General features: G+C 38.7%; 2 protein-coding genes across 2 annotated transcripts; one reads left to right on the forward strand and one right to left on the reverse strand.

Annotated features, from left to right (window-relative positions):
• The first annotated feature begins 23,819 nt into the window (after positions 1-23,819).
• Positions 23,820-100,250, forward strand: LOC140242531 (sestrin-1-like). Its single transcript, XM_072322270.1, has 10 exons — positions 23,820-24,258; positions 47,833-47,898; positions 64,024-64,056; positions 69,869-70,039; positions 88,589-88,771; positions 90,227-90,424; positions 91,071-91,203; positions 94,561-94,801; positions 95,635-95,860; positions 97,784-100,250. Exons 1-10 carry the CDS (start codon positions 23,929-23,931, stop codon positions 97,868-97,870), a joined length of 1,668 nt encoding a protein of 555 aa, XP_072178371.1. The 5' UTR covers positions 23,820-23,928; the 3' UTR covers positions 97,871-100,250.
• Positions 100,251-125,129: 24,879 nt separating this feature from the next.
• LOC140242680 (E3 ubiquitin-protein ligase XIAP-like) lies at positions 125,130-134,104 on the reverse strand. The gene is made up of 6 exons (XM_072322438.1): positions 132,801-134,104; positions 132,021-132,217; positions 128,466-128,778; positions 127,271-127,575; positions 126,267-126,384; positions 125,130-125,329 (listed from the first exon to the last, which is right to left on the reverse strand). Exons 1-6 carry the CDS (start codon positions 134,035-134,037, stop codon positions 125,130-125,132), a joined length of 2,370 nt encoding a protein of 789 aa, XP_072178539.1. The 5' UTR covers positions 134,038-134,104.
• Between the last annotated feature and the right edge of the window lie 10,075 nt (positions 134,105-144,179).

Consider the following 144,179-nt stretch of genomic DNA (forward strand, 5'->3'; position numbering starts at 1 on the left):
CAATTGTCACATGAGCAAATGTCATGTCACCTGTGTAGGAAGCGGGCATAATAGATCCATCACAGATTTGCTCTATTTAAAGATATCAAAAACTCTTTTTACCCTCAGACAGACAGAAGTCGGTGACAATGTGGCACCTACACATTTCATGTTGTCATGCGGATGTAAAAATGCACTGATTGTAATGTCATGCTAGCTGCATTTGTTGTACTTCAGTAAATCTCTGCACTTGAAAAACAAGACAAGACAAAGGGGAAAAAAAATTAGGGATCAGTGTAACTTTTGGTGCATGTTCACGCTGTGTCGGCAGCATAAATAACAGCTGTGGTGGATGTGCGTGACCACCATGGCCAGAAACAATGTGTGTGCGTCAAGCTGCATCAGTGTGTGTGATGGTCCGTGATCATGTGTTTGTGTTTGCACAGTAATGCACTGTGAAGTCTCCACAAACAGCAAGCAGAGAATCTATGTTGACTGTAATACTCGTGGCCTCACGTAAGTTCTTATATCCTAAGTTTCAAAAGTGCACTGTATAAGCTGTTATTTTCACATACAGACATTTATGCGAATGAGGAGATCTCAGACATTTGAGCAAAATGATGTGTTTGCAAATTGACACCAAGGCTATCTTAAGGGCACTATTACCCTCGCGCATTGCAACATTTTTACATGTTAAATTCGCAGTCCAACAGTGATTCGTGAAATTAAACCCTTGCAAAAATAATAGCTTATACAGTATTCAATGGAAAACTGTGGTTTGTATCCAAGATTTCATAATGAATCCACTTCAAAAGCACACTGGTATCCAATTTTCATTTGACAGCACATCAGGGCAAAAAAAAAAAGTGATCTGAGTCTTACCCCTCCTGGTAAGAGGTTGCTGGTCACATGTCTTCAGGTCAAAGGTTGCACTGACTTTATCTTAATAAGCATGTAGTCATGTGTTTGTGTGATATAAAATAGCATAACTGGGCGGGAGAGAAAGGTCTCTGTCACCATGTGCCACAATCAACTTTGCCAACGGTTGTATTAGCCGATGTGTGTCATGCCGTTATTGGTTGTGTGATATTTTGGTGATGTTTTCCATTTATCGGTTAACCCGTTGAAGACTAGTCCCAAGTATACTGGGGGAGGGTGTCAATGGGAAGTGCGTGTAAGAGAGACTCTGCTCGTCCTCAACGGGTTAAGAATTGAGCAGGAACTATCAAACAAGGCTTCAGATGACTGTGTGTGCTGGAATGATGGGCATACACTGTATATGCTCTGATTTGAAGTCATAAAACAATACTGTTTCAGCAAGGAAGGTGCAGAAATATTTACGATATTCTTGAAGGAAAAGGTCACAGCCTGCAAAGCTTCTTCGCAGCTTTTGTGAGGAGGATAATGTCACCAGCGCGTCAGACCTTACGAAAGAATTAACGGAGCAAACATCTGAAATGAATCAAATATCAGCATAGCAATTTCCTTCGCACTCAGTGATATTAAACTGCTGTGTCTTTTAATTTCTTTGTGTTGTTGAAGAAAAAAAGAAAGCCAGTACATGTGATAAGCAAAAAATTTTGCTGTAGGTCAAATGAGATGCTATGAACTGTAGATATTATATCAATGTAATATTTAATGGATTTTAAGTATGAAGGTACTTATATGTGAGTGTTACAGATGTCTGAAGTTGAACCTGTCAATTTCTAATATAGAGAGGTATTCATGCACAGTGATTCTATGATATTTCATTGCCAATGTGAACGTCACCTTGAAAACTTAGTGTGTTAGTATGTTTAGCAGTGCCTGAACCAAAGATTGCAGAGTTCACTTGAAAAGAATTGAAATCACATAATGTTGTCTGGTATGGATCCACAATACATCATGTTTCCTAGTCTAGTCGACCCACAATGCACTGTGTTTCCTTTTGTGGCTGCTGTACCATACAGTGTAGCTTCTCTCTCATTAGTTTGTGTCTGTGTTCAATGCCATATGAATCATTAGTCCATTTATGTTTGGACCATGTTTGGGCTAGAATATGTTCTTCATTATTGGTCTTTTATTACTGCAATCATCAATTTTATTTTCATTATTTTATTATTTCATAATGTTATTATATTATTATCATTATTGTTATTGTCAAGCTGCCTAAACTCTTCTGGTCCAGGTGATGGTACAATGTACATGAAAGCATGTGTGTGATGTACTACTTTTTTCCATTTTTTTTTATGGTGTTTTCTTTGAGATTTTTTATTTTGATCAGTATTTTGCTGTGCTTAACTGCCAAGTCTGTCTCATAGAGTTCAAGGACTATTCACTCTAAACATAAATTCTGTATTCAAGAAGAATTGTGAAATCTTCAAAGACAACTGTGCAACAACTACAGTGGCAAGAGTTCATGATTACAGTGTGCCAGTTAGACTGACATGAAAGGTACTTTGATGGATGCTAAACTTGCATTTTTCTTTTAATACTGCAATACCAATTACAAAAATGTGAACAAAATTAAGACATATGACAATCCCACAGCAGTGATGTTATTACTGCTAGTCATGTGTGAGCTGAGATGACGTTTTCACAGACTTAGCTGTTAACCCGTTCCATACTGACTTCTGAAATGCCCATAGACTTAATATGCAGGCAACCAGGTCCATGTATGGAACGGGTTAACACTGCAGCTAGAGATTCAATCTCTCCCTTTATTCCAAAGAAGAGTGTACAAATAACGACAAAAAAATCCAAGTGAGATTCCTCAGCCGTTCTAGTAACTGGTATTTTTGTTTTGTTTTCCAATAGGTTTGGTATGAATTGCTATTTAACTCTTCACACATTTGTGCTAGACCTCTTTACGATCATTGTAGCAAAACTCAGTGAGGTTCATGTAAGAGACATGCTGGCTATCTGAATGCAGATTGAAATTGATGTGTTGTCCCAACTGCTCAGTATTTGTGACCCTGCACCACAAAACCAACAAAAAGTCGCCAGACATGGATTTTTAGTTAAGGGCAGATTCTGAAAGAGCAGACTCTAAGCTTTAAAATGATATATAACTCAATTCAAATGGACTCCCCTAACCTATCTAAATACTGGAAAGAAAGTACACACTCTGGAAAAGAATGTACTGAGGAAAGAGGCTCTGAAGTACAGGGTCTATTCAAGCGCTTAATCTTTAACCAAGCCGCGCTAGCTGTGAGATGAAAGGAACAAAACACAGGATGTCAGCCACCAGGAGCAACAACAATGAAGGGATTATCAGATTAAGCTGAAATTTAGCATGTTTTATCAACACATTCTTTCCATGATTAATGCCAACTTACAAAGCAGTAGCATTATCCTTTCAAAAGCTATTAGACTTGAAAGTGAAGAATGTACAAAGGATTTCAAGAAATGAAAAGGGGCCTCTAATACATACCTGATCATTCTATACTCTCCCCCCAAAAAGGGGTTGTAGAAAAACTGTTGAAAACAGACTTTCCCATTCGTGTTATGGTCCCAAACTAAAGAATAATGTAGAAGAAAGATAGCTCTTTCAGAAAATATGAAAAAGTCAAGATTGACATAGTAGACCCATTTCACCTGTTTTGAGTCCTCACTGGAAATCGAGGGGTGCGACTTTTTGTTTGTTTTGTGATGCACGGTCACATTTGGTCTCCCCAGAAATGGTACTGTAAAGCAAGAAATATCAGTGAATTGCCACTGGCATTCAATGCATATAGTATACCGGTAGACAAGAACTTCCAAATGCATTTACATTTTCGTGAATCTTGGTTCTTGCAAAATTTGCAAAATTAGAATGCACGCAAACATTTCTTGTTTTGTAGTATGACGCTACTCAGCAGGTAGGTAGGATGTTGGAGGAGTCGTCATGGAGACGGTTTGTGAAGCGGTATTTTCATCATGATGCACCAGGTTCATGAGGAGTAGCTGAATCATGAATTGTTTTGTAGGAAGAGGAAAATGAGAAACTGTGGAGTTGTTGTATCCACTGCACTACATTCCAAAGGAGGAGGTTTCTCTCTTTCTCTCATCGATACAACCCAGACCTGTGCTTTCAAATTCTGCCAAAGTTCTCTGTAAATTATTTTAGGGATGAGGGTGACATTGACTTAGTGCACCAACACACAGAGTTGAGAGTTGTGTACCAGTCTGACAGACTGGCTTGGGAACAATAAAAAGTCGAACAGAGGGTAGTATAATGTAACCATTCAAACTGTTCAGAATTATTTCAACTAAGTAGTTGTGTGTATGTATACATTGCAGTTGCATCTGATGAAGACTCCAAAGTTTCATGTGCAATTCTACTTTGGGCATTGCATTCACATGAGGGATTCATTGTTTGTTTCTTCTCCCCGCCCCTTTTTGTCGTCAATATCCTCCCTAATTCAGCTAAGAATTTGTTTTGGCCCATAAAGATGATAGTCATTTGGTGGATTAACTTTCCTCTGAAACATTGTGATTCTCATGTGCTAAGTTGTCCAGACTCTCTTACATGCAGAGTGTGCAGTGGTTGAAGTGGGAATGACCATGTCTCCAACTTAGCTGTGAGTTGCATCTCTTCCAGGTTCATGGGATTGATGCTTGTTCCCTCACAGCAAAATGCAGGAGTGCCATGTCAACTTCTGGCCCAGAGTCAAAATCTTTATGTCGGGATATTGTTTTTGGTTGTTATATTGATGCATAGAAGAACATGATGCAGGCACAGAAATATTTGTTCATAGTACTGATGTTGATGGTAACATTTAATAGATATGTGCTTATAAACAAAAGTTACCCAAACTTTGCTGTTGTAGGACCCTCTGTAAGTACATGTACCTATGTGGTTGTATTCATATTGCTGTAAAAATATTAGCATACACCGGAATACAGATTGGCACTATCAGTCCTCAGAGAGGTTTTCCTTCATAGCTCTGCTGTGATCTTCATGCATTTCTTGAGACCCACAATATGTTCCCCGTTCTATCATGAAGATTTGCAGTTTGGCTGGTTTAAATGTTGACACCTCTGTTTCAGTGTTTCAGTTAGAAACTGAAATAATTAAAAAAAAAAAAGATGAGTAGATTTCTATTCCTCAAAGAAACATTCATTTCTAATCCAGACTCTAACACTGGAGACTCATTGGCCCAAATTCACGAAGGTGGTACACATGAAACCATGGTTTAAACCATGGACAAAAACCATGGAGCGCCAAGTGTCGCATGGAATATATTTCGTTACAAAATCAGTCATTTCGTCGATGAAATGATTATTTTGTAACGAAATGACAACATTTTGTAACTAAATGAACATTCTGTCCACGAAATGATAATTTTGTTAATGAAACGGTCATTTTGTCGACGAAATGACCAATTTCATAACGAAATATTCCGTGCTACACTTGGTGCTCCATGGTTTTTGTCCCTGATTTAAACCATGGTTTCATTTGTAACACCTTTGTGAATACGGGCCATTCTGACAAGTGACTTACCATCATTTTAATGAATTGCGTCACTAATACTGGTGTTTGCTAATTGGAATGTAGTCTGGAAATTTCTTGGAGATGAATTGTCAATGAATTGCGATTACTTAATCCTCCTTATCCCCATCTGTGCCACCATGGACCAAGGCACGTTGCTACTCCCGAGTTAACCGCACCAGTGACCCCAACACGTGAACAGCGCCCCACACTGGGGTCACTTCCGAGTGGGCTTGCTGATCTAGAGTCAACCCCTTAAACCTTCATATAGACATAGGTGAGGATTATGTGTGTCGTTACTCTCATGTGGTGCATGAATCGTGATTTGAATCTCACTCATAGTTATGATTATTATGTCCCCACACATTTTGCGTCACGATTCAAATCGAGACCCAAGTAATTGGGCCTTTAGAATTTAGAATTTTTCAAAAGCCTTTCAAATGGCCCTTTAAAGTTTAGTGTGCATCCAAATGTCCAAATATTGTCAGTGGTCTTTGTTTAAAAAAAGAAGATGTGAAAATCTGGTATGCATTCAGCTGCGGAAAATGGACATGAATTGCCTATCTTCGTGTTCATCTGTAACAATATAGCAATGGCATTTGGTAACAGGTGGATGTAGAATCACCTCATCAACCACAGGGGGTGTTTCATAGTCGTCTTTCTGGGTAATTGAGGGTGGAGCCAAGTGAATGCTGTGAATTTCTGCTTTTCTTTGGCACCTTTAAGTGCAATTCATTATGGTCCTTTCAAGAGGCGTTCTCCCATCCAACTTTCTCTGCTTGGCATTGCGCCATCACCCGCCAACACTTGGCTAGCTTTCCAGATTTACGTCATATCTGCCAAGAAGAATCCTTCTGAACAACATGGTTCCTTTCAAAATGGGATTGCACAGCAATTGGTCAAGAACATTACTTGAGGCATCATCATTTGATTTTCAAAGTGGCATTAAACCTTCACCAAACTCTTTTGTACATACAACCTTCTATGTATCAGTGGACTTTTTTTGTCTTTTTCTTTTTTCTTCTTCATCACCAAAGTTCTTCTGAGGGCACAGTTTGGCAGCACAGCTAAAGAAGTGGCATATCCATCCTAACCTCAGTGTTACATAGGCTGCAGTCCAACAAAACATAGCATTTATATATTGCTGATATATGATTTGGTCTACTTGACTTTTTTTCCCAATTTTCCCCACTAATTTTGTCATGAGACGTAACAGGTGTAGAGATTGTGTGTGACCTTGCCTTTGATAAAAACAAAAAAAAAAAATTAAGAAGTGTTATCATGCTTTCATGTGTACAATGTAAATACCTGCGCTGTCTGTATCTATTGTAATGTTGACAAAGAAACATAATGAAAATAGATGCTCTACAAGGCATGAAAGTAAAAAAAAAAAAAAAAAAAGGAGTGGAGGTTCTAAAAGTTAACATCTTTCTTTGTGTAAGACTTGTCCATTATATCATTTGTGTTGGAGTATGTAATGACTGCAATGATAATAGAAGTGTATATATGTGTGACTATTATATATATATATGTGTGTGTGTGTGTGTGTGTGTGTGTGTGTGTGTGTGTTTGTGTGTTTGTGTGTGAGAGAGAGAGAGAAAGAGAGGATGGGAGAGAAATCTAGATGTTGAGCGTGTACATGTTCAGTGTTTGCTGATGTATCAAGTGGATTTTATTGCACATGTTGTGAAAAGGAAACTACTAGTATTCCATGTCCAGATGCTTGAGATACAGTTTAAAGGGGCCCCTGAAATCCAAGTGCATGTTGATATGTGTTGATTTTATGATACCATCAACATCACTTTTGTGGTGAAACGAATATCTAGAAACATTCCATATATATATTTCTAGAGGTTTTTTTCTTCTATTTTTCTTCAGATTACTTGGGAACGCCCACAAAAAAAAAAAAAAAAAAAAATCCTTCCACACCAATATTCCTCAGATGACCTCATCTGTCAATCCTTACTTAAGTACTGAAATGTTTAACAAAAGACATTGGAATGCACCCTCCCCTCAAATGAGCATAACTTGCATGTTCCCTTGCCATGTCTTTTGTTAGTCACATTGATATCACAGAAACATGCAAGTTATGCTGAGTCGAGGGGAAGGTGCAAAGTGAGTGGGCACGGTGGAGAAAACAAAAAAATAAGGCAGTACTATCGTGATCTTTTCGCAATGTGCCATGTTTCATCAATCACCTGCATAGGAAACCTACTCCAAACCAAGAACTTTGAAATTTTGGAATATGCCTACTATTATGTTCCTATTATAACGTCAAATGTTACTCTTCTGTTTATGTGTGTGTGTGTGTGTGTGTGTGTGTGTGTGCATTTAGATACATTCAAGATTATTGCTTTAGAATGTAAATGGACGTTTTGTTGTGTAAAAATCGTAGAAATAAAATAAAGATTTTTTTGTCTTCTCAATTGTGCACGCACTGGAGGGGGTGGAGGAGTGTGTGGTATGTATGGATGTGTTCGTTTTACTTCTTTGTTTTTGGCAGTAACAGAGCTAGCCCCCATACTACGCCAATAAAAAAAATCAAAAAAAAAAAATCAAGGCACTAAAATTCTCCTTTTGTCTCAGTGCCAGAATTCCGCAGTCTCGTCTGAAAATTAATCAAACAAAAGCAAGGAAGGAAACAAACGAACAGAAAAATACCCACCCATACACACAAGCAAACATGCAGACACACAACAAGGGATGAGACTTTGAAAGCGAATGAGAGAGCTGACAATTCTGATATAAGAACAATGATCCATTAAAACCAGCTTGCATGACTTAAACTCATCACTGTAGTGCTGATGTCGTTCTCCGCAAGTGAGCTAGAGAATCATATTATGACACAACCACACTGTTGGTAACTTGACGACCCCGTGTTTTTGATGGGTTTTGTTTGATACCAAAAAGTCACTATATTTTCTACGCTGCCTTTCTATTTGATAGTCTCCATACGAATTTCCTTCCGAAAGAAAAATGTGGGGGTGTGTATCGTTCTTTTTTTTTTTCTTCTTCTTTTTTTTTTTTCTTTTTTGTATCTCGGGACATCTACCTAGTGAAATTAACAGTCAATGTCAAAATAACAGCACTTCAAGCCCAAATAATTCGCAACTAGTATTTAAATCTAAAGCCCCCGCATCCCGCCTAAGCAATTATGTCTGCTTAAAAACAAACAAACAAACAAACAAACAAACATAAACAAAAACATAACAAAGCAAACTCCCAACATAACTATAGGAGAATTCGATATTTCCGTAATCAAATCTTTCAAGGAGACCTCCGGATGATTTTCAAATTTTTACATTTGAACATATATAAATTAGTTATAATGGGTACAGAGTTTCAGGATTTATGATGATTGGGATGAAAAATAAGAATGTTTTCGAAGTTTATAACAAATTGCAATGAACAAGGATGATGACATGGCAGCCTCACCATAAGAATGCATGAGAATAATGTGGCTCAAGGAAGCAGCTCAAAAGAAGAAGGCATGCATAGATTACACACAGGTGAGCTTGCAAGCATGCGGTATTGTAATGGAATGACACTCCTACATTTCTGAGATATGTGAGGCTCTATGTCATCATCTTTGTTCAGTGTAATTTGTTTAAGGTTTTTGAAAGTACTGTTTCTCTGCTCAAGAACCACAATAAATTCTACAGATCTATACATGAAGCTGTTGATTTATGTACTACATGATGTGAAATTATGAAAATCGTCCGGAATGCCCCTTTAATTTGTTTGTCGGTTTGATGGTTTTGAGCGGCAGAAAAACAGTTATCCCCAACAAAATGAGCGCATCTATTGTTTGCTTACATTTGGACAGATCCAGAGTCATGCATGGCGGAGCTATGCACATTCCAAGTAACCAGGGAGGCGTGAAGTAACTAGCAATGAAATCTCGTCTTTTATACTCATGCTCAACTCCGTGAAGTTATGCGCTTTGCCGCAGGTGTTAATGAATTGTTTTGACAAAAGACATGACTTCTGTTTAATAATAATACGTCATTGATTCATGACAGACAGCAAACACACACACACACAAAAATGGAAACAACTTCCGTGAACACACCCACAGCGAGTAGCGGTTCTAAAATATATTTTTTTGGTCTCCATATCCAAAGTGTATGGAAGAGTGGCTTGGAGCATGGAGCATCAAAGCCAGAAAAATACTACGCATTCAATTATTATTGTCAATGTTACCGAACATACGCATAAATTTGCAGAAATTGAGAAGATATTCCACTCCTTCTCTAACATCTCAATTGAACTGAATTGAACTGAATTGAATTGAACTGAACTGAATTCAATTCAATTCAATTCAATTCAGTTCAATTCAATTCAATTCAATTCAATTCAGTTCAATTCAATTCAATTCAATTCAACTCAATTCAATTCAATTCAATTCAATTCAGTTCAATTCAATTCAATTCAATTCAATTCAATTCAATTCAAATCAATTCAATTCAATTCAATTCAATTCAATTCCGCCACTCAAAAATGATAATTATGTGAAGCATGTGCCAGACTGGATCTGACGCGCAGATAATATATAGGAAAACATGCATATGACACGTGTCTCATTGCATAATATTACCGGCCGCTTCTGAGGAAGGCATGTCTTTGTTAACTCTCCACAGCCCACGCAGTCACTGTAGCATTTCTACAGCGACAGGGCTGTGTATAGTTATGTCTTTGTATGATGGTCACTACTTTTTGCTATCCCTACTTATAAAAGATAAATGACAATCTAATATAAATGTTAAGACACAGGCATGCACGAATAGAGATTGGGCAAAATGATGAAATGAAAATGAAAATACTCGACTGGGCATGCCCGGGGATTAATCTGATTAATAAAGAAATATACCTAAAGATTCCTCCATATCAATTTTATAATTATGTCGGAAATATGTGGAAAAGTGATAAAACCGGTCTTTCAGGACGGTACATTTTTAAACACTTTCACATGATACAGTTCGTTCTGATTTACACTTTTCCATTATATTTCTGAAAGTGATTGACTTTTGTTTATAAGTGTGCTTTATCATAAGTTAGATTTCACTTCATTTAATAAAAGAACATTAGCAAAATACATGTACAGCCGAAATTATGTTAACGCTCAAAATTAATCCTCAGATTGCTCAGCAAAGCGGCGGCGTCGAACAACGATCATCAAAGGCACAAAATACACCCGTGGAATTCTTTTGTATAGAAAACTGACAACTTACTGTTTGAATAATATTACAGCCAGTTGGAACTTCAACTCTTAAACATCCTTAGTGGCGTAACTATGGTCTCGGTGATTAATTGGAAACGTGAATACACTATACACTCGACGTGTTGTGTCTCTCAGTTCTGTCCCAGGTACTTCCTTTTCCCCAGGGAGAGTGACTAACACTAAAACAAATTTAGACCATCAGTAAAACAGCGCAGTTTTGTTCTTCGGTGTTATGGATTTCTAAACCGCTGGTTTTCATTTTTGTTTCCATGACTGTAACGTATCCCGCGATGTGTCTTTTAGGCGACAGATAACAAGATAAAATTTAATGTAGGATCATCTTGATGCTTACAAAGTGTACAAAATTGTGATGCGGTACCCAAGTAATATATGACATCTTGAGGACAGCTACGAAGCTGTTGATAGTCAAGCATTTTCATATCCCCATATTTTGGTCTCCCCATGTTTATAACCCACTTTACTCAGGTGTTCTTGTGTGTATGTGTGTGTGTGTGGGGGGGGGGGGGGGCAGATTTATCTATTTGCAGCTCTACAATGCTTACATTTAATGCGGCAGAAAGAAATGTCAATGCTTTCAAATCAGTTCTTTTCCATTACTTTGTTTCAAAACATAACGATGAAGAAAAAAAAACACACACATCCGAGTTAATAGAGAGCGACAAGGACCTGTAAGTATACGTAAAACAGAAGAAGAGATAACTTGGTGGTGATGACCCCACGAGAAGTAGTGCTGATTAGATAGTTAAGAGGCCCCAGAAAACAAACACAGAAATACAAATCACTAAATTACATACAGGTTAATTTAGCACAGAAGAATCGACAAACGTCATACAGCATACTTTGCAAGCATATAAGTATAATATTGCCTGACCGTAATGACGTTTACCAGCTGAAATCTTATTTACCTCTATTTTTTCTTCATGAAATCAAATTCAAATAACTGTTGGTAAATTACTTCCATTTAGAATTCCCAAAGGCATCATCTCTACAATAATATTGGATAAAATGTCAATGGATATACCTACGTACACTCCAGGAAGCCGGCAAGCTATCTTCATAAACTAGTCCCACCTCGTTTGTTTGAAAGGCAAACGAAAACATGTTTTGAAAGAATAAAAATGACGGAATTGTTGGTTAATACAATAATGTGCAATAAAACCTGGTATGTAAACAAATTTTGTGCAAGAAAAGATATAGTTTAATGTACGTTGAACTGTGCAAAATCTGATTTATATCTGCACAGATTGAGGAAGGCATCTTCCATGCCTTTATAATAATATGGAAAATGAATCAAGAGTAAACAATATATTAGGCCCTCGGATTGACAATAGGCCTACTTGTTGTTGTTGTTGTTTAAAAGCAGCAGCAGCAACACCACCAACAACAACAACAACAACAACAACAACAACAAGCGTGATTCTCAACCCACAACAGATTAGGCCTACTATCAGTTCGTAATAATTTGGTTGATTAAACAAATCAAAAGTACTCTGAACATAATTGAACAAAACAAAATAGTACAGAAACAGTGGATGAACACTTGAAGCACTGTCCACGCTCAAACAGACTAAATTGCAACTTAGGAAAGAAGACTACTTAGCAATAGCACAGAGGAGACAGAAATATCGATGCAATTTTGAACAAATAATGTTGTGCATGCTGTGGAATGGGGACACGTTGTCCAGTGATGTGAATTCATAAGTCGGAGAGATATAGAGTACATGCACTAATATCTCAACGGACTAAGCGCAGCTTGTTAGAGCTTCGAACGTTAGAGCTTCGAAATATTCTTGTTTATATCTCTATAAGATTTATAATGTTTATTTTATGTTAAGTGCTGTCTGGGGCAAATTATTTGTATAGGGCCCCATTTTCTCTCTCTCTCTTTTCGTTCTTTAAAACAACAACAACAAGCTTCGAACGAACACATGGCATGACACAATGAATTTAGAAGGGCCTGGGTCAGCTTGTTTAGTGTTAGAGCTTCGAACTTGTTAGAGCTTCGAAATATTCTTGTTTATAGCTCTATAAGATTTATAATGTTTGTTTTATGTTAAGTGCTGTCTGGGGCAAATTATTTGTATAGGGCCCCATTTTCTCTCTCTCTCTCCTTTCGTTCTTTAAAACAACAACAACAAGCTTCGAACGAACACATGGCATGACACAATGAATTTAGAAGGGCCTGGGTCAGCTTGTTTAGTGTTAGAGCTTCGAACTTGTTAGAGCTTCGAAATATTCTTGTTTTATATCTCTATAAGATTTATAATGTTTGTTTTATGTTAAGTGCTGTCTGGGGCAAATTATTTGTATAGGGCCCCATTTTCTCGCTCTCTCCTTTCGTTCTTTAAAACAACAACAACAAGCGTCGAACGAACACATGGCATGACACAATGAATTTAGAAGGGCCTGGGTCAGCTTGTTTAGTGTACTAATAGTTGAAACTGAGAGTTGGAAAGTAACTGAAAGGAAGCAACCGATATCAACAATGGAAAATGAAAGAAATAACCATATTTATTGTATGACACCGTGAAAAAAAAAACAACAACAAACAAACTAACATGCAAGATTTTATAGGCCTGTGCAAAGTGAACACATTATAATGTCTTTAAACGTAGATGGCGCTATAAAGGTTTTGTTTTGTTTTGTTTTGCTGTTGTTTTATTCTGATAGATAAAGAGAGCGCTATGCGGGAGGTGAGTCGACAGCTTTTGAGTATCTTCGCCATTGCACCTGAACGTGAAACTTACGAAGGTGACACGGTGGGGGATCGGGGGGGAGGGTGGGAAGGAAATGAACGCTGTAGTACGTGCGTGGAAGCTGAAAAACAGGCCTCAGCGACAAAGGCAGCAGTTTGAAGAATACATATAATATGGCAAGTTCCGCGATACAAGGTAGGCCTACTGAAATACGTCACAGTCGGCCCAATTTAAATTGCTATCTTCCGGATATCAGAGAAGCAGCAAGCCATCGCAACACCCGCTCCTATCAAAGTTATGTAAACCATATTTTTCCCCCAAAAATACTAGTAATTTGAAGTCTCTTGATCATGTGCAGAACATGACGAGAGAGACAGAAGGAGATACAAGGCGAAACCATGACACACAATGAAAAAAACAAACAAACAAACAAACACCCTGTTGGGCCTAATCATGAGGATCAGAATAAAACTTAATCCGTAAAACAATCTTGCTACATAATCTTTGTCATGGAATATTCCATCGCTTGAAACTATCGAGAGGTTATTGATACATGTAGTTCTATTGTGTCTGAAAAATTACCACAGATACCAATTTAATCTGTGCCTTTTCTTGTAAGATCTAAGATTTTGACATCCACTCTCTTGTTCAGGAATTTCACACGACAAGAATTGTACATGAATTTGCGTTCCCTCTCGATCTAGTGCAATGGGTAAACACGCATGAGTGGAATTTTCCATCTTGAACATTCAATAAATCTTCATACCATACCATTGCTCATTGGTTGAAGTTGGGGGTGTGTAACATAAATTATTCATGAGTCGTCCGAGTCGTGTTTATAATCGATCCATTGTTTTACTGGTTTCTAAATTTTCCTTGCCAGCGACCTCAAATTATTAGTCTACAGAAAAGACCCTAATTTGTCATCTTTGTTCATCAATGGAAACAAATTGTACAAAACAAATGTACAATATATTCTCATCAATTTCATAACTCCGACACTATGATGCATTTTCCCACAAAAAATAAAATACAATCCATATATCACAATGTCTCCATCTACTATATAACTTTTTGTCTCCATCTATTTTTTTTTTTTTACTGACACACAATCCTTATTCATTATATTCATTCAAAACAGAACACAGATCACCCTATAGTACCCCGTTAATTATTCCTTCCCACCTTACTCCCCTACCCTTAGGCCTATCCCTCAGATCTTCAAAATTGCAAAGGGTACTCTGAACAAAGGAGATATGCATGGAGCATAGAGGCTGCCTATCACAGCACCAGCTGATACATGACAAAGTAGTTCATAATGACAAAAGCAAAATGCGAAAATCGGACTGCATGATCGTGACCAATAATGTACCGGAAATGTCTTCTCTGCATGTGCAATCACTGTGAAACTGATCATTTGTTCTTTGTTGTTTTTTTTTCAGTCTGACTATAATGGAGAAATACTATAAGTTATTTTTCTGAATATTTAATATCATCGTGTCCCAGAAATGTGAACTATTAAATGAAACCCCTCAGGCGAACTAAAAACAAACAAGCAAACAAGCAAACAAACAGACCAACAATTAAGGCAAAACTTTTACATGCCCACCCCCTCCCCCTTGGGCTCCCCCACCCAGGTGGTCATTAATTGTTACGGGCTGCGCCATCTTGATTTTACTGGTAACTTTTGGTCTGGAAAAATCCTGAAATATTGATGAAATAGGACGTGTTTTAGCATTTTTCCCAAAACATTTTCATTGGGTGTGGTTTTCAGATCTTTTTCATTTTGGTCTGGAAAAATCCCAAAATATCGATGAAATAGGGCGTGTTTTAGTATTTTTCCCAGAAATACATGTATTTTCATTAGGCTTAGCTTTCAAATCATTCCCCAAAAACGTCCTGAAATGACGTACCGAAAAGATTTACAGTTTCAAGTTGTGTACCCCCGAAAAATTTTGAATTACCAACTTTTTATTTTTGATGATACTAAAACAATGTCAAAGCTGTCTGCAAGACCAATCTACGCTGAGGTTCTGATCGATTACCGGTATACATAAATTCGATCGATAGTTGTCATAGTGTGAGGAATCGTGAAACTGCTCAGTCTACCTGTGAAATTCGACCCTGGGATAGAATCTGAGAATACCAAGGAACAATTCTAATTGTAAGTATTTTGACCAGTATTTTTTCAGTCATTATCACTCCCCGTGACAGCCATACCGTTTATTGGTTCAGTTGTTCTGTTCGGACCTGTGATGTAACGTTAGAATTGCATTTGGCGGTAACCCAACGACGCACCGGAGCCGTGTCTTCGGCGCTGTATAATGTAGCGACTATCCGTACACCGTAACTGTACCGCCGTATTCACGTTGCATTGTGCCTACTGCTACTGCATCACTGTCTATTAAACGTTAGCATGGTTAGTGATTAGTGGCTAGAAATGCCATACCACCACGGAGGTGGAACGCTTGATGGGCACCGTCGCTTTAAATTCGTAGTTTCTAGACCCTAGCTGTGCCATGCTATGCCATGCAGCAAACATACAACTGCAGTCAGTGTAGACTAGATTGTGCTGCTGATGACAAAAACTTCCGAAGACAAATCTAGACAGACATCTATTCTGTTACCTGATTCAGTCCGGGCAATCCGTTGATCTTGGGGGGGCTCTGTTTTCATGTATGGTTGGACCCACACTTGGTCTACTCATTGACCGCCTAATTTTTATTTGCTTGATAAGAATAATACTGAAATTCACGTGAAGACTTGACCTAATGTGTAGGATGTGACTGTTTTAGGGCTTATTCGGTTTTAGGCCTACGACGACCGTGATTGAGAAAATCCAGTAGGCACCTAAACGACAACCGTGATTGAGAAAATCCAGTAGGCACCTAACGTTACTATCAAATGCTGTTGTTCCCTTTTCAATTCTAAGTTTCAGTGCAAAAATATCGCCGTCGAACTTGAGTGGCTTCTCTTTCAGCTCCCCACGGTGCCGCTCCTTTTTTAGATAGACCGCTGTTTTTGCATTGACAATGCACACAAACCGAGATGTAGGCTATTGAACACCGTGTTGTACGATGCTTTTAGAAAATGCATTGACATTTAATATAATAAGTCGTTACATTACCATTCGGTTAAATATTCATTTGAAATTTTGTCCTTGATTAAAACCATTTGATTTATAGAACTAGTGAACAGTGGATTTTTGCATTTTCCCACACATCCTCATCAGCGGTCAAAGGCAAAGCCAATACATTTTTATGTGCTCTGTGCGCAATGCAGTGCGAACTAAGTGTTCTGTGCGCCAAAACTAATGTTACACAGTCGGTTTCAATAAGGGTGGTCGATGACTAAGAGCTACCAATCCCATACTCTCCCCCTTTGTGAGCACCCTTGGACAGGGGCCGCGGAACGTTTTTCAGTGTGGGGGGGCTGCGGGACCGGGGGGGTGGGGGGGGGGGTGGTGGTGGCAAGGTCAAGACCCCCCAATTGAAATTCATGAGTGTTGTGATTTTTTTCGATTTTTACCCCGATTTTTTTTTTTTTTTTTTTTACGAACCAAAAGTGTGTGGGGGGGGGGGGGGCTGCAGCCCCCCCCCCCCCCCCCCCCAGGAGTAAGCGATGAATGGATGTCACACAAGTGATGGGACCCAATGAACTCTTTTTAGGAGAGGTGTTTGCTATTATACATGAAGTCCTTACTGACTCCAATTTTTATTTGGTTTAAATGTTACTGGTGGCATGGAAGATAGATTATGTACATTGTATATAATAAATGCTGTTTTCATGACTAGGCTGCAGGTATAGTATTTACAATTGAGTCATAAATGTTTTCTGGGCTAGATAGTGTCAAGATCATTACAAGGGTTATGTGGTATAAAAGATTACCAGTACCAGCAAGGGGAGATAGAGGATAGCGGTAATCATAACTCTGCAGATTGTTTGTCATACACAGACACGTTACTAAAATGCATGTAAATTGCAATAAGTCTATTCCAGTGGTTGCTCTATTAGAAAATCTATAATTTCTGCATTCTATGTCATGATTTTGTAGCTGTAGTAACCAGGAATGCCAGTTTTCAGACTACAGTATATACCAAAAGAAACTTTGCGTTAAATTTACGTGTAACGCAAGCGCCGATCGTTACTGCGTTAATCTTTCTGCGTTACAAAATTAACGATCACCGTGCGTGAATGATCGTTACAGATCGTTACAGATCGTTACTGTGCGTTACAGATCGTTACTGTGCGTTAATTTTTAGATCTTGCGTTAGCGGACTTGTCATGTGGACTGGCAAGAAATCTCGGAAATTGCGAGACTCGGAGATGCCTCGGTTAAGTAACTGTCGTTCGTAATATTTACTACGGACAATTCCTGCCGGCGGAAGGCATTTAAATAGCGATATCAAATGCCGAAAAGATTTTGTAGTTGAGCAGAACTCCCCTGACAATGTCGTGTTGTCATGGTCGTCAAATTTGTACTCATGGGCGCAGTCAATGGAATCGGGCAAGCAAAAATTTCGAAGCCACATTTTTCCCCACAGCCAGCATATTCCATCGAACATTGAACCCATGAAATCACGCATACGCAAGCCTAAAACTAACGCCGACTGTCTAACGTTAGCGATGTCACGATTTCAACAACTGTCAGACACTTACTCAATTCAGGAAGGTGCAAAAGTCCATTTATATTCCAATACACAAAGTCACAACGTGTGTCTCGCCGAATAACTGGTGGTAGTGTGTGGTGACAAAGCCGAGTATTTCGGCAGTAAAAGTAGCTGCAGCAGAAGAACATGTCTACCACTTTCTGCTCGCATTATTACACTGCCAGCAGGTGAGTCAAGTGGTGACTTGATAGGCACGCTTCACATGAAAGTTTACCCAGAAACATGAAAAATCCCACGATGCCAAGGTGCCAGAGTGGGGAATGGGGAGGGGTGGAGAGAGAGAGAGACCAATCAACAGAAGAAACCGCGCGTACTGGCGCATTCTCGGAGGTCATGAACAGTCTGGGGTCTTGGAGATGAACAGAGAAGGAATGTTTAATTAAAGATAGCTCAAGTCGAAGACCCAGGATTACAAACGTTGATTCTTTTTTCCCCTTTCATGAAACATGCCTTCACGTTTAGAAATGGTTGCACTCCTTTAAAAAAAAAAAATCTCCTGCGATTTTTGTTAACTTAATATAGCCGTTTAAAACGTCAAACTTACCATGAAAGTGTTACTACATTGTACTTGTAATACAATAGTTAATACTATACCTATTGCTTTAATCATATCTGTATAACACAAATTTGACTAGCAATGACAATAAAAATACTTGTATTTGTTTTGTGCGGAGATTTTTTTTTTGTTGTCTTTATCCTGACTAGTTCCTATGAAATTTCTAATGTTTTTACGGCAGCATCAACAGCCTAAAATAAATTACTGACAGATTTATAGATTATGAAATTTTTGGCAACCATCCATTTGAACGTCAGGCATGAAAAGCTCCTGATATTCAGCAAAAACAACTCAACAGATCAGAGACAAAGTTCCTTCAAATTTTGAGAAATAGCACGCAGATTTGCTGGGCGTGGTAGGGTCCATGCTTTGAGATCGTCACAATCGTGTTGTCACCAGGGAGGTGGAGTGTCTCTCTTCCACCTCCCTGTTGTCACGGAGTATCGGGAAGTTCTCACAAACTCCAGGATCACCCCTCCCTGCCAACTCCATGTTGCTCCCAGGGAGGCGGGAAGAGTCTCTTCCCACCTCTCTGTTGCTCCCCAACATGCATCGTGAATGCGTGGCGTTTCTTGTCACCGTCAGTACCCGAGGCTGCTTTGTATTTGTCTTGGAATATTGATTCTTCTTGTCAAGACTTGAGTGTAGTAATCGTTTTGCATGGCTATGTAAAAAATTGTGATACAACGTGTACTCAACTCGTCTTTGTGATTTTTTCTTCAGTCCAAAAGGAAGACAAAATAGTATCATGACGTTTGCAATTGTTCGAAAGGTCTGCTTTTGATAACTCAGACTACTCAGTAATCACCCTTGTTTTCCCGCTCCCAGGCCCTCCAATTTTATTGAGCAATCCACACGCGCGCGCAAATTCCTTTGCCATGTGGTTTTGCCAGCCAGCTGTCGGAATGTGCTTTGAAGTTACATTTCAGCCTGGCCTGGCTGGCATGAATGGGTGTCGAGTTTCAATCAATACCTACTGTTGTTTTATTCTTGTATTTGAACATGTCGTTTCACCTGACAACACACGGAGATCGGGAAGGTGTAGGGCTAGGGAAGAGGTTTTTGTTGTTGTGTTGCAACCTAATCCGGGCAATTAACCCCAGAGGGCAATTACCCCCCCCCCCCCCCCCCCCCCGAATACTGGTTAATGGTAAGGTTAGAGTAAAGATTAGGGTTAGGTTTAGGGTGAGGAGTTTGGGTTATGGTTAGGATTAGGGCCAGGGGAAGGGTCCGGGGTAATTGTCCAGGAAGAAAAGAGGGACGCGCTTTTGTTCTTGGTCAAATCGATTTTCCTAGGTGATGCTGTGGAGCTAGAAAGGAACAAAAAAAAACAATTATGATGTCTGGCGTACTTCCGGGACGTCTTATTTTTCTTGCACTCTAAAATTTCCTATTGTTTGGCGTTATCAATTTCATTAATTGTTGTTTAGTTACCCTCTTTCGCATTATAAACTTAAAGTCCATAGAACATTCATTCGCATTAAGATCACACTCGAAAAGCTATACTGGTGTATAGTTTGAACAAAGCAAAATGAAATAACGAATATCCCGCAGATTTTCCAAAATTATGCGTCACGTGGGTCAATTCTGACTGGGCTGAATATTACCGTTATTCATCTCCAAATTCAAAAGCAAACACCCGACATTCATTTTATGATCGAAGGAGCCGAATGTCACTGCTGTCCACTTTCGAAAGTGAAATGAATCATCTGACATATTTCAGCATCGCACGGAGCCGAATGTTATACTGTTTTTCACATTCAAACGTCAAGGCAGATATCCGACATTTACTTTAACATCAAACGCAACTGAATGTTATTGTTATTCATTTCGAAATGTTAAATAGCAAATGTCTGATATTTTTTTTAGCATCTTAATTATGGAGCAGAATGTCGATACTGCTTTTCACTTCCGAACGTTCAAGCAATCATCTGACATTTATTTTGGCATCTTCCGAAGCCGAATGTTATTGAGCACTATTTACTTTCGAACGTAAAAGCGAACATTCGGCATTTCATCGTCGTATTTGTATACGGAGCTGAATATCATTGTTATTCATTTCCGAACGTCAAAGGGATCATTCGACATATATTTTAGTATCTTCCGGAGCTGAATGTTATTGCCATTTACTTTCGAACGTAAAAGCGAACATCCAGCAATTATTTCATCATCGTACTGAGTTGAATACTATTGTTATTCATTTCCGAACGCCAAAGCAAACATTCAACATTTATTTTAGCATCTTCCGGAGCTGATCGTTATTGCTATTTACTTTCGAACATAAAAGCAAACATCCGACAGTTATTTAGCATCGTATGGAGCAAAATATTACTGTTATTCACTTCCGAGCGTAAAAACAATTATCTGACAATTATTTCAGCATCTTCTGGAGCCGAATGTTGTTGCTATTCACTTCCGAAAGTAATAGCAAATATCCAACATTTATCTCATCGTTGTACGAAGTTGATTATTATTGTTATTCATTTCCGAACGCCAAAGGGATAATTCGACATTTACTTTAGCATCTTCCGGAGCTGAATATTATTGTTATTTCCTTTCGAACGTAAAGGTAAATTTCCGGCATTTATTCTATCATCGTACGTAGTTGAATATCATTATCATTTATATTCGACCGTCAAAGCAAACATTCGACATTTATTTCAGCATCTTCCGGAGCCGTATTTTATCCTTATTCATTTCCGAACGTAAAGGTAAATTTCCGGCATTTATTCTATCATCGTACGTAGTTGAATATCATTATCATTTATATTCGACCGTCAAAGCAAACATTCGACATTTATTTCAGCATCTTCCGGAGCCGTATTTCATCCTTATTCATTTCCGAACGCAAAATCAAATATCTGACATTAATTTCAGCACCGTACGGAGCTGAATCTTACCATTATTCATTTCCAAAAGTATAAGCAAACATCCGACGTTTATTTTTGTATAATACGGAGTCGAATATTGCCGTTATTCATTTCCAAAATTAAGGGCAAACATCTGACATTTATTCTAGCAGCTTACGGAGCCGATAGTTACCGCTGTTCATTTTCAAAACTCAAGGCAAACATCCGGCTTTTTTGGCGGCCCGGCGTGCGTTTTTGGTGACGCCGGTCGCAAATTAACAATGCGCGAAATCGTGATTCGATTCGCGAAAAGACTACGCTAAATCGCTACACTCGGCAGGGGCTACGTCGTCCTTTCACCAGGTCTCGTTACAAAACCAAAATCTCGCGTGAGTTCTTGCGTTACCTATCGTTAATTTTAACGAAACATCGTTAATTTGCGATACGGATCGTTACTCATCGTTACTCATCGTTACTCATCGTTACTACAAACGTTAATTTTCCCGATCGTTACTTTGCGTTACTAACGATTCAGGTGAAAGCGCTTGCGTTAATGAAACGTTAATGTTGATTAACGCAAAGTTTATTTTGGTATATACTGTACTAGAGGTTATGGCATATATGTGTGTGAAAGGTCAAGGTCAAGACCCCCCAATTGAAATTCATGAGTGTTGTGATTTTTTTCGATTTTTACCCCGATTTTTTTTTTTTTTTTTTACGAACCAAAAGTGTGTGGGGGGGGGGGGCTGCAGCCCCCCCGCTTCCGCGGCCCCTGTTGGAGTTCTCATAAGGCTCTTGGCCTGGGATGCTCATATTCCAAGATCTTGGCATACTCATGAAATAGGCCCCACCACTACATGTCCGTACTATACTACAGCGGCTCACCTGTTTATACTTGTGAATTCAGCCCCACCATGTGACGTTCATCGGTAGATAGCATGGCGGTGGGGCTTTCTTCCACAGTATCATACTCGTGAATGCGTCCCCACCAATCACCATTTACGCGAGATTGATACAGCTGTGGGGCCGATTTCCACAGCATAACATCTTTCGTCCTCCCTTTCTCCTGTTTTTTTCTTTCATCTTCAACTTTTTATTTTCGGAAGGATTCTCTAATGACAATGTCCCTTGACTAATTTAATGGTCAATTTATCCATAAATACAACCCTACCTAAGCCTAAACCCTAACCCTAACTTAACCTTGCTTGCTAACGCACGGGCGCACGCACACTGCGGTGGGGCCGATTTCATAATTTTGCCAAGGTCTCTTCTTTTCTCATCCATCTTACATGTAACTAGACATTAATTGTTGCAAGTTGGCACAGTTATTTCTTTTTTTGTTAACAAACACACGACTTTGAAAGAGATGAATCTAACGTTATTCCTCTCTGTTCCATCTGGAACCAAATGAGGTGGTTTTTGTGTTTCAGATCCACTCTCCATGTTGAAAAGGAGAAAAATTTTTGTCTGTTCGTTATAAAGTTTATATCAACCAAAGACAATGTGCTGCAACCCACCGAAGCCAAGACTCCATCGGGTTCACTCAGTGCATGGTTGTGGTGCCTATCGGCCTGATCCGACCCCAAATTTTTGGTGCTTTTTTCTGCGCCTCTCGTCTCTCCACACAAGAATCAGCCCCATGAAACTGATGTCTGACACCTTGCAAATAGATCTACTCATAAAGAAAAAAATAAATAAAATCAGAACTTAGGCTGCCTGATTTTTTGCATATGATGTTCTATTCCAAATTAATATTCCACACTGATAGAGTAGGTGGGAACTTGGAATTTGTCAGCAAACTAATCACTTTCTTCATGATTTCATCGTCCACCAGCCTGTAAGTTTGGGCACCTTTCGTGCATGGATCCCGCATTGCCCACATGTATTAAATTCGGATCAGTGGATAAGCATTCTGCACAATAGTGGCTATGTGGCATGTGGAGCATTGTAAGAGCAAGCTTCTTTTTTTTTTATGAGTGCACCTCTTTAAATCATGATGGTAATATATCGTTTTGAACAAACAGATGTGGGGCCTTTCATTTTTCTATTCACGAGTTGGAAATTAATGCGCTTAGGTACAAAAATATATTGGTATGTATTGATGTAAGGACAAAATATATCATTTTTCTACTGTGGCTTCACCTTATTGAGCAATACGGAAAGTATGACTAAAGTATCTAAAGAGGAAGTTCAAACTGTGCATCATAACTTTTCAGAGTGACAACTGTCTCTTTTAGTACCGTATTGTTATTTCCATGACACCATCGGGAAGTTTCATGTCTCTTAACAGCAGATTGCTATTGAATCAATTAAAGTGTGTTTAGATACGAAGTATTGTATGCAGTGCTTTTCCTATCTTTTCTTCCAAGGCCCACCAGAAACCCTGACGTACATCAGATGCATCTCCTTAGATTAAGAATCAAGAGAGGGACAAGTGAGCTCGACTGAAAGCAAGCCCAATCAGTTGTACTCTCCATCCTGCGCATGATGGACGAGAGTAGAAATTCAGTGACGGAGCTGAGATGGCTCTTCAGCCGGTTGGCAACGCGGGATGCCAACGAGCGGGCACGAGTGATGTCGGAAATCGAGGAAGTTGGAATGGAACTGTCGGAGGAGGAGGGCATGCCGAATGGTACGGGAGACGGCGTCCAAATCGGCAGGACGGATGGCTGCGACAGTGGAGCGGTCATTGGAACGACGTCCAGCAAGAATGTGGCCTCCACCCGCTTTCTGGCCAATGTGCTACGGCTCGCTATCCAGTGTCCTTTTAGCGATATCAGAGAGCGCTGCAAGGCAATACTTCGAGGAGTGAAGGTGAGGAGACTCAAGCAAACATCACTTTTCTAAATTTGTAAAGTAATCCTTTGAAATAGGGCATTGCTTTCTCTCAAAGTTCCTGTATTAGTGTATAGTCAGAGTAAAAATGGGTGACTCATTTCATTTCTAGGGATATTCAAATTAAATGGCAGATATTACACAGTTTGTACATCGAACTTGAGGCGTATGTGCAAGAGGTGCAGTTTAAAAGTTTGTTTGTTTGTTGTTGTTTTTTTGTGGCCCCATAAAGGCCCCAAAGTATGGCAATAAAGGTCCTTCATACTGTAGAACAACACCCTACAAGTAAGCCGCAACCCTGTATACCAGTAGATATTTTCACCTTGAATATCACATACATACATTTCTGTTTAGTCTCATAGGCAAAATAAAACTCAGACGTAGGTTTACTACATTGGGAAGTGTTTTGGATCCCGTTTACAGTGAGTGGAAAAGCCAGGCTCATCTCAGGCTCAGCCTGGCCTTCTTTTCACTGTAAACGCTCAAAAGGCTAAATGCAGTACCAAAAAGCCCGGGCCGAGCCCTCCACTGTAAACCCACAGAATTGTGGGGCCAAAATTGAGGCTGGGCTCAGCCTGGGCTCAGCCGGCGCTCGGCCCAGCCCTGCACTGTATTTAAGTGGGGTCAATGATTACAGCACTGCTGTGCACACAAAGAGCTTTGAGGTGATGTGCACTTGTCATGGCGCATATTGTGTAACCCAGGAGGCAGCTGCTAGTACTGAACATTGTTAGATCATTGATTAATGAATGTGAACCATTCAAAAGGTTCCCCTCAGAAGTGGCTGTGGTGCAGCACCAACTGATGGGCAATGAATAAAGAATGTGCAGTATGCTCCATCCGTTTTTGGGACCGCATTTGGCCTTTTGAGCGTTTACAGTGATCTTAGGAATATTAAAAAAAAGAAGAAGTAATATTAAAGCTTCAAAGAGATCGAAACAGGAGTAAGCGATGAATGGATGTCACACAAGTGATGGGACCCAATGAACTCTTTTTAGGAGAGGTGTTTGCTATTATACATGAAGTCCTTACTGACTCCAATTTTTATTTGGTTTAAATGTTACTGGTGGCATGGAAGATAGATTATGTACATTGTATATAATAAATGCTGTTTTCATGACTAGGCTGCAGGTATAGTATTTACAATTGAGTCATAAATGTTTTCTGGGCTAGATAGTGTCAAGATCATTACAAGGGTTATGTGGTATAAAAGATTACCAGTACCAGCAAGGGGAGATAGAGGATAGCGGTAATCATAACTCTGCAGATTGTTTGTCATACACAGACACGTTACTAAAATGCATGTAAATTGCAATAAGTCTATTCCAGTGGTTGCTCTATTAGAAAATCTATAATTTCTGCATTCTATGTCATGATTTTGTAGCTGTAGTAACCAGGAATGCCAGTTTTCAGACTACTAGAGGTTATGGCATATATGTGTGTGAAATATCATGAAAATATGTGAGAAAATTCCACAAAAATTCACTTTTCTAGCATGCTGAAAGAGCACTTGACTAACTGCTTTCAGAAAGCAGGGGTAATACATTGTAGTTGCTACCCTTAACATACATGTATGTCAGTATCTAGTTGATAAAATGTGTAATTTTCATGAAAAATTAATTTTTGTGGAATTCACTTTACAATAGGTACATTTTTTTTTATATTGTTGTCCACACATGACACCATAACCTCTAGTAGTCTCCTCATCCAGCGGTTCTAACACCAAAACTTTAAAAATTCATAAATTTTGCAATGATTGTCCAATTTTCCTCAAACTTTCACTGATATCTATTATGTTCTACTAATGTTGCTGCTTTCACTCAGTCCACATTTCTCTTCGGGTTTGATTTTTACATGTAAGTTGGCAAGCTTACTTAGTACAGCAGAGTGTAGCTGGTAAGGGTATCTCAGTCCAACAAAAAGGCTATTGTGACACAAAGGGGTTTGGGGGGATTAGGTAATCCCTATTTGTTGGCAATTAGTTTGTAGCCACCTGTGCTACTTGATGAAGAAAGCTCCAGTCAATGAATAGGACAAGTTCACCTTCATAATCATAAGGGTTGAGAGAATGCAGCAATATTAGAATCAGTGAAAGTTTGAGGAAAATTGGACAATTGATACAAAAGTTATGAATTTTTAAAAATTTTTGTGTTTGAACCGCTGGATGATAAGACTACAACAGCTTGTGATGTAATATGCGTACAACAGTATAAAGAAAATGTAAAGAAAATTCAACATATTATTATTTCACTTTTTTTTTCGCATAATAAAAAGACACTTGACTTACCTCTTTCTAAAGGCAGGGGGAATGATATTACCCATAACATATGTCGGTAATGAGTCAAGGGAATGTGTACTTTTTTCAAAAGATAAAATTGTGTGAAATTCTCTGTATATTTTCCTTATATTGTTGTACGCATGTGACATCATACACTAGTAGTCTTCTCATCCAACGGTTACAGCACAAAAACTTCAAAAATGTATAACGTTTGAACAGATTGTCCGATTTTCCTCAAACTTTCAATAATGTGTTCTACTAATACTGCTACATTCTCATAATCCTTATGTTTATGAAGGTGAACTTGTCCTTTAAAGGGTTTTTGACAGAGATGGAGTACTGAGTGTGGAAGGATGGGTCTGAATGCAAGCAGACTACTCGTAACTAGTCTCAGACATGTACATAATGTGTATACATTACAAGTACACACTACAGTTGGTGTTGAGGTTGTCTGTGTGTCAGCTGGTGGTCATAGCAATACAATGACCCTGAAAATGAACCCACATTTTGTGATCACATGTAGGTAGAATGTGCCATGAGGAGGTGTGTTAAATGGAGCTCTCTGATTGGTTAGATCTTAGTGGTGTGTCAGTGGAATTTTCCATTTGCAGTATATGTGGTGCAAATTGCTTTGAGGTTGCTAAAACTTGTACAAGTACACTAAAGTTACATCATGAGCTTGTCAAAGTTTTGTTGTTGTTTTTTTTTTCTCTCTCTCTCTCCCTTCTGGTGAATTTGAATAGACTTCATCTGGTTCTTGTTTTATAATCAAACTGTTGTTTATTTCATTGCAATTCATACTTGTCAAACTTCTGCACAAATAAAATGAGAGAGAGAGAGAGAGAGAGTGATCAACACCAGGAGTTTTTCAGATTTTGCTGCAACAAATACCACAGAGAAGTTTCATTGTTGTAATCAAATGTAACATGATATTTTTACTGATTGTGTGTGTGTGTGTGTGTGTGTGTGTGTTTTCTCTTTATGATGCATGTCATTCTCCACCCTTGTCCAGACATATTTCGCAATTATACAATTTTTCTTAAAGGCATTGTTTACCATTTGTAGATGAAATCAAAACCCAGCTTTAGTGCTTCAAAATAGTTCTGTAATGTGAGTTGGGGATAGAAACAACCAGTGTAAAAAAAGTTAATCAGTATAATCAATGCGAAGTATTGTCAAATATACACTACAAAATGTGAACAATAATCTGTATAATCAATGAGTATTGTAAAATATACAGTACAAAATGTGAACAATACAGTGTACATGTACATGTAGTTATGATAACATTGTTTCTACACTAAACTGTCTACAGTTATGGTTATTGAGAAAAATATTAATATCTCCTTATATTTTAAGCTTTATTGCAAAAATTTTATGTATGGTAGGATGTTTTGTGACACAAACTGACCTACATTGAATGTGATAACTCAACAACATTTTTTTTTTAGATCACTGCCCCCAAAGGTAAACAGTGCCTTTAAATGTTGGAAACTCTGGTTTGATATTATTGTAGTGGGTCAATTTAGAAAGAAATGATAATTCTGCTGTTTAAAAAAAAAGATAAAATCCCCAAATGCTGAGGAATACATGTATCACAGCTGAACATATGGGAAAATTTTGCTGTCAAACAATTACTATCATTATTTTTGTATTAAAATTCACCATTTACCACTAAATCTAGTTTACTCTAAGAGCTGTTACTTTCTCTGGGGTTTAATTTTTGCAAATTTTGGTATTTACTGCCTGGCTGTGAATTTAACAACATGCATTTTAATTTAACAAGTGAATTTAACAAGTATCACCACCTGATTGTAATTGTATTAAAAAAAACTTACAAACAGGCCAGTACATACAATGTAAATTGATACGATAGTGTCAGTGTCAAATCATGAAAAAAAAAAAAAAAACATCTTGCAAGAATGTCTCTACACTAGAATTACAGCTTTTGAAGTGCAAGTTCTACATGTAAATAATGATTCTAATCTGAATATGTAGTAGGAAAACAAAATGAGCAGGAATGGTTAAAACCAAGTCCCTTTGATACAGGTTATAACTTCACATGTACTGATTTATCAAACATCATGTTGAAGGTGCAACCATAATATTTTCCCCACATTTTTGCATCAATAGCAGTGTTAGCATTTACAACAGTCCATTAGGACCATGTCTAATGTAGCTCACATTTTGTACAGAGTGGACACAATGATACCATGTGAATGAAGCTTTTCTCCAGGGTTCATGCTCCAGTTTACTGGCATGCAGCATGGTTGTTATGCAAATATTTTGGTACCTGGTACAATACATTGCCAGAGGTTTCTCTCTCTCTCTGCAGTCGTCGTCGTTGTTGTTTTTTTTATTGTGCCTGTTATTTAGAGATTTTTTTTTTTTTTTTTTTGGGGGGGGGGGGGATGGGGGTAATCTGCTTTGTCATGCACAAAACCACAGACACTTGTACAATGTACATGTTGACCTATATCTATACACTGTAGTACAGTATTCATCGCATAATCGGGCATCTGATAATCGGGAACCTCGCTTAAACGACATACAACCGTGTACGCTTCCCAGAAACATTTCCAATGCACGTTATTTTCACTGGATAATCGGGCGGGGACCTCTGATAAACGGGACAATTTTTCTTCAAGCGATCTTTGATTTTGTTGATATTTTACACAAAAAATCTACCAAAATACCACAACAATATTTCAAAGATTCCCTAGTCAGTTGCTGTTTACATCGAACTTACAAAGCAAGCTTCGGACTGGTGTGTTTTGACTTCCATCCATCCAGTACACGTACATTTCAGCTCACTGCCCGCCTTCGCTTTTCTGTACATGTGTATATATGGCGAGCTAGATCGCTACATATTGACAACACATGTACAATGTACAGTGCAGTGATCGCGGCAAGTAAACAATCAAGCCGTGATGACTGAATGATTGAAGGACTTTTCATTGACGTTCCCACATCAGTTCTGGGTAATCATTTCCCATGGTTGTGGATATGTATTTATACAGAACGCCCTACGTGTCCAAGAATTCTACAAATGTTTAAGAAAGTGCTAGCTTTTCATCCACATATCTTGTGTTCGAAGAGAGGTGACAGAAGAAGAACCAGTTGCGATTACTCTACAACACTGCGAGAATGCAGGGAGAGCTAGAGGGTCGCGCCGAGGGGTAGCGTGGTTGTGTATTCATGTACATGTACAGTACGTCAGTATGCATGCGTGTGTGTGTGTGTGTGTGTGTGTGTGTGCACTACATGTACATGTTGTATGCCATTAGTGTATGGTGAGTGCTCATCGCGAAATCGGGCACCTCGCTTAAAGGGGCCGTGTTTGCTACTCCCAACCTGTCCCGATTATGCGATGAATACTGTACTAACATTGCACCAGTGTTCTTGATTTGCTATTCACTGAACATGAGATACAATACTGTACGAGCTGAAATTTTCGCGTACAGATATTTCGCGAATTGCTACTTGGGAGACATTTTCACGTGTTGTTAATTTCGCGGTTGCGAGGGTCCAACTGAACTTACTTGTACGCGTGTTGTTATTTTCGTGTGTTGTTATTTTTGCGGTTCAAAGGCGATTCACGAAATTCGCGAAAATAAAACCACCACGAAAATTTCAGCTCGTACAGTACATTGTACACATAGGAGATTTGGCTTGTTCCCCCCCCCCCCCCATTGTTATTAATGCTGTCGGGGCGATCGTTAACAGCCCGTTAATGATCACCCCGACACTGTACAGGCATGCTAACCTGGAAACATTGAAAGTTCTGCACATTACTTGAATACAAGACCATCCTGAAGCAAATAATTTTCACACAACAATAATGTAGTCTTAAATCAGGGAGGTGGTGAATCCCACAAGGATTGGAACAATCCCTCCAGCATTCCCAGATTCCCACTGATCAGTTACTACCCATCCCCTTTAAAGGGGCATTCCAGAGGATTTTCATAATTTCACATTATTTACTTTCCTTACTTGTGAGATTAGCTTGGTAAGTTCAAGCTTTCCCTGATCAGTTACTGTATACGCTGAATATTTTGTAAGGTTTTTATTTTCGTGAATTTCGCCGGTCAGGTGCTATTCGCGAAATTAAAGACACACGAAAATATTGACTCTGATCCTGATGTGGATGTGACGTACGCATGTACATTTCTTCATTCAGAACAGGACTCCACGATCGCGAAGTTAACCACTCGCGAAATCGTTAGGAATTCCCGATTCGTGAAAATTTAGACTCGCGAAATATATGTTGTATACAATACTAGGGCTGTCTGTATCATCTTCCCCATGTTGTAAACATGTTTTAACCCATATCGGGCCATACATGTACGCCGCAGGGGCCATATACGGAATATCCTGTAGTGAAAGAAATGACATATAAATGGCGTCATTCCAAAGTTCTTTCACCTTCTAACCTTTGACAGCATATCCCAGAATGCTTTGCTACACTGTCTGCGATAATTCAAGAAGGATTTGTCAGTAAAACCCCAACAATATCGTAAAAATCATCAAGAAAAATGTGTGTTTGTACACATGAAAAAACGCGAAAACCATGAAGCATCAGTGGGTACTATCTACAGCTGTACAGAATGCTCGATTTTGGATTATCTGCCGCATTTTTTGAGGACGTTTGGACACTTGCCGGGCGATGATTCGACTGTGATAATAGTCCCACATGTACATCTACATATATGTACAACAATTGTATAATTCAGTTGAAACTGACAAGCTGTAGAAGTCTATCTATCATTACGAGTTTCGCTTCAACAAACTATAGGATGCACACATTATACTATCGATTTCCCGTGCACTCGCAATGGCTTCATCGTCATAAATATAAACATAAATCTGTGATTATTGTATCAATGGTCATGATATTTATATGTCCAGGAAGCTGACACTCTCATCATTTCATTTTCGGTACTGGATGTGTAAAATTACGACATTTGCTGTTTTTAGTCCATGAATGAAAGCAAACAAACAAATTGATTTCGTAATTTTTGGATGACAGTACTTCACTTCTGCTGAGTACTATGACTGCACTGTGAATCAAATGGCAACATGTCATATACAATTTTAAAGGGAATTTTATATTCTTTCAAATGACCTATAACTTTACTATGTTTTGTTCATTGCCGGCTAATGAAGAGCGATTGTTTGGAGAGTTGTCTGCCTGTCGGCGTGTGTGCGCAAACGGTGCTGCGCCACTGCGGTGTTTGTTTACACAAGTGCATTGGAGTTGGCCCGATATGGGTTAGTACCCACCGTCATCAAAACATGTTTCAATACCCACTATCAAAACATGTTTGCAAAGGCCTTTCAGATTGCATTTCTCAAGTTGTTGTTTTTGCTGTTGTTTTTCATCTCCATCACAAGTCAGGTCGAGAGGAAGGCAGTTCCATTGCACTGTTTGACCCGAGGAGCAGAGGTTAAAGGACAAGTTCACCTTCATACAATGTATACTTGTGGATTGAATGAATGAAGCAATATTACTAGAACACATCAGTAAACGCTTGAGGAAATCGGACAATCCGTTCAAAAGTCATGAATTTTTGAAGTTTCTGCACAGTCACTGCTGGATGAGAAGACATATAGTTTAGGAATCATATGTGTAGAATGAAGTCAGAAGGGACCTGACCTTTCGATCCTAGCAGAATATTCGTCAGAGGCAAAATGACAAACAGGCAGGGAAAACAATCACATATATTTGTAAGGACATGTACACACAACAAGAACAGTCAGGGGAGGGCTGGGGACACAGAACAAAGAAAACAAAAGGGGAGAGTTGGAGGTCATGGGCAAGGAGCCCAACAGGTAAAGGGAGCGGGATTATAGGAGGGTGGACAGACAAAGGGCTTAGGAGGGTCAGTGATGATCACATGGACCATGGGGGGGGGGGGGGGGGGGCAACCTTTGAAGGATAAGGATGAATAGGGAGGCAACATCAAACAAGATAAGGAAATACAGAGGAATAAAGAAGAAAGGAAAAGAGTGAAATAGCAACAGCAAGGGAAGGGGGGGGGGGGGGGAGGGGGGCTGAGCAAGTAGCGAGCCCTAACCTGGTGTACAATGTACCAAGAAGAGGCAACAAAATGAAAGTGAGAGTCAACCAACAAATGCAAGTTATCAAACATATCAAAGTGTAAATAAAATAATTATAATAACAAAGATGATATTGATAATAAGTATTGGTATATGATAATGATAACTATGAAAATTATGCATAGAATGATATGAAAATATGAAGAGAATTTTACTAAATTTTATTTTATTGGAAAAAGTACTCAATCTATTGACTTGTCACTGACATATCAAAGGGTCATATTATTCCACCGATGTTCTAAAAGAGCCAAGTCAAGTGCTCTTTTATAACGCGAGAAAAGTGAAAAATATGCTAAATTTTCTTCATACTCCCTTTTAATATATCATTCTACACATGTGACATTACAAGCTGTAGTAATCTTCTCATCCAGTGATGGCGGCACTGAAACTTCAAAAAATCATACATTTTGAATGGATTGTCTGATTTCCCGCAAACTTTCAGTGATGTGTTAGAACTATTGATATTGCTGCATTCTCTCAATTCACATGTACAGGTATATGGAGGTGGTCTTGTCCTTTAACTTATACCATGTGCAGTGTAGTTGCGTACTTTTGCCCTTTTGGGTATGTGTACATTAGGTCCAAGTTTTCAGCCCCTTTCAAAACGAATCTGTCTATATCTTTATCAGCTCTGCAGAAATTTACTTCTAGCTCAAATGAGTTTCAGATCACACTTTTTTCAGCATTTGAAAAGGCGTACATGTCACACCCCATAGTCAGAATAGCTTTGCGTTTAATCTGCCCAAATCTCCCTGAAAGTCTTAAAGGGAAGGTAAACCCAAAGAGCAATGTGGATTGAGTGAAAGCAGCAACATTAGTAGAACACATCAGTGAAAGTTTGAGAAAAATCGGACAATCGATGCAAAAGTTATGAAGTTTTAAAGTTTTGGTGTTGGAACCGCTGGATGAGGAGACTACTAGAGGATATGACGTATGAGTGGACAACAATACAAAGAAAATATAAAGGATATTCAACAAAAATTCACTTTTCTGGAATTATGAAAGAGCAGTGGACCAACCGCTTTCAGAAAGCAGGGGGAATAATTGCTACCCTTAACATATGTCAATATCAAGTTGATGGAATTTGTAATTTTCATGAAAAATGGATTTTTGTAGTATTTTCTTTATATTTTCTTGATATTGTAGTCCACTCATACGTCATAACCTCTAGTAGTCTCCTCATCCAGCGGTTCCAACACCAAAACTTTAAAAATTCATAACTTTTGCATCGATTGTCCGATTTTCTTCAAACTTTCACTGATGTGTTCTACTAATGTTGCTGCTTTCACTCAATCCACATTGTTCTTGGGGTTTATCTTCCCTTTAAATTGAAATAAAAATTCTATACACGATGAGAGAATCACACTGGCTTGGAGTGAAGACTAGGATAATCATAAAATGATACATGTTGAATATTTATGAGGACACACCCCCGTCCTGCCTCCATCAAGCAACCAATCAGGTGTGGAAAAGGGTGCTTGCTCTCTTGCCTCAGGATCCCGAACACACACACACACACACATGAAGACATTATGTATGAAGCACCGGATCAATGTAGCCATACATCCACAAGAAGGATGTTGCATCAGCCTGATCAGCCATAGCCTGTAGAGGTGTGTGTTTGAGTGTGTTAGTGTGTTTGTGTGAATTCATGCATATGCATTGCTTTCATGGAGCAGCTGATTTTCCTACCAGCAGTGTGATGCAATATCCCCGCATTGTTACTGCAGATACTGCAGACCCCATTCACGATCACATTTGGTTGAATTCGTCTCCTTATCGGTGCGTCCTGAACTGAAGTTGACTTACAGGAAGGCCGTTTTGTTGTTATTCGAACGTGGGATTGCGTAAGGCTGGTGTATGGGTAGAGCATTGTTGGTAGTAGTTCATGGAACCACAACAAAACAGCCGAATGCTTGGTCTCACAGATGCTATATGCACCACCTCTAGTAGTGGCAATCGGCATGTGGAAGGATACAGTTTGAATCGCTTGGAATTGGATGGTACTCGCACAGGAGAAGAATCTGCGATGGGAAGGCAGGGCTGTCCCGAAAGTGACGAGAGCGAAATGCGTCCAGCGCTGGGGGAGAGGGAGAACTCGGAGAGCCTGACTTGCAAGCAGTGCATGGTGGGGAAACGCGGCAGAACATTACCCATGCAGGTCAGTTTGGGGCATCACAAACCTGGCACCTTGCCCACTTGCATTTGGTTACTGTATTGTCAGTTCAAGTTTGAGGTTGCTTCTGTCAAAGCATGGTAACCATCATTTTTATGACCCTCTAAATCATGTATAAAGTGAAAAACTGCATGGTATGATGTACAGTGTATCAATAGTACCTGCATGTGTCTGTGTACAATTGTACATCATAGTTTAGGTCACGTCGGGACAGTTACATTGGGGTTGGTGGCTTTGTTCATCTGGTTTGAGTGAGAGACTTCAATGGAAATCAATACATTGTTTGCATGATTAATAGAACACTGCCTACTGGCACGTTTCAGTGTCTCCAAACATCCTGTGTGTAGACGTCAGTAATTACATGGAAGTGAATGGTAAAAGAAGAAACAGCAAGACTGGTGTATACTGTACAATGTACAAAGTAGATGGTGGTCTATGGTGTGAAATAAATCAAAACTGCCATGGTACACTACAATATGTATGTATGAAAAAAAAAAATAGATAGACGTTGTAGATAATCTGTGTAGTTACAGAGCTCCCTGAAAGTATAACTTCAATGTCGGCTGAATTTCTAATTCTTTCCCAAACTGACATTTTATGTCAAAGTGACATACAAACCCTGTCATAGTTTAGATTAGACTTCTGTGGTAATTAACAAGTTCTACATATATTGTATTTGTCTTCACATTTTTGTGGACTTTCGAGTCATGTTAATCTAGTCACTTTATTAATGTTAGCAAACACTCTGTCATCTATAAGTGATTATTCATTTACATAAGTACACTCTGCTCTTCAATGATCTCTCTGATTGCAATCCCATTGACACTTGAACTCTAAACCATTTAAATGTTAATACTTCCCTCAAAAAGAAATATGACAATACATCATCATCATTTTTGTTTTTCAGTAAGTGGTGTCTGATGGTTCCAGTTGGCTCCAAAAACACGTAGGGCCTATATGGCCGGTAAAAAAATTGTTTGGTGTCATACTGTACCATTCATTGGTTGATCAGAAATTGGCTATGACGTGATTCCTTGACTCGTACCATCAATGTAGCCACACCCTGGCCGAATGATGATATCAGCCACAACAGTGGAAAAGTGTGGGAGGGCTGTGAGTTTCATTGTGCGCTTGCAAGGAATCATGAATTGTATTCTATGCATGCATTGTAATTGCCAGACTACGGAGCTCTATTGTATCCACAGGCAGAGGGAACATCCGCATCCATCGTAAAAAAAATAAAAATAAATAAAAATAAAAAGATGGTTATAAAGAAGAAAAAGCATCTACAGTAATAAAGACAAAAGAAATCCTCCCTAAGCACAACAACAAAAAATGAACAAATCATAACCTTATTGTTACAATGTAGAGTAAACATATTTTCATTAAAAAAAAAATGATAAAAAAAACACTTCAAAACCTATTAACTCCATCAGGTTTACTATTTTTCTATTAAAGGAGAACTCTAAGGGCTAATACATGTTTTATTCACCTTCATAGAGTATCACATTGTCTAAATAGTAGCTTTACAAAAGCATCTAACTGCTTCTTGCTACATACTACTACAAATTATATAAACTAATGCCCTTTTCCAAAAACTGTTATCAATAGTTTATTCTGATTTTACATGTGAATAATCAAAATGTGTGTTATTTATCAGTAAGCTAAAGCAATTTGATATATATTTCAATGCCACTCTGTTTACATATTTCTGCTGATACCATTTCAGTGAAATAATTCACACTGACAGAGAAATATATTGTGATATTTGAAAAGTTGCCACTTTGACTTACAATGTAATTCTGACACTGTGACAGTTGCTAGTCCTTGAATCAGCTAGGAAGATAAAGTAGTCTATGCAAGTTATGATATTTTTTTTCTGGTATCCAATTAGATTAGAATAACACTGAACAGAATCTTATACAGAATTTATCAATCTTGTGCAGCAAGCCAAACGGAATATTCCAGCTCATCTGAGCTGAATAGCTCAAGTGAGCTATTGTGATCGTTGTGTGTATACATGCTGTGCCTTGTGCATAAACTTAACATTTTTATCATCTTGAAAACCGAGGCTGAATATTGAACCAAACTTGACATGAATCATCAATGGGGTTGGGGGGGTGGGGGGTGGGGGGGGGGGGGTAGGGGACATATTTGGTACAAATTTATGATGAAGGTGTCCTTCAGGAGGGCTGTGTGTAGGATGGGATCCAAATAATTTTGAGGATATTGCCCAGGGGGTCTGCAGCAATATTGGTATAGATCTACAAGACTTTATTAAGTTTAGTCTGCCTCAGGTGGAGTGCCATGAATTCAAAATGCAATAGGTGGAGTTTTATACCCCCAGGTCTCTCTCTCTCCTTCTCTCTCTCCTTCATCTCAAAATGTGTTTTTATAAGAATGACCAATAGTAGTCAAAAGATGCATTCTTTTTTGGGGAGTTTGTTATGGTGTGTTAGAGTAGCACAGAAATGAAATTTATGAGCTACAATTGTATAGTACAAAGTTTTTATCATTATGTAGTAATTGTTCCTATCATCAAAAGAGTTTATGGCACTGTTTTTTTTAATGGACTGATTTCATGTTGCTCTGATGCGATTAGCTATGATTATTGTTCTTTCTTGTAATGTATGAAAATTAGGTATTAGAATGTGCAGGAAAAAGTAAAAGAGAAAAGAGGAATCCAGCGATAAAAAAAAAAAAAAAATACAAGAGATCTCTGACAGATGAAGTGACTGACTGCACTATGTATGACCTTTATATCAATAATTTTATCTTTGCATGATAGGCAGTATCAGTGAGTTGCTATAGATAAGTACAACATAATTTATTATCTAGGCAGTACCGGTATCTGTGAGTTGCTATAGATAAGTACAACATAATTCATTATCTACGGTCAGAGGCCCTTTTTTTTTTTTTCTGCCAACTTTCATTCTTTGATCCACTCAGTGCTGGACACATAATACACATAGACACCTAGATACAAAAATAAAGGTGTGTGACTGTCAAAATGTTTGTATTGTTTGATCACTGGTTCACCTTGACTAAAAGTTCACACCATTGTCATAGATTTTCTGGCATATGTGATACATAGATCTGTGATTAACATCAATACCTCTACTGATATCCACATGTGGTGTTGTTTAGGTTCGCTGGTGGTGCCGAACGAAAACGGTTTTAGGGTGGGGTGGCATTTGAGTGAGGAAGTGCCCACCCCATTGTGTCAATTTCGTACTTCCACCCTGCTTGGAACATTGTTGGAAGCCAGGGTTCAAAGTTGAGCCCCATTCTGTACCCTTCTCTTGTGTCATTGATGCCAGCATGGACTGTTGTTGGTTCTGCTGAGTTCACATTCAGCCCTGATTGTTTTCTGATGTCCAGTGAATATGAAAACACCAATCTCTGCAGATCAGGTATTGTTATTTCATAAATGTACCAAACGTCTGAATGACATGTTTCAGTGGTTACATTATGTGAATAAATTTGTACCAAGTTGTGTAAATATTGCCAGAATAGTCGAAAGAGGGAAGCATTCATCTTTCAAATGATTTGTTGAAAAGCCATATTAAGGGTCACAGTGCAACAAATGGCATTTTAGCTGTATACTTAAAACCAGAAATGTACCTGTGCACTTTAATTTTGCAAATTTTGCAAAAGCCAAGATTTGCGAATGAAAATGCATGCAAGAGTTTTCGTCTTCACTGTATGCATTGAACACCAGTGGCAATTCAGAAAATTTTCACGCCGCGACAAATTTCATGCCGCAAAAATATCTTGCGTTACAGTATACTGTCATTTTGAAGTTAATCCAAACTTCCATGAATCATATAATTTCTGTGTAGATGCATGCAGTTCTCCCCTCAGATTTTGACCAAATATTATCTAGGACTTTATAATTTATCCAGTGTAGTTTGTCTGTTCTGGATATATACAACAACTCAGCAATGTGAAATTTCCTCGTGTAGATAAATGGAAGATACATTTCCTAAATCTCCCTTGATAGATCTAAAGTAAACAGGTGGAATATGTTTTCTTGGGCGGTACATGGTTGAAACGTAATTATGAATGCATCCTTATGAGGAAGTCACATTCCTTGTTTTCTTTGCTATGACGTACATGTAGATGCCTTTTTTGTGTGTCTCAATCCTCTTCTGTATGTAGGAATATCTGTGAGTTGATCATATTCATATGCTGTTCATTCCTACAAAAGTGGAGTACTCACTTGTCCACAGTTGTTACTTGTACTTAATTGTCCTATCATATAATTTTAAATCAAACACTCTTGTTAGGGCTAGAACCCAGCATGTGGTACATAAAATACTTCTAGTCATAGTACTTTGACTTCAGCATTAGCCTTTGATTTGAAGTATTTTGGAGTTTTTCACAATTTTGACAGTTTGTTCATTGAGAATTTTATGAAAGTTGTAGACTACACACTTTTAATAGGCAATATAAAACACAAGTTTGCCAGCCTACGGGTCATGATACAAGACTACTGTGGTAAGCCACTTATCCTATATACATTGCATGTAGTGAAGACTCCCAGTTCTTGCCTCCTCCCTTGATTTGCCTCCATTTACTTGTTGAAACTTGAATTGAAACACGATGCAGCCTGGGTCACCTGGCAGGTCAATGCTGGGGAACACAATGCATTCCCAACCTTGGAATTGACCTTTTCCATTGTTTTCACTTCCCCAAACATTTATCTAGTTAGTAGTACTTGGGTTTCAATGCAGATTTGCACTACCTGACATTTAGAACCAGAATTACTTTCATGTGTATTGAAACACACTCCCACCCACATACACACAATATGCTGATCCACGCAAATAAATCAAACTGTAAGTCTGTTTAACAGGAGATGGATAGCATACACTTGTATGAGAGGCTCTTTACAAGTTTCATTTAATGCCATACATTGTAACGTGTCTATTTCGTGATATTATGATGTTTTGCAATGGGTCGCTCCTGTTCTTGGTCCATGTAAGATTGCTTTTTCCCCCCACTTTTTTCATTGTAGAAGCCTGTGTGAATTTCTTGAGTGCAGGAGAAATTTGAGTGTACATTATGCTCTCATTTTGCTGTGTTCTTAAATGCGGATGCAAGTGTTCATGAATTTGTAGAGTACATGCAGAAAAATTGTTTTTTGATGTCATGATATTACAATCATAAATGAATGCTAAGATAATAGATATTGATCTCATGTTCCCATATAACAGTTTTTAAAGTTCACATGGTCATCTATAGCAAATGATGCAGACTTTAACTTTTAATTGTCTTCCTGCACAAATAAAAATACCTGAAAAGGGCAAGTCCAAGCTATTTTGCACCAGTAACTTGTGGGACATCACAAGAAGATTTAGCCCTATATTGCACTGTTAAGATTGAAACTTCATATGTTGGGTTGCTTTTGATAGCTAGTAGGTATCTTCATTCAAAACAATAGAAATAATGAGAATCACGCGTTCAGTATTTAATTTATGCAAATTTATTCTCCAGTAACGCGTGGGACCACAAAAATTATCCTTTTTTTCTTCTATTACTTTTATCTCAATTATTGTGAAAATACTTGGTATACTATAAAATCATTACAAACATCTTTTCCTACAACAATTACTGTACCTGAAACAAAACATTTCAGAAAAAATCATGAAACTGTTTTCTCTCAAGGTCAATTATAGAAAGATAGGTATAGTAACGCGTGGGACATTTTTGTCACTATGAATATTGTGATGTGAATTGCACATTTGCTCAGAAAAACTTTAATATGGGGTACTTATTATCTAAACAGATGTATTTCTAATAAATTCTTGCATATTCAAATGATTTAGACCCACCAGAACAATAGATATAATAAAAAATATGAAATACCTGTGTTATCCTTTATTTTTTGACATTTGACTTTGAATGTGACCTTGAAAATAGCATGTAATGATCTTTTGTGAATTATTTATCCAAAGTGGAACTTTTTACCAAATTTCAAGTCAGAATTCAGAAAATTACAAAAAAAACCCTCAATAATGTACACATTTCCCATAGAAGACTAAAATTTAGTACACTTCCATTGACTTGTACACAAATCGTCCCACGCGTTACTAAAATGTCCTACGCGTTACTAAATTTAATTGAAAATTGCAAGTATGAGATTTATCAGACTAACTTTTTATCTCTTGGATATGATTAGGTCCATTGTGAATTTGGTCTTTTGAAAGTTTCAGGTCAATCAAATCATTAAATTTTATGCAAATGAGAAATAATGACCTAAAAAAGTAATGCGTGGGACATGCTAATTTTGGCCCATCCCTCATTTGCATATTTAATCAGTTGAGAAACTGAAAATCACAGTCATGATAACTTGTTAGTCAGACTTAAGGTCACCATACTTATTTTCATAAAAACTTGTAAAAATTAAAAAATACATTTTAAAATGCAGAATTTTTGAATGTCCCACACGTTACTCTAAATTTTAATTTATGCAGATTCGTTAATTTATTGCTGGTTATGCGGAAGGATTTTGACTTTTTCTTTTTAAAATTCATGTATTTTAACTTCTTAGCTTTCAAATGATACCAAGTTTAGGTAGATTGACCCATTTTGAATTTTCAGTCTTGTGTGATCAAATAGCTTGGACTTGCCCAAAAACAAAACAAAACAAAACTCTAGTCCTCTTTGTAATACAGTGATGTACATTTATGGTACATTTATATCATCTTTGTCACAAATCCGTATGTGCATGAAATGTCACATATTTACATATTGAGGTACAATCGGATCTGTCTCTAACATTATTGTACTGATCCCATTGTCATAATATGGAGACTGGTCCTTTTACTCAAAACAACTTATTTTCTGAGCACTCAACTCCTTTTGACACGAGTATGACTGAAAGGAAGATTCCTAATGTACGTTTGAGGTGAATGCCTTCTAGAAACTTTGAACTTTGAGCTTTGATGATAAAGCCAACCACCAGGTGTTTGTAATGGCCATTATTCAAGAGTTAGTACAATGTACCAGGACTTAATTTTATGACGCATTTTGTTTTGTTCGGTATTGGGTCACTGACTCTTTCCAACCCCACACGCAGTTCACATATACAGTGTATGTAAAGCCCCAGGTATCTCTCTGTTTTACTAATTTATTGCTGCAAATAGTGGTCTCAATATCATGTTTACACAGTCTGTTTTTCATTCAATAGCAGGATCCAACTTGGCAGAACACCCACCATCAACTGCAGTGTCTCATTTGCGCACGCGTGTACATGCTGAATGCATGATATACAGGTTGTATATTGTGGTGGGTGCGAGCCTGTCGCCATTTTATGCATTCGCCGTACGTGTGCGCGCATGGGACACTGCTGTAATGGCGGACTTTGCTGCCAGGCTGGATCGGTCTATAAATGAAACTTACCTTTGGTATCAAGGTTTTTTTTTCAATGATTAGAACCCCAAGATTTCTCAAGGTATACACTCTGTCCATGAGCCAGGGGTTCCCACTTGTAGTTTAGCATCACCTACATAAATGCAATAATCAAGTTAACTCGCAAGTTAGCATGATTGTCTCTGTGAACCCTATTCCCCCTCAGCTTCTGGGTCAACCTCCAGAGCGTGATGTACACTACAGTATTGTCGTACCCCGATCGGGTCTATTGCTAGCGCTGCTTGTAATGTATTTTCTTCCATTTCTGTGGTTTTATCATCAAGTAGGACTCTTGCTCGAAAGTTCCTATCTTTAAGATGAGGTATTGTGTGAACGTGCTTCATGGTAGAGGGGGCAAGATCATGATCATCAATGATTTGGATTAGCTGCCGTTGATGATTAGCTTCTGTTTAAACATAACTGTTGATTTCTACCATTATCAGGCTGCCTTCCATTGCTGAGGTTGACAGTGCATCTTGATGTCGTATTATGCACAGTAGGCTGCTGACCCTACAGTTGTAGGACCCACGATCTTGCCTGGATGAGTATAAACCACATTCACTTCATATCCTTGAACAAAACTTTGTGCTCTCTCGACCCTACCACACCTGGCTGCCATTGGGTGATGACGGGAAAAAGAAAGGGGTGGTGGGTTGGTGTCAAGCTCCACAGGAAAATCATATGATTGTGGTCAATTTCTAATACCGCTCAGCTGAGACAAACTCTGGCCTTGTGTAATTGTTATGTTTTCAGGTGAGAAATCAGCATCCAGTATGATTCAGTCTGTTCGTATTGTCAAGTAATCACCATCCAGTATGATTCAGTCTGTTCGTATTGTCAAGTTTATATCTAAAGTTTGAGATAGGTTTATGAAAGCCATTAGTTTGCCATTTGGAGGTGAAACAAAGACCCAGCTTTAGTACTTCAGAATAGTTCTAAAATGTGAGTTCAGGACAGAAACAACCGGTGTAAAAATTGTAATCAGTATAATCAATGTTAAGTATTGTTATATAATGTGAACTACTATAATAAAATTGTTTCTAGAATAAACAATCTACTGTTATGGTTTATTGAGAGAAATAGTGATATCTCCTTATATTTTAAACTTCATTGCAAATTTTTTTATTTGGTACATTCTGTAGGATGTTTTGTGGTACAACTGACCTACACATAAGCATCAAATGTGATAACTCGAACTTTTTAAAAATCACTGCTCCCAATGGTATACGATAACTTTGAGGTCAAGTAGGCAAAAAGGATCCCAGATTGTAAATGCTATTCCACTGTTTTAGTAATTAATGGGATAAGGACAGGTGGTACTGTGTAGCCTTTTATCGTGGACATGTGTTTATGTCAAAAAATGGATCTTGTAGTAGGATTTTTGCTACCTTTGAAAGCGTTATTTTTAGACTGTTCTCACAGCGCCCAAAAAACGTAATTGCAATCCGAAGTTACAATTGCGATTACAAGTAGGTTGAATTATCATCCGTTCACATGCCCGAGGAGGGCTTTGCGGATTCTCCAATTTTGAATTTCAGAGCAAGATGGGGAGGTGTGACCTTTTTCTGAGTTCCCATCAATCACTCCTTAGCAGTAAATAGTGCACACTATGGTTGCAGTGTGAGCATCTGAGAAGCGCAGTTTTTCTGTGGAAGCAGTTGAAAGGTCAAGGTAAGTTCTGCCCCAAAAAAATACACTCTACACTAAACACAATATTCTATGCATTGTTTCCTATTCACTTTCCAAGTCATTAGAATGGTGCATACATGTATATTAACATTTATAACCTGACCTGCAGTGTACCTTCTTTTGCATGGGTACCCATCAATAGCCCCTGAGCATGTGATAGCTGAACTATCGTTTACACTGTACATATCAGTAGCAATGAGGTCTTCGTACTTGCTGTATGAGATGATAAAGCAACCAACTACGTGCACTGACTGAACAACTTGGACATGGTCATAATAAAAAGTTACAAATATACAGAAAAGTGATTAATTTATAAAAAAAAAAAATGTGGAGCGTCCATTTCTTCTTGTTTACTGTGCATAGCAAGATATGCATCTATGTGTATAGTCCTATATCTAGATCTATCCATCTATATACACATATCCTGTCTTTATACTCGGCATTTATGTGTTGATGTGTACATTAATTCTTCCAGCAGAGCAGTTGATCCTTTACGACTGCAATCAAGCACTATGCCTTGTACGCCAAGACCTTGCAAAGTTATTTTGGCTCAGCAAGGATTCATAGTAAATGGCTGAGAGCATCTCGCGGCATTGGAGGTGCTGACGTTCATTCATCCCCGCTGTGAGTGGGTGTTTGGACATGTGACGTAATTGTTTCCTTCGTTGCCTCCATTCTGACAGCGTGATGATCCCACGTGGTGGCCCTTTGTGATGAAAAGCTCCTACGCCATCACGTTGGCAGCAATACAGAAAATTAATGGAATGCCTGAGCTGTCAAGCAGTCAATGGTCGGCCTGGTACCAGACTTACGTAATAAAAGATTTAGGAGAATGGACGTGACGTAGTGAGATAGTATTAAAGGGATGGTATAGTTTTGGTTTTGGTCCTAATAAAAGGTTGGTCCCACCTTTTATTAGGACCACTTTGTTTATGGATATCTGGGTCATTTCAAAAGATATATTCATTAAATAAACTTTGAATTTTTCTTAGAATTGTATGATCTTTCATATCTTATAAGTGATTTGATGAACATTGGTTTTGAAATGGTTGAAATATCCCAAAATAAAATGATCCTAATTAAAGGTGGGTCCCACCTTTTATTCGGACCACAACCAAAATTATACCATCCTTTTAAAGTAGCCTGATGGCCTTAGTCTTTCATTGCAGGGCCTTCTTGTGATCACTATATAGTAAGCGATTAATAGAATTACATTGATGTTTCATGAGTGCAAATTAAGGTTGTTTTAACTTGAAAAAAAACCCACAACAATAACAGATACAGATAACAGATACATTCAACATAAACCCACCTCAGCTATCTTATGTGAAACCAAAGTCGTGAAATCTGATCTTCAAGTTATTTTATATCATCAGGAAGTTATTTCTCTCAATTTTTCTTCTTTTTTTTTTTGTAATAGCAGACCAAAGGATGCCTCACACTATATCTCTGTGTCAATAAAAACAAAAATCAGTGAAAATCTTTGTCGTTTGTGTTTATAATAGTCGTGTCTTTATGTTATTGAGATGCATGGTGAACAATGAGAATGTACACCGTGCAATGATAATGCAGAGTGTAAACCTGTCCATATTGGTCTTGTGACCAAAACGTCAATCCAATTTTATGATATTTACAATTCATTCATTGATTAATACATCTCACTAATTAGACAAAAAGAAAACCTTTCAGTTATATTTGTGTGTGTATTTGTGTGAAGGATAAAGAAAAAAAAGGAGGTTATCTCTTGTTCCCGATCAATGTCCAACATGCAATGTCCAAGCTTAATGATGAAACAAGACAATATCGTTTATGAGGTTTAAGGAGATACAGCGTTAGATGACTTTCTCCACTCCCATTCGAGTGTTTACTATTTAAAAATAATGTTTATAATACCTATTGCCTCATTTATTGCTGAGCTGTTGCTGAGATATCTTTTTTTGTCGCTCGTGACTTCTTGGGAAGGTCAATTTCTCATCAGGGTTTTCAGAGTTTTGTTTAAAAGGTGCAAGACTTGACACATTTCCCTGCCCTTTTTAGTGTCTTGGTGTGGTCCTCTCTGTAATGAGGGAAGCTTGATGCTAAGACTATTAAAGCTGGTGTGATGCTGTACAGACCTGTCTTCATGGTTTCTTTCCCTACATTCCAAACAGTCTTTGCATATCTTGACGGGCAGAAGTGTGTCATGTGCTATGGTGGTGGGAACATAATTATAGCATAGTGAAAGATAGGTAGATGGATAGATGTATTTTGTTTGACAGAAAGATAGAGAGAATTGGATTCAGAGTAAATGTTCTGAATGTTCATCTGTTTTGTTTCAATTCAATTCAGTTTGGTTTATACTAGATGTTACAAAACATTTTTCATTTTTGATCCTTAACAGTTCAAAAACTATACATCAGATAACACTGTCATTGATATGAGTAATAGCTGAATAGTGTACAATTTAGTTGGAGGTGATTTGAATATGAGAGCATGTTATTATTATTATTATTATGTTTTTTTGTAACATCTAGTACCTCGCACATAAACCCATATCCGCTATGTTATTTTAAATACTAAGTAACCTGGCGGATGGTTGGCTTTCACTTAATTCTGCCGGAAACTCTCCTGTCATAATCATAAAGTCTTGCAAATACTCTCAGAAGCAACAATTGATAATTGGATCCCATGTGAAGGACATCGTAACACAAACACGGATAAGAAGGATGACGTAATCCTTTATTCATTAACAATAATAGTTTTAGGTCACCTGTGGGGATTGACTTGAAAAGCAAACTTAGCTGTCATGCATTGTGCGTGCTCTGTGATGACAAGTGATGTACAAGGCTACAATGTAATTGCAGTTTAAGCAAGTGATGCAAAGTGACATAATGCAGACCAATAAAAATCACACACATACACACACTCACACAGACAAACAAACAGAACCTCTTATCAAACCCAAATTCAATTTCTTTTGATAGGAGTGTGAGCTGCCGAAGTTGGGGTATTAATCACCTTCAGTGATAGTTCTAGTTTGCACAGGGCATGTTTCAAGTATATAACAAATATAATACTCGGGTATCGGTACACTTTAATTGTGCTGTTCATGCTTGTGAATTGAATTATAAGGAAGCAGCCAGTGCAGTGTGGGCCACCTCCCTGGTGTACCATTCCAGTCCTGGTACAGTATGGTAGCTGTCTTAAAGCTTGACACTTTATAGAAATTAATATATGATGGGACTGTATGCCGTCATATACAGCGAAAATGTTCGGACAACAACAACAACAACTATTTTAACATAAAAAGTGATTATCATAATGAATAAAAAATGATCATCTAGGGCAGAATTCAATTTCTTGGTCCAATAGGCAGGAGAAATTTATCGTAATTGATACAGACCAAGTTTCAGTCATGTGCTGTCATGGTGTGATTTAAGGTCATACTCTGTGTTCAGCAGGAATGATCAGGTCCATTAATCATCTTTTTACTCCTATTCAAATGTGCCCTTTTCTCCCTTTTTGCTTTCTCTGTCGTGTAGTGTATTCCACTCTCATTGATGTACACAGGAAACTCAAATCACAACATTATGTATCAGCGTACTGTGCTATTCTTGAAGAAAACATTGTCAACGGAGGTACATGTACTTATAACTGAGTCTACATGCCGATTGTGTGTATGTAGTATTACCACTACAAAGTCAGAAATATGAATTTGCAAGAGAACCAAAGGGCCTTCAGGTTTACTCTATAACAGATGTTATCAGATATGAAGGAGTTTTAATATTTTGCTGATGTGTATCAGCAGCATTCAAGGCAATGCATGTGGAGTAGGTTGGTCATTGAAAAAGGAGATATATTTCATATATGTTTGTTTCCATCTATTTTACTGCAGGACCAAGGAGGAAAAATCCCAAGACAATGCGGAACCGGACCGAGTGCATTTATACCAAATCCTGAGGTGAGAAACAATTTGTTCATGTAGTGTTTTAAATGCACTGCAACCAATATATCTTTCTGTTTATTATATTTTAGTTCAGCTTGTCCCAAATGGTACTCCTTATGATACTTACAGCCAATTTAAAAAAAAAAAGAGAGAGAGAGAAGAAAGTCATCCTAAAAAACTAAAATAAATTCAACCGGACTTTTAATGAACTAAATAGTTTAGAATCAGACAAACGTAATGGTACAAGTTTCCTTCAAGGAAACAAAGCCCAAATATAAATGTAGATCAAATGAAAGCAGCAATATAAGTAGAACACATTTAATAGTTTGAGGAAGAAAGTTTAAGGAAAATGGGACAATCAACTTCAAAGTTATGAATTTGTTAAGTTTTTGTGATGTCATCACTGGAAGAGGAGACTGCTTTTCTCTATGATGTCATTATGGACAGTGTAAAAAAAGAGAATTTAAAGGAAATTCAAGATATGTTTACTTTTCTAGCATAATGAAAGAGCCCTTACCCCTTTTAGAAAGCAGGGGGATATTAGCCTTATAATAGCAAGTTGATGGAATGTTTACCTTTTCATGAAAAAAAAAATTGTTGAATTCTCCATATATTTTCTTTATACTGTTGTCATAACTGTAGAAGTCTTCTTATTCATTGAAGATTACACTAAAAATGTAAAAATTCATAATTTTGAATTGATTGTCTGATTTTCCTCCAACAACCTTTGCTTGATAAAAATGCTGCAACAGTTTGGGCTGTCATGGTAATTCAGCAAAAAGAAATGTAGAGAAAATTCCTCATATTAATTTTCTTTGAATAATAAAGAATACTATACAGCTGTACCTCCTGCAGAATTCAGAAGAAATTTACAATACCCTTTAATATTCAATATCATAAACTAGTAGTTGGAATGTGTATTTTACTGTATGTTGTAGTATTGTGTATCATGAAAAATGTAATGTTTTACATGACTGCTGACTCCAGCATGAATTTCCACAGAAACATTGTTCCCCCATGGAGATGTCAGTGACACCCAGAAATCCTAGCATCAATCAGATAGTTTGTCACTCAGGATGTGAGTGTGATAGCAAGCATTTCTTAACCTCAGTTGAGGATTTTGATAATTGGTTTCTGGAAAACTTATCGTTGATGGGTTATCGGGTGACTGACTGCACCGGGGCTCCGAAGAGATTCGAGTTCGCTTAAAAGCTACTGGCAGGGATTCTACCTCCTCAGTTTTTTTTAAGTGGAAGTGAGATTGACATGCTACCTTCAAGGAGAAAAGAAATGTGAGACGGGGACGATGTTATTGACCCGGGTTTCCTTGCTCCGTTTCCGCTGAGTATCCCCGTGGTATAATCATTTGAATGTCATTGACATTGAAAAGTTGCTCTTGCATGCGGGGAGTGTGCCTGGATGATATTAACGCAAATCGTAGAGCCCTGTACCAACAAACACTTCCCTTCTGTGACTGAATGTCATTGGGTAGTCGTTTTCCAGGGCAGGTTCGGCCTGTCTGCCATTGTTTGCGTAATCAATGTCAATTACGAGCATCAGTGATTGTTGCCCAATCTGCTGTCATAGTCATGCCAATGGAGGAATATGTACCACCATGTGTGTAGGTATCAGACCTCACAACCATTCTGAATTTGGAGGAAAGAATCTAAATTTTGACCATTCCCAGTTCTTGTTTCTATAGGAATTGTTCTTTTTCTTGATAATTTGACTACACACTGTGATGGGAACTGCCCTTTCTTTCCTACATTTGAGCCAACTCATTCCTATTTTCTTAGTCTGACAGATTGGGAGTTCTGTGGTATTTAAAGAATACATTTCATTGTGACTGTGACATGTGAAGATGCAAAACTCTAGGATTCACAATCACAAATCAGTCTGGAAGTCAGGGTTTCATGAAATTTGAAGAAAAAAAAAATCACTCAATCTAGACAATTTTGTAGTCACAAGCAATTTCACCAGTGCCCTATTGAAAGTCATTTCTGTGATAGGTACTTTCTTTCAAGGCAATCACCATAACAACTACCAATTGGCTTGTCAGGACTCTTGCTTCTTGCTGTGATATATCTATCCTTAAATTATTTTTATGGTCATGGAATGGTCTCTTCTTGCACCATTCCCTCTGTTCTTCGTGTTATTAGAACTATAAATGTCATGCATCACTGAATATGGTGTAGATGCAAAGGTTATCCCATGTCATCAGTTTGCTTGTCAGACTTGGTGGCTTGCACTTCCTCTATAACATATAGAATCTCAATAAAGGAAGCTGAAATGTTAATTGCTTCCTGTTTGTACATCAGAGGAGATAGATATGGATGTGAAATATGCCATCGTCTCTTTATAAGTGCACCGCACCATGACAAGATGTGTCAACTTTTTTTCTTTTTTCTTTTTTTTTTTTGGGGGGGCAATATTTTGTCCTTTTTTTTTTGTCCCAAAATACTACAGAATTCTTGGAAAATACTGTTTTTCCCCAAATTTCATTCCTACACATGTCTATGGCAGAAAAGGTAAAAATACTTTTGAACACTCATTGTTATTTAAAGGTTGGCATTCCTGCTGTGAGTACACTTGAAGGTATTGTGACATTACTCTAGAGCTTTAACATTTTATGAGTTTGTATTAAGTGTATGGTGGTTAAAAACACATAGAATGATGTTATATCATTCTGTTTTTAATGTACAGGACAAACAATTTTGAAAATGCTGTATAGGACAAGTTCTTTCTGCAGCAATTACAGCAAAATACAGATATTGTAATGGGAGTGGATAATGATTTGCTTTTTTATAGCGGTAGTTTGTACTTATATTTTTAATAAGTATTCAAATGCATTATTTCTTTTTTAATTTTTTGATAGTCTTGACGTACCGATAAAGACACTTGCCCTGTCAAAGAGGTCTTCATCTTCAAACTAGGTGGGAGAATGTAATGGCACAAGTTCATATTGCAGAATGAGAGGGTAAATGTTTGCGTCACTCAAATATGAGGGTGTATTGAGGGATAAAGTGGGGCTGTGGAGTTTCATTAGTGACCAACCCACTGTGAGACATCCAGACATGCAGTCTGAGAGAGGAGGCATGTACTACGTACTGTACGTGCATCCTTGGGCCTTTGTCGCTGATGGCATTGTGTGAGAAGGCGCACGTTCTCAGGAAGATGCTGAATCTCCCCACGTATCGCCGTTTGCAAAGTGCAAGCCGCGGGGTGGCAGCACCCAAATTAGGCCACTGCACGACGTTTTGCCATCGAATGGGGGGGGGGGGGGGAATGCTGACATTAGCACATCCTGTGTCACACTCTAGAGCAGAGTGAAGAAATTATGCAACTATGATTCTTAATCCAGAAGATTGAACATGAATGTATAGATTCACTTGCAGGGACAAAGTTTGGCTGATTCGATTCCATGTTTTGATGATGCTTTACGTAATGAAAAGAATAATACAAGAACACCGCATAAAATGTACATCTTCATACACCAGGGTCACTGAAGAGTGAGGGATAAGCCTTAGGTTAAAATGAATATTAAGTTTTTGTAATGTATTTTTTCCCTTTTCTTAAATCTCTGTTTTGTCTAAATTAAAACTCTGAGAGCAAAATTCTGTTTCTGTAGCTTTACATTCATGATATTTGTTTCATGAAACTTCATGCAGGAAAGTTGTCAGTAGAGGGCAGCCTTCCTGAAGGGCTGCAAGAGTGAGAGAGATTGAGACAGTTTACGTGCTTATTTTGTTGTTCGCGTTAATACGCACTTTTGACATTGTTCTTAGAAATGGACTGATTATCATGAACCGCGATTCACGGCAGGAAATTGTAGGAAATTGGGTAGATTGTGGGACTTCTGGAGCAATTTTGAGTGGATCGCCCCTTCCATGAGAAGTGTGCCAGGGTGTATGGAAGAAAACAAGTTGTGTATCAACCTCATGTGGAAATATAACACATTCATCATAGTATTGTCTGTTTAAATGGAGAAATCTTGGAGCAGCCTTGGCTATTGACTTCAGCAACTGCAAGTTTTCAGTGGGATACGGTCCATTGAATGCTGTTTCCTGGATTAGTAAACGTGGTCAACAGCCAGGTGCAAGAAAACAATGGGTCCTTATCCATGGTGCAGAAAGAAGGTGGGTGATGGAGACTGAAAGTTGTCAAGAAATTCTTGTCTATGTGTATGAAATTCTGCAAAATTCTTTGAATTCCTTGACACTCTTTCCAAATGATATGGGCAGGTAGTTCTGTAACTTTTGAGAATCTTTCAGTATCGTAAATTTGATCAAGTTTGTTGCCATCGATTTAAGATGTTGCTTGGTAAGACAGGGACAGACAGACTTTGCCATTGCCATTGTGCTAAAGGAAATATTCCCGTGCATAAAATTTGAATACATTATGAAACTTGTGTACTAGCATGAGTAGCCACCACGTGTAGATTGTAATTGTAATTTTTCTTCTTTTTGATTTAGAAAGGTTCCAATGCAAAGGGATCATATTTGTGCAAACAAAGGCAAAACAACCAAAGTTGCAGGACTCAAAAGTGAATCTGGTCTTCTAATAAAAACGGGAAAAAGAGGCTGTCATGTGCAAAAGCCATTATAGCCCGAATTTGTGAACAAAAGTGGAAAACATCCATAATCGTCAGGTACCTGCACTGCCAATAGATAATCAAGTACCTGACAAGAGCATCGTGTTTTCCATGTCCGTAGAATGTGAAGGTGTCAGAGTTCATTGAAGAGCACTCACGCATGACGTCTTGGAGGGTAAAGCATGCATCCCCCGGCTGATAGCCCCATGCTTATTGAAAGTCATTGATCGACTGATCACACTCTTGATGATCTTGCTGACCGGGAAGTGCCAGGTGTGTGTCCCGCTGGAAGTTCATTCCGTTAATGTGGTGATGGTGGGCCGAAGGCCAGTCATGGGACCATGCGTTCAGGGACTGATCCCTCCGTGCTCATTACTTTTAGGGCAAGAACGATCTCTGAGATACATGTAGCAAGGCATTGAAGGGCTTTCATGTGTATCAGTGAAGAGAGATTTTGCATGAAACGTTATGAAGGAATAGCATTAATTTTTTTAAAAGCAAAGTAAAGACAAATAATATCTCTAAAGATATTTAGATCTTACCTGAGAAGTCACTTAGGTGTATAAATTGTAAAAGTATGAAGGTACAGTTGTATACTATAAATATATGTTGGATAAGACAGTTTGCTCATCTGGGTGTGTGTGTAAAATGTATTAAAAAAGAAATGTAATTTCCAGATGTATGTTACTTTTGTAATCTCTGGAAATGACTGTCATCAAACTTCTTAGGATGTCTTTTGTCACTTTGTGGAAAATATTTATAGCTTTGATAAACTTAGCTTTATATGCTGTGCTAATATTTTAGATTAATCTTTACAGTTTGCCAATTGATTCCACTCCCAAATTTGAATATCATTTGAATATTTGAGAATGCAAACAAAGGCTATGAAAGTGATCAAACCAAATAGTCAAGTCTTGCTAGAGTGAGGAATTTATATACTGATGTGCATCATCATTTGTGAAAAGCCTTGGGATGCGAGCATGGGAACTCACAAAGAAAATAGATACCAGAAAATACAAATAAAGAATGCATTACATTCAGTACTTGGGTAGACAGGTCATTTCACTGTTGAGATTGATGCGAACTTATTTCTGTATAAATGTCAACCTTGTGTATTCTATTGTTTGTTTACCAGATGACATTGCAAAATATAAGTGAGGAATTGACACCAAAAAGTGGTTAAATGGTTAAACTTTTCAGGGAAGTTTATGCCAGAGACTCTCGGAAACTAGTCGCGTTTATCTTGTCAGTACAACTCTGCACAAGGTAAGCCCACAGTGGTGGAGATCAAAACCGGGGGCAGGTGTTTGTTTTGACGAGGTAGAAAAGCACTAGCTGTTTGTTGGGGTGGGGTGACCGAAGTTGTAGCCTTCCTGTAGGCTTTGGCTGCCCTGCTGAAATCCCCAGGGTTGTCAGCAGTAGTTTTCCACTTGCAGCTTATGCTGGAATCACCTCAGTTTGCCACTTGTCAACATCACAGCTCTGTCTTATGGATCATATCTTCCTTTTTTTCAGCCCCATTCTTATTCCACTAAGCATCACTCTGTAATGCACTACTGAAATTATTTTTTCCCTTTTATAAAGCCTTGCTACAGGAACATTTTCATCAATGTGTTTCATCTGCCCTTAATCTCCCTTGGGGGTAAAATTATAATCTCATCCGGTGTCTTGATATTTCTCTTGTGTGCATGACTTCCCCGGGATTGTTTGCAATAAGTAGATTTGAAGGTGGTTGTTCCTGGTACGGCGTACTCTCATGCAGAATTGCAAGCATTATCACATGATAGAGAATTCATGGGAATATGCTGGAAAGAGGCATTTTTCCCCCCATCAAATTGAATTTATGGTAATGTTATAATTGAAGACTCGAAACTATTGACACCGTCATAGTGACTGTGAATGTTCACACATTACCTGATGTGCTCTCTCATAGAAAATGAACCATAGCAGCCTTTGTCACAAGTTACAATGTATGTGACTGTTTACTGTAAATAAAACAAGGAATGTTCGCATGCATTTTAATTCCGTGAATTTCACAAAAGCTAAGATTTGCAAAAATAAAATGCACACAAAAGTTCTTGTCTACGCTATACACATCAAATGTAAGAGGCAACTCGCGAAAATTTCATGCCGCGAAACAGGTCATCGGCTCCAATTCGCGAAAATTTCATGCCGTGAAAATATTGTATTTTACAGATGTATGCCATATCTGAAATGGTTGTAAATGCACATGTCCTCATCAAGTGTATTACGTAGGTCAACGGCCATTGGTTTCAACGTACTCCAAGAAGACATTGAATGTGCTGTGTATAAAACGAAAAGTGCGGCAACAGTAGATTGGAATACACAAACGTGACTGTGCGAGTTGGGAGCACGAGCATTCAATGGGGGCCTGTGGAGATGTTTTTACCGAGATGCTAATGGCAGACAAGATATATGACAGCTGGTAAAGGCGATATGGAAATAAAGTATACAATGAATAACCCAGATATAGATGTGTCAACTCACTCCGTGATGATTTATGAACTTGAAGTGTTACTGATTTGGTCAATGAGACCATTATCTCTGTGGTATGTGTGCATCAGCGGCCTACTTCAGCTTGGCCATGTGACAGAGCAGACCTTTTATTTGAATTCATTACCGACATATATATGATGCTCTTTGCAAGTCTGTGTGACTAGACCTGACCGTCTGAAAGGCTCAGAAACAGATTCCTTGCCCCGCTTTCTTCTCTTTACCCAATTTGGATAAAAGAGATCAGGGGGGATTCATGACCAAGTTTTAGAAGTCTGGCGGAATTCTCCGACAAATTGCCTTCACCTGATGTCCTCGTCTTAAACCAAGGTGGCCTCGCCTCTCTCTCTCTCTCTGCTGCAGTGTGCTGTGAAGTGGAAAATGTACGCTTTTTGGCGGTATAGATTGATCCAGCTTGCACGAGCACGTCCCAAAGCACTTGACCTTAAAAGCAGGGTGACATCTTCCTCTAGCCCTTCAGGAAAGAGAGTCCTTGTCCTGATGTCAGGGTGCATGAAAACAGTGTGCCGGTTATTGTGTGCAAAACAGGGGAACATGAAGTACTCATGTATTCCTTCCTCAATCATGGTTTATGCCAAGATCTACAATGATATCTCTAATGTGCTCAAGTCTCTCCCCCCCCCCCCTTTTTAGCTCACCTGAGCCAAAGGCTCAAGTGAGCTATTGCGATCGCCCTTCGTCCGGCGTCCGTCGTGCGTCGTGCGTCGTGCGTCGTCCGTCGTGCGTCGTCCGTCGTGCGTCGTCCGTCGTGCATCGTCCGTCGTGCGTAAACTTTTACATTTTTATCTTCTTCTTGAAAACCCCAAGACCGATTTTCATCAAACTTGGCAGGTAGCATCCCTAGGGGGTTAGGAACTCAATTTGTTAAAATGGGCACCATGCCCCACCCAGGGGGCCCCCAGGGGGGCCCAAACCCCCCAAAATTAAGGAATCTGTAAAAATCTTCTTCTCTAGAACCAGAAGTGATAGAGCTAAGTTAATACTATGAGTTAGTACATTGATGACTGTAGTTTCAAGTTTGTTCATGGCAGAATCAGGGGTACCCCCCTTGGGACCCAGGGGAGGGGGGTGGGGAGGGGTCCTAATGGGGCCTAAATTATACATTTTCATCTTCTTCTTGAGAACCCCATGACCAATTTTCACCAAACTTGGCAGGTAGTATCCCTAGGGTGTTAGGATCTCAATTTGTTAAAATGGGCACCATGCCCCACCCAGGGGCCCCAGCGGGGCCAAACCCCCCAAAATGAAGGAATCTTTAAAAATCTTCTCTAGAATCAGAAGTTATAGAGCTAAGATAATACTATGAGTGAGTACATTAATGACTGTAGTTTCAAGTTTGTTCATAGCAAATCCAGGGGTGCCCCTCTTGGGGGCAGGGGGGGGGGGGGTTGGGAAGGTCCAAATGGGGGCCTGAATTGTACATTTTCATCTTCTTCCTGAAAACCTCATGATGGATTTTCGTCAAACTTGGCAGGTAGCATCCCTAGGGGGTCAGGATCTCAATTTATCAAAATGGGCACCATGCCCCACCCAGAGGGCCCCAGGGGGCCCCCAATCCCCCCAAATGAAGGAATCTTTAAAAATTTCGGCCCTTATTGTACATTTTCATCTTCTACTTGAGAAGCCTGGTCAAATTTTAGTAGAGCTGTGAATAATTTAGATTAGTGACTGCGTGAAAGGTGAACTTGCGATACTCAGGTGAGCGCTAGACCCGCGGGTCTCTTGTTTTTTTTAACCACAGCATGTGAAGCAAGATAAATTTTCATGGCCAACATCACAAAACACAGATGGGTAACTAACTGCCAAGTAGAGTTTCTTGAGATTTTTTTGACAAAGATTCATAGACTTGCCTGGAAAAGCTGACCTGAAAATATGAATACCAAATTACCGCTTGATAGCTATAGTCAACCAGAGTTAGAACTTTACTAAATTATCATGATAATGTGCTGTATGATTGAATGGTTGCAGTGACATAAAGTTGCACACCTCTCCTTCAATTAAAAAAAAAAAAGAAAAAAAAAAGAGGGGAAAAAAAGGTGCAGGAGACCTGGGAAGCAAGCATTTTGTAATCAGAATTTCAAATGTTTGTAAAGTTATTCACCTTTTGCCAGTTATATGACTTGGTAACACTTGCTGCTGACATATGATTTTACATCTGTTTTAGTGGATGGTGAGTGGATGCTTCAGAGAATAGAGTCATATTTGATGGTTCATTAGTTATTTCAAGCATGCAATCATCTGCAAATTGACGTCCATAAGTATACTTTGCAGCGTTGTGAGTGGTGATTTTATGCAGAGGAGAATGTGAGATTAATTTTCTTGTCACACAAGGAATATGGTGAACAGAAATCATGACATGTTTCAGGCATTTTTGGCAAATACCAGGATTTGCTTTGAGTAGTATTTTTTTGTGTTCTTCTGAAAACCAAACACACGGTAATACTGATGGGAATGAGAGTGATAATAGCACTAAACTTTGAGATAATGCAGGTAATTCATTGGTGATAACAATAATGTAATAGTTTTCTGTTATAACTATGTTTGAAAGCACAGACTTTATGTTCCAGGAAGAAAGTTTTGAAGCAAGTATTGGCATAGCTTGTCCATACACACTCAGGCCGTAGAGCTACATGCTCCGGCAGTCGTAATGGCCTTTTCACTTTGTGCCCTTTTGCCTCAGAATTACAATACAAGTTATCTAGAGTCAATCTCATCTTTTTCATAATCTTCCAGGCACTGAGAGCATCTTTCATTTTGCGCAAGGCCATAAATTTAAAGGAAACTACTTTCACAATTTGCAATATCTATGGCAACCAACTCGGGTGACCTCGATCGTCATGGATAAATGCATTGATTGAAACAGTTCATAGATATGTATGTACACCAGAGTGATTTTGTGTGGAATTCCTGGTGGATACCTCAATTTCTTGGGTGACTGCAGTTCTGGAGAAAACATTAATGTGAAGGAGACCCTAATAGCGGATACTAAAGGGGAAGACTGCCCGTAGAGATAGTGGATTTTATCAACAAGCCATCCTACGTTTGATAGGAGCGTGTGAAAACTTTTTTGAGGAGATAGGTCTGTAGGAGACTTCTTTCTTGTGCTTCTGCATATTTTGCCTTGAGTCCACAAAAATAGTGTGGAAGAGGAGATATAGGCCTACTCATAGGGCTTACGTAACACTAAAGTTTTGATATCAATCACAAGTTGCTATTAACGAGAGATGCATGGGTTACATTTTAGGAGGATGTTGTTAGTGTGTCAGTGACTGTATATTTTTTGTCATTTTATAATCTTGAATTATCAGTTTCTTTTTACCAACGTAGTTTGTATTTCATGATTAAAAGAAAAAACATAACAGATTGCTGAAGACATTTTAGCCAGAATTAAGTGTCCCAATTGATTAATCTTCTACTATGTTTGTATTGCTCACAGTGCATTTAAAAGTGAATAATTGATATGATTAAAAAAAAAAAAGTTTGTCTATTGCAGAAAGAATGGTAATTCATTTGACTCAAGTAAGGGAAAAGTACACTCAACAAATAATGGACTTTGTGTACACCTGTTGACGAAATGTCAAACTGGGAGCTGAGGAGGGACGACTGTTGCGTAATCACGGTTGTCGTGGTAATTCAATCCGGTAGTGGATGATGCAATTTCTTCCAGCCTCACGGAAGCTAATGATTGCCAATGCTAGTGCCTAATTATAGAATGCAAATGAGCATCTCTACCAGTACTATATTAAAGCTACCGTTCCGACATGTATTCCCACAGTGAGAAACGGTTCTGTTTTTTTTTTCTCTCTATTTCAAGCCATTGATATAAATGTTGCAGTATTTTCTTTCAGAGTGATGTGAATATCAGTGATGTAGATGAGAATTTTTAAATGAAATTGATGTGATGTAGACTTACTGGTATTGTAAAATATAAGTAATAATATACTGTTGCAAAATTATGCCATTTACACAGCTGTACCTGCAGTCTTATACCTGAATACATAGACACCATACGTACCAGAAAGGACACTGAATGGAGCATGTAATTATGAGAATTGTACTTTTAACATGATAGCATGATGTTTGCCAGTCATTTGGACTTAATGTTGAAGGCCACGTTAAAAAAAAAAAAAAAAAAAAAAAAATTGCAGTGATGTTTGGCTGCTACAGCAGGGTTTGAGTGGATATCATGTGCCAATCCTGTGATCTATTTTTATATCATTCAATAGAACAATCAGAAAGAATGCCTCCCCCTCCCCCCTTTCCCGGTCAGTGCGATCAGAGTGGTACCTGGAGTCCAATTGTTAGCGCTCCAATAACTGCAGCGCTTTTCACAAAAAGCATTTGCGGTAGGTTAAGCAATGCAATCTGCATGGGAATGACCCCGCGGTATTATCCATGGAAGACGGGATCCACATGGAAATACGCAGTGTAGCTCAGAGAGTAATTTCATCTCTGATTTCCCCAGCGGCAATGGCTAGAAAAATGGAGGAGGAGATGGTGTATCCCCTAGCAAATGGATGGGGGGGTGGGTGTGTGTTTTTTTTACGCGGGTTCAAGTTAATCAGCTGTTTTTCTCTCTCTGGTGGTGCATGTGTTGCTAGCAGCTCTTTCATTCCTCCGAAAGATGAATAGCTCACTCTTATCATTTCCTGTTAATTTCCTGCGGAACAAAATTCCATTGTGGGCTTGCTCTCTGTGAGCCAGAATATTGGTTGACTGATGTCTAACTAATTTCCATTCTTTGCTTGTGGTTCATGTTAATGTGATCATCAAATCATCTCTCCTCCATGAAATGACTCTGATTTACCGTTGATCATAGAAGTGCGTGTATAAAATGAGATTTGATTTGTGAATGAAAAATGAAGTCCTGGATGTCAGGGGTCAATTGGGAATTAATCACATTATGTCTGATCTTTGTATTTTGTAACCCATAGTTGTGTGGTATACATCGTACATGTAGTTCTGGTTGAGATGGGGATTCAGGTTTTAGCTTTTTGTGAGATAATTAGAAACCATTTATATGAAATATTAAAGAGCATACAATTGTCAGAGGAATTTAAAGTTAATTTGATGAAAATCTGTCTCTGTAATGGCTGGGATATCCCAAAACAAAGTGGTACTAATAAAGGAGGGTCCTACTATATATGAGGACCACTTTCTTTGTATGTGCATAATGAACAGCAAAGTTTATTCATTATTCATTGAAGTAAGGATTATGATTTCAATATGCATTGATTCATTGATCTATTCCATTGTCCCCTTGATAAGAGTAGTCTTTCTCCAAGCTGTATGGTCAATGAACAATTCCCATACTGCTCCGTGATAGTCACCCTTCGCCACGACCCATGTGCTGTCCCCATTGCTTGCATTGGTCTTTCAGCGGTATAGCATTATGCGTCAACTTGTCGTTTCACAAAATCCCAGTTCGTTCAGGCATGAATTTTCTGGGAATTTGGGTCAATTTGCCATCACGTCTCTTTCAGAGTACTGTCGTATCATTTACTGGTTCATTGAGCTGATCATACCTGTAACTTGGCCTCTCTCTGTCTCTCATCTACATATTGTATGTCATTGCTTCCACTATCATGGGTATCACTTTTGGCTGTCTTTAGGTCCATTCACACACAGAAATATTATTAAGCCTAACGGTTTGAATGGCAATGCTAAAATCACTTATTATAAAGCGTTGCCTTTGGCTGACTTTAGGTCCATTCACACACAGAAGAATTATCAAGCCTAAAGGTTTGAATGGCAATGCAAAAGTCACTTTTTTATAAAGCGTTCCCTTCGGGATAGTGTGAACGGACCATATCTTTGCCGGTGTCCCTGTCCAATACTGCTGCAGCTTCGGGTACAAATTGGTATCATATTCATATCCAGATCCGTTTATCCCAGCTCACTTCCAACAATGGCACGGAGATGGGCTCTCTAGCCGGAATACCCCAATGCAGTACGTTTCATGTGTCGCAACGGCAGTAATGCATTATGGTATGTGAAGTGTGACAACTCATGAATAGGGCGCTCTAGGGTATCGTTGAAATGGAGACTGCAGAGGCTATGCATTTGTGAGCTCTACTCTGCTATAGTTTGTGCTTGTTGGTAAAAAGGGAAAGATTATAATAGTGTTCATTGTTTATACTCAGAAAATAAATGCAATTACGCAGAATATGCCTCAATTTTTTTCAAAGAAACATTATACAGGAACAGGTAATGCTGAAATCCCTGCCCAAATCGTGAACATTTCTGTGTGATTGTAATGACACAGGTGGGGTTATGACGTTTCTGTGTTTCTACATAGCAGGAAGCACCAAGGAAAGATTGCTCTCTTATGGCGGACTTGGCCGGTTCAATTTATCACTTTTTATTGCAGTGAATATTTTGCTTAATTTACTGGTACTCTGCCAAACATTGCAAGAATGGTTCCCCTCCTGTGCTGTGTTTGTTTCTGTGATACATCATCTAAGTGTATTTTAATGTTTGCACCAGTCTGTACAACGGAACAAACAAATAGCCCGACAAATACTTTTCCTGGAAATGCTGCCACATAATTTCCCTTCTCAACTGATGGAAATTTTCAAGTGATTTAACAGCAATTCATGGAAGGTATGAAATCACACTGATGAAGCAGTCATGTGCTTTAATACTCAGTGAACTAACTACAAAGGCATACAAATCAATGCTTGGAAAGTCAATTCCTTTGATTTGTGCTCCTGCAGTGATGTTTGCCTTATTTTAAATTAATGTGGGTTTTTTTTTTCAGTATTTTGCCAGCTCCATTTTGCTGTCAAAGTCTTGTAGAATTTCCCATTGTATTCCAGTCACACACACACACACACACACATCATACACACAAAAATGGGTACTTTATGAAGAAAAAGGCAGGTTATTATGACAATGGACCTTATTATTCTTAGCTCGTGTTTATAATGTCTCACTGATACAACTGACAACTTCTTCTTTTTTCTCACTCTGCATTATATAAATATCCAAACTGTTAATTAATGCATCTAGGTACTTTTAGGGGTTAATGACTTGCACTATAACTGGTTTTATTTAGGAGTACTGTTTCTGTAAAATATTGTCTTATGTAATGACGAAGACTCCATAACTTTAGCAAAAACCAGCAGAAAGAATTGGATCATTGCAACCCCATGGCATATCAATACAAAAGTATGCCATGGGACCCAGACACATCATGTATCTAAGATCTATAATGTCTGTTTTATTTTAAGTGCTGTCTGGGGCAAATTATTTGTATAGGGCCCATTTTTCTCTCTCTTCTTTCTTTCTATAAAACAACAACAACATCATGTATAGATCGTAGGGGGATGAAATAAGAAGTTTATTTTTAACTCAATCATTCATAGAACAAATATATGAAATTTTAGTAAAATCTCTTTATCAAACCCAAAAGAAATCTTCAAGGTGATAGAGATCAATATCCTCAAAAGAGTTCAGTTAAAATTTGTCAGGTCCAGCCGAAAGTTTAGTTAAATATGCAGATTTGTGGTTGGCTGTTTACCAATAAAGAAAAAAAAAATATATGAGAGGGCTCGGGAATGAGACTAGATGCTCATGGGCAAGGGCAACCTGTAATGCGCAGGATGTATCCAGCTCGAATGTCAAACTTGTTTGTCTGTCGCCCGATGCCGCTTGACGGCTTTACCGCAGAGGAGTGGTGGAGCAGCGGTAGGTAGGGTCCGAGGGCCTCGCTGCCAGCCCAGCTGAGGAAACTTGTGTTAAATGTCATGGTGTGGCCGATGATCATTTCAAATTACATCTCACCTTCCTCCTTTCCCCGAAGCCAGAGATATACATGCAACTTTCCATGCCTCTCTTCTCTCTCCATTTCTTCCCCCGCCCTATTTTCTTTTCTTTTTTTTTAATTTAACAGTATCCCCCTTTTTATTCATGCGGGTCGAGTATAAAATGTTGAGATATTGCATATCTTGTGAATTTCTGAATAGCATTACCACTTCACTGTTTGGTGTGTGTGTTTGTAGAAATTTGTCGTACATCGTTGCAATTGAATTGGAGTGGTTTGACTTTTGAAAATGAGCAATTTCTGTCATGAGAGGAGAAAGTTGCATTTCCATGGTTACTTGCGCAGAATTGTTCCACAATAAAACAGAAGAAACTGGAGGATGTGTTAGATTGACCATGATGGAAATAGTAAGGGAGACAGCTCCACCCTTGATAGGTCACAACAAATTGTGATATGATACTCCGAATATTTCGCGAGGTTTTTATTTTCACGAACTTTGCGAGTTGGGTGCTATTCGCAAATGTAAAACCACGCGAAAATATTAACTCTGATTCCAACATAAATGTGACGTGCGTGCATACATTTCTCTTTTCAGGACTGTACTTTTCAATCACAAATTTAACCAGTCGCGAAATGGTTGGCAAGTACCGATATGCAAAAAATTAGGCTCGCAGAATACTGTGTACGGCGAATATTTCGCGAGGTTTTTTATTTTCGCGAATTTCGCGAATCAGCTGCTATTTCGCGAAATTTAAAAAACGCGAAAATATTGACTCTGATCCTGATATGAATGTGATGTTCACGTACACATTTCTCCGTTCAGTACACGACTCCAAGATCGCAAATTTAATCGCTCGCGAAATCGTTGGGAAGTCTTGATTTGCGAAAATTTAGACTCGCGAAATATATGGCGTACACAGTATCTGCCTGTATCAGTGTATCAAAACAAACTTTGATAAAATTGTCTTGAAGTGATGAGCGCATTGGGAAGGAGGGATAATGTCGGTTTTTTTGTAACCCTTTTTTTTTTATTGGGTCACACTTTTTCTGCGTAAAGATCATATGCATCAACTTTACTTCAAAACAATAGAAAGAAACAAAGGCAATATCATATGCTCATTTTTGAAGTATGATGTGTTGTCTTTGCAAATTTGATGATGTTTGTCATTGATCTTTGCATGTATGTCGTATATCATAAATTAACAATACCTTTTCTCTTTTATTTTATGCTTCTTTTTTTTTTTTGCAGATACAAGGAGTTGAAAATGGAAAAGATGAACAGGTATGTATACCTCCTGTGTTACATATGATTTCAAATACAGTGCATGACATTTACACCACAATAAGTAATACATTCAGCCATGTTTTAAACATAGCCAATGACTGTCTGAAAGCTAGGTTTAGTGACTAGAAGAAAAAGAAATAGACAAAGAAAGCAATACTGGTACTTTTTAAGTGAACACTTAAGATGAACTGCTGTAATTACATCAATTATTCACCTCATCCAGATTTATCACATGTGCCAATGTAGATCACTATTAAATTTAATACTTTTGTGGTGGCCCATTCAATGCCCACAAGGATGAAATTGTGAAATTTGGTGGCCCAGGGAAAATAAAAAGAAGAATGTATCTGCCCAAAATAAAAGGAATCATAACGCCACCAAAAGAGAACCTTTCTGGAAATTTGGTGGCCCAACATCAATTTTTAGTCGCACTGGGCCACCATCACATGATGTTGTTTTCTGTTTCCTAACACTGCAGATCTTTATCTTTTCATCAAATTTCTCTCCATTTTTCTGTTTTGAATGCTCAAAATGTCTTGTCTCATCCGGTGAAGATTTATCAGTTACATCATCTGGCAGTTGTTTTATATTACCTGAGACTACAATGCTGTTCTTTGTCTGTCTGTCACTTATCAGCCATCATTTTTTTTTTTTTTGGTGCTAAAATTATACCCTATCTGTCGTGGATCCCCTCTATTCTGCATACTCCCTGTTCCCCTCTCCCTCCCTTCCCCACCCCCCCCCCATGAGCTGTTGTTCGTAAATACCCTATCAAAATGGTCAGCAAAAGTGCAAACAAGTGCTAATTCAAATGACCAAGAATAGCTAAAGTTGCTCTTGTGAACCCGCCATCGATCTCCATCTTAAAGGGACAGTAGGATTTTGCTCCCAATACAGACGTTAGTTGCACCTGATAATTCTTTTTCTCGTGTTTGCTGATTGATGATTATTTGTAAATATTGTGATTTTATGTGATTTCGAAATAAAACATATAAATAAAAAAAAAAAAAAAAAAAAAAATTCTATTTCACTAGACTCCTACAATGGATGAAGCTTGCAAAGTGATTGTATTTTCCCCAGCAACCAGAGCATAATTTTGACGAAAGTGATCGAGGACTCATCATGGAACTTCAAAATCTCTGGTTCTTTTTTATGCCTCCGCCACGAAGTGGTGCCGGAGGCATTATGTTTTCGGGTTGTCCGTCCGTCCGTCCGTCCGTCCGTCCTTCCGTCCGTCCGTCCTTCCGTCCGTCCGTAATGAATTTTGTGGACAAGGTAACTATCAAAACCTGTTGAGGTATCCTAATGAAACTTGGCATGTATGTGTATTAGGGGGTGAAGTTGTGCCTATCAACTTTCGGGTGCACATGCTCAAGGTCAAAGGTCAAAAGGTCAAGGTCAAATACATAAAATTTCACTATTTCCACCATATCTATTGAATGCCTGAAGATATTTTCTTGAAACTTAGGGTATACATGTATTACCCAATTAAGATTCTCTGGTGAAAGTTTGGGTCATGAGGTCAAAGGTCAAAGGTCAAAAGGTCAGGGTCAAATACATGAAATTTCACTATTTTCGCCATATCTATTGAATGCCTGAAGATATTTTCTTGAAACTTAGTGTATACATGTATTACCCAATTAAGATTCTCTGGTGAAAGTTTGGGTCATGAGGTCAAAGGTCAAAGGTCAAAAGGTCAAGTAAAAGTATCAAAACTTCTTTTTTTTCTCCGTGCCTTGGAAAATTGTTCAAGGTATCTTCATGGAACATAGTATATACATGTACTGACTGGAAGTGATTATCTAGAGAATGTAGGGTTCATGGGGTCAAAGGTCAGGGGTCAAAGGTCAAGTGCAACACTTCAAAATTTTACTATTTCCCTCATATTTATGCAATGCCAGCAGGGTTATTATTTTTTTACACTTGGTGTATGCATGTGTAACCTAATAGAAATTCTCTGGAAAGTTTTTTTTTCTTCTTTTTTTGCCTCAAAGGTCAAAAGGTCAAAGATCAAGTGAAAGTGCTGAACTAACTTTTTCCTCCATATCTCGAAGTGGCTCAAGTTATCTTGAAACTTAGTACATATTATGCATGTTCTACCTGAAAGTGATTTATCTTATGAATTTTAGGGTCAAGGGCCAGATGAAAATGGTAACAATTTACTATTCAATTCAGAAATTGCACTTTTTCTCCACACCTGTACCTTGAAAATTACTCAATGCCTAAATGTATGAATGGGTCAAAGTCAAGTTAAAGTCCTTCAATCTCTAGATACATGCTCTCCTATTCATCCAATTAAACCTAGGTCAAGGAAGGTGAACATTCAACACATTTGTGACAAACTTGTCATTTCAATATTTTGCCAATTTTGTGAAAATGTAATCACACATTGTCCACATGTACTATCTAGACCTATTGGGAAAATCATGCATTATGGCGGAGGCATACCAGTCGCCAAAGCGACATTTCTAGTTTTTTTTTTCTTTTTTGTTACCCTGTAACATCATGGTCTATTTTGTTACCAAATAAGCTCACTAGACCAGTGCTTTTTCTACCTTTAAGTGCTTTCCTTATGACGTGTTGAAAGGATCTATTTCTGTTACATATTTTACTGTTTTTATTGACAAAAGAGTATATTAGGCAGAGAGCATGTACAAAGTGGAGCTGTATCCAGGTCAGCCTCAGATGTGTCATCACCAATTTGGCCCAAACCACAGTGACACGGGAGAGTCAGGCAGTCACTATTTTGCTCTGTTTCGACCCGCAAAGGAAATTGTCATTGTGATAAAGAAGCGGTGGATCTCGCATCCTGACTCGCGGCGATGTGCTTGTTTTGTTTTGTTTTTGTTTTTCTCCCTCATCGCTGTGAACATTTTATTGCGCGTGTTCACTTCTTCTCCCTGCCTCTGTCTTTTCGTTAAATTGGAAAGTTTGTTTGCCCCCATGGTTTACATAGATAGAAGTGTCTTTACGCACGGTGGTTTTATGAAGTATTGCGGTTTCATTGGCTGCTTTTTACTTTTTCCCCCTGACAAGCAAGGTTGCCTGTGTCTTCATAAATGAACAAGTTTCCTTGTTGAAACCCATTTCACCATTGATGGCGAGCATGCAACGAGAGAGAAGCAGTTCATCGGTGATATGCCATTGTAACATTAATCTGTGCATACCATACGGCATTGATGCCTCGTAATGCCGCAAGTGTGGATTAGAGATCAAATCTGGAGCTGAACAGATGTTGCCTGCAACATTACTTCAACCCTGTTGTCGGCTTGCCGGAGTTTGCGGCCGATTCTCTGTTGCCTCCTGTGGACACTGACTACATGGTCTGCAATCACCGTTCCTTGGAAACACCTCGACTATAGTTTGCTGAAAGTTTGAACTCATCTGAGAAGCCCAAACTTATGGTTTTATAGTGACTGATTGACGATAAGCGTTGTGGTCAAGTCAAGGTTGGAATGATCGGTGTGTTTTCTGAAACTTTTCAGCAGGATTGTCCAGCAGTTGGACTGTCAGCGGAGGATTCGATTGTCCGTGCTATAATGTAGATCAAGCGATGATTGCTGCCAAATCTCTCTCAGCCCTGCAGAATTAAAGCTGCCTCAATTCAACTTTACAGTACTTCTCGGTCGAGTTCAGGCCCTGGCACAATATCAGAAAGAGCTGCTTGCCTGTGATAGCTGTGTGGCACTGACCATGGACATTCTCACAAACCCCTCCGAAAGAAGGAGAAAAAATGCTGAACAATTAGAAGCAATATTCATTTTATGGGCCACACTCATGTGATCTTGTACTGATGAATGTAACACTTTTATAACCTGTGTAATACACGCTGGAGACATCTGGTCTTGGTGGAAGATACACACCCTTTTGCTCTGACTGTCCACCACCTTCCTTCTTTTATTTTGTTTTTTTTTCTCTGAGACTCTGTCTGTTACAGACTGATGTTCATCAGTGATGATGGAAGATTATAATGCTGTGAACTGGGATATTTGCAACGAGTCATTCCGTGTGCAAAACTTGGTAGGAGTGGCTACTAAAGAATAGCAACAAGAAATGAGTAGTGATTGACAAGTCGCCATACATTGACGTAATTAGGTCGATGAAGGGCAACTTGTCAATCAGTTGCAATAAAAACCAACTCGACAAAAGAATTTCATCAATTTGAAATGAGCAGTGTGCAGTGATACAAAATAATCATATATGTTTAATGACACCGTGCAATGCCAGTATAAGGTGCTGGTTGCTTTGCTTTTCATGGCAAAATCAAATCAACTTCTCGTGCGTGTGCTATTATTTCTCTTTGTAAATTTCTGAATGGATTGGGTTTTTGACATGATGTTGGGCAATGAATCTGAATATAAGATCAAGTGAGCATGTTCTTAAAGCTTCCTTGCAATTTATTTGCATCCTTTAGGTGTCTTCTGAATTGTTACATTTATGTTAAAAGCCTCACCTATATGATGGTGATCATACAAGATTCTGAAATGTCACACTTTGGATGCTACACATTTCAATATCCCTTCAATTGCATGAACTTCATACTCTTTCAAATTCCTGTTTCCAGAAAATATTGCTGCAACTTGTCTTTTTTTATTGGCCTGTCTCCATGGATATTAATTGTCATTATAATCTTATATTGAATTTGTGAGTTTTTGGAAGATTCACAACAAGTCTTGTCCCTGCGTCTTCTGTATGTTGCACAACAGGTGGTTTTTAAAAAATTATATATGAGGAAAATTGTGTAACTGCTGCTTCTGGACTATGGACATTGATAATTTGTATGTTTTCATAACTAGGTATATCTACATAATTATCTTACAAGTGTTTATTAACAATTCCGTGAGACAATAGGAAAAAAGATAAAGTTATCTCAAGAGGCTGGTATGTGGTCCCTACTTGATCTGTTTCTAATTTCATTAAGTAAATACCATTCAATCTATCTGAAATCATATTTGCATTTTGATATTGATTTTTTTTCTTTTTTGTTGGGGGGGGGGGGGAGGGGAATAAGCAAATGTGTTTAGTAATCAAAAAGCAGTAGAATAGCAGTAATGGTCAATTCTTTTCTGTTAAAGATGTACATTTCCATGCCAGAATATCATGGCTCTCATGGAATGCCCTTTAGGCCCAAATTCACGCAGGACAAACCATGGACAAAGACCATAGTTTTGTATGAGGTGCCAAGTGTCTCATGGCCTATTTCGTTACGAAATCAGTCATTTCGCTAATGAAATGATCATTTCATTGACATAGTGTTAACATTTCGTCGACGAAATCAACAAAATGACTGATTTCGTAACGAAATAGGCCATGCGACACTTGGCGCCCCATAGAAAACTAAGGTTTTTGTCGGTGGTTTAAACCATGGTTTCAATTGTACCACCTTCATGATTTCGGGCCATCGAGTATAAGCCAGAGACAATTTGTATACATTGAGTAGAAGCAGACAGAATGAACGCTGCCCCTCCTGCAATATTGTACCTGCATTATCTACAAGAGTTTTCTCCCCTTCATCATTCGAGAGGGCAGAGATCGGAGATGTGACTACTGTAAAACCAGACATTTTCACGTCCATGAAAGTTTTGCAAATTTTGCAAGGAGCCAAGGTTCGGGAAAGTGAAATACATGCACAAATTTTTGTCCATACTATGCATTAAATGCCAGTGCTGGTTCGCGAAAGTTTCATGCTGCGGAAAATGCTGTCGGCTCCAATTCGCAAAGTTTCATATCGCAAATGTGTCTGGTTTCACCGTATGTTTGTCGGAGCTGTAATAACAGACAGTTCATGTTTTTGTGTTTGTGTCTGCAGGTGCGAGAGATCTTTACCGACGTCTTTGTACAGAGCCAGCGACTCGACCACCTGACGGCAGTCATGGGGTTGCATCCCCGCTACCTTGCCGCGTTCTGCCGGACGCAAGACTTCATGCTGCGGGGCAACGGGCCCCTCCCCTACGACTACAGACACTACATTGCCATACTTGTGAGTATACCTGGTCCTTTCTGCTTTGAACTGTTTGTAATTCACTCTATCTGTATGTCCCTCTGCGCCTCAGGGTGGGTCACTAGATTTACGGCGCGAAACAAGTGCTACATTTCTTCTTATTGTTATTATTATCTTACCTTCATGACAAAATACCTTGAATTCTGCCCATGCTGCCTCTTCAGTGTGCTTTCCTTGCTGTTGAGCTTGAACATCAGACCCATTTCTAGATATGCCCCTCTCAGCCCTGTCCAGTTTTCATCCACCTATTTTTGGAAACAGCAACAACATGCTGGCATTGGATCATGCATCCTTGTATAGAGACATTTCTAATAACATTAACCTGATGACTATTAAATCATTGGGGTAAAAGAAAACAGCCAGAAGTTTAATGTCAACATACCACTAATAATCACGAAAGATCTATCAGGGTAGATTCAATATCAAGCTCATTCTTTTCCGTCCAATACGTGGACCCCCTTCTCCCCACTGCAGTAGTGTCTTTGTAGCTCAGAAAATGGACAGATATGTATGTCTGTATTCCAGAGTGATGAATATTCGACCTGAACGGAGGAATTGGACAGAGAGATAGGACTTTCAGTGCTGTATAATCCCGAAATCCAAAATCCGAAATGACTATGTGAGTAACGAAATAGAGATCTACATTTTACTACAGTTGAGTAAAGCAGTTTGTGTTTGAAAAGTACTAGCAAACAAACAAACAAACAAACACACAAAACTTTTCAAATAGATTGGAGGGAAACAATATGGATGGATTATTTTGGAGACTGCATTGTTTGTTATCAAAGGTTGGAACAATTGAATCAATCATTATTTGCTCCCCACCGGGGTACATTTGTAAACCGTGACTAGCACGTGCCTGTTAGAACAGAATTGCCTGTCAGCGAATATGTGTACCGAAGCATCAGTTTATGCTCATTGGTAACGTTTGACTCCAGTGGAGACTTTTCAGCTGCATGTAAAGTTCCGCTCAATTTGTCACAGGGATTTTTGAATATATCCAAGATCGGTTACACACGAGAGAAAATTCGTAACTTGAATCATCATTGTAATGATGATTGCAATTCGTCTATTACAATTATCGGATCCTTACACACGCTCGCTCGAAAACTGTGATTAGAATTCGAATTCTCGAGCGAAGGCGTTACGTAATCCTTGGTGACTTGTCAATCAAGACAACGAGGTTCTGTAGCGCATATTATCTACGGAAGTGCTTGAAAGGTCACGTAAGCTCCGCCCCTCAAAAGATGTTTTGGAGGTCAAGCATTACGCACGCAAGTTTCGCACCGTAATATGAGTGAAACTTCACTGGAATTCACCTTTGGACTAGAATTTGAATTCGTGATTGTGATTAGCAATCGTGATTCTAATTTGCTTCCACACATGCTAAAAATTCGTCATTAGAATTATTTTTCACTGGAATCATCATTCAAATGACAAATTTTTGACCGTGTGTAACCGCTCCAGGTTTGGCCAACCTTCGCTTTATTTAGTACCCCCATGCTACCGGGCCTTATAATAGTGTATGGAGCTAAATCTGTGATACAGCATTCTGGAAAACGTCAAAAGGGCAGAGAGTCTTGCAGGTGTTTTGCGCATGAAAAAAAGCAGTAGAGTTTCTTCACCCACACTCCAACCCCACATCCCCCCCCCCCCCCTTGTGCCATCTCAAGCAGGAGTTATTTCGCATTGAAGACGTTGCCCTCAAGAATTTGTGCAGCGTGATCAATAGCCTCTCTTCAGCCTTGCATCTTTTACCGACCAGACCAGAGTTCTGCTGGGCATCGAGCTCGGGCATGAGATAGAGAGAGAGGCGATCGATACTGGAGGAGATTAAGACTGTTTTCACTCCTCCGTAATAACATTTAAAGTTCTCCGTCAGCTATTAGTGAATTACTAACCAAGGCTGGCTGTCACAACATTCAGAGCAACCTTTCAGCCTGTGGTGATAAACTTGGAGACATGTGCATGTATGTCTGTGTGTCCATGTATGTGTGTCTGTCTTTGTGTGTGTGTGGGCGCGCAAGTGCGACTGCTAGGAGGTCTGTTCAACTGTAGCCTTTTGTCAAGGCCCTCTCGCTGTATGGTGAAGAGAGCCCAGCTGAGTGGGGTTGCGCGAGGGCCTTTTGAGATCTGCTTTGCATCCTTTTGTTAGCCCTTTGAATTACCGACTTTTGCTCCCCAATTTTGGGAGCATAAGTCGACCGACCAATCAGCGTGTCTGTCTGCTCGAACCCGATTTGAATAGAGCGAATGCACGCCGCTGCCGCAGACCTCACAGAACTCTACACACAGAGTGTGTAGAGTTCCGTGGCAGACCTCCTGGGTGGTCAGTGATGCATGCGAGCAGGCATGACAACACCAAGGCTGAGGATGCGGGGAGCGCGCCATTCCATTGGTTGACCGGAAGCCATTAAAATGAGTATTCAGAAGGGTTCGCGTGTCATGAATAATAATATATGAAGCAGATCTCAAAAGGCCCTCGCGCTGGCGCACTCAGCTGGGCTCGCTTCGCTCGCCCATTACAGCGAGAGGGCCTTGACAAAAGGCTAGTTCAACTGTAAAGCCAAGAGCTAGATGACTGTATCTCACCAATCGTATTGAACTAAAAACAAGGAGATCTTCTGCTCAAATGATCTCGCAAGAGAAAGATAGGGGAGGGAGCAATGGAAAAAATGAAGCAAAACAATATAGAGGTCTTGACTGCAATATCAATAGGTGGAGTCAACAGTGACTTGATGTGGGGTGAGCCAGGAGGACTAAACATATCTCCCAAATCAAATTTGTGTTCTCACATTCATATCGATGAGAGGGTTTTTGCTGTGCTAATCAGATAAACCCCGGCTCTCACCATTATGTGACTCTTGTAACTACTACCTCTGTGGGATCATTGTGTTTATTAAAGATACCAGATTTGAGCTGATGGGCGATAGTGCGACCCATTTTTCATAGGAGATAATGCGATAGCGCGGCCCATTTGTATTGTCTTTCAGGACTGAGAGGTCATGTTTGCGTAGATAATGTCTTGAGCGATGGATGTCGTAGGTTGAAATGACAGTGCTATCACCTATCAATCATATGTTTACTTCACCGAGATGACTTGAGATTGTCATGAACTCTTGTTCGAGTTACGTACTGACAGGAAAGAACTCTCTATATTTCTTAGTAGATTTTTTGTGTGCTTCTCCTTCAGACGCACTGCCAAAATAAAATTAAAAAATAAAAATGTAAAAGGAATGGGGGTGGGGCAGGATGAAGAGGTAATTCAGTGCCTTGAAAGGAGAATAGCCTGTACAGGACAGAAAGTTGTGTTAAAGGGGATGGCTAGTAACTGATCAGTGGGAATCAGTGGGAATGCTGGGGGATGATTGTTCTAATCCTTGTGGGTTTCATTTAAGAGTACATTATATATCTATTGTTGTGTGAAAATTATTTGCTTCAGAATGATCTCATATTCAAGTAATGCGCAGTTTAATGTTTCCAGGTTAGCATGCCTGTACAGTGACAGGACGATTGCATCCATTAAACTGCACATTACTTGAATATGAGACCATTCTGAAGCAAATAATTTTCACACAACAATAGATATATATAATGTACTCTTAAATGAAACCCACAAGGATTGGAACATTCATCCCCCAGCATTCCCACTGATTCCCACTGATCAGTTACTAGCCATCCCCTTTAAATGATATTTGTGGAATGAAAGGGATTTATCATTGAGAGATTTATTGAAGTTAAATAAGTGTAAAGAAATCTGACAGAGTAAACGTTAGTTAAAATGGAGTTTTGATGATCCCACAAAGAAACCATTTTGTCACATGATAGTGACTGCTTTCTATAGTGTTTGTCAAGTTTGTAGGAATACATTGAAATGTTTTCTTCATTTTATTTTGCGAGTTCAAAAAGTCACATTTTTGGACAAATTCTCTCATAATGATGAAGCAGTTAAAACCGCAGTATTTGCAGAAATCAGCATGAGGAGTAGTAATTACTGTATACACCAAATATTTTAGTGGGATTTTGATTATTGCGAATTTTGCAAGTTGGGGGCCATTCGTGAATTTAAAAACATGCAAAATTACGAACTCCGATCCTGACATGATGTGACTACATTTCTCCACTCGGTACTGTACTCCACAGTATTGAGATTACATGTAACTTCTCGTGAAATTGTTGGGAAGTCCTGATTCACACAAAATTAGACTCGCTATTATGGCGTAGATACATTATTGGTCTTTTGTGACGCAGTAGGTGTTTAGAGTGCCATTTGATGGGCATTGTCACTGCGGGTAGACCTATTTTGATACATGACCTATTTTGATACGTCAACCTTGGATGTAATTGTGTCTAAAATGTCCAGTGGACAATGGCTCGTGAACGTCACCCGTCCACTGTGTAGCGGAATTTGAACATGCTATTTATTTTGTAGCCTCAGCTGTCATTATACTGTTCTCATTTGGAATAATAGTTAGCTAGTGGAGGAAGTGTGCTGTTGTGCACGTAGGCACTCTGCCCATTGAAAAGGGAAATGTTAGAATCAAACAATGTACATATGTAGTGTATTATGCCTTCTCTTTTGATCACTGTAGAAAAGTTTGGTTGTGGTTTCTGCGACCTACCAATGATTCATAAAAGGAGAGATGAACTTCGACGATATTGTAGAAATGGAATATAGCAAAGCAAGTGCAAAAGAATGATTGCTGTTGAGCATTAGGACTAGAATCATCCTTCCATCTTAACATGCTCTCAAACTAATATAATATGGCATTTGATTTTATTCACAGATTATTACTGAATATATGCAGTCTTTATTAAAGAAGAATGACAATCGCTGATTGATGGGCAATTTGCAAGTTTAAGAATGAGTATCATGTGCAAATATGATGTGAATCCATGACAGACAGTACATTTTACTTACAAAGACTACAGTAACATTAAATGACAAACTAAATTATGAAATCTATCAATTATTAAACAGACATACACTGTACAGATGGATGATGTATCATGGAAAGATATTAATTAGTTAATACTGATTAAAAAATAGATACAAATAGATGTAATAAACATAAAACCTTATAAAAACTAATATATAAATGAACAAAGATAGTTATCTGATATTATAATACATTGTATAAGCATAAATGACCCACAATGTAAAGAGATAGAGGTATGTGCAGCAGCTCTTTCAAACACGTAGTGTGTGTAATTTTAAAAGTAACCTCTCTTCTTAGATGAGGGAAGATGAATCTGAGGGTAGAAGCTTGTTTTTTTTTTTGCATGAACTGATGAAAGAGAGCAAATTTGAGCAAATTACAGCAAATACAACTCATGACTCTGGTGACAATGCTTGCATGAGACACCTCAAATGTACAAGTTTTGTGCTTGATATTCCATTGATTCACGTTCTATATACGAAAACATTACCCAATTCATAACATGCTTCATGCACACTATTCAAAGAACAGTATGACCCATAGGCATATTAGCACTGCAGATATTCACCTATATTTATGAAAACAATCTTGTCTGCAAGTGATACTTATTTTTAGATTTGCAAATTGCCCATCAATCTGTCATTGTGGTATATCATCTTGCAGCAAAACAAACTTGGTTTAGCACTCAGACAGTTTGGTGGGTGACACTGACATGTAGAATATTTACGTATATTTTCATAGATAAGATTACCATTGCTTTGTTTCATGATTGATGGATGAATGGGATCAAATTCCAGATCATTTATAGTAATTATGTTAACAAGTTAAGCAGAGGTGAGCTGTTACAGATGGGGAAAAAATCTACATTAGGCCTTACCTGTATGCAGAGGGGAATTGACTGCTTCTTTACATTTCCTGTGTATAAGTTCATTATCTAAGAGGTAGACAATGGTGCCAAGATTTATGTACATTGTATGTCAAAATAAGACCATTTTGTTTTCATCAGAGTTGGGTTTATGAGTGTTTGTCGAAGCTTCCCCCCCCACGTGACAAAGGGCTCATCTGTGATGTTTATACTTCTACATGATGTTTACTGCCATAAGCCATGTTTTGTTCTGTTTTTTTTTTTTTTTTCCTTCACACAACTTTCACTGTAATGTGTCGGACAATGCAGACTTCTGTGGCTTGGTGATCAATAGGCCCTTGCACACACAACGAAAATCGAAATTACAATCGCAATCCAAATTTCAATTTTTATTTTTGACCGTTCATACACAAGGAAAAATCGCACTTCGCAGCAAGGAAAGAACGATCAGTGGCCAAATTGCGCATGCACGAAACTTGCATGACCGAAGACTGACCCCGCGGTCCCAATAATGTTGACGTTCACGCGCTACGAACGATGGGATTAAAAATACCGATTTCCGAATCTCGATCGCGCTCACACACACGACGCTTGGCAAAATGATTGCGATTATTCTGAAAAATCACACTAATAGTGCGAGTTGGATCGCGACTAGGATCGTGAAAATTAGTGAAATTTTTCTGTCCACACAGGAAAAAATTTCGAAATTTTAATCGCGATAAGAAAATTGATTCTTACATCTCACTTTTTCCCTTGTGTGTGAACAGGCCTATTGTATCATGTCCAAAAAATGAAATCAAGACTATTGTGCAGCTTGTCACATGGTTAAGTGATTATGTGGAGTGATTGATGAGGTCTGAGTGACATTAGCGACATGTACTATGGATCCTGATCAAACAAGAGTCGCCTGATCCACACGGAGAAATGACATCTGTAAACCATAAAGGAGAGATATATTTATGGATGTTTTATTGTTTGTTTATCTAGTAAAGTTGGAAAGCAAAGAGCAGCACGTTTGTATTCGTGGCCAAGTTGTGATGAAGGCAATTACAATCTTAATTGTCAAATGGATCCGACTTTGGATGGGGAAACTGTTTGCCGGACGAAAGGTAATAAATGACGACAGAGGCGTGGCAGTCCACATTTTAGCAGCATTTATCAAATGAGACGTAAAGAGGCGGGAGTATGATATGCCAAGAATACAACTCCACAGTGATTAACTTCGTTTGAATTGGCTTCACCTTGGAAGCGACATAATGCAGGCTAGATAGCAGCTCTAATAATACAAGTAAACAATTAGAATTAATTACTGTCAGTTACAACATCACATTGCTGTGTGAGGTGTAGAGGCAGGAAAATGAAATAAGAAAAGAAATGGGGAAAAAAGTAAAATGGAACAAAATGGGGGGGGGGGCTTTTTCTGAATCGGATTACAATTTGAATTGGTTGGAATACCACAAGAAAGAAGAAAGGAAAAATATTAATATGCAGAAGACATATGGATATCCATGCAAAATGTATTGTACTGTATACAACTACAGACTACACTTTGTAGAATGACAGTGGTGGTAGATAATATGCATTGTTGGTTTGTGGTATAGGAGGCCCTTCTTTGCATTGTGGGTACAAAATGTATGAGATGGCTTTTCATATCCCAGAGATGCTCCCGAAAGGTGAATGAGTGCATTCATGGGGAATGCAGGGACGACCGGCTGCCCCAATATTGGGGAATCTCTCCAAATGGATTTTTATTGGTGCGCTTGTGTATAGTGGTTAACACCACATAAATTGTTCTTGATAGCATCTACTTATACAAGGGATGAAGCTCCAATCTGTTTGGGTCGTTGGCTGTGCATTATTTTTTCATAATTAAATGGCATACAATTTTATTTGCATGATGAAGATGAAATGCATAAAGTCCAATCATTTTGTTTTGTTGTATGTCTCATGGATGTTGGTGTAATAATAATGCTCTTGTGTAGTCTTATTGATTGTAATGCTGCATATTTCTGTTATATGTTGATCTTTATGGAAGTGTTAAATAAACCTGAACCTAAAACCTGAAACATTATCTGAAAAAAAAAGAGTAACCTCTGTAAACCTTATACTTTACATGCTGTTAGGGATAGAAGTTTGTCAATAATGCACTGTTTGTATGCTGCTCATCAGTACAGCTTTAATGAAATGATGAATGTGCATTTTAACTGTATGGTGATTGCCACATGCTCACTGTAAAACCTTGTTCATTGCTGACATTCATTCCACATTAGGTTGCATGAATATTGATTTTTGTGAATATATACCACTCATCTTTCTTGACTCACTGTTGCACAATTCAGGGTTTTGTGACTTTAAGAACAGTGTAAGCCCTCACAGGATTTTGTGACTTTAAGAACAGTGTTAGAAGGGGGGGGGGGTGGGGGGGGGGGGGAGGGGGGCTCATCTTTTGGTAGTTAACCCATTAGGCGTGTCTTCATCAGCCCGAAGTTCAAACTAGCGGGACATTTTGCGGTCTTAGAAAATAGCCCGATAGAGCGAATGTGCGTCTTCATCAGCTCGAACAGCCTACTTCGGGAAATTAGTCCGAAAATTGACGCATGCGCACTTTGCACCATTACTCTGCCTAGCTCGCTGTTCGAAAGTGGATTTCCCGCTCAAAATCTCCTACAACACCGTGTGTACGATACTACAACCATGGAGGTGAGCAGTACAGCAAATTCTCTCCAAAGGGATATTAATAACGCTACTCTTCTGTCCAGTGACACATCTTATATGAAATGAACGAATTGCAATGTTTAAACAAATCCAAAATACACACAATCTGCAAGAATCTTTAGCTAAGGTAGAGTGGACCAAAAGAAGAAGTTTACAAAAAAAAAAAAACAGCTAGCATGCACGGAATCACCTCCCTGGTTTGAAAGATGTCAACAACAGTAGGCCTAGTATACACATGTGATCCTTGAATACGCCGTGAGTGTATGCACTATACACAATCACTAGCTTGTACATGCGCTTTCAATAGCCAGCTGGCTAACCAGAAGCGTGGAGGGATCGAGAAAATTTCGGGCTGATGGAGACGCACCCGAAATATCGCGCTATTTCACGAATTAGCGCTCTAGTTCACGAACTAGACCAAGATTTCGGGGGAAATTTTCCCGATCAAATAGCGCGCTATTTGCGTCTTCACTACACAGATAGCGCGCTATCTTGACATCGGATTAGTTTGGTAACCGCAAGATAGCGCGCTATTTTGAAACTTCGGGCTGATGAAGACACGCCTATTGAGGACGAGCTGATTTTGCTTAAACACACATTTGCCACAGACACCTGCCCGAGTATCATTCAGGGACTAGTCGTCAATGGGTTAACCAATACAGCTAATGTATGGTTTGAAGTGATTCTCAGTACTACATGAGATCATGTCATTCAAAAGTGCGTGGATACAACCAGCAAATGATTTCACAGGATTGTTGCATATGTACGCTGTATGGACCAGTGCAATATAAAGTTGCATTCTTTCCATGGATGATGTAGGATCGAGGCACCATTTTCTTGAAGGGTTCGTAGTGGGATCGTGAGATGGATATCAGCTTGAATTGACAGCTGACCACGAAATTGAATGAAGTGCCGCAGTCAGTTCTGACTTGCAAGGAGAGTCCTGCCTAATTCGTCAATTCTGATGTCCATAAACGTGTCAATTATTCACACACAAAACCCCTACACACAAACACACACATGCACACACACTTGTGCATATAGTGTGCCTCATCCAGTGTGGACTCATATTTTTGTGTTTTGTAGATGATGATGCCTATCAGTACAATAGATGGCAGTATGTGTGGAGGTGGCCCCTTCTGCCCACTTTTAGTCAAACAAGGTGTGTTGCTCTATTTGGTTCAGTTCTATTACTCCTCAACAGCCTGTGGTAACAAACATTTGCCTAACGGCTAATCCTCACACCTCAGTCCAGCTTTGGACTTGTCAAACTCCCTCCCCCCCCCCCCCAAGATTGTTCAAAGCTTTCTAGAACAAACATCATGCTAATCAAGATTACATATTGTTGAATATTGATGAGCGGACCTCTGCGATGCTAGTCTTGTCTATGCAAACTTGTTTACAGTTTTTCGAAAAAAATGAAAAAGAACTGGATCTGTCCTTGTCATGGTGGTGTTACACATTTTGCCGTTAATAAAAGAAACTGCATTGTTGGGTCGTCCTTTCAAAATACTATGTCATAGTGTGGGATATCCTGAAGGGATAACATTATTTCTTAGAATTTGCCAGAAACGCCCCCCCCCCTCGCGTTTTTTTTAAGTATTGTTAAGTCTCCCTTATTATTCCTATGTCAATGTCTCTATCTCTCAAAGTAGCCACAATAACAGCAGACTATAGATTGCACAAGCATAAACAGGTGGACAGAGTTCAATTTTTTTTTTTTTTATTGGAATACATGAAACCATTATGAATTGCTATATTCCCGTATACTCATCACTTCTTGGCAAGTGGCATCGTACCCTTTGTGTACTGCATAGAAAGCTTTGAAAGAAGTAAACTTGTGTAATGTGATGGGGTACAGTGAACAATAAAAAATATTTGTTGAGTTTTGCAATGAGACTACAGCATATGCCAAGTGAGGCAAGGCACATCTTCCCCTGATAGTCTTTCCTGCAGCCCATTTGCAACTTCTGGGAAGTAAAACTGCTGAGCGACAGTGAGAAGTAGGCCCTATTACAAGTAGGTCATGAAAGAGCATGATCTGAAATTCATGAAATTTAGTCTATAGGTTCTCTTCGTCATTACATTGAATTTACCTTGCATAGTATCATTTCATTTTTTTAGCAACAATTAGTGATGACTTATATCTATACTTGCATAGGACATTGTATTAATTCATTCAATTTCAGATGTGTACAACACCTGCACAACTCCAGGGTTTGCAAATGGATGCATACAGTACAAACTACTTTACACTTACAAAGACATTGTAATCCATTGTTTTATTCACTTTCATGATAGATATGTCGTTTGTATTGCACTGTATCCGCGACGATAAACTGAAACCTCTCTCCAGGAGAAACATCAGTTTCTAGAAATTTGGAATGGTGTAGCTTGTTCTGCAGGCCCCATCGTGCGTCGATCTGAAAGAGGAGGGTCTGCAAGCATTGAGACTAGTCTGCTGGGCAAAGCTTTTTTTTCGATGCAAGCTGATCTCTGGATTGAGAATATCCAGCTGCCCTGTACATGGTGGAAAATTCCACTGTGGTTTTTTTCCACTGCTTGTCAAGTCGGGGCGAGATGGGGTTAGAGTATAACTTTAAACCGGGGCATTGCTTGTTGATACTCGAGCGGGGTTATTTTCGGCTGGAGTCGTACCCAAAGTCCGAAGTTGGTACGAGCATGGGAATGTATGTGTTAATCAGCATTATTGTGATTGTTATGCGAAACTTACTATTCCAAGGGATTCTGATGGTGGATGAGTATCCTGAAATAGACATGTGGTTTGGTCTAGTCTTCCAGACTTCCGTCGAGGGTGAATGTTGTTTTTTACAGACAGATGACATTGCGCAGAATGCCTTCAAACAAAAGCAGCGTATTCTTACACACACATTTCAAGCAAGCTTCAAAACCTCAATTGATAATAATAATAGATAATAATAATAATGATAATAATAATAGTAGTAGTAGTAGTAATAATGATAATAATAATAATGATGATAATAATAATTATAATAACAATGATGATAATGATAGTTACAATACCTATAATTGTAATGATGATAATAAATAATTCTAAGTGCATTAATGTAGTGAATCATGACTGCCTTGTGCGAGGCATTGTATTCTCAAGGGCACTTGCTACTGATGATGTATGTGACTTCACTTTTAGGCTTGTTTGGTAAGGGATTGTTTTTTTTTTTTTTATGTTATACTCCTTTTCTTTATTTGCAATATGCCTTATTTTAAGTTTCATCATAAGGCATATTTTCTTTTTGTTTATGCTAAAACTGATATGAGTTCTGTGTTACAAGGGACTTTGCTGTTGTACATGTGAGCTAGTTCTAGTGAATTAATTGGGCTAGGATGATGTGTGATGAGGTGTAAATGATTGATAATGACAGTTGAGGACGCGTAGAGAAGAGTAACAGCAAAATTGCACAGACAGTTATCTGATTGGGGTCCTTGATAGTGCAGAAAGATTTATGACATGATGTAGGCCTAGTGCAAATGTGTGTCACCTAGTGAATAAAAAATGTTTACCTTATCTTGTAGTTATGATTAGTCAGAATGAAAGAGTGAATTCACAGCAGGGAATGAAATTAAGCTTGTAACCTCCAAATTTTGATGAGAAAATGTTGGTTTTGTTCAAATTTTATGGTGTTTGTAGAGGATGTTTGCGGTTCAGCATAGAGACGGTACTCCAAGAAACGGCATCTGCCTTTAAAGGATGTGTTTACCTTTGGGAACAGTTATTAAAAAAGAATTCAAGATATGACATTTATTGCATATGTGTAGGTCTGTTAAACCACAAAACATCCTTAATGTTCGCGATAAAGCCTAAAATATAAGGAGATATCTGTATTTTTCTCATAACTGTAGATGGTTTAGTCTTGAAACATTTTTATTATCACTATTGTTCACATTTTGTATATTTAACAATACTTAACATCGATTTTACCAATTCATATTTTTACAGTGGTTGTTTCTCTCCCTAACTCACATTTTAGAACTGTTTTAAAGCACCAATCCTGGGTTTTTGTTTCTTCTGCAAATGGTAAATTATGCCTTTAAACTTAAAGGGCATCATTAGCCATCACATGGTATATGTCACTTGGCAGAACCTTTTGAGTGACTGATCTCTATCTGTGATATCCCTCCTGAAATAAATCTATCCAAGGTGCCTGCCAAGTGATATCTAAACAAAGACCCTAGAGGTTGTAGTCTCAGCACCAGGACTCTCTGAAATAATTTTATTGGTCTTTTTGTTTTCTTATCTCAAATATCTGTTTGATTGTATTTTTTTTTGTATGACTAACTGCAATATTTGTCTCGACAAGGGTAGAAATTAATAAGTAGTTGACTTCTTTTTTCAAGGTAAGATATTATTTGTGAGATCTCTATTTGCACGAATGATGTGTGAAGCGGATATTTTCCGAGGGTAGTAGCTGCACCAGAGGAAGCAACGTTAACACACTTAGGGAGTAGAGGAGGTGTATATCGTAATAAAAAGGTAGTCATGTGTGTTACACTACTGTAAAACATGATATGTTCATGGCACAAAATTTTAACGAATTGGAGACTTGTAGACAAGAAATTTCGCGTGCATTTTAATTTCGCGAATCTTGGCGCTCGCAAATTCGCGAAATTAAAATGCATGCAAACATTCCTCATTTTACAGTATGTTATCAAGAAACAGTGTGAGATTACAGTGCACTCCCATTATAATGAACACGATTATATTAGTTAACGAAATTCTGGCTACAACGAAATAAAAATTCTGGCCGCAAGATTACCCTTTCTCTTTTGTTTTTTATTGTTTGGTTATAACAAAATTTCAATATAACGAAAGAAAACTGCCGGTCCCGAGGACTTCGTTATAATGTGAGTCCACTGTACTTTCTTCAGTCAAGTTTGTGTGTGTGTATGGGGGGGGGGGGGAAGAATGGGAGAAGAAGAAATACGCTTACTGAATGAGTTTCCAGTGAATGTCAATTTCAGTCGCATGCGTCATATCCAGTACCTGTATGCTCCGCATGAGACGGAGCAAATTGGTCCCACTGCATCACTTGTGAAATTAGCAGTAATATATTAGATTTACGAGCCACAAATTGCAGGAGATGGGAAAATACACATGAATGAAAGGTTCTTTCTGTAGCTGAAGTTTGCTTCAAGATCAGAGCAGACCTGCGTCATACATTTGCACGATTCGTCGAAAACGACAGAATGTACATTGAGCTTTGCAGCTACACTACGTGCAAATTCAACTTGACACAGGTACAGAATGGGTTGGTAAGGCACAACAATCTTCAGAATCCTCTGTCCATTGGCTCTTGTGTTATGACATGTGCCTTAAAATAGTTTATAATGGCAGATGTGTCTCTTGAGGACTGGATAGAAAGAAGCCTTATCCTATTCCAGAAGTACCACATTTTTTTTTCTCTCCCCTCCAAATAGTGATTGAATTCCACTCTAAGTTTTCTTTTTTCAGGGTCTGGATATGCAGACTATTGCAGTGGCACAACAATCTGAGGGGATAGAAGACAGATAATCCATGTTGTTTCATTCTGTTGGTATGGCAACCACCTCCACTGGAGCATCAGCTGTTTCTAATGTTGGCTACACCTCTGACCCCAGCTGATGGGTTAGTGTCCTGGTATTTCAAAAGAAAAAAAAAAAGAGTTGCTTCCATACACTGACCTAAAATATGCAATATCTAACTTTTAAATGCGATGCTGAAAATATCGATACGGATGATTAGCTGTCAGTCAAGGCATTTGCAAATATGTTCCATGTTTAGTAAGCATGGCAGTCAGATACCCCATCTTAATTTACAAGGAAATAGCGGGTTCTGAAGCCTCCTCGAGCAGCCTCTAGTAGCCTTTCAGCTCAGTATTTGGAAAATGGACAGAGTATGAAAAAAGAGATCCAATTTGATCAGGCTCTGAAACCACCTATTGGGGGTGGTTTCACTTTCAGAGCCTCGGCTGCAGTATTATAAATGCTACAGGGTTTTGAAGTGCGGCTTTTTTTTTTTTTTTGCCAGCCGGGAAGTTAATCACTGAAGGTCATTGCCACCTAACATAAACAAACCAGCCATTGTGACTGACCACAGCTGATTTTAAACACTTCACAAACAACTTGTACACTTTCATGCTTAATCACACTTGCGATGACGTAAGAAATTAAAAAGAGTTACTGCCCGAGCAGTAACCCTTTGGCGCCTATGCCAAAATTCCGAGTGATTTCTCTCCGTTGTAGCAGTTTTGTCTTGATGCCAGGATATTTTCGATATTGATTTATATAAAATGGAATGGATGTATGTAGTCTTTGTCTTTATTCCAGTTTCACTAATGTACATTTGTATGGCATTACAGCAGTAGTAATGGATGGTTTGCACAGTCGTATACAAGTTCAGTTGACTCGAAGCTTGTCCAGGCATGCCTGACCTATCAATGATCTATATATTTTGAAACTTAACTCCAACAATATCGATATAACAGCATTGTAACACTGTTTTTCAACAATTATGGTAATGTGTACACATACATACACAAATTGTTCCTGAGGAGAGAGTGCACAGGGCAGTAAAAGTCTTGGCCTACAATGCAAAACAATTTGCAATTCAAGTTTCAAGTTAATAGGCAGGCTGGCTTCTGGTACACGGACAGACAAATGTGCAGGCAGACATACATACAGACAGTACATTGTATAAACAGTCCAATTAACACGCACACACACAAACATGCACACACACACATGCACACACAGAGTTTCTCTCTCTCACCCTGAACTACAAAACCAACAGTCACATGTCATCTCAAGGGGATGGTCCTGACCCTGGCGATAGCAACCGCACTGGTGCCCTAGTTCTGGTGATGTGAGCTGTGCTTGCTTGCCTGGGATTAAGAAAAGTTCGCCAGAGTTGTTTTCTCCTCTCTCATTGGACGGTGCTAACCCTGCCCATGACATGCCCTCTTCCTGAGGAATAAAAAAATACTGAGGACACAATACCAACCCCAGTAGTCTTGCGTCAGCACACCTGTGCGTGCTGTGAAGTGTGTGTTGACAGAAAGACTACAATCTAGCAAAAGGGATTGTACAATACTGGTTGAGGTGGGGATTCAGGTTTATAAAATTCCTAAGTGAGATGATGAGAAACCTCTTGTGAAATATGAAAGAGCATGCAATTCTAAGAAGGATTCAATGTTTATTTGATGAAAATTGGTTTTCAAATGGCTGAGATATCCCCAAAATTGATAATAATAAAAGGCGACAGGCCACGCCTTTTAATAGGATCACCTTGTTTCACCTTGTTTTGGATATCTAAGCCATTTCAATACCGATTTTCATCAAATGAACTTTTGACACCCCTTAGAATTGTATGCTATGTGACAACTCATAGAGTGGTTTCTGACTATCTCGCAAAACGTTGAAAGCTAAATCCTCACCTCACCCAGAACTGTACAGTCCCTTTAAACCTCCCAGGTGCTGTTATTTCCTAACTAGCACTCTGCAGCTTTCTATGCAGCCATTGTTCCCCTAGTATCGAATACTTCTGACATAGTCCATATTAAACAACAGTGGCCGTACCTTGAAATTGGTTCTATGACCCAGGGTTCCAATTTTCTGACAACAATTTTATCTCCTTTTGATATCTTTTCATCGAACTAACTGCTGTAGTATATTCACTTCTGTCGTTTATTTCTACTGGTATTAAGGAATTCATTTATTTGTTTTTTTCTCCTCCACTTGGTTTGTCCTTTCAGTTCTGTATCTAAATACATGTTTCTCTGTTCAGATGAATCTTGGACAAGCTTTTATGAACAAAGGAAACATAGTGCGTAGCTCTGTTACTTGTAATTGTTCCACAAACATGCAGTTGACTTCAAAAGATAACTAGCAAGGCCAAGTGAATATAGTCTCTGCTCAAGAAAAAAGATGTTGCATATTTTTATCATACCATAGATAAAGACTGACAGGGAGATATGACAGAACAGTGTCAGCATTTGTGTAATTCACGATACGGACTTTTCTGTTCTCTGTGAGCCTGCTTATGCTGCTCCTTCCCTTGCTGGAGATCTAACTGACAGCAGGGTGCAACTTGCACAGCCTTTGAGGCCCCCCACACTCCGAGGTCCACGAGCAACTTCCTTTACCCCCGCAAAAGCCCCTAGATTCTCCGGCTGACGGACCATGTGGACGGCACGTGGCAACACATGTGCGCCCACAAACGGACCACTGGAGTAAACAACAACAACAAGTCGTCGGTCCTCATCCACAACAAGATTTCACTGGGAGCCAAGTCAAAGCAACACACAGAAAACAGCAAGCTGTTGAAAGCTGTCATCTTCGCAAAGTTCAGTCCCCTATCTGAGGAGACTTTCCAATGAAACAAACTTCTGCCATATACCCCCTTGATGACCTATGAACTATGACCTTCTTAATAGAAACAGCATAGTGTAGTCGTAGTAGGCCATAATTATTATGTTACGATTTTTAATCAAATTTGAAATGAATGGTACTCTGTGAAAACATCAACCTTGGCAGAGAAATTATTGTGACACGCAGCTTCATAGTTCAGCCACTGGCGTATCGAGCCTTGTTGTTTTCTGCTACTCTGGTCGGTTCGTAATGTTCATAGTAGGCAGCTGTAAATGGTAGACCTACGTAGTAACTTGTTCGTGGTCCTACTGTGTTTGGCTTGTCACATGTTACAAGCGTGTTGCCAGCCGTTGTTTTCATTGTATGACTGTTATCCAACAGAGTGATCTGTATTGTGATTTCCTGCAGCACTCACATACGTTCGTAGTCTTGGCCCATCTATCGAATTTAGCTGATTCGATTTGATTTTGGACGTTGTATGTGGGAACGACACAGCGGCATTGCAGAGAGTGACGAGATTGGACCAAGTGGGACGCACGTTAATGGGGGGAGAGAGAGATCCGGATATTGTGTGGGCGGGCAAAAGATGTGGGAGGGGAGGGAGAGTGGAACGGCGGAAAAATGCAGGAGGAAATTGGAGGAAAATGAGAGAGAGGGGGGAGAGAGGACAAGAATCTCCGCAGATCAGGGGAAAGAGAGAGAGAGAGAAGGAGATGTCGTTCAGGAAATTAGGTGGTTACGATAAACAAAGAGAAAATAGATAGTGTACAAGTGTTGGTTAGAGAGATGAGAGATTGAGAAGAGCCGTGCATGAAGTGTGTTGACAGTGTGTTGACGTAAGAGAGCAAGATGAAAGGTTTGGAATTTTTTTTTTTAAGTCAGCTGTTTTATAAAGTCTGAAGGTAAACAGTAAGGCATATTTCCACTGTCATCAAAGAAGAAGTTTCCTGTTAACATTCATCCTCATGTGTACAGTATCTGCCAACCGTTGCCATGGTGATAGATTAAAGCTTGATTCATTTCTCAATTGTAAATGGCATCTCTGGAAGCATGTCAATTTCTGTCATAGCACAGAGGATAGAGTTGGTAACAACAGCAACGACAAAAACAAACACCCCAGTATTGAAATCTGCTAACAGACAGAACCTATACAGTACTTTACTGTAAAATCAGAAACTTTCGCTATTTTAATTGCCATTGGCATTCAATGCATTGTGTAGACAAAGACTTTTGTGTGAATTTTACTTTAGCGAATCTTGGCTCCTTGCAAAATTTGGGAAATTTTCTTGTTTTACAGTATCTCTAATGCCATACATTTTAATAGCATTAACCAGTCCAAAACATTACATGGGATATTCAGGCAAAAGCCCCATACTTTCAACAGACAAGAATTGAGTTTGAGTTGCCCTTTGAAAGCAGGTGAGTGAGTTTATGCAATGTTGAACTTTATACAGTTGCAGTCACTGATTATTTTTTGTTATTGTTTTTGTATCATCTTTATCATCATTATCATTGGCATGTTTATCATTATCATTCTTATGTATTGATGTTTGGCGATTTCACTTTGTCATTGCTCTCCCCTTTCACGTATTCTCCTGTGTTCAAATCTCGGCACCCCTGCAGGCAGCTGCCCGTCACAGATGTTCCTATGTCATCAAGCTACAGGAGAGCGAGTTCCTTGCCCAGGGCGGAGACCCCAAGTGGTTCCAGGGGGTGGAGCACGTACCCCCCAAGCTTCAGGACCTCTACGAACTCATCAAGCTCCTGTCCCACCGGCCCTGGCTGATCACACAAGAAATGATAGAGGTACCCAATTATGGAAGGACCCCAATGCATCATATATTAAAGATGAATGCTCACGATTCACCTCCAACTTTTTTTTCTGTTGCTAGTCACAGTCCATTTCTCTATGTAGTTTTTAATGTGTAAGAGGTACTGTATACACCATGTATATAGCGACTCTATTTTTTTGCAAATCGGGACTTCCCGACTATTTCGCGAGTGGTTGATTTCACATTTGTGGATTATACTACTGAACGGAGGAATGTACAATATATGCATGCACGTCACATTCATGTTGGGATTAGAGTTAATATTTTCGCATGTTTTTAAATTTGCAAATAGCACCCAACTAGCAAAATTCGCGAAAAATAAAAGCCTCACCAAATATTTGGCATATACAGTAGATAAAGGAGTGCATTTTCTATGCATAGATCTACAGTTTAACACACAGCAAATTTAATTGTTGAGGTGACAGTTTGTCTGAACGTCTTTGACTGTCACTGTAGTCTTAATACACTGTAGTTGATTCTTTCAAGTATAGTGAATTGTAATGATTACTGAGACACCCTCATGTCATAGAGGATAGGAAACTGATGTATCATGTTCTGGTGTATCATGTTTTTAGATATACACTTGTGTAAATTGTGCTCTTGAGACAGAAACTTAAACAAGAACCAGAGTATCTTGCAATATAGACAAATATGCTACAGTTTTCTTCTTTAAAGGGACATGGTCTAAGGTACGTTTTGAGTATGGTGATAAAAATCAATCAACCGTAGCCTGACATGCATGGCTTTACCTCCCAACAAATCCATGTGAACTTGTGAACCTGTTTCATGTCATTATAACATTTGCACTGTGAGATTTTTTTCTTGAACGTAAAGGCATGATTGGGGGAGGCACAGTATACCCCTTTGCAGGTGCTTGTGTGGCAGAGGTTTACAGAAGAGCAGTGAAGAGGTTATAAACAGTCTCTCTTAACCCTGCTCTCAAAAGACACAAAGGGTCCAGCAGAAATATTTTGCATGTTTACTTAGCTTTTTTTTTTAATTCTTTGTGTTCTCTTGTCATCATTTATTCTTATGCAAAAATTGTCACACCACATGGAGTCAAAAAACTGGCTAGCTGGTATGTCTACTCAAATGAGAAAAAAAAAAAATAAAGCTATGACAGTTATAACCTTTTTAATTACACTTAAATGTCACTCTCTATTCATGCTTTGGTTGATACATGTCATGAAACTGTGCGGAGGAATTGGAAAAGATAAGTCTGTTTTGTCTTTTGGAAGAAAAGAATCCAAAATAAGCCTCAAACTCAGAAAGAAAATGCCATTGGCACATGTAATTGTGATGCAAGATGTGTTTGTATTGTCATGGTTATTTTGGTACAATGTAATGTCAGTGGAAAAAAAAATTTCCATGTCTGACGTAGACCAATTAAGATGACTGAATGAACGACTTTTGATTAATTGTCTGGTAGAAATTACTGAAGGGTCGGCACAGTTGGACGCTATCCGAGTTGGTCCAGGCGATAGTCCTCATCGCTCATTTCTCATCGCTGCCGAGCTTCATCTACGGCTGCGGCATCAACCCTGAAATCGACATGGACGGAGGTCACACGCTGAGGCCGCCGTCACTGTCCGACGACGCCGGACTCTCAAACAACAATGAGCCAACGGTGAGTGTCCTTTTTGCACATGTTGTCACTTGGCCTGTGTAACAGGCGTCTACGCCAGAACAGTGATTATTGAATTTTACAGACATTTTGAAGAATTACAACATCAACAACTATTTCTACCACTATCGCTAGTAATACGGCTACCCCTACTACCATCACCACCACCAACAGCGACCACCAAGTACTATCTCCACCACACCACCACCACTCCCTTCTTCCACTCCCACCATAAGCTGTACCACCATCACTATAATGGGTGTATCAGACAACTATGATATTACTACATAATACTGCATACTCTCTTGAAGGAGTCTGCACCTTTGAATGTTTTTAGAGCAGATATATGGCGCTATACAAATGCTGTGGATCATCATCATCGTCATCATCATGTACATTGTATTACTACAATATACTGGGTTGCTTTGTTGTTTTTTTTTACTGCTACTTCGATCAGTATCCATGTACAACTCTACCACGGTTGATCCAAAGAGCTTCCTGTTGTGTGTGTATGTGATGCATCCATAATGACATGCTTGAAAGTAAACAAGATGAAATCCCTTGATATGAGACTGAATGGAGGCTTTGTAGCTTCCTTGCAAAACTGCCATCAAAACACCTCTTTCTTCCCCCCCCCCCTCTTGTGTAGGAGGAATCGGCGGGAGGCAACGTGGAAGAACTGATGCAGAAGATGCAGAACATCGAGAAGCAGACAGACATGGAGGAGACCCACGAGGAGAAGGTCAAGAAGTTCGAGAAAGTCCGAGAGCAGAGTGGTCAACGTAAGTCAGGGGATGGACGGTGATGACTTTGTTTGAGAGGGACTGGAGTTTGGGTGGGAGTGTGCATTTTTGTGTGCATTGATGACTCTAGCTTTGATATAGGGATTACAACTTTGTGACAGATTGAATTGTGTGTATGTTTGCAAGTCATATTTTCAAGATTTCCAACATTTCATATTGTCGCTGGGGCGACAAGACCTCGTATCTACAAAATGTCAAATGTTCAGGAGAGCCAAAAAACATGGCGGCCAAAGCACTATAGCGAATGGGATAGCCTTTCCTTTGACATGCCGTGGTGGCTTCATTTTTGGAGCAAGACAGATGGGATTTGGACAGGACATCATTCAACCCATTATTTGACCATTAATCCAAAAAAGTCATTTTCACCAAAATTGCAGATACAAGGTCTTGTCACCCCAGCGACGTTATACATCTTCATCTATTTCTGTTACAGCAAGCAGGGGGAGGGGACATTGCTAATATTTCAGGAAATTAATGTCCTTGCAACATGCTTTCTTAGCCCCCTTAGTTATGTTGTAATGTTTGTCCTCTTTAAGTGGATTTAACAGCCTAGCAATTGGTATTGGTTGTGCTAGTTTTTTTTTTGCACCAAACTTGGCAATTACTTGAATGGCATTCAAAAAAGGGTCAAACAAAATCTTTTTTAATTTTGGATGACAACAAATCAAAACTTCTTTGACTCTGCTGTGATCATCTCATGAGTTTGCTGTCTTATCTGCAATAATTGTGCCTTAAACTGATCAGAAATGTTTGATGGAAAGGTTAGCTGTGGAGATAGAAGAAAAGATTGCCTTTGTGCCAGTCACTGTCCCAATGCCAACTGCCTTGTTCAGCTGAACTTTTGACAGAATGAGGCAGGCACACTATTAAGATGGCTGCCACCTTTAAGTCACGCCTTTCCCCCACTGTGAATGTTACATCGTTTTTTTGCTCAAGTGGTTTACCCACTTCTTGTGCACTTGACCTTCTGACTTCCGCGCGATGCAAGCTGGCCAAACATTGGCATGGTACTCAACAAGCAGGGGAAGAGCGTGGGGAGTGTCGTCAGAAGATAAAGCAATTGGGCACCCTTCTGGCTTATACCTTTTGGAGGGACTGGTGTGCAGCAGTTTATAGGAGAAGACGATTTGATCCGTTATTGAGTACCTTACAACCACTACCACCACCACCTACCTTTCGAGCTTCGATGGGCTAGAGTGTGAGGGAGTTTTGAACGAAAACCAGAAAACATTGTCATTCTCTTCACGAAACCTTCCTCTTGCTGCTTCCCCCGATCGTATTTGTCTTAATTTTTTGTATTTGTTTTCCTTTCTTTTCAGTGTGTTCTTGCTCTTTTGTCACATCCTTCTGCTTTCCCCATTTGTTCTTTACTTTCCCATTTCTGTCTTTTTTCCCATCTTCCCACATGAGATCTCTCTTTATCTTCTACCTCTCTGTATGTCTGTTTCTTTCACTCTTTTTTTCCACTCAATTCTTCTTCGCAGACATGACTGTCAACATGTCAATTGAAGTAAAGGGTTTTTTATGGCCACAGTAACTAGAGTAATGTGCCATGGTTAAGGCTGATGAACGCCAGTACCAAGGGAAACAAGCGGGGATTAGCGTTTGGGGATGACTCACTGCCAACACCTGGGGTTCCTGGCAGCGAGGCTCCACCGGTGGGCCTGTCAAAATAAAACTCTACCCCAGTACATTCCTCCCCACTTGAAAAGAAAAGAAAAAAGTTAGAACACTGTAGCTCTGCTTCACTACCATGGGAACTACATCGAGCCAAACAATGAACCCAAAGTTGGGACAGATTCAGATCAGATCTACATTAGTTTGGAATCGTACAAAGACTTTCAAGATATATTCTAGAACTTGGTCAGATCAGATCTAGTTGGGAAAGATACAAGACTTTAAATATTTATACTAGAACTTATCAAGGGGGTTGCAAGATATTGTTCCCAAATGGCATGGTGAAAGAGTTTGTAACTTCAGAAGGCTGATTGATTGATCCCAGAAGTGTGTCTATTAGATCATTTGCATTGAACTTTGAGATTGATTTTTTAGAGCTTTAAGTGAAATAGGCCCCCAGGTTCTTCAGCCTTTCCCATGCAGTTGTGCGTAATCCCAGACACAACATTAAGGCTGCATATTCCTAGTCATGGAAGCACACTGTCAGGCATCATTCATGCGTTCATGTATCTTTCCTGGCCAGAATCAATTTGATTACTTAGCTCACGTAGTCTCTGCTACATCCAATCAGTCGAGAGTAGCGCTCGCTTGAACCAACAGCTGATGCCGTGATTTTCCTTTTCTAAGAATGGATTAAGGGAGCATAACTTTCCCTGCTATGGATTCTTTTTGTTCTTTAGCTTGATGAGGTGTTGATCGCCACTCATGACGCACTGTTGTGGGGAAAGAAGTGGATAGTATAAACAAAGCTTATCTAATATCCGTGATCATTTTTTTTTTTTTAAAGAAGTCGCAGAATTAGCTGATGGGGGTTCAGTTCTGATTGACTATGTCTTGGTTGATTGTGCCAAACCAGCGAACCTTTCAATCAAGTTGAGCACCGCAGTGAAACAGCCCAGGAGTGTGGCACAACAGGAAATTCAATACATCCAATCTCAGAAGCGCAAATGTGCGGCACACCACACTCACGAAAGCCAAGTTATTTCATAGCGAGTGTGTCATTCGCCTGATAAATGTATTCCCATCATCATCATTGTTTCTTCCCCCAACATCCCTTTCCACGGTGATGCAGGATGCCTCCAACCACTCGATTCTTCCGTTCGTTTATCTAAATTACCTCCACAATTGTCTCATCCTCCTGAACTTTCAGTTTAATCAGCGCATACTTTACTCTCTTCACTTTAAGAATTTGCATTTCTGCTGCTTTGTGATTACTTTAATCTTAAAAAAATTGAAATCACATGCAAAGGATATCTTTCCTGACTTACATTGTCACAACCAGCTACCCTATCCCCCCCCCCCCAAAAAAAAAAAAAAGAATGAGTGTATGTGTCACCTACCAATACATTTGATCTGTTGCTTGTAAAAGCAGATTTGGTTGAATTTTCAAGGAATTCAGGAGCTGATTGGATACCTAGTCAATGAAATGTGTTGTATGGAGGTCGAGAGATTGACTGTATGTGTACTTTCAAAATGAAATCAGGAATCTCTAGAAGATTGTGAACTTTTTTCTTCTTTTTCATTTTCATATGAGCCTAGTAATAATGCTGAATGAAACAAATGAATTTGGAAAACATTGCTCGGGAAAAAGAGTTGACATTTCCATCTCTTTTCTTTTTCTTCTTTTTTCATTTCTCTTTGCTTTTTGTCTGTGCACAGTACAACCCAGGAACCACGATTGTTGCACCGATCGAGAGGACATCGCAGGCTTCCTGCAGGATCCCAGCTTCCTCTACGAGGACTTCGCCAGGAGGGGCGAGAACTCGCAGATCCCCACCTTCCGGGCCCAGGACTACACATGGGAGGACCAGGGCTTCTCGCTGGTCAATCGGTACTACCCCGACATCGCCCCGCTCCTAGACGACAAGCTGGGCATCGCCTACAATATGACCTACAACACGTGAGTTCAGCAATCATACAACTCGCCCAACCACGATGAATGCAAGGGCGTAGTAATTTGATTTTCTGTGATGCTTAGCAGTGGTGATCTTTTTATTGTGAGTAGTTACTTGTTTTGAAAATTATCTGCATTGAAAAAATGTGATGACAGTGTGTAGGAGGGGCCGTACACTTATTTTCAGATGAAAAAGATAAGAGTTTTATCTCACATAGACTTACAAGCTGGGCTTCGCCTACAACACAACCTACAGCATGTGAGTTCGGCGAATGCATCTTTCCATATCATGATGGACACAAGAGCACAGTAATATGATTTTCTTTGCTAGTAAGCAGGCTTGATCTTTTATTGTGAATAGATATTTGGAATTAGATTAGCTTTTTGCATCGATAGAATGTGATCATAGTGTGTAGAAGAGGACTTTTGGGGGTTTGTTTTCCTTTAGATACAAAGATGAGTGTTTTTGTTCTCACAAAAGCCTATATATTTTCAACTGCTGGCCATGCTGAAATTGATATTCAAAACAAAGGAGGGGAAAAAAATTCCATTATCATTGAAGCTGTCCATCATTCATCCTATTAGATTCTAGGGCAGTTACCCCCTGGACAATTACCCCAGACCCTTCCCCTGACCCTAATCCTAATCCTGAACCTAATCTTAACCCTAACTCAAAATCTAACCCTAAACCTAACCCTAACCTTTATCCTTATTCTAACCTTATCACTAACCAGTATTTATCCAGGGGGTAGTTGTCCTCAGGGGTAATAACCCTGATATTTGTGAGGTCATTATGCTAAGACTATCATGCATCCCATTTCTATATATACTTTGACCAGGATGGGTCACAAGACCGAAGTGAAGACGCTGGTGCTGCGCCGGGCCATCTGGAACTACATCCACTCGCTGTACGGAATCCGGCACGACGACTACGACTACGGCGAGATCAACGCCCTGCTCGACCGGCAGCTGAAGACCTACATCAAGACAATCGCCTGCTTCCCGGACCGCACCACCAAGCACGACTACGACAACTTCTGGCGGGACTTCAGGCACTCAGAAAAGGTGGGCATTAAATGAAAGCAAGAGAATATTAAAGAGGAAGGCTAGTAACTGATCAGTGGGAATCAGTGGAAATGCTGGAGGATGATTGTTCCAATCCTTATGGGATTCATTCAAGAGTTCATTGTATATCTATTGTTGTGTGAAAATGATTTGCTTCAGAACGGTCTCATATTCAAGTAATGTGCAGATTAATGCTCCGTCACTGACCAGGGACGCTAACCTGGAAGCATTAAACTGCACATTACTTGAATATGAGACCATTCTGAAGCAAATCATTTTCACACAACAATAGATATACAATGAACTCTTGAATAAATCCCATAAGGATTGGAACAATCATCTCCAAGCATTTCCACCGATTCCCACTGATCAGTTACTAGCCTTCCCCTTTAAAGCAGAGGGGTAATGGTTCAGGTGTGAATTTTCTTCAATTTGTCTCCCTCTACAAATGAAATATGTAGGATGTCAACTGCTGATCTATAACCTAGTAAACATGTCAGAAAGAGGAACCATGGGACTTCAGGTTCATCCTGTCACCTCTGGCAGCCAGGGATAGCCTGATGGTAGTGTCGCTGCCGGGAAAGCAGTAGATAACAGGTTCAAGTCCCATGGTTCCTTTTCCCGACATATGTGTTAACTTATAGATCAGCTGTTGCAATCTTACACATTTCATATGCTGAGGGAGACAAATTGAAGAAAATTCGCACCTCAAGTTAGGCATTGTCAAGGGGATCATGCGGAGTGTGTGATAGAGGATGGGACTATCAAGGAGGGGAAAAGGGTTGAAAGAGGAGGGATAAGAGCTTGGTAGTCATGATGGCAAAAGACGAAAGTTGTCGGGAAAGAAGGGGGATGGTTGAATGTATGTGCAGACAAAGGCGGGATGAGTTTAAAGTAAAATATAGGGAAGGAAGCTTAAAGGGATAGTTCACCCTGAAAATTAGTTTCTAAGAAATAGAAGCAGAAAAAGGAAGTCACCCCAAGAGGAAAGTGAAAGTTTGATCAAATTCCTATCAAAACTAAAAAAGTTAAGTTTTTTTTTTTTCTAAGTTGTGATCAATCAAGCATAAAGTGGCTACTCCATGGTGTAGCGTGTAAGCTCACTTTTCATTTGCCCTGTGCATAAAATTCCATGAAATCTCTCACCTTTTTCATTTTTGCATGCAAGGGTTGTATAGCGAAGCATTTGCAGTGATTGTGTTAAGGGTGTATGTATAATTTGAAAAAATATTTGATAGGAAAATGATAATTTCTCATTCTTTAGAAAAGAACAAATGGGGGTGAGCTCGCTTTTGACATCACAGAATTGCCAATTTGTGTTTGAACAATCACAACTTCAGAAAATCAAAACTTACTCAGAATTTGCTCAGATTTTCACTCTCCTGTTCTTCTAATGTTTCTGCTTACTTTCACACAAACTAATTTTCAGGGTGGATTTCCCCTTTAAAAAGGAGTGTTCAATGCCTGAAGCCCCCTTGGCCGGGTTAGCACTGGCAGAGGCATAGAAATGAGTCAGGGCTGGTCAAAATTTGAACTTCTCAACATACTTGACGAAAAGTCCAGAAAGTCATCTGAGGTGTTTGGTAGCCAGATCTCATATTGCAACTGTCATAGATCTTTTAATTCTGATTGGATATCCGATTTGAAGGATGGAGTGTGATTGCTGTCAGTTTATTGTGATATTTGAAGGATTTTTTTTTCTTTCATTATGATCATACTTGTCACATGGTACTTTGACATTCCAAGTCCTAGGTATAACTTATCCCAAAACTTAAGGCTATTTCAATTTTGCTATAGTCTCTTTTGAAAAGCAGTGACTTTCATGATTATCCCAAGCGTGAACCCCGTGTAAGCAGAACGAATTCATCACCATCTCATATGTATTGTGTAATTCCTTTTTCCTTTGTCTCTGTCTGGCCCCAGGTCCATGTCAACGTAATGGTACTAGAGGCAAGGATACAGGCCAGTCTCCTCTACTGTCTGCGGGCAATCATGCAGCATATGACGTGACCGCTTGGCCACTCACCAGCCAAGGGAAACCCAGTGATGTGTAAAGCTGGAAGAGTCGACAGCGTGAACTAGTTAGTGAAAACTTTTGTGAAGCTCTCGATGTGCCCCGGTTGTACTTTTGACTTTTGACATTTTTTTTGTCTGTTGTTCTTTCCAGTCTTTATTGTTTGGTTTTTTCCACACTGATCATCTGTCTTTTGTCCGTCCCCTTCCTGCGCTAAGTGTGCGGAGCACCCATGCTTTTTGTGACGAGATCGCCGTACCGAAAGGGAAATCGCGAGTGTTTTACGCATGGATGGCATTTCTTCCAAGCACCCTAGTGCAAATTGAAAGACAAAAAGAAGAGATCGTGCGGAACAGCTCACGCCTGATTCTGCTTCTTGATAAAAGTGGTGAATGTGGTGCTCTGCTGATGTTGTATGCAATTTTCTGCGAAAGTGGGAGCCATAGCGTATGTCGTGCCGAAGGGCGCTGATGGAGAGAATGCACAGGGGAACCGCCCATGTGAGACTTTGCTCTGCGAGCCGTGGACTCTGGCATAAAAATGTCATCCAGGGACCAACGCCGTTTGTGAGCTGCTACATGCGGGGGCTTTGAAGGGTTGCGAATCGAGTTTATTGTTTGTGCTAAGTGGTGCCCAGTTTCAGTCTGCTGTCCCGTGACAAACATTACAAGGGAAGGTGAGGAGAGAGACAGAGAAGATTTTGACTGATGCAATCCACATTCCTCGCCCCAGCTTGAAATCTGCCGGAGCTCCCTTCCAATCGGCCGACCCTGTGCGGATCTGAGGAAGACTGTCCTTACTTCCACTCATGGCTGATGCGAGCAACAAGACATGTATAAAGAATAGCGCTCCAAGTTCATCTGAGCGCAGAAAGCAATGATGTGTACATGCTGCGTAGATTCTGATTAAGATCTTGACCAATCAAGATGAAGTACCTTGTACATATGTATTGCAGTTGCATCGTCACAGCTCTGTCATACAACTGAACAATCTTGCAGTATTTTAGATAAGGTGTTCTTGAAGTCATGGCATTTACAGGTCGAGAGACTGAATATATGAGAACTCCATGGTTGTTATGACCGTGCATTTGCAATATAAGTGCTTTCATATTGACATATCCTTAGGAAAAATTTAAAATTTGAAATGCAGAAGGGTCAAAGGGCAGGACATTTACAAAGAGATTCATCTTCTTTAGGGTATATATTTTGGCTCCATGTAAGCACTTGCCTGATTGCCAAGGGCAAGCGAAACTTCTGGCAAGGCAGGGGATACGAGAAACTGTCTAAAAGTCTCAAATGTGCCTGTAAACATCTTTAAAAGTGGATGGACTTTTTACTTCCTATAAACTCTCTGAACATGAAGTGTTATGACAGCAGTGGACCCAGGCATGGTCAGAATTCCTTGTGTTGGGATTCTGGTACACGATGTGAGATGTATATGTTCTTTGCAAAGCTCAGCGTAGGACACATAGAGAATCTGAACATTACTAATCAATCATATGCCTTGAAAAAGATGCTTCAGTTGTTTGTACTATTTGGGAGGAGGAAAATTGTGATATTGAGATAATGCCAGAACAGGCGTGTACCTGTAGAAGTCACGTCAAGCTGTACATTTATCAATGTAAAGCAAGAGATATTTGCCACATGAAATTTTCTTGAATTGGAGCAGACCGGCCTTTCAATGCCTTTCGAGGCATTATAGTGTAGACAAGAACTTTCACTTGCAATTTCATTTCACAAAACCTGGCTGTCGCGAAATTTGCAAAATTAAAATGCACGCGAAAATTCCTGGCTTTTCAGTAATACACACTGGTCTTGACATCTCAAAAAAAGCAATAAGGTTAGCTGGCAGTAGAGATGGCAGGGGAGGTGGATTTATAGTTTAGTGTGCTATTGGCGTTTGGCTCTGCTTCGCTTCAATCATTTTGATGAGCTTCTGGGAAGGAAATGACTAAAATATTCTTTACCATTCATACCAGAAATGAGTTACTGGGGGAAAAAAAATTCTCATTATTTGAGCCAGGATGCATCCATATCCTTCACTCTTCCAATGCAGTTGTTAGTTAATGCCCATAAAAGGATATTGTCGTTGCAGTGTTGATGTAAGCTGGTGTCAACATGCAGCAGGAAAATCTGTTGCATAATCATTGAATTCTTTGCATGGGGGTGTACCGGGGTATTGATTGTAAAGCTGAAGCGATGTACTTGCATTTATTCAGTCAGATGGTGGTATTATTGTCCAGCTTGTGTGTACTGGTCAACTCACAGTCATCGAGAATTAGCCAGACGTGGAGTTACTGGCGCAGTGAAGTTGTTTAAGTCTACTGCTGCAGTATTCTTCCCGAGTGTGTGTTGTGCAGAAGAAAGGTTGTACTTCGTGGAAACACAAAGATTTATGTAGTCTTTATGCTGCTTTCATCCATGAAGTGTAGAAGAGTTTAGTACGCCCCCCTTTGGGCTGCCCATTTTTTTTTTGCAGTTTCCTAAAGACGGGAGGTTTTGTTTGCCAAATTTATATGTACCTATCCATGCATCACACTCCGCACCACATCCTGTACTTTTGTGGCTATGGCGTCTGTGTGTGAAAATAATTTTGTGCTTAGTTGATATTCGTAGCAACACAGTGCGCAAATGTTGGATGATTATGACAATTATATTGCAAACCTGTTTCTTATTATCATTTCAAGCTTGATATAATGCATAATCTGTAATACCGTCGCCTTTCTGTCGAGGTGAGTGTGAAATACATGTATAGGCTTAGTATCATCAATATGTGTGAAGTGATATGTGAAATAGCCTGCATTGGTATAGCATCACACCCATTGTAATACATATTGTGTACTTTTATCCATTATGTGTTTGTTTATCATTATTACTACCCCCCCCCCCCCAATCCACTGTACCTCTGCTGGTACGCTGTACGTATGGGGGCGATTTTTGTCTTTGTTGTATATTGTAAAGAATCGTCGGTGGTCATGGTGACTTTTGCATGTGCCTCCATAAGAACTCTGACCTCTGTGATCAATGTGAAATCTAAAATTCTAAATGGCAGCTGACTTTGAAAGAATTGAGGGAAATATGATATATGCTACTTGGGTGTGTAAGTGATACTTCAGAAGACAACAGTAACGACAACATCAGCTTTTATGAAAGTTGTTGAAATGGGACCAAATTTCCCGCTAGTGGATTTTTGCTTTCTTTACCCTGCTTGGAATGCCCATTTGAAGATATGAATTGCAGCTTACAGTACAACTGACTCAAATCAGTGAGAGATGGCCATATTGAGGCTATACAGAGTTTGCGTTTTGTATGAGAGGAGACACCACCCTCCACAGTTATTTCAACGGTTTTGGTATCCAAAAACTGCCTAAAACCAAGGAATGCAGAAATGAAAGGGGGTGGGGTGGGAGGAGAGGAACACCCCCTCCATAGCAATATTTGTGATTTGTTTGGCTAGCTTTCCATATTAACCACTCCATATGAATATTTGCTGCATGACTAGCCATGTTGAATCGTAATGCGTATATGGCATCTGCAACACTCATGTGAAAATCATATTATCACCAACAACATTCTTCTAGTGGGTGTGTGATCCGTAAATCAATGCATGACACCAGTCTGTTTGAGAGGAGCTACACTGCAGCAGCCAATATATATGGGGATCATATTTACTTGCAATTCCTTTTGCCAAATGAGGTTAATTTGCTATTCTGTGGTTGGGAAAGAAAACAGCCTAGCCCAGTAATGGCAATTGAGATATATTATGTGACCTTTAACCTCTTGTATGAGATCGCACAGCCATTTGTAGGCCATGCATCTCCTTGGGCTGCCGAGTTTATACACCAAGAAACAGAATCCCAATACACACTCGCTTTTCAAATGTCATCACAATGCTTTCCATGGTTATGTGCAGAGGGCCAAAGACTAAACATATTTTAAATGAGTACAGAAGATAGAAAATGAGCAAGTTAAAAGGTTGAAGTCTCATTGGGAGGATAATTAAAAAGCACTATAGTAACTTTGAAAGCCATGTGTTTCCCCTTTTAACCAGACAAATAAAAAAAAAAAGGTAGAAAAGATTTGAATATCAAAAGATTGTGGACAGTCATTCTTAAGACATGCTGTTTTCATCTGCATTTTGGATATTTGAATGTACAAAAGAATACACACAATGTGTATTCTTTCCAGCCCAATTAACAGAAGTCATTCGTGCAGCACTTACATGTACATTTAAATTTCTACTTTTTGCTTGGCCGTTTTCAACTGCTCTGCTAATTAAAAGATTTAATCCATATTTTTCTTTTACTTGTCTGTGGTTCAGAGGGCATTCCAAAACCATTGCTAGTTGTGAATGGACTTTTATTACTTCTTTAACCCCGGTCCAAGCAGGTTATGCCACTGATACTTTCTGACAGCAATGACTTCGTCTGGGCCAAGGGCATGGCAAATGTTCACTCACTGTAGGTCAAAGGTCAAATCATGTGCTGTTTTATATCATTCACAGAGTGCAAACATCATGCACATTGTCATGTGAGGCAAGACTCAGTGTGTACATTGCAGCATGATTTGTATAGAATATGAAAGGGAGGAGGCACTCGTATAAGTGTTTAATTCTGGCAACTGTGGTACATGTACGTTTTTTGAGATGAGATTCAGATGAGACGAGCGTTTACCGTCGGAGTTTGCAGTCCGTCGAGACCTGCTGTAGAAAAAGAGTTATTCGATCGTTGTGTTTTGATTATCAAATGATACTCTCTTGTGCCACCAGGCTGTGGAATTCCAGTGTACATGTCATTATCACCTGTTCAGTATTGGCTTGTTATAGAGATATTTTTTCCTCGTTTGGACAAATCAGACAGTTCAGAATTTGTCATTTCAATGCAACCCGGAAGGGTGTTTACATATGCAGTAAGTACAGAACGCAACAGTAGAGCATGTTTTGGCCAGGTTGTTTGCATAGAGCTCACAAGCTACACATAGTGTGTGGGATATAAATCTTTATGTAAGTTATGCAGTATTCGATAATCTTTGCTTTTGTTACCGTGTTATGCCGTTTTTGTAAGTGCTTTTTTTTTGCAAATTATGAGTGAAGAATTTATCAATATTTGAGGCTGAACTGAACATTTCGATCAGCGTACACATGACCACCAGGGCTCAGTCTTGGACGTGACTCGTATATTCTCTTCAATTCTCTCCTCTTGTTGGATCTTTTGTTTCAATACTTTCGGTAAGATCACATTTGTCTTTCTGAGCAAAGGATTGTACCCTTGTAGTCTTTGTTATGAAAAACTTCTTCCTAGTCATGATGGAAAAACAGAACAAAACCGGGGTGTAACGTATTGTTTAAATGCATCAGTTTGTGTTTCAAGAGATACATTGAATGTAGTAGGTAAGAAATTTAATCCAGGGGATTAGCAAAGGGGTGGGGGGAGGGGGAAGAGGATTCATCTTGTAATGTGCCTGGCAAAGGCCTTCTGATGTGCTTTGTAGATTGAATGACCATCACCTTTAGATATTGAGTTATAGAGGCCTTGTTGCAATGGCCGATCCCAATTTACTTCACATGCAGATAAAAGTATCACTGTCGCCCGTCCCCCTACTGTAGCCCTGGATGATGAATATCAGTATTCAGGCAGTCTGCAGTATGTTCACCTTGGGCATCATATTATTTTGAGAAATTTTGTGGTTATTGCAAAGTCTCAGAGCTGAGTACAGTGTAATATGTTTTCTTTTATATGTTGTTGTAATGGCAGCCATTAACTTTTTTGTTGTTGTTTATATTTTGTTAGCCTTTTCAATATGTGCCAAATATTGTGTGCAGACACTGTAACAAGTAACTGAGTAAATGGCAATTGTTGATTCTGGGCAGATATACAATCATTCTATGTATATGAACTTTCTTCATTTTGTTTTTGTAGTCCTTCTTTACAACATACTTTCGTGAAAGCAGGACGCTGGCCTATGATCAGCTTAAAGTTGTGTTCACACTATGAATTGATGTTGTGACTGCAAACCCACCATTTGAAGGAAGTTGTCTATCATATGAGCTGCCATTTATTGAGCTACTGTATTACAAAGCCTGTTTTTTTTTTTTTTTTTTTTTTTTTTTGTGTTCCAGATCCCCCAGATGTGTTCCACGAGACCAGAGGGTCCCATTTCATAAAAGATGTTACAATAGCAACTCTTTGCTAGAATAGAAATTTCTCACAGCAGCAGCCAATCTGGAAGTAGAATTCTTGTTGTTACCATGGCATTTGCCATTCCTGCAAGAGTTGCTGTCGTAGCAACTTTTCATGAAATGGGGCCTACGTCTTTCTCCCCCAATATTGGCCTGTGCCTGGGTATGCATATACTGTGTTTCCACTCCAAATATGTGTTGTTGTTTTTGTTTTGTTTGGGGTTTTTTTTTCCAGCCCTCAGAAATACTGGAATGCTGTTCACAAGTTTTTACAGCCTTGGAGATGTTCAGCAAACATGTAATGTTTACTTTAAAAAAAAAAATTATACGAAAGGTACTTTAAAATCAGATTTGGAAATCAGATTTAACTTTACCGTCAGCCAAATCAAAGTTCAGCCATCAGTGCTGACGATTGATTTCAAACATACCACGACTCTTGAATGAAATAACTAGTCTAGGAATCTGATGTAGCAGCTAAGTTGCAATTTTTTTGTGCTGCACACTTCTTTTGAGCTTTACACAACACTGCCATAAATGTCTTCAATAAACTCTCAATAAATGTGTGATGAAATTAATGTGTGAACATATGAATGTGTATGTGCATGTGTGTGTGTGTGTGTATGAAATATACACCTCTCTGGTAATTCTGGCGTGCAGCCCTTCTGTGCTCACACAAAGAAGTTTTGAGTGGTGTATGAATATTAATATCAAGTGTTTTGATAGGACAATTTTCTTATGACTTTCTTATAATGCTTTATCTAACCACTTGAAGGTTTGTTTAAACACAAGGCTTTTTGGGTGGATTTTGGGTAGGGGATTTTTTCTGTTATCTGCAAGCATGTTACTTATGAGCACTATAGTGATGTATGGGGAAGAATGTATACTTCAATGTGCACATGTTTGTATACAAGACTTTCCATACATATTGCGAACAGCACAAGATATGCTTGAAGAGGAACACGATACCACATTTGATTCTGTGAACTTGGCTTGAATTCTACTTCTTCTTTTTTTTCCATTGTCCTCCCCTGAATATAAACAGGGACACACCCTTCCTTTTGCGGAGCTAAATCTTTCATGTGTAGATCATTTCGCGCGCACAGATAAGACAAAGCTGAAATAAAGGTACTGTTATAGCTGTTCCTATACAACCTGTTATCCCCGCGACTGAAGATCCATTGAACATAAAGTGAGATCTAAACTTTCTGTGTCCCAACTTGCCCTGTAGCATACTATTAATGAGAAGTAAAGTACATGTAGTTATTGCATATTGTAATCGAATGTACAGTCGTAACTTCATCTATATAATGTATCCATTTGCTCGATACGGTCTTGGAGGTTACTGTGCGGTTTGTCACCCCCTGTTCCTGGAAACGTGTTGGTGTAAATGAAATCCCCGCATTTTGTCAACTGGTTATGAAAACGTGTGGTAGATTCTGAAAGGAATACCAGTAGCAAGATGAACGTCACATGGTTTTTGTGTAGAAAAGATATCCTCATTCTACAGAGGTACAAATGCGCTTCTCCTGTAGGCCTAGTTCTCCCTGCATGTAGACCGAAGTTTGAGACACAGGTGCGGCGAGCACAACTTTTTGGTCAGTATCTGTCTAGCACAAGTAGTGGATGTTTTCAATGTTAGTCTGCTTCAGTCATCTGCAGGTGGGCATGAAACGAGAACAGTATTTTGAAAAGAAAATAAAGCAACGTGGACGAATGGAAAGAAATGAATGAGAAATCCAATAGCCACGTAAGTCCCAAATGTCATCCATTGGTTTGTCAATTTGAGGACTGCTAATATTTGTAATTCCATCTCACAATATATGGATTGTAGAAGGGAAAATGATTTAAAGATGTGAAAGAAAGATACTGCTTAGTGAGATGTGTCATAAGGTGTTCACTTTCAAATCACACTTACCCTGCTGGAGGTTATTATTGGTACGTACTAAACTGGGTACAGGAAAAGGTAGATCGGGTAGGATGAAATTTGTATAAATAGAAGTCGTCTTCATCAGTCATTGTCCAGTATTGCAAAACGAGAACAACAAAATGTATTCGTTTGGTGCTGGTGCATTCATTGCACACAGCATTGCTTAGCAAGGGGGCAAGGTCCCCAAGTGCAGTGGACCATGAAATGCAGTAGTATGCGAGAAAGAGTTTCTAGAATGATTTTTCATGCATTCCCTCGTTCCCCAGCTTGTATATCCGTCCTCGGCCCAGATATCATTACATCCCAAGTGGACCGCAGGCCTTGTAAGCCTTCACACCAAATGATTATTTTCCCGTGTCAAAAAACAAAGGGACATTTTTGTGCTGCTATACCCCTTAGGCGATTAGCTTGTGCATTTCGTGATGAGGGGTGATAATTTGTGAGAAATAATTGTCTAATATTAAATCTTTGTTTGATTTGTTGAATGGAGATGCAGCATATGTTACTATACCACATATCATTCGCATTCGACGATTCCATCCTGAAATGGGAATAGTCATTCGTCTGAAACACTTTGCTCGATTCGTGTTACATTATGACTACACATGGCTTGGTTCAACCTGTAGTGGGCCCAGTTCAAGCTAGAAGTGTCTAATTTTGAAGTGTTTGGATTTATCTTTTGAAAACTGTTAGTGGATCCTCGATTTGATCAAAAGATTTGTCAATTTGATGTGGAAGTGTAAAGAGGTGACATTTTTTGCTTGTTTCTTGTTGAGCTTGATATTGTATTTATCTGATTATATTTTTCAGTCTTGATATTGTCATATGAGAAGATGAATTGTTTTTCCTTGTAAACCCAAAGATATTAAAAACTAAATTTCATGGTGACTATGACATTGTCTAGTTTTCACTGTCGGTATATTTCTTGGACTGGTCTGCTCATGACTTCATTGTGCAGTCTGAATTGGAGTATATTTATGTGTTTGTATATATGTATGTACGTATGTATGTATCTATCGATACTGAATATAATATATTTACATATTATATTAAAATATATATGAAAATATATAGATATACATACTGTATTTACATTTAAATTCTGGCTCTATAATAGCCAGGATGGAAAAAAAAAAATATATATATATATGTATATATATATATATATATATATATATATATATATATATATATAGATAGATATAGATATATATATATATATATATGAAGAGTTTGTTTGCAAAAACTGATAAGTCCATTTTTGAAGATTCTGCAGTACGGTGTCTGTCATAAAGTACAAAATAATACCTTTTAAATGATATATTGGTCACTACATATAAAGGTACATTTTTGAAGTTATGATCAAAAGAAGCAAAAATTTTCTTATTATTCTCTTTATTTTTCTTGACCTTTAATCGCAAATATCTCCATTTAACAAATATGGACTTATCGGTTTTTGCAAACAAACTCTTCATATATATATATATATATGTATATGGGCCATTCTCTGAAAAAGTGTGCAATTACAGTTGTACAAATGACAAAAATTCAACATCAAAGATTTCATTCATGTTTTATCAATTCAGAAAGTTTGATCCCTTAGAAATACAAATCAATCAATGGGTGATTTTTGAAAGCTCATATTTTTTCTAGAAACACTTCCAAACGCAGAATCCTTTTTTACATTTTTTTTTCTTAGAAAATCGTCAATTGTCTGCTTATTTCTTGCTTCAAAATGGCAATGCTTTTGTAGAACTACAAGCTTAAGCATTTCAACAGACATCATGGAAACATTTTGGAGTCAGATGTGATCTAATGTACAATAAATATGATCCTGATTTATAAAGAGAAGGCTAAATAAAAAACAAGAAAATACATATATTTCGACTTAAAATATGTTACCCTAATTTAACTTTGTACAGGTCTGCATTTGAATTACATGTATATCAACAATCTCATTGATTATATATGAAACATCATGAATAAGTATTGCAGCTCTCATAAATAGCAAATGGTGGGCCAGGTAACATCTCTGCCAGATTAAATACATTCTGGATCGGAAGAAGAATGGTGTGTGGTAGCGTATCTGACACATCAAAAGTTCCCTTAGCATACGTTTCTGACCCAACACCAATCATGCCAATAAATTCATTTTAACTTGTAAGAACATCACAATGTGACTATTTTCATAAAAACACTGCACTTCTAAACGTAAAGAATGATTTCGTCATAGGTAGAAAATTAGATAACCCTTCGACAAATCTTTGAGAAATATGTGAAATACGAGAACCAAACAAACACTAAACCACAATACTTTTTTTTTTCTGATATAGTTCCGAAATTTTGTAATTACATGGAAGACAGTAAAAATGAAGTTGGAAAAGATTTCTCTGCACATGATATGCACGAATTCAATTTTCCTTTGTTCCTGTCTGTAATAAATTAGGTCTCACGAATTGAGAAACGATGGTAACGTATCTCACAAAGCATTTATGTTTATTGACACATTTAACTACCGATTTACAGTGTACATCAGACCCAGATAACTCAATCATGTGATTAAAAAAAAAACCTGATGCAAAACGGACATCAAATCCTACAGTCATTTTCAGAGCATTGTGCAACCAAGGAAGTGCTCTTGACTTTAACCATACTGAGCGCAATTTATGTAGATAAGATGCAAAATTATCGTGAACAAAGGTAAAGAGCGTTCATGTAGCCTCGTTTGCTGTGAAGTTGACAACATAAGGTGGGTACCAGACTTCAGCCCTTAAAAGTCCCAAGTTGATTTTTACAGACAAAAATTTATTGTGGTACAAAATTCTCACACATACACACACAAAACCTCAACAAAACAGAAATAAAATGGATTTCTGATGTATATCTGATGGCACTTTTTGTAAATGCCATAATTCTAAGGGATAATATAGTTCTGGTTTAGATGAGGATTCAGTTTTTAACCTTTTGCAGTATAATTGAAATCCACTTATACTTACGAAAAGTTTATTTGATGAAAATCGGTTTAGAAACGGCTAAGATGTCCATAATAAAGTAAAAGGAAGACGTTCAAATAAAAGTAGATCGGCCATCACATTTTGTTAGGACCACTTTCTTTTACTTTATTTTGGATATCTCGGCCACTTCAAAACCGATTTTTCAGTAAATAAACTTTTAATTCCTTTTTGAACCTGCATATTTTCTTATCAAGTTGTATAGAGCACGATGTCAACCGGTTAAATCCGCGCACAAAAGCGCGTCGCGGTTAACTTTGCTGCACGATACATTTTATTGGTAACGTATCTGACGCGTTTGATGGTAACGTATCTGATGTGCCATTACCATTCTCACACTATTATCTACAAAAATATTAATTTTCTTGAGCAATTTCTGTTGTGTGATCAATCATTACCTTAAGTATTCAAAAGTACCGGAGCTTTGCTTTCATATAACAGCATACTTTTTTCTAAATGTAGCAAATTTTAGATAACGTATCTGATATCAGCTCATCGTAATATTAGGTTTTCACGGCTTCGGATCAGTAAAATTTTTTGTAATGAGATTCCATGAATAAATCATGGTTCCATGTATGCGTGAAGTTGACTTTGTTTAACACATTAAATTACAGTGCTATGCGGCATTACTTTGATCTTCTTTTAAGGGTCTCAAAAAGGGTAATGTATCTGACAGCGATATGATATTAATGATCTCCTAGAGAAATATCAAAACATATTGTTATGCAATATTATTTTTCATTCAGACACTTGAGGGGCTATGGAATGAAGCACAAAAGATTTGATTTAAATGATACGTTAATGAGTAAGAACTTGTTATATGAGCACATCCTCTTCTGGCAACATGGGGTTTTTAGGGTTACATCAAACTTTGGATCGTATTTCTAATATCCCGGGGGTCCCAATAGCTTTATTGATATCTATCTTACAGGTCTAACCTCTCAGATGAATTGAACTAAAAATGTCGATTTCTGAGGGACAAAATATCGGTTTAAACTGTGTGAACATGCTGGCGACACGAAAATTGCAGTTTTGAACACTTTTTGGGAGAATGTCCCATATATTGTCGCTGGGGCGACAAGACCTCGTATCTACAAAATGTCAAATGGTCAGGAGAGCAAAAAAACATGGCGGCCAAAGCACTATAGCAAATGGGATAGCCTTTAATTCCTTTGACATGCTGTGGTGGCTTCATTTTTTGGGGTAAGACAGTTAGGGTTTGGACAGGATATCACTTAAAGAATTATTTGACCATTAATCCAAAAAAAGTCATTTTCACCAAAATGTCAGATACAAGGTCTTGTCACCCCAGCGACGATATATATGTGTATATATATGTATATATATATATATATATATATATATATATGTGTGTGTGTGTGTGTATATATATATGTATGATAAACTAGAACGGCAAATTAAGGCAACTCCTTCCTGCCGGAGGAGCTCACAAGTCACAACTGTACAAGCAGGTTGTCGCACTCTTCGTCAGCGGCCAGGGTGCGAAGAAAAGATGTCAAATTAAATCCGTTTCTGAAGCAAACGTACAAAATACGTTTGCTCCTGGCCGAACGGATTTTTCAACTAACCTGCAACAGTGAGTTCAATAACACCTGCCGTTTTTCCTCCGACCGTATCACGATGTCTGGGCGTAGGCTGGTGACGAAAACAACTTGAGGGAAGACAAGTTTGCTGTCGAGATCCGCCAAGATTTTCCAATCGTTTGCCACATTTAAGCAGAATAAAATGGCCCTTAGAGATTTTGTTGTGGTTTGTTCACCTTCCTTCACAACAAATTTCACATGACATTGTTTGGCTTGTAAAGGAGGTTGTATATATATATATATATATATATATATATATATATATATATATACATATATATGTACACAATGAACCAGTGTACATATGTATTTATATATTTTATTTTATTTATTCATTGCATTGAGTTGTCTTTATTGTAACTGATTGACAAATTGCCCTTAGACATAAATAAACACAAATTATTCAGCGTTTAATAGGTATAGCCATGATAAATATCTCAACAACTTGGAGGGCGCCCTTGATGTCGAGCTAGAGAGGACGCAAAATTTGGAGCTGCGCTTAAACCTTTACTTTTGACGGCCTAATTTCATTTGGACCAAGTTTTAACAGTTTTTTCTTTCCTGAAAGTAAAGAGCCATGCTTAGTTTCAAACGTCTCCGTGTGTCGAGTTCTGAGGATAAATCAGGAGAAGCGGACCAAGAGAAAACAGTAAGTGAAAGTGCCACTCCCATATCACCTTCCATTGCTGAGGTACGTACGGAAAATACCGAGTCTCTACTTCGTAACATTCTAGAAAAGGTGTCGATGCTCGATGGTACCAAGACTTATCAAGTACAAAGACGGCCCTAAAGATTCCCCCGGCTCTCTGAAAACACTGAGGTTGTCAGATTTGCATAAAATGTAGGTCTTATAGTCGTAAGTGCATAGAATGATGTTCTATGGAGGTAGCTATTCTGTCCATCACGTCTATTATAAAATGTGTGTTTAAAATAAAGACAAAATTGCTATCAAGAGATGTAACTATTATAAACGACATACTATATAGGTTTTTTGCTCGAGGTAACAAAGTCAAATAATGTGAGTTATTTTATTTCATGCTGCTTTAGAAGGCCAAAATACTCAAATGACGAGCTCCTTTTTGCACGCCATGGAAATGTATGCTGGCGGAAAAACGAAAATCGCAAATCAGCAATTTTCGTTTTTTACTGTTTCTTTTGGGTGGTGGTGGTTTTTGTTTTGTTTCACTTCAAATCTGCCTACAAATCTAGGCCAAAAACTCAATTCACATCACTTGTTCATACTGTGCCTTTTGAGTCTCGGAATGAAAATACATGCCAATTTCCTTCTCATATTGTATCTGTACAATCCGTATAATACTGTGAGAATGTTTTACATACATCATGAGTGAGCCAATTGATATCAAGCTCTGTTCTTTGAATGTGAGGGGACTCGGAAACCCCTTTAAAAGACGATGTGTTTTTAATTGGATAAGAAATTCAGATTATCATGTGATTTTTTTGCAAGAAACACATTCTTCACCAGATTCAGAAAAAAGATGGTGTCAAGAATGGGGATATAAAATCATATTCAACCATGGTCGATCTGACAGTGCAGGAGTATGTATGCTTCTGAAACCTTCTGCAACTTTTGAAATAGTGAATACTGTCAGAGATGACAATGGGAGAATATTGTTGGTCATCCTGAAAGTAAATGCAAATTTGTTAACACTCGGTAATATTTACGGCCCCAATAATGACAAAGATAGTTTTTTTACTGATCTGCATAAGCTACTTGCAATGCACGGGGAAGAACCATATGTAATCGGTGGTGATTTTAACACAATTTTAGATGCTAAGTTAGATAAATTTCCCAATTTGATTCAAAATCATCCACGATGCTTCAAGGCCATAACCGATATAATATTAGATTTTGATTTGATTGATATATGGAGATCCTTTAATTTATCAAAATTGAAATACACTTGGATGTCTCATGACAGTAAGATAGGAAGTCGTATTGATTATTTTTTGATATCCCAAAGCTTAACCACTTCAGTTGAAAAATGTGATATCCGCTTTGGATATAAAACAGACCATTCTTTGATTTCTTTGATGTTAATGAAGTCCGTTGTAAAGCGGGGGCCGGGATTTTGGAAACTCAACACATCTATTCTAGCTTCGGCAAAAAACGTTGAAAAGATACAAAGTGTAGTAGATTTAGTTTTGATCGAAAACAAAGATTTGAACCCAATAAAGACTTGGGAATATTTGAAATATAAAGTAAGACAAAAGTGTATTCAAATTTCAAAAGAAAATAAAAGTGTTCGTCAGAAAAGATTGAGTAAATTAGAATCAGAAATTAATAAATTGCGTAATATAGATAATTTGAAAGATCACAACGTGTTATTGAATGATCTTAAAAGGAAAGAAAGGGAATATGAAGAATTACAGGAAGAAGTCGTGCGTGGTATAATTGTCCGCACCAAAGCCAAATGGATTGCTGAAGGTGAACGTAATACTAAGTATTTTTTTAATTTGGAAAAGAGAAATTATCAACAGAAGTGTATTTCTCGATTATGTACTAACAATGGCATCTTAACCGATGCAACTGATATTCTTGAAGAAGAAAGGTTATTTTATCTCCGATTATATACCAAAGACAATATGAAAAAGTTAGATGTTGATCCCTTTAAAAATTTGGTGTTACCCACACTGCATCAGAATGAAGAACGATTCATTGGGGGAAAGATTTCAGAGAAAGAATGTTATGAATCTATAATGTCGTTTGCAAACGATAAAACACCGGGATCTGATGGTTTACCCATTGAGTTTTACAAAATATTTTGGTCTCAGATTAGAGATTTGTTATGTTCTATGTATAATAAATGTTTTGAGGAAAAATCTCTTCCACATTCAATGCGAAGAAGCATTATAACTTTGATTCCAAAAAAAGGTAAAGACCTGTTACTTTTAAAGAACTGGCGTCCAATATCACTTCTTAATAGTGATTATAAGATTTTGGCAAAAATTCTCTCCCAAAGACTTAAAAAGGTTTTACCTTATATAATAAGTAGGGATCAATATGGTTTCCTGAAAGGTAGATACATAGGAGAAATTATACGGTTGTTCATTGATATAAAACATTATTGTGAAATGCATAACATGGAAGGTATTGCTTTAAGCATTGATTTTGAAAAAGCCTTTGATATGTTAGATTGGGATTTCTTATATAATGCTCTCTATACCTTTGGTTTTGACCAGTCTTTTATTCAGTGGGTCAAATTGCTGTATTGCAAAATTGAGGGTTGTGTAATAAATAATGGGTTTTCTTCGAAATCTTTTGATATACAACGTGGAGTGAGACAAGGTTGTCCTTTATCTCCATATCTTTTTATAATTGCAGTTGAGTTACTTGGCTTGTAATGCGACAAAATGAGGAAATCAAGGGATTAAGAATATACGATATGGATGTGAAAATATGTCAATATGCAGACGACACAATTATGTTTTTGAAGCCGAATGAATTGAATCTAAGAAAATGTCTTGGAGTGTTGGATAGTTTCAGAGAAATGTCAGGCCTAAAAATAAACCTTGAGAAATGCAATGTAGTCAGACTTGGAGGTTTTTCAGAAACATTGTGTCGAGACATTCCATTTATTTGGCCAACAGATTTGTTTATGTATCTAGGAATAAAGATTCCCCTCTCTGATTGTATCAACGATTATGATTTGAATTTCAGACCTCAAATTGCAGAAATAAGAGCACTTTTGAATTTGTGGAATTGTAGATCTTTGACACTGTATGGAAAAATTGTTATCATAAAATCTTTAATAATTCCAAAATTGATTTATCCTTTAAGTATATTGCCAAATCCTCCTTCATCTTTCTTTGATGAGGTTCAAAAATTATTCTTTGGGTTTTTATGGAGTTATAAGAACGATAAGATAAAACGTTCTTTGTTGTATAATGATTATGATGAGGGTGGTCTGAAAATGCCGCATCTGCAATCTTTTACCTCTGGTTTGAAAATAACTTGGGTAAAGAGGTACCTTGATGAAGAAAATGAGAGTAAACATAAAATTTTTCTTAGAATGTATGTAAAAACTATGGGCGGTGATATGTTCTTTAAATGGAATCTTTCACCCCGGCACCTTATTCTAAATGATAATATTGATATTTTTTGGTACGATGTTCTTTTTGCATGGTGTCATTACAAGTACTACAATCCAGTTAAATTCAAGGAAATTGTTTCACAGCCATTATGGTTTAATTCCCATATTTTAGTTGATGGTCAGCCTATTTATTCTAGAAATTTGTTTCAATCAAACATGACTTACATAGGAGATATTATCAACCCTGATGGTTCCTTCATGAATTATGACCAAATATTACAGAAGTTTAATCCAGGGTCATTCTTGCTTTATTTTTCTATAGTATATGCAATTCCTCAAGAATGGAAATTCACCATAAAACAAAATATAGATTGTCAAAGTGTTGTACTACTTTCGAATCCTTGTGATCTTCTACTGAACAATTTTCTTAAATCCAAGAGAGTTTCAAATTTTTGTTACCCATACTTTGTGAAGAATCATAAAACCACACTTTCAGAGACAGACCATCAAGTAAAATGGGAAACTGATCTGTTGTTGAACTTACAAGATTCTTTGTTATGGAAGTCTCGTTTTTCTTTGATCTATAGATCATCGATAGAGAATAGAATTCGTAATTTTCAATTTAAGTTCGTACATAGAAAAATCGCTACTCAATATTATCTATGTAAAATAGGTATCAGTGATTCTGCAATTTGTAATTTTTGTGACTGTCATCCACAAACATTAAAGGGACTGTACAGTACTGGTTGAGGTAGGGATTCATGTTTTGAACATTCCTAAGTGAGATAATGAAAAGCCTCTTATGAAATATGAAAGAGCATGTAATTTTAAGAAGGATTCAACGTTTATTTGATGAAAATTGGTTTTCAAATGGCTGAGACATCCAAAAAAGTGCTAATAATAAAAGGCGACATGCCACAACTTTATTAGGATCTCTTTGTTTCACCTTGTTTTTGGATATCTCAGCCATTTCAAAACCGATTTTCATCGAATAAACTTTTGATACCCCTTAGAACTGCATTCCCCCTTACATCTCATAGAGTGGTTTCTGAATATCTCGCAAAATGTTAAAAGCTAAATCTACGCCTCGACCAGAACTGTACACACCCTTTAATACATTTATTTCTGAAATGTACCCATGTGTCATCTTTCTGGTATGAAGTATTTTTTTGGCTCAAAGCTAAAAACGTCCGCAATGTTATGTTCACAAATGAAGAAATCTGTTTTGGAACTTTGCATGTTGAAAGGGGACATTTCGTGAATACAATTATCTATTATGCAAAATATTTTATATTTTCTTGTAAAATCAAAAATATCATTCCAACTCTAAGTCCGTTTCTGTTTTCTATGAAGCATTTGGAAAATACAGAACGTATCATAGCTATGAAAAAGAATCGTCTAGATTTTCATGTGAGTAAATGGCAAGCTCTTATACCATAGTTTTCTATGTTATTTGTTTTTTTCCATAATGTACTATTCATTATTATGCATGTATTTGTTATATGAAGCAGCATGTGAATTGGGAAAATAAAGTTGGAAAAAAAAAAAAAATATCTCAACAACTTGACACAAGAATCTTTAATTTAAAAAAAAAAATGCAGTACCCACTGCTATAAAGAATCAGAGCCATCGATGGCTATTGGGCAGAAACGTGGTAATCTAGTGGACATGATGCCTGTCTAGCAATCAGGAGGTCGTGGGTTTGAATCCCACACGGAGTATGTATGCCCAGCATTTTTATCAAGCTATTTTTCAAACACTAAATAATTAGTGTTTATTTACGTTGATGAAGGGCAAGTTGTCAGTATTAAAGAATGAGTCTGAACTTTGATTTAACCATTACCATTGTGTGTGTTTGAGTTTGATCTATTTATAATAGCCAACTTAAAATGCGGCATGAATGAACTGGTTGTGACATAACATTATTATCGCTATTTTTTTTTAAATAAAATAAACTATGATGCACGGACTGAAAAGAAGTCAAAACGAACATAATTTTTTTGAACTAGTGAAGTGACAAATTGCTATTTTTTTTTTCACTCACACAAACACACACACACACACAGACACACACAACATTCCACAAAGCAGTGCCCATTGGAGCCACTAAAATCACTGAATGTCAATTTTGGTGGCCAGGAAATACATGGAAACATAATCAATTTTGAAGTTTAGTTGCCCGATTGAGAAAAAAAAAAAATTCTGGAAATTTGGACGTCCACCATCAATTTTTAGTGGTCCCGGGCCACTAGGCCACTGCTAATTGTCAAGCCCTGTATAAAGCAGTGCTAACAGTCCACAGTGGTTTCTATCGTCTTGAGGTGTGCATTGCCAAGTGTTGAAATGTCTGTGATGTACAAAAGGCCATTGCGTTGGAGATATAAGAAGTAAATACAAAGTCAATATTTCAGTAGCATTATGCATGATGTATTGTCCATTGGTATCATGAAGTCATGTGCAACTGTCGATACCACTGTGACATGGGACACACACACACACGCACAGAGGTACATCTCGTAAGAGGCTTCAACCACAGATATGATGTGTTGTTTGAAGGTTTGCATGGTGAAGTAAATGAGGAAGAGAGGTTTGCGGTGTCACCGCAAACCTTTCTTCCTCACAGATATGATAGTTTGCTAACAGCAACTGGGCATATTACATTCTTTGTTTCTTAAGAGAAAAAAATACACACATACTATGATGAATTGACTAAGTGAAAATGGAAAACCATCAAATTCAACATCTTTATTCAGTTATCGAAAAAAAATCTAGAAATGTCACTATGGCGACTGGTATGCCTCCGCCATAATGTATAATTCTCCTAATAGGTCTATAGTACGTCTTGACAATGTGTGATGACAGTTTCATCTTATTGGTAAAATATTAAAATGACATGTTATAATGTGTTGAGTGTTCACTTTCCTTGAACTAGATTTAATTGGATGAATGGCTACACAGTAAGAGAGCATGTATTAGAGCATGCACTGTGCAATTTCAAGGTATAGAGAAAAAAATATAATTTCTGTATCAAATAGTAAATTGTTAGAATTTTGACCTGGCCTTTGACCCTTGATCTTAAAATTCCCAAGAGAATCACTGTCAGGCAGAATATGCATAAATATTAGTTTCATGATGATACCTTCAGCTACTTCCGAGATATGGAGGAAGAAGTAAAATCAAGAACATTCACTTGACATTTGACCTTTTGGCCTTTGACCTTCTTGGCCAAAAACTTCCCAGAGAATCTCTATTGGGTAATACATGTATACACCAAGTTTCAAGAAAAATCTTGCATACATATGATGGAAAAAGTAAAATTTAATGAGTTGACCTTGACTTTTGACCACTGATCTTGACCTCATGACCACAAAATTCCCCTGATAATCACTGTCGGTCAGTATATGCATATGTACTATGTTCCATGAAGATACCTGGAACGTTTTCCAAGATATGGAGAAAAAAATGATTTTTTTTAATGAAACATTTTCATTTTATGAACATTTTTACTTGACCTTTGAGCTTTGACCTCATGACCCAAAACTCTCACTACAGAATCTTTATTGGTTATTACATGTATGCACTAAGTTTAAAGAAAATACCTTCAGGAATTGCATAGATATGGGGGAAATAGAGAAATTTTGTGCTTTTGACCTTGACCTTTTGACCTTTGACCTTGAGCGTGTGTGCCCATAAGCTGATAGGCACAACTTCACCCCCTCATACAATTCCTGCCAAGTTTCATTAGGATACCTCAAACAGTGTTTTAGTTAGGCTGTCCACAAAATTGATTACGGACGGACGGACGAAAGGACGGACAACCCGAAAACATAATGCCTCTGTCGACACTTTGTGGCGGAGGCATAAAAATAGGTTTCATGTACAGTAACAGTACAGGTGCATACAAAACAATCAAGGATATGTGTCAAAATATTTTGAGCTTCCATGTGAATAGTGTGAAGTACTATTTTGTCTTCATACAGAATGGGCAGGTGCAGGTGCATTGTACACCCACCCTTAGGGCCTTTGAGAGGTTGCCTTTAAGCTATTTTTCTGAACAAACAGACATATGCCCAGTGAGAAAAATATCTCCAGTTGCCAGGCATGGAACTTGCCAGGCATGGAACTTGCCAATATCCCCAACTGAAGCTGTTTATGAGATAACACACACTCACACACACACACCCATACAGTGGTGGATCCCGAAGGGGCGCACCGGGCACCCCCTTTATTTTTGTTAAAACAAAAGAAATAAAAAGAAAAATGGAGGGTGGCACGTGCACCTCCTTTAATTTGTAAAGGAGCCTCCCACTTTATGGAATTCCTACATCTACCCCTGTACACAGACACAGGTTAATCTCAGGGAAAAAAAGAAAAAAAAGAAAACGTATTCAAACACATGGGCAGATAATCTTATGCAAGTCGTTCAAGCTTAAACATAATAACTGATTTATTTGCAGAAACAGTAAAATCACGCAGGAACATTCACACAAAACACTTCAGAAAGAGAACATGGACCATCACCTTTTCAGGGACTAATGCACTAGAATCCATACTTTAATTTCCATTAAACAAGAAAATTTTGGCTGAAGACCATGACCTGCAATAAAAAAAAAAATTAAAAAAAGCAAACAAATACACCCCCAAAAAAAGTTGATTAAGGAAAAGAAGATGAATGGCTACTTGTACCTGTGGACAAACAGCTGCAAACACACATGTATTAATAATCCGTGTTCTTGTCTGTAGCATAAAGGGCATTACATATACAAAATCCATATTATATAATTATTATCATGACTATGTATATACTATACTCAAGGGCGGACCTAGGAATTTCGCAAAGAGGGGGGTGCAAACAATGGTTCTGGTGCTACTTATGGGTTTCATCTCAATTTTTTTTTCTTTTTTCTTTTATTTTACCAACAAATAAAGAGGGGGCGCGCACCCTGGATTCGCCACTGTTATATACATCATAAATATGTAAAGCCCATGCTATTTTGAAATTTTATAGGAACGGCTAATTTGCCCCCCCCCCCCCCCCCCACCAAGATCTTGATCGCATGAAAATCAGCACACACATTGCCCATTACATATCTCCAAAAATGAATCATCAATTTTTCCCAAAACGTGATAGTTTTCTTTAAATCATGCTAATATATGTATGCTTTTGTGCATCAGATTTTATGCTCTTAATCCCGAAATAAAGCTTCATTCTTTTTTTTGTCTAAATATTCTTTGTAGCATTATAAATGAATTTATGTGAAAAAAAAAAATTTGCAACATGACAATGAATTTCTTATTTACTTAATTGTTTTTTATTTCTTATGTATTTCATTGTTTGACCTTTTTATTTGTATTGTCTTATTCTCGGCTGTTATTTTACTGATTGTGACCAAATTTACTATATTAGTGTCTCATCATGTATCTTACAAGAAAAACCAGGGAAAAAAACCCAAACACATTAATCTGAAAACACTTCTTGTGAAACCCATACATCGTACACATAAAAGTCATTGGTAATTGCCGTTTTCGGTGACACTGATCACAAAAATGTAACTCCGCAAATGTAGCCCTCATTTTCAAGAATTGGGTCTCAAAATGAGCAAAGATGTGAAAGAAGTCATTATTTGAAATCATTGTGAAAAATATCAAGGGGGTGGGGCCTATTTAGCTCCACCCCCCCCCCCCCCCAACTAGAAATGGCTAAGAACAGGAAAATTGTGCGGGTATAAAAATCATTATCCAGAACGACATTGCCCCTCTTTCTAGTCAGCATGACCCATAAATATTTCTGGACTTCTTACATACTAACAGTGGGCCAACGACAAAAATGTAAAAAGAAAATATAATCTTTCCATTTTTTGAGAGCATAGGGACATACGCATTATGTGTTATGTGCGATATAAGCACTGTTGCTTATTATTATTATCATTAATGATATGGAAAAGGAAATGAAGTTATATCAATGTTATTATCTTATGTGAGATATATGACAAAGTAGACAGCCACACAAAAATACAAAACATGAATTTTAGGGGAATTTTTATTTATTTATTATTGTTTTTAGATAGAGTTTACTTCTGATACATGAAGTTCAAACACTGGAAAATTAAGCTAAGATCAGTCTTGGATGTGAACAATACATTAGGAATAGACAAATAAGAACATCATATTCATATCTAATAATAATAATAATAATAATAATATAATAATAATAATAATAATAATAATAATTTATATGGCGCTTCATACTGGTGTTTCTAAGCGCACTGGTGCTATTCATACAAAAAGACTAGAAAACACAATAGCATTAACAAAACCAGCATATTAACAGTAACAAAAGAAGAAAGAAAAGAAGAAAAAAAAATACATAAAAATACAAATAAAAAAAAAAAATACAGCAATTAATAACTGACTATGTATGCCTCCAGGGGGAAAAAAAAATACAACTGATTAAACAATTGAGTTTTGAGAAGAACTTTAAATGATTCAACAGATGAGGCATTCTGAATATAAAGAGGGAGTTTATTCCAAGAGTGGGGGCAATGGAAGAGAAGGCTCCGTCACCATAACAGGTTTTTGTACGTGGGCCATGAAGTAACTGGAGTGTATAAAGTATAAAGTACTTTATCAATATTACTGATTCCATGGACTGTAAGGAAATACCATGTTTTTAAGGGGTACAAGTGTAATTTCACGCAAACACTTGGTAATACATGTATTCTATGTTGATGCCAAAAGTTAACAGTGAATTACTGTGTAAGTGAAGACGTGAATATAACTGATGATGGTGACTTGGCAACTAGATTGACGGGATTACAGCAACAAGGTGGGCATAACAGTATAACAATTGCTATTAAAGGGTATGATGAGAGGAGGAAAATTTTTGTGCAATATAACTGACTGAAAATATAATAATGCCTAATTGTAACCGCTGGGATATGTTTTTGTAAAATTCTCTACCTAACTAATCTATTATTATGCAGAAATCAACACTGGCAGAGGCCCAGTGGCCCAGAGGCCCAGGGCCACTTAAAATTAGTGTCAGGCCACCACATTTATGCTTTGGTGGCCCAATCAGGCATGTAAGATTCAAAATGGATTGTTACATTACTTTTATTCAGGCCACTACATATCTTTTTCGGGCCAACAAAATTTCATCGAAGATTGTAGACTAGTGGTCCATAAGGGCCACCACGCACCTTGCAGAGGTTGCCCCACTGAGTGCTCTGAAATTCTGCCATTTTTATGACTTACTTGGATTTGTTTCAACTAGTACCATTCGACAGAACATTGCTTTACTATCAAGGATTACACAGGACTTCTTTTGAGGACCATTATCATTGTGCTTGTACCCAGATTTTAAACAAACAGTTCTCATCTTCGCCTCGTAGTTCGAGGGAACGTTCCCCATGTGGTATTACGGAACGCCAGCCACAATATGCACTGTCAAGACTGTTTCCCTGTGTGTGAGTGTACAGCGTGTATGTATGAAAATGTGTGCGCGTGAATGTGTGTTGAGTGTATACATGCACACTGTATGTGGCTGAGTAGTGCATGTACGCTCGCGTGCGTTTGTGTGGGTATGTGTACGTGCATGTGAATGTGTGTGCAGAGTGTACATGAACAATGTATATGTGTTTATGTTCACGCGCGTTCGTGGGTGTTGTACGATCTACGTTGTGTGTGTGTGTGTGTGTATGTGTGTGAGAGAAAGAGAGTATGCCTGTGAGATGTGCTTTATGCATGTGTGTAGTGAATGTGTGTATCTGATTACTGGGGGGGGGATTGTGTATACAGTATGTTTGAATGTTATGTTTTTCTTTTTATCTATTATGATCATGATATTATTGTTTATTTAAATGTATATGTAATTTTTGTATATCTGTGTAATTCAACTTTTAGTCGCCAACTCAGATTTTTTTGAATAAAGACCTTTTAATCAATCAATCAATCAATCAATCAATCAATCAAGTCAGTGTCCAGTTCTGTATTACACACAACATGCCTTTTTATTTTCTTCTTTGTTTAAGGAATATCTGTGAACTCATTTTAATTCCTAGCAATATTACACTATAGTATTTATGATAATTACTTTTGTTTATAATCTATTGATACTTCTTGATTATAAAGTATTTCTAGGAATATTTGTGAACTTTTTGATTATTAGCAGGTTTTTGTTGGTTTTTGTATTATTTTGCATCTTGTATCTATGTTGAGTTTTTTGCCACAGACTGGAGCCTCTGGCTGATGTCAGTCTCGCAAGTACACGTAAATAAATTGAAAATGAATTGAATTGAATAATATATTTGTAAAGTACAAGCAGGATCCAACACTGTGCACACCTATAGGAGTGCTGTGAATATTTCCTTTGCCTTTGAAGGCAAACGCAAAAAAGTAAATATGCTGTATGTCTTGATCTTTTTACAGAAGGGGGAGGGGGAATTATTTTTCAAACCAATATTTGAAGTTGCAATAAGATCAAGATGAAATCTTATAAGATCTCTGTTGGGTTATGTTTTATATATACACACATACAATGCACATACAAAATGTACATAAATATTTGTGTGTGTGTGGGTGTATGTGTGTGTGTGTGTGTGTGTATGCGCATATTTTTGCTAAAATTAATACTGTAAAACCAGAAATCTTTGCAGCATGAAACATTCGCGAATGGGGGCAGAAGACCTTTTTTTCGCATCATGTAACTTTTGTGCAATGCCTGCCATGATGGTGTACAGCATTGTACACCCATGCATTGCATTCTGTGTTTATCCACAATGTTGCTATCTGTTTTCTGTTCGAAATAAATTTGCTTGGAGACATTATGAAATATTGTCTGCCATGATACAATACATTTGATATCAGGCTTTTACATGGTAGGCCCAACAAAATCTTTCTTCAAAGCTTTCTTGTCGCCGCTGTTGAACATTGAAATAAACATAACAGCTTACACTTTGCTGGACATGAATACATAAGTTTGTCAAAGGAGGATATTGCTTTATGCCTTTTTTCCCCTTTGCAAGAACAAAGAACCATTTTCAGTTCATATCATCGCACACTAAAACACAGCATTGTTTACATAATTACGGTGCTTATCCCTTGAAGTCTGATCTTTGAAATAACTCACAAAAAAAGATATAACATCTAAATACAAATTCAAACACGAAGAAGAAAATTGGTATCTGCCACATGACAACAATCGTATATCAGATAAATTTCAATATCTTTTGAAAGCACATGTACGTATTCTCACAACCTCACAAGTAAAACTTACCCAGAATTCCTTTGCAAGAATGTAACCTAAAATGATGTCATCGATATGACCACCCCGAATAACCACTGCCAGAGACACAGAAAGTCGCCAGCTTTGTTACGTAACTGACTTCATTCAAATCGGTTGCCCTCACACCATGATCTACTTGAATTCCTCACTATGCAATATAAGATTTGGAAAATGGGACATTGCCATGGAAATGCTTTGTTGCTTTGTTTTGTTTTGTTTTGTTTTGTTTTTCATTCCAGCAGAAAGTTACATTTCTTTGTAAGATATTGAGCAAAAACTTAGACGCCTAGGTATGTGAATTCCACAATGTCAAATGTGTAGACTAAAAGGACTATGTTGTAAAGTGCCAATCTTGCCTTATATTCAAGCATTTCCACAGCAACACCACTATCTATGATAATAATCATCAATATATGATGTGGAGAGTAGTTCAAAAGTAGACGAGTATTTTGACACAGTGCTGATTCTTGTGTTGAATTAGGAAATGCATATTAATGTGATTATATCTCATATACACTTTATATATGTACAGCTATGTGTGTACTTCTATGCATTCACATGCGCGTATACATAACATATTCATAGGCATTAATTTCTAAATATGTACATATACAAAATGTATTTGTGTGAGTGTTCCATATCACAAAAGTTCTGATTTTTTTAATGTGTATATTGTAATGACCTCATAATAAAAGTTTAGCCACAAATATGTAGTTTCCATATCTAGAATTGTAAACGTAAGAAGAGTTTAAAGGTCAGATCAGCTTTTATGCCACCATTTTGATGACATCATTTGAACAGGTTCACAAAGAAGAATTCTGGATAACTTTTTTGTTGGATACTGACAAGATCTGTACTATATACAGATTTGCGCGACGCGGACGTTCAGAGGAAAAAAACCTATTCTGAGCGTGCGCAGAATCACGTATCAAAGCCGATCTATAGCTTGCATCATCTGAGTTTTCACTACGCGTTCTGTGCTATTTTTACGTCCGCTCAATTCACGACGTAGAGAGCTACTTCATGCACCGATCATATGGGAGCATCATTTTATTTTTTATAGGTTGCGTCTCAATGTGATCTAAAGCTACTTTTCAACACAACGCAGGGAAGAGGAGAACGTCCTGCTCAAGCGTCGTCTCAAACGTCCGCGCCGCAAATCTAAAGCTCCCTACTTCCTCCCCCCCCCCCCCCCATATCCTCACGGCATGTAGACCTGGAACGACTGTAGGATGGGTTGACGGCACATGGGGCACTCCTTGACCCGGGAGGCGCAGCTGTGGCAGGTGGCCAGATGTTTGCAGGGAAAAAAGACTGTGTCCAGTTCATTGTCCAGACAGATCTTGCACAGCTGCTTGTCCAGCAGACTCTCCACTGTCTTGTCCATGGTCCCGCTGGTCACTGCAATAGTGGACATTGGGAGGGGGAGGGGGAAGGGGAGGAAATAAGAGAGTCAAATGCATACAACAATCTTTCAAGTACAATGTAATAGAAATGCGACCACGGAAGTACTAGATTAGAATCTGTATGTGACATGTGACCGCCCAGTTCAAAATCCACAAAAAAATACAGACTTATATTCTCTGTAATGGACCAAAATATGTCATTTGAGTTGACTAACCAAAATTTTTACAGTTCGTCTTACCAGGAAATGTAATCTTCTACACCCACTTTTAAAGGGCCCCTGAAATCCAAATGCATGTTGTTTTGTGTTGATTTATGATATCCTCTAAATCACTTTTGCAGTGAAACAAATATCTAGAAACATTCCATATATTTTTAACAATTTTTTCTTCTATTTTTCTTCAGATTACTTGGGAACGCCCACAAAAAATCCTTCCAAACCAATATTCCTCAGATGACCTCATCTGTCAATCATTGCTAAAGTACTGATATGTTTAACAAAAGACATTGGAATGCATCTTCCCCTCGACTCAGCATAACTTGCATGTTTCTGTGATATTAATGTGACTAACAAAAGACATGGCGAGGCAGCGAGGGAACATGCAAGTTATGCTGAGTCGAGGGGAATGGCAAAAATAAAATAGAATGGCGAGAAACGCTTTCATTGCAGTGTGGCATTTGGCGATTTTTCGATCGGTTTGGGCAGGTGTGTGCGCTTGAGCAGAATACCCAAACTTGGCACGCCGTCAACTGAGTCGGGCATGCGAACCTGGCACGTAAAGACTGAAGAAATTCAGGCAGGTCTTTACAGGCCCTCCTGCTGGGTCTCGAGTCTCACTGGTAGCCTGACCGTGATTCCCCGAGTCAGACCCCACACTCACTACACTTGCTGTTGCTTCAGGGAGGATTTTTTTGAGAGAGGCTGGCCACTTACATGATTGAGGTGTGCTGCCCAGTAGGAGCGGTGACGGGGAAGGAGCTGGTCTCAGTGCCCCAACGGTCTCATCCTCCTCGGGATCATCATGGATGCTGAGTTCCTTCAGCTTGTTAGCCTGATCAGAGGAAGGTCAGTGGAAACAGAAAAAAATGAGAAATTAAGAAGACAAGCAAATATTACTCCCGTCAAACACCTGCAGACCTCCCAACCATTCTGTGACTCAAAACGAGGGATGATTTGGCTCATGGCAGTTGGCAGAATGGCAGTTCCCATAGGAGTGTGTCGTCAAAATCATCAAGAAAAAATTGGAAACTCCCACTGAAACAAGAGCTGGGAATGGTCAACATCCAGATTTGTTTCCTCTAAATTCAGAATAATTGGGAGGTCTGCATAAAGTGATGATGACAACAACAACGATAATGATGATGATGATGATGATGATGATGATTAAAAATATAACAAAATTGATAATAATATTGATGATGATGATGATAACTAAAATAAATGCCCCTGGCACCCTTCAGGGCAGAGCATAATACCAGTCAGTGCCAGCCATGCAAGTCAGACATAAATGACACAAAATATGTACCCCTTATCATGAATCTTATCAATCATCATTCATTATCAATCATCACTATCACCAGTTTGCATGCAGCTATGTCTCCATATTGCACTTATGCAACAGAAGAAGTATGTGGACTTGTTTGGGGGAAATAACAAAAATGTGGGGAACACTGCTTTTTGCCTTCACAGTATCAAGTCAAACAAAAATCTGAAAAGTTTATGGCAAAATCTATGTACACCACAAAGTTCTGCTGGTGTTTATGAGTGAAGCTGACCACGTCGGCAGTCGAAATCTTGTCTGTTTGTATCATTGTGTGTGTATTATATGTGTGTGCATCTATGTGTTTATGTGCACACGTGCCCGTGTGTTGGGGGAAAGTGGATTCAATTTGCTATGGTCCCATGCCTGGGACCATGCTTGTTCATGAGACCCATACCTGAGCACTGACAATGCTTGACACGTCCGAGTTCTTTCTGGGGGCGGTCGCATAGAGTTTCTCCTCGCTGCTGTCTGGGCCCATCTCAAACCCCACCTTGCAGCTCTCGGGGCTGGCGTAGGAAGAAGGGTCGACACCTTCTTCCTCGGCCGCCGTCACAGCGTCGAAGAGCTCCTCAGGGCTGGCGAACTCGCGATTGGTCTCCCTCAGGTGCTTGGCATTCACATACCGCACGAGGGCCTCGTCGAATCCCATCTCGATCACCATCAGCACCGTCGGACTCAACATGATTTCGTCGATGGAAGCTAGAAAATGCAATTCATTCAAAGATTCAAATCTTATCAATTTAATGGATCAGAGCTCCAGAGGAAAAACGATTTGAGGGTTTTATTTTCACATTCATTACCATGATGTTAATGTGATGTACAGGGGAGTATCAAAGCTGCATCAGAGAGCATTGTCACAGGCAATCTCCTGCTCAGATTTGGCATTCTAAAAAGACAAATTTTGTGAATGCTTGATCAAAAAATCATGCGCAGCTCTTCCAAATGAGCCTTGTTCTAAAAATTGTTGAATTAGACACACAGTATTGGTGGAAGAGAGATTTTGCACAGGAGAAAGCAGAAAATAAAGGATAAAGACAGAAAAGAAGGAAGAAAGTTTTATTTAATGTGAGTGTCTACAGAAGCACTCCATGTTTACCACAGATTTCAGCAACAATGTTGGTACACATGTTAATACATCAATTCTGAATCATTTACATCGATGTAGGGCAATTTGTCAATCAGTTGCAATGAAAACATCTCGACGGAAGAATTTCATGAATTTGAATAATTACGCAGTACCCGCTGCATGCTACAAGGATTAGAACCAACACTTGCTGTCGGGCGAAAGCTCGGTGGTCTAGTGGAGTTGACGCCTGTCCGGTGATGAGGAGGTTGTAGGTTCGAATCCTGCTCAAGTATGTACGCCAATGATTTTTTATCACGGCTAGTACTAAAACACTGATCAATTCAGTGCTTATCTACTTCGATGTAGGGCAATTTGTCAATCAGTTGCAATGAAAACATCTCGACGGAAGAATTACATGAATTTGAATAATATTGAATTGGTTCTTTCGCTAACCAAATTTAGAGCCTGGCAAATGTACGATACATGAGTCGAGATAAGCGAGCTAGCAATCTAAATGACTTACGAGTCGCACTTGCAGAAGTGTCAAGATACTTCGGCTTGGATGGCGATCGCCACGCTTCGCGCTTCTTTTTCGCCTCGACTTCGATGCCTGCCTCTGGCTCCATGCCTTTCAGGTGTGCGCGGTGTGCGCGGTGTGCCGCGGCCTTCTCCTCTTCGATGGTCATGTCTTCACCCTTTGGTGACGCTGCGCGGCCTGAAGCACCGCCCTGCTCCCGCGGTTGGTGCGGTCTGTGCTGGTACGACGCCTGCAGGACATGGGGAGGCTGGTAGTTGTACTCATCAATTCCAGTGGGTGGAGAGGCTATCGTCATGGGCTGCACATGGCAAAAAGAAAAACGGAAAACAGTGACAGCCTGAACATTAAAAAAAATAGAATCTGCCATCCATCATACTTCAGCTTGGGTCACCTTCTTATTACCTCCGCCAAGGGAGGAGGTTATGTTTTCGTTACCGTTGGTTTGTTTGTTTGTTTGTTTGTTAGTTAGTTAGTTAGTTTGTCCGTATGCAAAATAACCAGGAGTATAACTCAAAAAGTAGTACACGGATTTGGATTAAACTTGCAGGAAAGGTTTAGAATGATACAAGTAACAGATGATTAAATTTTGGTAATGATCGGAGAATTTGGGGGGAATTTATGAAGGATTTTTGATATTTTGGCAGGTAGGGTCAATGAACTTGGGAGTTCAGGATGCACATATTTGAGGTTTGCATGCGCGCACTAAAAAGTGCGTGCTCTAGTTTCTGCCAAGGCAAGACGCGCCGTGCAGCTGAGGGTTTATGATGTAACAAAAGGTTCCTATATTGGGGAATCGGGCGACTTTCAGCACACACTGCTATAAGTGCGTATGGGTGCAAATCACTATCTCTATGGAAGAACAAGATCAGTGGTGGAAATGAGCTGCATGCTTGGCGGAGGTCTGCACTCTCAGAGTGCTTTTCTAGTTTCCATCCATTTGATGATAAACATAAGGTTCACTTGAGAGATCAGGGAACATACAGAAGCAAGATTTCAAAATAACTACGACTGTTGATCTCTTTTTCAAAGTGGAATCACAAAGGGTCCCTCCAATGAGACCACCTTCACGACACATGCCTAAAGGTATTCCACATCTAATAATCAGTGTATCCCATAAATGTATAAAATTGCCCCATCATTACAATTGCACACATCTATTTGTCTCCATAGCGATATCAGCAATGTACCTGAGGGTTTCAGAATATTTTCATAACCTGCCCTGGTTTTGCTGTCAAAAAAAAAAGGTCCTTTTGTGTAGTATCATAGTACCATTCTGAATTCTGCTCTAGTCATACAATTACATGTATGTATACTTAAAAAGATATCTTTCAAATCGATTGAAACTGCAGATGTATAATTTGCAAAAGAATTGTCATGGCCTATCTGCAGACACATCCTTCTGCCCCTCCCGCCCCCCCCCCCAAAAAAAAAAAGAAAGAAAGAAAGAAAGAAAGAAAGAGTGACTTGCAGCTGCAGTAAACAGGACTTTATGAAGCATGTATGTATACAGCAGAAATAACATTTATTTTTATCTATTTTTTTTTCCCCGTATACACTTTGGACAAATCAATGAACAATTCATCCACATACTATACTTCATGTGTACAATGTATCTACATGTACAGATACACATCTGTCAAATTACAAGCAGTGAAGTTGTTAACAAAAAGAAAGATAGCCCCAATATCTTACATACCCCTCATTCCCTCAAAATGTTAACCCCTCCCCCAATACAATAAAATTTTTGTCACAGATTCACTATATTGTATTGCATAAGCTTTCTTGGATGAGATGATATCAGCTCTGCACAGTATATTATAGCTCCTATGTACACTTGTGCAATTACATAAGCCCACTCCTTTTGCTATACCTTACGCAAACAGGTGCACCTTCAAACACGCACCGAAATTTAGTTCATATCTTTCTTCTTTAAACATTTAAACATATCAAGTTACAGTTGTAGGGGGGTCAGAGTCAAATTATGGGTGTCTGTTGTAAACATTATCCAATCAATCAAACAATGATAGTATTCATTAGACATGTCCATGCTTGAAAATTTCATTAGATTTAACAGCAATTCTCCCTTGGAACTCAGTAGAGTTCTGATCTGATTGTTAAGTTGATTGAGTGTCGCAAGGTTATCTTAAACTAAGAAAGCTACATTTTTGTACCTACGAGCAGCAAAAAGTATTAAAGATGAAACGCAATGCAGAAGCATGATATTTCTTTAGGGCGAAGGGCAAGTCAACATTGACACCACAATGTAAATGATTTTATTGGCAGTTGTACATCCTATGGACTGCCATTAAGGCAGTTTCGCAGATGAACAGATTTCTAGGCACCAAACCTGCCATTATTCCTGACTGCCCTTTGTACTGTAACAACGACTTGGTCGTGAACAGCAGCAAGGCTATGACATCAGAAAAGAAAAACATTTGCCAAAATGCTTGCGTCACGTATGACAATGATATCCAAGGTCAATCAACAGTCACAAGCAGAGCTCTCAGTACATTTGTTATCATTATTTGTCTTCTTATTGTTCCTCCTCTGAATCTTCCTTGTTTTCTTTTCATCTTTCCCCTTATATCCTTCTCTTCTTATCAATTATATCATTACCTCTGCCAAGGAAGGAGGAGGTTAAATGATCATCGGCGTTGGTTTGTCTGTTTGCAAAATAACTCAAAAAGTTGTGTATGGATTAAAATGAAACTAGCATAAAAAGTCGATATTGACACAAGGAACACCTCATTCAATTTTGGTAGTGATCTGAGAATTTTTATGGATTTTTGAAGGATTTTTCATCTTTTGGCATATAAGGTAAACGAACTTGGGGTTCAAGCAGCACATACTAGAGGTTTACATATCTACATGCGTAACCTGCTCAGGTAAGGCGCCATGCAATGACGTAAACAAAAGGCTTCCATTTTGGCGATTGAGTTGCTGGCTTGGCAGAGGTCTCTGAGCTCTCCACATGCTTTTTTTTAGTGATTTACATCATTTATCAAGTCACATATCCACTGGGAGGGCTTTATTCACCAGTGGAATCAGATGTGTGTGCTGTACCGTACATGTATGTCCCCACAAAAATTACAACAGGACCCTCCACAACGATAACTTTAAAAACAATCAATCCAAATACAATTTCAGGGTATGAAACTATAACTTATTACCCACATCTTACAGAGAACCCCATCAAATTTGCTTCAGTGGTCAAAGAGAGATGAGGATTTTTGTGGAGCATGTCAGAAATCCCTTCCCTCCAAGTTCTGTCCATTGTGTTCACACATTAATATGCATCTCCAAAAGCATCCAAGTGCTATTAAAACTTGGAATAGCCAGACCAATGACATGTGTTGCAAAATATAGCAAAGATGTTATACTTTAAGGCCCTGGAATATTATTCAGACAGTTTGATTATATTAGAAGTTATCAATGGGAAAATCAGATTGACTTTTTTTTTTTTTTTGGGGGGGGGGGGGGCGGCACATACTGTATGTTCACAGATTTTACAGGCAACAGTCAATCTACAGAATATCGAACCTTGCTCGCTGGAAGCATTGTCCCGGGGGGTGGTGGGTTGACCCGCTGCACCTCGGCGATGTATGCCTGCCCTCGCTGCTGGATCAGCCACTCACAACGAGGAAACCACTTGGCGTGCTCCGACCACGGGTCGTCGGTAGGCTCCCAGTTCTTGAGGCCGCCATCGCAGTAGAAACACTTGACCTCGTCTGTGCTGCCTGGTAACAAAGATAGAAGATATGACATAAAGCTGAGGAAGAGTGGACATTTCCCCCCGACACAAATACTGTAATAGCTGTTATTCTCACAAATCAATGTTGAGCAACAAATTGAACAAGAAGCCAAAATATAGCCACCTGGGCCCCATTTCAAAAAAAGATCTTGGTAATAAGACAGCAACTCTTGCTGGAATGGCAACTTTCAATAGCAACAGCCAATCAGGAAGCAGGATTCTTGTTGTTACCATGACAACTGACATTCCAGCAAGAGTTGTTAACATAATCAGCTTTTTATGAACTTGGTCCCTGATCTTGACTGCACTGAATTTGAAAAGTATCCTCATGCTCACTTTGTGACATTTGGCACCTTCTGAACTGGGGCTCAGAAGTACTGTATCTCTCCTCATCAACAAACCATGATTGTCCATGAAACTAGTAGAGTTCTGTTCTCTGTGTTTGTGTACCGCTTCTACTTTACTTCTTTTAGTCAAAAGTGAACATAACATGGATTTTTCTATTGATGGAAAAAAAAAACTGTTATCCCGTGCACTGGCAATCAGTGACAAGATTTTCATATACATACCAGTGTAAAAGAAGCCTGCCCTGGCCAAAAGTCGCGGTGTGGCCTGTATCCTGAGATACCTGGGCCAAGTGTCAAATGTTCTCAGTCTTTCCCCCTCGTCAACAAGATGAGGGTGGCGGCAACTATTGAGAGGGCCAAGGTGCGCCCTCAGCTGCCCGGAACTTTGCCTCTGTAGAACCAGCCCCGCCTGGATCTGCTCAGGAGTAGGCGAGGCAGGCGAAGGAGGTGCTAAAGCGGGCGGCTCCAGCACGGGAGCAGCAGCAGCGATCGGTTTATTCCCAACGTCCAGGCCCAGCACCAGTGGGCAGTTTGGAAAGTTTGTCCTGTGCTCAATGGCGGGCACGTCCAGCGGTTTCCATCGACTGATCTGTCCATAGCACGCAAAACACTGAACAGTATCATTCTCACCTGTGTAAAAGAAGCCCGCCCTTGCAAGGTCGCGGGGCTCTATTGGATTCGTTCTCGGCCATTTCTCAAATGACTTCAATCGTTCATACTCGTCAAAATTCCTAGACATTTGGAAACCACCCATATCGAATTCTGTTAAATTTTCCGGCTCTGGTGAATGCCGGCGCCCCCGACTTTCTTTCCTCAGAGCCTCATCATGATTGACTTCTACACGTTCTCTCTCCAGCAACGCTTCCTTCTCCTTTGCTCTCCTTTCTATATCGCGCTGCGACTGTTCCAACCGCTCACTAAGTCTCCGCTCAAACTGCGTCGTGTCCTTGGCGCCGATTGGAACATTTTTGGTGTCCGTCTTCTTCACAAATGGACAGTCAGGAAAATGTCTTGAATGCTCACCCATGGCTGTGTCTCCGTAATCGAACTGTTCTAACTGACCGCCACACGCGAAGCACTTTACCTTATCACCAACACCAAGATAGAAGAAGCCTGCTCTGGCCAGAAGCGTAGGCTGCAAGGGATTATCCTGGGGCCAGTTTTGGAAAGTGCACAGTCTGTGGCTCTCGTGCGCCATTTTACTCGTGTCCCATTTGTTGCCATACCATCCGTGGTTCGGCCTGCCATCAGTGGCCGACATTCCACGGACACTGGCTGCGTTATCCGTTTCGTCCTCATCAAATCCATCTGTTTGCAAACTATTAATCATTTCCAAGGCTTCTTCGTACGAGTACCTATCTGGAGTTATGTCATCCGACAGTGCTTTATACCGCACTCTCTTTCCATTGAACGTGATATGGAAGTTTTCCAATGGAGGTAGTGCAGCTGCTGCTAACATGTCTGCTCTGGAATTTTCCTTGACCAAGGGCTGTGCAGGAACCAAACCTCACAATATTTCTCCACGCTGGGGCCTGCGTCCACACGTAGCGTGCATTAACTCTGAGCAGTTGTGCAGCTGTAGTTCGTCAATATCCTGGAGGGTGAAATTTGAAAGGGTATGGTCAAATGTTAGACAGTGTACTTGTATGACACTTGTAAGCAACACAGCAATTCCTCTCATTAAAAATTACAAGAAGCAATAGCCCACTAATTGGACCCTCCCCCTTCCTTTGCCTGGCTTCTGACAGAGTTCAGTGCTCTTACAGTACCAATAATGATCCCTATCAGCGGGGTGTACAGTACAGTGCGCTTCTAAAGGCATGTTTGCCTCTTCAACATCCGAGGACCATGCAATAAAAATACCATCGATATCTTGTGCAGTGTTGCTGGCAATGGTCACAATCAGAGGTTAGATGAACGCAACTGTTTCTTTTACAAATAGTGAATGGTCACAAGTGCGATGGTATGATATTTCACACAGGGTTAACCACAGTAGATAGAGGCGCTCTATTCAATGTTTGTTTTTTCACCCAATTTTCTCTAACTGAAATCTTTTATATGTATGTACTGTATGTGAGTGCCATCAAAGTACCTGGTAACAACAAACAATTCAACATTGGTGCTTGTAGATTCCACTCTCAAATGTTAAGGCTCCTCGTGTGAGCAATTTTCGGGACACTAAATCTTACACAAGGAACGTAATTCTTGAGATCTATTCACTCATGCAATTGCTAACAACACACAATAATACAATGTACAGGGTCTACACCATGTACATAATATATACTGTACATGTGAACAATGTACTGTACCAGTTAGTGGTAAACATCTAAATGAACAAGATCTTGAAGAACTCCTTTTGCTTGGGGACTTGGCCAACGGACTGTACATGGTTTGTACATCATGTACTTGACGCTGTACATACATGTATTCATGAACAGGTACTTTACTGCCTAGCCTTCCAGAAGATCTTTGCAATAACTATCACAGTGTATCCAGTCTCTCAGAAGATTCTAGCTACAGTAAGACTTTTTTATAAATTTTACTAATTGTACTGATCATCACGAGACATGCTTTGTTTACAGTTTGACCCCACAGCCTAACAATCTGCCTCAAGTGGCAAACTGCCACGTTATACACGGTGTACACACCGTAAACATTACACACGTACACATGTACAGTACAAATGCCATCGAGGGGGGATTCCCCTTTTGTGAATTCTTCATCGGCCATTTTGGGAAACAAAGACAGTGTTCTCCATCATTCTAGCATAGCCTACATTGTTCACATACAACAGTACATTAGGGCATCACAGGTCAATCAATTATAACTTATTGCACAGGAGTAGACACACACTCCACTATTCTACAGTTTCCTTATTACAAAAAGGGGAAATCCAGTCCAAATATGCATTTACATTGTAAGTTAGTCTGACAAAAAAAGAGTAAAATATTACAAGTTCAATGGGAAAAACTTGACTGAAATCGGATGAAAAATATGACATTTTGAAGTTTTGCTAATTTCTGCAAAACAGTTCTTGTACAGTGGATATGAATATGCAAATGAGTGAGCTAACCATGTCATACCCTCACAATTTTCAATTGATTGGTATACAATGTACAAAAAAAAAAGAAGAAAAAAATGATGAAAATGCAATGTATCAGTCATTGAAGTGTGAAACATGATGTTTTCCTGGTTGAATAACTTCAGAATAGTGGTCAGTTAGATATAATACCAGGATCTGAGCCTCGGGCATACAATGTACAATGTAATTGCATTTGAATAAAAATTGGAAATTTCAAAATTTTATGCACAAATGTACAAACTATATAATGGCAAGTTGTGAGGGTGGATGACATACTCACTTTACCATTATTCATATTGACTGTTCAAGAACTGTTTCCCCCAAAAAAACTTCAAAATGTCAAAACTAATTCCAAACGTTGAACTTGTAATATTTTACTCTTTCTTATCAGACTAACTTATATTTGGACTGGATTTCCCCTTTAATAATGACATGAAACCAGCAAGAAAATCAATTTTGGAAAAAGAGACTTCTATATCTTACATACAATGTACAAATTGTACAGTGTGCTCTGGCAATCATTCTAGCAGCCTACAATGTATTTAATCAAATGACATGAAATCAAACCTTCATTACAGATACATATTCTAGGAAAAATCTTTGAATGAACAAGGAATCAAACAATCTCAATATCAATTATAACTAATATATTTTAGGCAATTATCATGCACTCCATTATTCTAGCGTTCCTTTTAATAATACTAACATGAAACCAACAAGAAAAGCATGCAAGTCTACACATCTCCCATCAAATCATTGTAGTCTCGTAATAAGCGAGTGACTTGGAAGTGAATAATCTGTTCATTTTCAAGCATGTTATATGCATGCTTTTATATTTTTTTTTCTCTTTTGATCTACAGAAAATGTATGACAAAAATATCAGTTATTACTGCCTCTTTTAATCTGTGTAAAAAGTATCCCTGCTATGTGAAAACATGATAAAAGAGAAAAATATGATTTATATTCAGGCTTATTACATTTCTAGTCTGATATTAATAATACTTCTGCCATTCTGTTCATCAGACTTTGTAGAATTAAAAAAAAAAATGATACTAGTATGTGAGAATACACTTCAATACATGTAGCAGTCCCATGAAATACATAATATCCATGTACTCATCCCACACAGCGCAATATACTCACATATTAATGCAATTTGTATGACGCATCTCCTTGGTCTGAATAGGGTACCTTACACCAGGGAGGTGGGAACCCACCTCCCTGCTTACACATTTTGTAGCATGCGCTGAAGGCCCGTATACGTAATGGGGTTTTTCCACATTGCTGTCACCGCAACACATTACTTATATTACGTGCTCAGCATACAGTTAAAATCCACCCTGAGTGATAAGTACAGCTACATGTAGCTGCTTCTGCTGTGCAGCAAGCGCACTTTAGTTTACAGTGTATACATTGTACATGCATACTCGAAAGGTGCAGTACAGTAGTACAGACATGCTATGCAAATTGGAGAATATTACTGCAGTATGAGTTCACTAGGCCCCAGGTGGCAGCCCCATAGTACGATGATGTAGCCTATATCAGAAGCCCTCATCTCGTTGTCGTTACAATGTACACCTGTAGCAGCAACAATTTACGAGCCAAGTGAGCTGCATGATGCCAGCACATCAGCACAAGGCTTCTCTTGTTGGTGGCTTCTTGATCAAACCTCGACTTGTATGATAACCATCTGACACTTCACTTTACTATACTCATACAACAAAAGGGTCTCTGACAAAGGCTATGTACCAGTACTGATAATGCGATAAACAGCTGCCGCTCCTAATGAATGCAATGCATGCATGTATGCATATAGACCAGTTCGTAATTCCACTTTGCACATGAGCAGAAAAAGGTCATTTGTACCAACAGGCATTTCAGTTTGTAAATTCACTGAGATACAATTGTAAGCATCTGTGATGCGATAATTATTCATGTGATCCTTATCTAAATGGTGCTTGCCAGCACATCCACTTGACAGCAAGAATGGTATTTCGCAATATAAAAGGAAATAGGCTGTTATTGCATTCAATACAAAACAATGAAATGGATGCCCGCTAAATTGTCAACTGATGGAGTATTCTGATCTCCTGCTCTAAACGCGAGATAATTCTTTGTTTGAACATGAATTCCATATTGTTACGTCAGGCAAGCTTAGGCATTATGCCGCTTTGAAAACGAGTGAAGTGCCTAACTGAGAAAAAAGAAAGGTCATTTGTACCAATGTGTACATGAGCTAATTACGAACTGGCTTATTGTAATCACAAGTCAATAGAAAGAACCTGAAAACTTGTACATGCTGTACAACATTACAACTGTACATACAAATAGGGCATGCTCTATGATGCGCTACCTTGAAGAATGACAATTTACACTGTACAAACGAGTACTGTTTTGTTTCGAAGGCGTGGGGTGTTATTTTCCCCGCGCTCAGTTGTGCCTTACTTCATCTGAAGTTGACACCCCTAGGATATTGCCAATACATGTGAAAGGCATGTACAATGCTTTTCAAACGTGTATTTATAACCTACTTTACCATTGTTTTGCTGTCACAAAATTGTAAACCCATTCCTTTATATGGGAACCTGGTTACAGGTTCCCAAAACGAAGACAAGAGTGGCTGCTTTCATGCCATAAATTCATGTTTCTTTGTGTTATAATGTCCAGAAAATGGGTTTGATAAAAAGATAAGGGTTTAATCTATCAGCATTTGTTCTCTTTCTATTTGAAAATGCATGTACCACAGTATTATCTACTTGTTTTCGGATATACATGTAGTTTGCACTTCCTCTGAGCACTATAAAACTCGTATGAACATGTACATAACGATCAAAGCTGAGCTTGGTAGATTTCCGTGTTCGCTAACCCCAGTCATCCCATTCAGGTGCCTGCTTTTGTGTAGAACAAAAGAGTATGTGAGCCCATCAGCGCACGCTCTATTCATACCTCGCATCCGATCAATATTTTCATTGTTCGATGGCACTTGTACTGTAGTTGACCTTGGAGAGGGGATACAGAACAATGAACATGCACTGCTTGACTGCTTTCGCACAGGTGGATTACCAACCTGTCCATTCTCTGTCCAAAGAATCTCATTTGGGGCATTGAATGCACTCAGAAAATTGCAGAAGGAACGGGTTACAGTGTAAATACCGGTAGGTTTTTCAGTAATACACTGTATTTGGATACAGTTTGTATTACATTTAAATCTCTAGTGAAGAACAAAAATCAAGTACATACTGTGCATAATTGTGTACAATTTGTATGTGACTGTGTGGTTTTTCTGAAAGGACAATCCTTCTACATAATTTCATATTTATATTTGGGATCATTGGAAAAGCGAACGGGAAGTTGTGTGGGGTTTTTTTTTCAGTTTTTTTAGAACACCCATTTTTTTTAATTTTCTTTTAGAAGCGTGATTAATGTAGCTGTGTCCCAAAGGCTCTGCTTCATTTCTCAGAAACCCTTCACATGCTCTTTATCAATACTTTCAACTCTATACAGAAATGTCGCTATGGCGACTGGTATGCCTCCGCCATAATGCATGATTCTCCCAATAGGTGTATAGTACAATGTCTTCACAATGTGTGATGACAGTTTCACAAAACTGGCAAAATATTGAAATGACAGGTTTGTCAGAAATGTCTTGAATGTTCACTTTCCTTGTACAAACTAGGTTTGCTATAATTGTCTATTACAGAGTGCAGGTACATGTATTTGGGGAATTGAGGATTTTTACTTGACTTCTGACTGACCCTTTTATAAGTGTATGCATTTAGTAATTTTCAAGGTATGAAGAAAAAGTGTAATTACAGTATAATTTTTTTTTTTTTTTTTTTTTTGGGGGGGGGGGGCATTTTAGCCTGGCATTTGACCCTTAACCTTTGACCTTCTGGCAGGAAATTTCCATTTAATGGAGAATCTCCATGAGGTAATACATGTCTGTCATTATTAAGTTTTAAAAATAATCCTGCAAGCATTGCAAATAATATGAGGGAGATAGTAAAATCTTGAGGAGTTGACCTTGACATTTGACCCCCTGACTATTGATCCATGACCCCCCAAATTCCCTAGATAAATGTAATCCCTACCAGTCAGAACGCGTAAGTACCAAGTTCCATGAAGATACATTGAACCATTTGCGAGAAAAGTGAAATTATAACATTTTCACCTGACCTTTGACCTTTGACCTTTGACCTGATGACATGAACCTCTCTCTGGAGAATATTTACGCAGTAGTACATGTCTACACTAAGTTTCAAGAAAATCTTCTGGCATTGCATAGATACACACACTGTATGGGGGAAATAGCAACATTTTTAGCATTTGACCTTGACCTTTTGACCTTTGACCTCTAGCCAATTTCACTAAAAAACTACTTAACTAATCGCCCCATCATGCGTCATCCTTGGACAAAGTTTGGTGAAAGTTGCTTCATCCAGTTTTGAGTTATCACATAAACTGATTTAATTTTACGATTTGACCTTGATCTTTAACCTTTGACCTCTGTCCAATTTCACTCAAACACTAATGAAGTAATTGCCCCATCATACATCATCCTCTGACATAGTTTGGTGAAATTTACTTGATCCAGTCTTGAGTTATCGCGTAAACGGATACAATTTCGCACGATTTGACCTTGACCTTTGACCTTTGGCCTTTAGCTGATTTCACCCAAAATCTAATCAAGTAATTGCCCTATCATACTTTATACTTGGACCAAGTTTGGTAAAATTCCAGTCAATATTACTCAAGTTATCGCGTAAACAAATGCGGACGGACGTACGGACGGACGGACAACCCGTAAACATTTGTGCCTCTGGCACCACTTCGTGGCGGAGGCATAAAAAGCTCTTGAGAAGATACATGTACTTGTATTTAAAATGCTACTGCTTTGACAATGGTCCTGAACAATGACCAGGGTTTGAATGCTCTATAACATATAAAAGAATGAGAAATTCCACTCTCACTGCTAGTCTTTATTCATCCTGAAATGTAGTGTATGCAAGCACATAAAAAAATGTGCTTGCTTGGTTTCTTATGCACGCATTTTACCCTTTACCATGAATTCAAACTAGCAGTGCCCAGGGCAATCCATCATGAATTATTAAAAGCATGAATTCGCGTGTCTTGGAGCAAGAGACCAGAAGCCTACAATTGTAGTCAGCAGAGCTCTGAAAAGGATTCATGGTACTGTACGAGCTGAAATTTTTGCGGTGGTTTTATTTTCGCGAATTTCGCGAATCGCCTTTGAACCGCGAAAATAACAACGCGCAAATACTTGCGTTCAGTTAGACTGTCGCAACCGCGAAATTAACAACACGCGCAAATGTCCTCCAAGTAGCAATATCTGTACGCGAAAATTTCAGCTCGTACAGTATTCATGTCTATTGTTCAGGGTCATTGTACTGTATAAAGCACACATTAGCCGGGTTCACACGTACATCAATTAGCGGGATACAAATCTCGAGATTTGCATCGCGATCGTCATCCCAAGTTTTTTGCACGTGTGGACAGAAAAAACCCAAAAATTAGCGGGATAAGCATCGCGATGCTAATCCCAAGAACTCTTGCGCTAGTTCATCAATTAGCGGGATAATTGGCCCCGCGCTGGTACGTGTGAACGGTCGGGATTAGAATCTAGAGTTTTTATATCCCATCATGCAATGCGCACATCACAACAGCGAGGCCTCTGCGAAGGACAAAGGGAAGTGCGCGCAGGCAGTGATAGAGAAGGGCGCGGTGTGACCCAGTTTGCAGGCTTTGCTGTTATCTCTATCGGCAATTAGCGGGATAATTCGGTACGTGTGGACGCTCGCCAAATTAGCGGGATACCGATCGCGATCGCTATCCCGATAATTTGGTACGTGTGGACGCTCGCAAAAAAACTCGAGATATGGATCGCGATCGTCATCCCGCTATTTTGTACGTGTGAACCCGGCTATTGACATGTCACACATCATTGGCTCCTGTGTAAAGTTCAAGTTTGTACAGTGATGGGTACAAATTTGACCAAAATCTGGAAATTAATCATGGATTTAATGGAACTGACTCATACTTTCATAATCAAAACTAAAGTGTACACCACTGATACTATTAGGCTATAACTCATATCAATGACAATGACATCACATCTGATGTAGTTTTCGAAGTATTACAGATCAACAGATAAAAATGTTTTTTGTACACCTATTGTAGTACATTGTGCATCATTTTAAAGCTTGGAGTCTGCTCTTTCAGAAGATGCCCTTAACCCAAAATCCATGTCTGGAGACTTTGACCCCGTTTACAGTGCAGGGCCGGGCTGAGCCGCGGCTGAGCCGCGGCCGAGCCCGGCCTCAATTGCGGTACAGTATTTGGTCCCGCAATTTTGTCTGTTTACAGTGCCGGGCTCGGCCCGGGCTTTTAATTCAAGCCTTTCAATATTTTGTCGTAGTGGCGCTCTGCTTGTAAACATATGAACACTGCTATTGGGAGGGCGCCGGTCGCAATGTGGTATAGTCTGGTTTCCCAGACCCTTTGCCAACTGGACTTGTCGCCGCCTCACGATGAAGTCGCTGCCTTTGCCGAAGGCAAAGACCTCTGCAGGACAAAACCACCTTAATCTATACTAGTTTTCGACGTTGAGGGCGTTAATATCCTGAATAGCGAAATAGAACGGGCAGAGGGTATGGAAGCCACACTGAATTTGGTACCGCATTTGGCCCAGTTTGCGTTTACAGTGAGAAAAGGCCGGGCTCCAGAGCTACATTGTACCTCCAGAGCTTGGCCAAATGCGCGGCCGATTTTGATGACTCAATAAGTTCTGTGACTTTTTAGCTGACACTTGGTTTATCGTCAGCCAATGATTACAGCATCTACTTGTGTACAAGAAGCAAAAGAAATTACATATTAGAAAACCATAATCCTATAGTGACCGCATAACTGGTCTATTGTGCGTTTACAGTGAAATGAAGGCTGGGCTCGGCTGCAGCCGAGCCCGGCCTTTTCACTCACTGTAAAAGGGGTCTTTGTGGTGGTTTTGTGATGCAGGGTGACATACACGGTAGGGGCCTACGCCTGTACAAATTCAATGCTTGTAGGCTTTCAAACTACACTGTACAGCATGCAGTGTATGTTGATATGGTCTGTCTTAAAGTTTTCCTTGGAATGGATGTTGTGAGTAATATTTAGTTGTTTTTTTGTTTTTTTTTCTTTTTTTTTTTCTTCTTTTTTTTTAAGGGGAGGGGGTTAGCCAGTTTACACTATTACATGGACACATTCACACACAATTCCAAAATAGTACATTGCAAGTTCATGTACATTGTATGTTCTTGTACAGTGTATGCTTACATTTTATAGAGAGAAAAATGACCTACAATTTTTCCTGCAAAAATTTCTCAAAAATACATATATATGCACAACAGAAAGTCAGCAATTGCACTACATGAGTATCCTGATACACTGCTTGCACAATTTGGGCTTGTTGTACTGTACATTTATGTGTACTTTGAACATAATCCAACAAATCTATTCTCCACAGTAATAATCGATGAAAACAATGTACATAGAATGCAAACTTACGTAGCAATTATCTGGAGGGCGGTATGGGATAGAGACAGAATCAGACTGTCCTTCTAATGCTCATAAGCAGCTCATGTTCATACTGTACATCATGTACAGACCGTACGTATTCACAAATGCAGTGCCCTATTGCTGCAACATTCATAAGGACTACCAGGCAAAACCCAATCACAATTGCCAATTTGAAAGGACTTCATGTATAAGGATTGATCAGATAAAGTGGGAAATCTTCATAATTCTGTACGTACAGGACTTCGACTAACCTGTCAACCGGACTTCCTCTTTGAGTCATACATGCTATGCAGATCCTCTTAAATCTACTGACGTCAATGAACTACTGTACAAGCGTTGCACACATTTCCTAGTTCATAATGGGGACGAGTGGGGGGACTAAGTGACAGAAAATTAGGAATACAATGTCTACAATGTCTAGATAAGAAACTGAAACATGAGCTGACATTACTCACATCATTATGTACAATGTAGTCTCACATCCGTACAATGGTGAAATCAAGCTAGCATACTTGCCAACATTTTCATTTGAGAAAGCGGTAGAATCCAGGATGCCTGTGCGAGCAGCGCTAGCTTGAATGCTAATAAAATCTTTTTAAAGCGGTAGTCTACCGCCAAATGCGGTAGAGTTGGCAAGTATGAGCTAGGCTCATGAAAGCAGAGTTTGTACAAAATCTTATCTATGCACATGTACATTTTACAATGTATGTCTTGTATAATGTTTCTGCCTTGTGAAGTAGCAGAAATGTTGATCTTCCCTTACTTTTGTCAGCATCTATTTCAGAAAGCTTGGTCACAAATTCTGGAATATGTAATCAATGAATATCAAGTGTGGGTGGTAGAGCATTTACAATGTAATTTTTTCCCCTCAATATTTTTTTTTTCAAACATACAATGTACAATGTCTATCAATTCCCTACAATGTAGTGCATGTGTACTGT

The sequence above is a fragment of the Diadema setosum genome, chromosome 19 (assembly GCF_964275005.1).
Source record: "Diadema setosum chromosome 19, eeDiaSeto1, whole genome shotgun sequence".
NCBI lineage: Eukaryota > Metazoa > Echinodermata > Echinoidea > Diadematoida > Diadematidae > Diadema > Diadema setosum.

Excerpts from the sequence above, each read along its gene's own strand:
- LOC140242531 (XM_072322270.1), top strand. The coding sequence starts at position 23,929 with ATGATGGACGAGAGTAGAAATTCAGTGACGGAGCTGAGATGGCTCTTC. Across the intron at positions 90,425-91,070 it reads CAAACAACAATGAGCCAACG|GAGGAATCGGCGGGAGGCAA; the intron begins GTGAGTGTCCTT and ends CCTCTTGTGTAG. Across the intron at positions 91,204-94,560 it reads CCGAGAGCAGAGTGGTCAAC|TACAACCCAGGAACCACGAT; the intron begins GTAAGTCAGGGG and ends GTCTGTGCACAG.
- LOC140242680 (XM_072322438.1), bottom strand. The coding sequence starts at position 134,037 with ATGTTAGCAGCAGCTGCACTACCTCCATTGGAAAACTTCCATATCACG. Across the intron at positions 132,218-132,800 it reads GGCAGGCTTCTTTTACACTG|GCAGCACAGACGAGGTCAAG; the intron begins GTATGTATATGA and ends CTTTGTTACCAG. Across the intron at positions 125,330-126,266 it reads GGGCAGCACACCTCAATCAT|TGACCAGCGGGACCATGGAC; the intron begins GTAAGTGGCCAG and ends CCACTATTGCAG.